Consider the following 124,275-nt stretch of genomic DNA (forward strand, 5'->3'; position numbering starts at 1 on the left):
TTTGTCTGGCTACATGTGAACTGGACCTTAATGTCGGCATAAATGTCTATAAGTTTGTTAGAGAATGTAGCAAAATGTGACAGGAGGAAGAACATTTTGTCTTGGCCTCCAAGACAAAATGCAGATAAAAGCACTGAACACGTTGTCATGGTAGTGGCATCATCATGCGTTAAAATAACCAATCAAAGCTCAGTTCAAGCTCATATGGAGTAATCTGTGGCAAAACTGAATACAAATAAAAAGATAATGTATAATTTTCATCCAAACACACCATTATGTATATATTGTTTTGAGCAACATGACAAATGTCTAAATAAGTCTAAATAAATTTTAGACTGAACTTTGTGTAACCTTCTTGATTTTTGTTCTTTGCACAAACAGAGAAACTGACATTGACACAATTGTGCTTTATTGCTGTACAGAGACAGAATTATAAAACATTGGGATAATATTTATGAAATACCACAATCTTTTTGTTTTTTTTCCACAAACACATACATATGCAAATGAAAATATATTGTATGTCAGGTACAAAAGAAGGATCACAATAAAAAAGGAAAAAAAAAACATGACAAAATTATGAAAGGCAGTGACAAACCCCATATTTAGGTGCAGAAATAATAGAAAAACATGAACAGAATGGCCATTTAACACTGACTGTAGCACCAGAAAGCTGATCTCTGAAGAGACGATTTTATAGATTCCCGACGAACAGAGAAGGGTGGCAGTAATCGGCCTGCCATGAGTTATGCATATTGTGGACTTTAATGTGGACAATTAGTGTTTGGGGTAGACGAAGGGTTCACAGTGTGGTGAAAAACAATTCTTCACATTAGAAAATCTGCATTTCCCCCACCCCCACCCCAGACATGTGCATGTTATGGAAAGTCCAAACAAATTGATCATGCAAGGTAAAAGCCTTATTTCATGGTTTAAGGGTATGCACAAAAATCACACAGTAAACCCGAACGCTGTTCATGATGAATGGTAGATTTTGCCCTTCGGAGGGCATCAACAGAGTTCACCAGCTTATTATGCTTGCATCAGATTTGCTCCTTGATAATGTTTGTAGTTCTGCAGCTCAAAAGGTGTTCGTGATGGAGTAAATCTGTCCTTTTGCATCGTTACCTCACTTTAGAAATGAACTCCAAACGAAGACATAGTTCACATTAAGCAGTCAAGTATATTCTTTTTTTTTAGAAGCAAGAGTATATTCCAGTAATAATTCACAATTCGAAGCTACAAAGAATATCAGTGATGCTCGAAGAATAGATGTTTGCATTTAGACATTCAGTGAAAAAAACAAAACAAAAAAACAAAGACTCTGGTGGTGGTGATTCCGAAGTCCTCTTGCACCTTTGTGCTGCTAATTTCTAAGGCTAAATCAATCAGACACATTGTGGGTGATAAGTGGCAAAGAGAAATCCATTAGAGCTATTGATACCTAGCATCATTAACCATTTAGGACAATCTCCCGAGATCAAACGGCTTGCCGAGACACACCTGATGCCGAGATCAACCAAAACACCACATAAACATTGTGCAGTAAACAACTGTACGCATATTTAAGTCGATCTTCCCGGCTTGCATCAGGAAAAAATACCAAAACAAAAACATAACAGGATCTGGAGGTGGATAATAAATACGTAAAATAATTCCACAGTAACAGACAAGTCATTGTAAAAAAAGAAGATATTCACTTTTTTTTTTTAAATAAATCTCTTCCAGTTTTTCAATCATTGCATTAAACCCAAAAAAACAAAACAAAACACATTCTTCAAACTCAGAATCCTTATAATGAACTGACTTTTTACACCTCATACATGTCTTTTGTCTTTTATTTCAGTCTCTATGCTCTTCTGGGATGATGAAAGCAAAGGACTTCAAACACCAGTCGCTATTTACACTGACGTTACTATGGAAACACCCGTAAAGCCGGTTTCATCCATCCGTTAGAGGAAGGAGGGCAGCAGGTCGAGCTGGAGAGGAGGTCTGTGGTTTGGGGTCAAACGGGGGAAAGAGGAGATGATGGAAAGGACTCCAGGGTGAGAGGTGAGTGGAGGACGAGCACACAGTGGAAGAATCTGTACAGGAGTCCAGTTGATCTGCGTGTGAGCTCTCCTACACGACACCGAACACACGAACCCGCTTGGATGTCGACACAGGCATCGTTAGGAGCTTGAAACATTAGAGGCTCAGAAAAGCAACGCAAACTCAGAAGCCCAACTATATTTATTTGTTCTTATTAATACATAACTAATGAGCAAGTTAAAAAAAAGTATATAAAAGCACAGATATGTATCTAAGAATAATTGGGGTTGTATACTGTATAGTCAGGCTGCCGTGGAAAAAGAAGAGTGCAAATAAATAATTTGAAGCCTAGAATTAATGACATTCAGCCTTTCAAGGTCTGTTGTGGGTAAAACTAGAAAAAAAATCCCCCCGCATAATTTGAAAGTCTCCTCTCTTCATCAAACTAATTTTGTAGATGAAGCAGCATCTCTGATCTGCAGGACAACTGCTATTCTTTAATGAACAAGTCCAGAATTTAAAGAAGATGCTTTTATAAACTAAGAGGTCAAAGAATATAACTCGTTTGAAGATTTGAGCAAAAGTTGGATAAATTGTTGTCATTATTTCTGTGGGACTTAATGTGTCTGACTCAACCAAAGAAACATCTGACCTCATATGCTCTCACCTAACAATGCTTATGTGTGATCACACAATGAGAGTTTAGCATCTTTTTGTTTTTCTTCTCTTATTTACGATGCTTTTCCTCGGTCCGCATTGTCAATAAAACTTACTTGCTCTTATAAACCAGCCTGTACATCAAATAATTAAAGAGCTTACAGTATGCATCATACGTAACAACAATACTTCAATCGTATTTTCACTTGAATCACTTTGGCACAGGGTCGCGTGTTCACAACATGAACGACACACCCGTCTGCTGAAACATTCGCATCTTGAACAACTTGGTAGATTCCCATTTCATGGTAAGTGCAGTGGTTTGGAATTTGGCCACAGGACTTTTATTCAAGGCTGGTCAATAACGAGGACGAGAAGTACACCTTGGGATAATGTTGAGGTTAGCCTGACCCCTTGGTAGCTTGTTGCCATAGCTACCAGAAGCACTTAGGAGCCGAGCACGTCGAAGCCAGCTGCACGGATGTTAAAAACCTGGAAGTTCCTAAAGGCGTTGGGTTTGCTTGTAAACTTCACAAGTCCGCACGCAAGAACCCCAGTGTGAACATGTAGGAACTCAACAGTATCATCAGCACCATGTTGCGGGGAGGAAACTTGTTTTGTGTGCAGCAGTAATGCAAGACCATCTATCGGAGAGGTAAGATGCTCATTCGGCATCTGACCACCACAGATATATGCTGCTGATTTGCTCTCGGGTGCAGCCTCCAATAAATGGACATCATCCTTTTGGTGAAAATAAATAGGCGTGTTATAATAATTTAATCTCTTATATGTCTGCTTATTTTTTTTTATACATAAAGTTTTTGATCATATAATAAAACCCACTTCCACAGGAACAGCTGTTTATGCATTCACACACACTGTGCACACTGAGTTTATGTCACATCAGGTAGAGCGTCTTCCACAGTCAGTGCAAATATAGGAGAAGCCGAAGCCCCAGCCCGGGGGGCGAGGCTCTGCAGCCTTCGGCCTCGGTTCATCAGCGTAGCCCACGGGCAATGAGGTTGGTGGCCCAGATCAAATTTACAGAACAAACAAACAAAGAGTTTATCTTTGACGAAAGGACTTGAAGACGCGACTTCAGACACCGCAGCTCAAGGAGAGGCCTTCCTTTTGGTCCAGAGCAGTGTGGGGGGCAGGGGTGGGGACTGAGGCGGCCGCTGCTTGTGACTGTTCCGCCCCTCACACTGCACCTGCCGCCAGCGGAGAAGCTCCCTGAGGGTGGCGCTCTCGTCTCTGTTGGTCAGATGTAGGCGCTGGAGCAACTAGAGAAGAAGAAGGAAGGTTGGTTTGGGTTAGAGAGGAAGAGAGTATTTTACTCGACTGGATGAGATGAAGAAGCAAATGTGTGATTAATGAGAGATGTGAAGAAAAAGTTCAGGTTTTTACTTCAACGCAGCTGGATTAAAAAAAGAAAAAAAAAACAAGTTCTAGTCTCGGACTATTCTCACAATTGCTCAGGCCGTAAATCAAAATGTCCACACATAGAAACACATTCAACCACTTGAACAAGAGCACGTCGCTACTGATGTGCAAGTCAATTGCTTCGGTAAAATTAAAAAGGATTCTCAGTTTTTCGTTGATAATCCAAACCAAGAAAACATGAAAAAGAAATGTCCATGCTCGGTTATAATTCAACAGATGAATTATGTGGCGATCAGCTTTGTAATAAATTTAGTTTTTTTTTACTGATTATCAGGACAAGATTATTCTTCACTGATCACAGAGTTTTTAAAACACAGCTTGTGATCTGGAAAAAAAAAAACAATAAAAACAATCAAATTTGCCAAAACCTATAAACATTAAACATTTCTACAAACCTACTACGAAAATCCATTCACTTTGCTGCAACTAAATTATTATTGATTCTCAAAAAAGCTAAATTACTCTTATTTATTCCCGCTGACATCCGTCATGCAACCCAGCAGTCGGCCTAAGCTAAGGGTTTGCTCTTTCTTTATTCCATCTGTTTAAGTCTCTTGTTTCACTCTCAACTGCTGAGGTGACTGAATGCCCAATGAGTCCATAATCTAAATTTATTCATCTAATTGTCAACTTGTGAATATATTTTGTATTTACCCGAGGAAAAGAAAATGCTTCAAAGAAAAATTATTCTTTCAACCCAAAATTTAAATATTTTCACTGTAATATTTTCCAAAACATGTCACTTTGTCACAACAATCACACACAAGCAGCAGCGTGACGTAGGTGAGCATTACGTTTCAGATATCCATATGAGATTAAACCCTCAGATTGACCGTCTGCACTGGCAGACGAGAATCTAATCCATAATTTACACGTCTCTGCTAGGCTATTCAGTGCTGTAGTGCCAAGCAGGAACACCAGCTACCGGAACAGTAGACAAGAGGGAACACCAAGTCCTTCTGCAATGCATGACTGCACGCGGACTCGCGCAAACACAAACAGACTGAATGCAACAAGGCTCAGAAACTACTGGAAATGTTCAATGATTCGTAGTTTGTGACCTTTCTGACTGAGAACGCTGCACATTTAAGAGGTAATCTGCGAAATGGAACTATGAACATGATACGACGTGAATATAGCATTTACAACATAAAAGAAGTTTTATAGTAATAGTGCTTAAAATAACTTTAAAAAAAACAGAATATTATGAAGATTCTGTGCACTACATACACAAGTTTGGGTCAGGTAAAGCTTGAAACCACCTGCGTCCCTTCCCCCAGTCCTGATGGGTAAACAAGACTGACTTAAAACAAAAATAACCAGAACAGGTGACGTCTTGATGTTGGAACTCAACTGTGAAATTAAAAAGATTTAGCAAAAATGGTTATGCATTTATCTATTATTGGGATTTCCTTGGATCCATTGTGTTTTTTGATAATGAAATATTCCAAGTCATTTAAAAAAAAAAAAGTCTTAGGTTATAATTGAAGACAGGTCAGCAACTGTGTAGCCAGATGGTGATTCTGTAGACTAGTTTTTTTCTTAGGAAAGCATATGAATACTAAGAAAATGTAATATTCCAAGCCCAAGTGTGACTTTGGTTATACCTCATTTGCAAAGAAAGTAGAAAAAGAAAAAAAAATACGATGGTCTAAAAAGAACCTTATACTTTTTGAAGGTGTGTTTGTCCCAATCTGGTTAATATCAGAACAGACTGTGCTTTTAAAGATGAAAGAGGCAACAATATCAGAAGTCAGCAATCATTTCTGTGTGTGAGCTTTTTTATTTTATTTTTCTTGGAAATATCTTTTTACCAGCGGCTTCAGTTCCACAAAGTATCGTACTGTTTGTCCTTCTCATACGTTTCAGAAATGGGAATGTGTTGTGCTGTATAATTCTGAGAAGGAAACGTGTGACGACTCCTACTTTAAATGTCATTGCCGTTCCCGCGGCATTGTCTGAGGGGATAAACAAAACTATCAATCCTTGTCGTCTTCAGTCACACAGCCGTCTGTCAATTTGCTGTATAATTAGCCTCGACCGCTCTTGGAAAAACACAAACCAGTCTATTCATTCCTAATCAGCTTGCCCCCTTTATCTTCCGGCATCCTTTCTTCTTATTAGTTATGAAAGTCCTACGCAAACACAGTTTGGAACGAAGCTAACAGACAAAAAAAAAAAGATTCGCAGAATGAACTTAATGAAGAAATTAATGACGCTGAAACTGATCCAAAAAGCCATCAGAAAAGTATTTTCTCTTATCTTTTCCTCACAGTATTTGCAACATGTCTGCAGTGATGAGCAGAGCATGGAAGAAGACAGGACAAACACAAGTGTGTGTTTGGTTTTACAAACATTAGACATGTATGAATATAGTCCAACTTTTAACAACAAGAATCACCAGAGTAATAAATCAGGAAAAATAGTCTGATAACAGATTTAATAGACAAATCAAGTTACATTAAGCAGCAGAGAATTTTGACCAGGTGAATAAGAACTCAACTCAAAGACTGATCAGAGGTTTTTGTGAAGTTTTGTTCTGTTGATACAAATTCTTGCCAATTATAATTTATCTTCCAGAGCTACAGTAAACACCATTCGAAATATTTCTTCTTACCCTCCTGCTAGTAAACAGAAACTAATGTTTAGTGTTACAAACTGTAAATGCCAACCTTAACTTCAGCCTAATTTTCTAGACTTTTTTTTTTCAACCCCCTCCCCCAACGCTTCCAAAATCAGCATCTTCTAAAACAGATAGAAGTTAAGAGCACCTAAGAATAAAACAGAGTAACTTTGTTGTAATACCTTCGTTCTCCCAGATATCTCCGGGCAAAATGCCCCCATGGGGGGTAAAAATTGTGGCAAAAAAACTCGCTATGTGCCCAAAAATATTGTTTCTAAAATGACCAAAAACTTCCACGGTGCAAAATAGCAAACAACATTTTCAGCATACAAGTGTTTTTTCCTCAGTGACAATTTTCACAGTTGAGTTTTGACTGTCAGCTTAATCACCTGCTGATTAATGGGAATTGCATTTTGAGTTTTGTTGATTTTTCTGAATTAAATCTATCACTGGACTGGGATTACTGGGAGCAGTGATACTTACATCAGTAAGTATCACTGAAGATCTAGGAATGAGGAATGCCCAGCTAGCCTATGTTTTCTTTTCAGATATAAAAGATGGCAATAAGAGGTTTCTCTACAAACAATAAAAAAGGGAGCAGATGAACTGTTGATGAAGTTATGCAAAAGCAGTGCTTTTCACAATTTTGGCTTCCTGATTTTATGTACATGTTGATCAGAACATTATGATCTTCTTCCCTTGGCTTTGGTTGCTTATAAAAGCCTCAGGCTCCATAAATAATCAGACTATTAATCATTTTCTGCCAATGTTCTGAGGAAATATTATGCTTTTGCAGAATTTCTATGAAAAACACTGCTGTTGCCGTCAGGCTTGAGATCAGCACGGCCGTGACACACTCACCACATCCCTATTTATGGGAAGTGTTTCCAGTGAGCCCACCCTGACCACCCTCTTTGTTTTAGAGGGCAGCCCCTGCACCAAATGGAGAAAAGTTGAGATGCCCCCTCTGGAAAATACATGAAGGATAAAAGAGCAAAAATGTTAGAATTGCAGAGAAAGAAAGAAAGTCTTCTCCGTACTCGGAAGGCGCTGCAGACGTCTAGAAACACTGTGATTAGGAAAGCTGGTGCATCAGCGTTGTACCTGCGTTCACGCACAGGTCAGCTGGAAGTGGAGGGGAAAAGTGTTTCTTCAGTCGCAGGATTTAAAGAAGGAACACAGAGTCCTTTCACACCTTTTGTGGAGTTTTATCTATGAAAGGTGAATCCTGTGAGCTTGTCTCAAAATGGTACACCGTGTCCTTTGCTTATTCTTTTGCTTTGAGCTTAGCTGAAAATCACTCGCTAATCCAAACTGCTATTAAAGTTCTTTTAGTTTTTTTCTGAGAGAAAACTTTGTGTGAAAGTCTGGATATTATTCGGCATGCAATATATTAGCACCTTAAAGCTGCAGTATGTAACTTTTATTTAAAAAAAAAAAAAAAAACGTTTTTTACATGTTTTCTAAAACTGTCACTATGACGTAAGAGTAGAACGTGAGACAGATAATTAGTGAAAAAAAACAACTTCTTTGCCTTCTCCCTGATCTTCTATTGCCGCCTAGAGAAATACAACCAATCAGAGCCAGGAGGAGGGACTTTGCTCCATCAATCACTTTACTTTTCTAACTTTAAAAAGTTAAAATATCTGTTTATGTGCTCAAATTTGATGAGTAAAGCTGACTCATATGGTTGAGATAAATTGCGGAAGTTCAAAGAGGAAGAAAGGAGATAAAAAGTGACTTTATAAGTGTCATGGTACTTGTTTATTATGATTATTATTATTTCAGAAATTGATTTTCTTGTTCACTCGTCTCTTACGGTTACTGAGAATAGCCTAAGATAATACAAAGGCATCTATATTTTTATCTGAGGTAGTATGTGTAACACCATAAGGTAAGAACAGGAAGCAGTGGCTACAATTCACCTCAGCTCACCAAAATCTGACGATGACATGTTGAAAAATACTGCCTTATCTGAGGAGTCTGGATTTCAGCTGAAAACAGTGATCCGTCTTGACTTGGAGCAGATTTAGCAACATATCATGTCTATGTGCACAGAAATCTCAGACAGGAGAGTTAAGGTCATCCTGACTGCAAACAACGGTCCAACACAAAGCTACAGAGGTTTACCTCATAAAAGTGAACGTGTGTAAAACTCAATTTCATTATTTGAAATTGCAAAAAAAAAAAAAAAAAAAAAATCCAAAAGTAATTTAGATGTAGATTATTACTGTATCTTGAGATCAGGATGAAACAAAGATGCACGTTGTTCAGAGAGAGTAAGAACCCTAAACTCGTCTGCAGTGTAAAACATGGAGGACTTTTACATATGTTAATAGAGCTGGCTGTCTCTAAACATTTATGATGTGAACCTCACCAATAAACACTTATTACTGACACTTCTATCCTCTATTTCAGGCATGAGCTAGTAAGAGTTTATCTCCAATGTTCTACATGGGAAAATTCAATGAATCAATCTACCACTAAATGTTAAATGAGTCACATTCTGAGAATGCTGTCGTTTGGTTTCATTTTTTCAGTAAACCACAGGACTCCATTTCTCCATTTTAAAAGATGACAACCCGGATCTATAACGAAAAGTTGAATGTCATCTCTGGAGAAAAAAAAAAAGGGGGGTTGTTACTGGGTGTTCTTGCCAGGGGTGAAATTACAGCACATGATAATCACTATGAAAGCTTGAATCTGTATTTCACACGAGTTTGATTTCCTACTGCTTTAGGCTTGCTGATAATTACAGCACTGCTTAGTTGTGCCTCCGTTTTTCCACTTGGATGTGTGCGAGTTTGGGTTCGAGTGGAGAGGACAGTGAATTTAATCCTGTAACAGTACACCTGCCTGTAGTATCTGAAGAAGCTCGCATGTCAGGAGAGGTACATGATGTTCCAAGGAGGCGACTTTTTCCCTTCGCTTAGTCAACAAACCCAAACACAATAACATCTATCATTACTTGGGTTGTGCTCCAACTGTCCGTGTGTGCCACTGTGAGTGTCTGAGTAAATGTTTGTGTGCCTGTAACCGGCCGTAAGCAAACTGATCTCAAAATGAAGGTCAAGGTTTCACAAAGTCTGCAAAAGTGAGGCAGCGTCTGGAGCTAATAGGCTGAAATAAAAAAAAAAAAAAAAATGTAAAAAAAATTACACAGAACCTAAAGCGGAAAGGAAAATTACTGTTATTAACCAAACAATTCACCATTTTTTGGGCTATAAAATATTAGAAGGGAATTGCTTTGTGATGTGTGATTACCTGAGTATGATGGCTGTCCAAATGTCTGTGCAGGGAGGTGGTGCTGGAGTTCGACTTGCTGTGACTCTCATCCTCCAGTGATCCTGAATATTAGACAAACAGCAAACACCCAGTCAGAGGTCAAATCCAGCTCTAAAATATTCTAGTGGCATTATTTTTACTGTACATCTCAATAATTAGATAGTAGCCGAAAAGGTCTTTTTATTCAGCAATTCAGTAAAAAAAAAAAAAAAACTCAGTTATTCTATAGAGTCCAATACACAAGAAGTGAAGTATTTCAAGAGTTTATCTTTGGTAAGTGTTGATGAATGAAAATTTAAAGTTTTTCATTTTTTTAAAATATTGCATAAAATCTTTAAAAAAACGAAGTCTAAGCTGGATTTGGTCAACAAACTGACCCGACCTAAACCCAGCAGAGACTCTGTGGAGTAATATCAAGACCAGCAGACAAGCTGAAGTTGCTTCTGAAGAAAGCTGGTCTTTCATAACACCTCAGCAGAGACACAGACTGATTGCCTCAGTAGCAACAGTCTGACATTTATGTGTTAAGAAACTTAATAATTATCTTTATTCAATTTGTTAATATTCCAAGAAAGTGAATTTTGAGTTTTTATTACATATAAGATCAAAATTCATCACTTTGTGTAATGAATCTGCACAACATATATGAATATAGTTTCTGGAACTGTTCAAAAAGTGAAGCAAGAAAAAAACATATGTTTGTATTTTAAATAACTTTTAAATAAGTTTTATTTCTGCAGTTTTATTTATTATTTATCAATAGTTTTAATGATTAATATGTAAGTTTTCTTCAGGTAGGTATCTTGAGAAATTTGGTCATATTCTATTTGAAGAAAACCAACACAGTAACAATAAAAACTATAGATAAATAATAAATAAAACTGCAGCAAATAAATCTCAGATATTTAAAATATCAAAACAGAATTTTTTTTGTTCACTTTTTGAACAGTTCAAAAAGCTAAGTAAACATATTGTGCAGACAGGTCCATTATCAGCTAAGTTACCTTAAGTTACAGCATAACAAAAAGTCAAAATGTTTGATTTTTTGCTTTTTATTTAGTTTTTTGGACCCTAAGGCTGGACTTTGCTAATTACTTGATTTTTCTCAATGAAGATCAGAGCACCCTGCTTTTGGCTGTCATATGTGAACTTATGAAAGAGGAAACAGGGAACTCCCTAAACCTTGACTGACCTAGACAGTATAGCAGATCATGATTTCAAGAGATCATTTGTCAGGAAGGCAAAGGGTAAAATGCAAAGCCTTGTGGTGTTACCATTAGATATCTGGTTGCCATTCTCCACAGGGACAGGACTTGGGGGATGGAGAGAGTGGTTGTTGGCGTTCTTGTCTTGCAGCTGCAGGGATGGTGAGGTCGGCGCAGAGCCACTTTCTTCCCTCCCCGGCAGATTGATGTTAGAATTGAATCCTGGAAACAGAACAAGCAGAGAAAAACACAATATATGCAGAAGTCACACTTATTCCGACAAAAATCAGTGGGATTTCAACATTTATAAAAAAGGCCTCTAAACTTAATACCTTTCCTGGTAATGTCTAAAAAGGCCTTAAAATAAATTACATTCTTATTCTATCAAAAAAATTAGGACAAATCTAACAGAGGGGGAAAAATGCAATTTTACAGAAAAACAGTTTTTCCCATTTTATAAACATTCCTGGAAACATTTTGTGGTTCATATTTTAATCTTCTCCATTTGATGCGAGAGTTGAGGAACTTTTAATTAGCAGTCCACGACAAACTCAGAAAGCTTCAATTGTTAGCATCCTTGCTGCATCATGCTGCCTTCCAATGGTATTAGAAAATAAATTTATTCTTCTCATAAAATATTTTACAAGGTTGAGGCAGAGAGAGAGAAATCTTTGATTATGCATTTTTACAAAACCTCTCTGGATCATCCAGGATTTAGACCTTTCTTTTAAATACCTCTGAAATAAGCATGATAGTCCAGGTTGCTACTTTTTACTCCAATTTTTATTTATTTATTTTTTTTTGTATGAAAATGAATTTTAGTTAAAACTGCTAGTTTCTTTTATTTTAGGACCTTTCAAATGCTTTTGCAAGAAGGGAGAATATTTGTGAATTTGGTGCAATAATATTCACTGATTATTTCCAGTTGAGAAAAAAAATGTTAAATTTCATACTTTTGCATTTTAAATGTTTGCTTTTTGAATTTGATTTTACTTTGTGAAAAGTTTCTATTGGTTGAGATGCGTTTCCAAAAGCCTCTGCAGCTCTTCAAGGGTCATACAAAAACTGCATAAGTAACTCTGGCTGCATGTGTTGGTAGATAATCAGCTGTTGACTCGCACCAAGAATGTCTACCTTTTGTCTCTCAGCTCACCCACACCCACCCAGTCACATGACACCTAAACATACGCTTGACAAACTCTAATATAACATATTCGCTTCCAGAGTTAAAAATTGTGTCCAAGATGGAGAAACGATCACTTCAATTCCAAGTTTGACTCCGGGGAATGTGGTAAAGTAAAACTGGATGCTAATCCTCTTCATTTTGTTTGAAGTATGGCATTTTTTATGACACATACTTGTGGAAAAATCCCAAGACCACCTGCCGCCTTTCCTTGGTATTCCTGTGGTTTTCTCATACCATCGGGGTGAGGACGGGGGGTGATGGGGGTCCAGCAGGGGAGAGTCAGCTGTTCTTCACAGAGATGTCAGGGATAGCAACTATAATCTCTGCCCGCTCCCTAGAGCTGAGTATCACATTCAGCCATTTGACTGCCAAGAGGGAACGGAAGTGGCTTGTCCCATTAAACCAGTAGGCATCCCTGTGCACTCAGATCTGAGGCGGCCCGCTGTGCTCTGCCTGCTCAAAATACCCCGCTGCCCACCCCACTGTCACACACACCACTTTCCATGATGCCGGTGCTTTTTCCTGCTCCGGTCCAGGTGCTGACGAAGACTCAAGTACAAGATGTGATGTGGGGCAAATGCGTCATCATTCACTCGCTCACATACAGTGTCTTATAAGGTTCTCAGCATCCAGCTCGATGTACTTTTCACAGTTATAGAAGCATGACGCAATAGCTTACTACGCAAACCGAGCAGCTCCTCCATAAGGCAATGGAAAGATGATGGTTTATTTTCACCGACAGCTACTCCTTCCACTCTGCCGCAATTTTTTTTTTATTTACGTCTCCAGATATTTGACCAGGTTGTACTGTACAGCGCTTCAGAGCATTCACACTCCCCTCAATACAACATGAGTGAGCTGTTAAATATTTGATGCCTAATCCTCATCATTCTACTGCTCATACATTATTAACAAAGCCCCAACTTATAAACTCTGAGGAAACACAGTCGGGTAGCTGAATTTCTATCTTCTCTTATAGGCTAAAGTTGTGCTAAGACTGCATCAAAATAGAATATTTGCATCATCCCAAAGCAATATCTTTTTGGGTTTGAATAGTCTGACCTGGTGACCCTCCACTGCACCAACTAAATGTTTGGCCTACTTTCTATAATTTTGTGTGCGCTGCATGCAGGACCACTGAACTGCCTTGCACAATAACCCAGAACTCAAACTGATTATTATGCGACACTAAAGGAGACTATGCAAGCTTGCTCATAAGCCAGCATGCAAGAAAGCAAACGTGGAAGCCGAAGGGCACGGCAAAGCAGATAGTAACAAATAGGCTTGTGCAAGTCTGCCAACAAGGATGGCTATTGCAACATTAACATAACAATATTGATTTTTCTATTGTAGATGTCAGAGAGCCTGATACTATTCAAAACCTGATCTAACTAATCTGCAGGTAAGCTCATGTCTGGCTTTGTATGTCAGTCAGCAACCCCAGAGGGGACAGTCCACTTCCCGTTCCCGTTTACTCTCTTCACATATGACTTGTAATACCACAAAAAGAGAGGCTTTTTTCCCCCCAGAAACTTTTATTACTATGTTATCATAGGTTATGTGCACACAGCCTGTGACTGTGTGAACTTGCATGGGCACAATGTTTTACAGCTAAACACTGCCAAGAGCATCTCCAGACACAAGTACCTGGGAATCCAGCCGAACAGTATGATGGACTTGAGATTTGTCTTCAAATCTCTGCCTGCGGTCGTACTGCAAGGAAATGCATGTACTCCCTCCATGTATGTTTGAGCTCTCTCCTCTTAATGTGTGTATGTGTGTGTGTGTGTGTAGGGGTGTGTGTGTGTGTGTGTGTGTGTGTGTGTGTGTGTGTGTGCGTGTGTGTGTGTGTGTGTGTGTGTGTGTGTGCGTGGTTGGTTGTCCTGTGTGTCTCTGTGTTCCCCTGCGATGGACTGGTGACCTGTTCAGGGTTTACCCTTCCTCTCACTCAATGATCGCTACAGATAGGCACCTGCACCTCCACAACCCTGCAACTATAGGTGGGTATAGATAATAGATGATGGTAGGCTCAGCTAGACTAATCACATGATGAGGTGTTGAATAAGATGGGTTTATATCTTCTAAGATGGCTGAGATCTTTTAACATCCGCATACTGCTATATATCACTGTTCCTATTACCAGATTGTGGTAGAGGGATATTTTCGTTTGTGGTCTGATCAGCAGATGAGAACGAATGAAATGATAAATAAGGCAAGTTTCACAAGTGAGGCACTAATAGACAGTTCAGCAGGTGTGTGATGTGAAAATGCTCTTTAAGCTGAAGTTGATCATTAAAAGCACAGCACAGTTTGGCTCTAATGATGCACAAGCCATGTTGGATACCTAAATGACTGACAAAGGTGAGGAAACAATTGTCCACAGAATTTTATCTGTGTGTATCCCTTTTTCCATCCGATTAGTTTCAATCTTAATTCTTAAGTTGCGCAATGAATAAATGCTTGTATAAACTAGTTCATTTGTCAGTGGCACTGCATGTATTCTGACCCATGAGTTAGCTTAAGGCTCTCCCATACTTCATCAGAAGTGTAGAAATCAGCTGTCAATAACTTAAGTTTGGTGACAAAAATTGCATCTGCCTCTCCTTCCTGACAACAGGAAGCACAGAGCTCTGTGTTGCGCATTGTACGATTGGTCAGAAGTTTGTGGCCACTAGTTAGCTTTCACTATTCTTTTTTAGTAATTGTAGGCGATATGTATAATTTTAAGGAGTGCTAATGTGATCTGGTGAGGAACCATGTACATTTGTAGAATAAATCACAAAGTAACAACACAGAATGTCAAATGGCTAAAAACTCCTGGATGGAAATTGCAACTTTGTTGTCCGTGAAGGAGGTGGTCTGCGGGAAGGTGTGGCGCTCTCTCCATGATCATTTTGTAAAAGACAATGGAGGATGCAAGCAGGGATTGGGTAAAGGTGTGATGTGCACTGAAGTGAGAGGGGTGTCCATCCGTTGAATGTTCAGCTCAAGATGAAGTATGAGAGAGCCTTAACCCAAGCAACTTCTTTCTTATTACTGCAAAGCCTTGGGATTATTCTTACTAACAAAATGGCAAAACAAAACTGACAGTAAAAAGATTTTTAAGTTACATCTTAAATAATTGAATTCACAAAAAAATCTGGCTATTAGTCGTACAACATCGTAAAAAAACAACAGACCTCCATCTCTCATTTTGCGTCCAGGTGTTGACTTCCTCAGCAAGCTGCGTCCTGAGCTGAACAAAGTGTTGAGCTCCTCTAGGGGGCTGGTCAGGGGCCTCCCGTTGGCTGGGTTAAACAACAGTGGTGACGATGAGCACGAGTGTGCCCTTCGCGGCTCAGGTCGCGACATCTTCACAGGCGAATAAGGAGGCGGCTTCCCCATTGGCTCCCCACCTGGCCTTTGCGAGGAGATTTTGGGGGAATCAGAGCTCCCAGTGACAGATGCTGCACGAGTCAGAGCCAGGAAGTTGGCCTCAGGTGGGAAGGGGAAGTGTGAGGGCGGTCTGTAGGGAGGAGGTGGTGCGCTTGGGGGAGGAGGAGGTGGTGGAGGAGTGAGCGGAGGTGTAGACTTCTTTTCCGGCATGAGGACTGTGAGACTAGGTGAAGAGTCAGCCCTCTGGCGTGAAAACTGTGGGGACAGGGGGCTATCTGGACCAGTGGCGTAGTTCAGGTTCGTCTCAAACACTGGCAGCTTCTTTACCTCCAAAGGGGTGAGGGGTGATTCGTCTGAAGCAGGAGAACAGGTAACAGGAGAGGGGGGGAACACCAGCAGAGGGGGACGGTGAGGCAGCAAGTTGGGGAACGGAGCAGGGATGTCACAGCTGCCATCTTTGCCAAGCTGAGCTTTGGCAGCAGCACTGTTAGGCAGGCTCTGTGTGTGAGAAACCTCCATAGTAGCAGTGGCGCTAGCTGGCATTTGCTTGTTTTCCCCGCCCTTTGGAGGAGACAACCCCAATCCAATCAGGCCCAATGTTAGAGCCTGCAGCCTGGCAGCCTTGGTGATTGCAGGAGCAGGATTTCCACCATCTTCAGGTGGGAGATACTTCATCTCCTCGTACACAGCTTCTGAGTCCAACAGGTCCGGGCTGTCGGGGGGTTCTTGGAGGCTCCGAGTCCGTGGCTGGGACCCTAACATCTCAATGTATACATCCTCTTCGTCATGGCCCTTGTATAGGCTGAGTGCCACCCCTTTTGGAGCATCTAAAGAAGCTGCCCTCTGCATCACGCCTCCAAATCCTCCAAACCCCCCACCACGAGAAAGCAGGGCCATCTTTACATCAGCAGGGCGCAGCTGGTGGAGCTGGGGTGCCACGGCGTTAATCTCCTCGTATGAGCCTGTCAGCTTAGTGTTGGGGCTGCGCTTCGGTTTGGGCGGCGGTACCTTTCTCATGGTTGTGTAGTCATCGCTGTGAGGACGGGGCTTGGCTGAGGAAATGACATACGAAGGGATTTCAAGACAAAGCAGGTTTCAGCGATGTGTACGACCACAAAAACAAACAAAAAACAACAACACCACATGCACCCTACCTTAGCTTGTGGATTTTGGTGACATATTTAAATATATGAAGATTTATATATTTGATAAAATGTGTGTAAAGGATATAAATACCAGTGAAAGAATTGTCATTCATTCCACTTCTAATGTCTGAAGCCACGTAGAAATATCCGGTGCAGATGGTGAGAATATCGTTACTCAGTATTTTGAAGTTGGTTTGCCGAGGTTATAAAATAGCTCAGCCCTAAAATATCAAAGAACTAAAGAGTCACAGATTGCTGACCTGGCCAAACTGAACAAAATGACTGGGAATCGGAGTAATGATGAAGCTTAAATGTCATAATAGTAAAATGTAAAGGAATGCAATTACTAGTGATGTATTGTTAAACATGTGCTTGACAAGTATTACAGTAACAGCAGCAGTCTTGCTCTCTGTAGTCTAAATGAATAGGCAGCATGCCTTGTCAGAAAAACACAATATACATTTAATTAGCTTCTTACACATTTGAGTGTTTTTACCTCAGAAACAACTTCCACACCTAAAGTATTAGTGGGACCTGTTAATGCCTAGGTGCTTTCACTGACAGGAAAACATTGGTGATTTTCAGATTTCGACAATTCATGCCCAATCTGGGCCAACCAACCTGCCATTTTCGATCACTTACAGGTCTCTACTGAAAAGCTGAAGCAGACACATTTTATTGTACAGAGGAGTTTACATACCTGCTGGGTCACTGGGGGACAGCTGGGATTTTGGAGGACTTTCAGCCGGTGAACTTGACCCCTCTGGAGTGCAGCTTTCTTTGGGAGCCATTGTCAATCCTGAGCTTACAGCTTCATAAGATGCACTCAGGCGGGTGTTGGGGTCCCTCTTTGGTTTGGGAGGAGGTTGCTTGCGAGGAGACGAGAGACTCCCATTCCCTGCTCCGTCCTCACTGTTCTGAGCTGCTTGCTGCAAGGCTGGTTTGACTGGTGGACTTGCAGAGAAGTGGACCATGCTATCCACAGCGAGGGGAATGGGTACTGAGCTAGAACGAAAGTGGCGACTAATTCTGCTTCCCCCGTTGACGTGCCCCTCGTGGACTTTTCCGCTTTTCTCAACCATCCTTTAAAGCAAAATGAATAAAACAGAAAGAATGTGACAGGGTGAAATACTGAGCCAAAGGAGAAAAATGTAATTTTTGCTCTGTTTAAGATTGTCTGTCCATCTTCGATGTTATCCTAAAGTCACTTTTTCCATTAAGGCAAGAGGGTGGGGGGGGGGGATCCCTCTTCCTGACACAAAAGTGTTTTATGATTGAATAAGTAAATATATTAAGATATTTAGGATAATGAAACCACATTGAGTGAGTATCAATTAAAAAATTAGCTAAAGGGGCAGTTTGAATGACAACAATCAGAGATTAGGATTTAAATATAATCTCCTGGGTGTAATTGGATAACATCTATCTTGATATTTCCTCTGCTAATCTGGGTTAGCCATCTGTTACTTTTGCGAATGCAGGCAGGGGATAACATAGCATGTGTGAGGAGGGGCTCAGGGAGGGCATTTTATGAAGCCAGCAGAGAAACTAGGCAACTGCAAATGTGACTCGTCTGACAGTACACCACATGATAACATTTTGCTTGTTAGTACCCCCTCTCTGCTCCTGTTGAGGCAGCAGTTGTTAAGAGTATAAAGACAGAGAAAAGATACAGAAATCAGGAGACAGTTTCTCTGACAATGGGTGCTGAGATGCAATCTGTAACTTCTTTTGTTTCAGCTTGATTTACTCTAAAAGTTTTAAAAAGGCCTCTTATACCATACCTTGCAAAAGTACTAAAACCACTGGAGCTTGTCCACATTTATTCACACAAACTTCAAAATAGCGTTGGTCTGTTACGTAATATTCTAATAAAAGACGTTAGCCCTTTATAGCCTCCAAATTTAATCAAAATAGAGACTTTGATGTTTAAGGAATGGGTGATCTAAAGTTATCAAAATAGTGAGTTTTTGAGCATGTTGAATGGGTGTGGAAGAACCTCAAAATTTGACATCTCACTATGAAACATGAAAATCAAAAACTCAGACACCAAACCTTAAGGGACTGATCCGCATTCGGTCCACTAAAATACTCAAAGGTCAAATTGTGTCAACACTTAATCTTGTTTGGTCCGAATGAGGTAGGTTTAGACTGGAGTAATGTTCCACCGATGCAACACTATACAATCTGATAACACAGATCATTATCTGAGCATCTATACAAAGCTTACAAGTAAAGGTCTTGAGCTCAGACATATCCAATGACATCATTAATCACAAAACACCTGTCACACACACACATGAACACCATGCACACGTGTGCATTTGATTAAACACGCAAATATGTTTAGAGAGGCAAACAATTTCCTCTTATGGCCTTTTAAGTGAGTGAACCTGCAAATTGTTTCCAAATTAGAACAATGAATGATCTTGTGGTTATTATCAGAAGCAGTAGATTGGTAGATATTTGATTTTGATTGATTGTGTTTATGTATTCTAAATAAAAATCAGGCTGATCATATTGGAAAAATCTCATACAAGCAGTGCTGCTACTGAGCATTATGAAACAATAATTTATGATCCATTTATGAGCAACTTGTGGAAGCTAATTTACCTCCTAACTGGGTGATCCTCCTCTTTGCCCACTGGTTCGGGCCTCTCACCAAGCGGTGGGCTGCTGCTGAGGGTGTTGACCTGACCATTGCCATGGCAGCGCAGACGGTCGCTCTCCCGTGCGATGTCAGAGGCATTTTGGATTACCAGCTGGTCATAGGTCCGTAGCCCAATGTCTTCGGCTCCCTGCAGGAAACGCTGCACGCTACTCTCCTCTTTGTGCTGCAGTGACAGCCTGTGACTGACCCGTTGCCTGGCCAGCCAGCCGCGGACCACTGAGAAGCATGAAGGAGATGAGGAAGGTTTCAGAAACTGACAGGAAGCACATAAGAGTTTGTTAGGCAACGGTTACGCGTTACCTTTCTGACAGGTGATGATCCTTTTGTGAAGCTGGTAGCAACGGTCATTGAGCTGGTCAGCCTGCCAGTATCTCAGAAACACTTTACTGCTGCCCATCTACACACACAGACACACAATATGAGTTATTCCTCCTTACACAAACCCTGTCTGGCTGTTTTCTGCTGACATCTCAGAAGGGTGTGCGAGTTTAGAGATGAGAGTGCAGTGATGAAGCAATAATTTATGATAATTAGTGGGAGTGGAGTATATTCACTTCCAGGATTCAGGGGTCATTTCGGGGGCCAACACAGATCGCTCTATAGAAAGTGCATGAAACTGATCACTGACGACTAATGCAACACCAGCTTTATGCAGAATTAGTGCGCGTGTTAAACAGGGCTGCATTAGAAGTGTGTGTGAGGGACGGTGAGGTGTGTGTACGCCTGTGTGTGACCTGCGGGGTCACTTATTCAGACACAACAGCAGTGTAGCAGACAGGACAGAGAGAGGGGCGTAGGGGTTCGTGTTGCTGTGCATGTGTGTGTGTGAGCAGCATTATGATGAGGTCGGACAGCTGGAACCAGCCGTCTAGATTCCATGGGATCTTTGAAACACAGGGTCAGGGATTAAGTCAAATCTTTTGTTACTGATGGAGACAAAAACAAAAAAAAAGAAAAAAAAGAAGAAGAAGCAAAGCGTGCACACAAACACACCTGCCATCCTTGGACTTTGGACTGCTGCAGAACAAAACGGCATTTCTCCTCAGCCGACAACTTCTTCTTGTCTCCCAAAGTTGGGACTATGAGGTCTTTATATCTGAAAACAGCAACCAAAATAACACGAGACATTAGAGCTGCACAAATAAACATGCTGTGTTGAAACATCTCTATGGCATGGTCTTTCTTGGAACAATGGATTCAAAGGTCATTGGGGTTACACGGCGGACCAGCCAAAGAGCATCTGTTCCTGTTGCTGTCGTCCTTGGTTACGCTTGCTATGAATGATCAACTGGATTGTGTCAGCAGCTTGGTTTCTGCCAAGATAATGAAGGTGAAGGAGGTTGTAAACTATTTAGTGTTTTATATGCCTAAACTGATTGCATATGCATGGAAAAAAAAGAGTAGCTGGAATATCAGCAGAAACATGATGCTGAATCAAGTTTGTTGTAAATTTTCTATCCATTCTGACATGTTAAAGCCATCTACAGCCAGTTAGCAGACAAATGGCACATAAATCTGTCAGTGTTTTATACAGATAATAACTGTCTTTATTGCCATGATGTAAAGTTCACTTCTAATATGTATGCAAGTTATTATTGCCATGATGAAAATAATTATCCATTATCCTGGAACATTACTGTTTTAAATGAAGACAATCCCACTGCAGATATGCATAAATCATAAAGGCTTGAAGGAAGATGCTTTCATCTGCCACTATAGTAAAATATGTCACTACTTTATTTAATTACAACAGTTTTCCTGTAATCAATGATCTGTATTATTAATTCTTTGCATAAGGATTCATTGACATCAGGACTCCTAAACTGTTCAGATAAATCAACCACTGGTCATTTTTATTGGGGCATGCCATTAGCAATGCATAAGGAGAGCAGTGACTGACCTGCGAAGCAGGTCAGTCACTGCCTCCATGCATTGCATGGCAGGCACCTATTGTTCTACACCCAATAGAACGCCTGGATATTATTATTGGGGCATGCCATTAGCAATGCATAAGGAGAGCAGTGACTGACCTGCGAAGCAGGTCAGTCACTGCCTCCATGCATTGCATGGCAGGCACCTATTGTTCTACACCCAATAGAACGCCTGGATATTATTATTATCAGTGAGAATGCATTCAATGCATTCTCACTACTAGTGTTTCTGTTTCCCTTTATTATTATCAGTGAGAATGCATTCAATGCATTCTCACTACTAGTGTTTCTGTTTCCCTTTATTATTATTATTATTATTATTATATAATGTTCCGTACGTTTTTTGTCGTTTAACTACTTCTACTATCTTTCACTAATTCTACTAATTCATATATCAAAACGTTCAGCTCCTTCAGGAGAATCTTGCTGTATCTTTTGGTGAACTTCACTATTGCCCTTTTTGAAATAATTGCCCTTTTGTGCAAATTATTTGCCCCATTGAAATACATGGTGGAATTCACTAACTGACTTCAGTTACTAGAGTGTACACTCTAGTAACTGCCGTTTTTGAACTTTTTCTGCTTTTTGACAAACAAATTGATGCTGTTCATACATATTTCACTGTAGAGAAATAATTTATGCATTAAAATGTAGCTACGTGTGTCTACTTTATGGAATTATTACTATTATTGCTACAGGTCTTACTGTTTTCTGTCAAACTCTTCTGGAGTACAACCATGACACACTTTCTCCTATTCTTTCAATGTATTTTTGTCTTGTGCTCTGTTTTTATCTGTTTCTATGCATTCTGCAAGTCTACTTTTATGTATGCCTTCTACTGGTTTTACTATCTTTTAGCTTTTCAACTTTTGTGTATGCCTTCAACTTCTACTGGTTTTACTATCTTTTAGCTTTTCAACTTTTGTGTATGCCTTCTACTGGTTTTACTACCTTAGCTTTTCAACTTTTCTCTATGCCTTCAACTTCTACTGGTTTTACTATCTTTTAGCTTTTCAACTTTTGTGTATGCCTTCAACTTCTACTGGTTTTACTATCTTTTAGCTTTTCAACTTTTGTGTATGCCTTCAACTTCTACTGGTTGTAATATTGTTTAAGGTCTTCTGCAATCTTTAATCAATTTTAGCAATTCATATATCAAACTGTTCAGCCTCTTCTGCTCCTTTATGTTTTTTGTGCTGCTATGTTTCAATTCTTCAAATATTTCTGCCTTTGTAATAATTACTGCTTCTGCTATTTTCCTATGTTGCTATGTTTCACTGTTCATCTGTTTCAAGTATTTGTGGTTTTGTCCTGATTTCTGTTTCATCTAATTTTTGGTCTTTGCTACGTTTCTCTGTTCAACTATTTCAACTATTTCAAATTTTTCTGCTTTTTCCTACTTCTTACGCTTTTCTCTACTTTTTCTTGCGTTTCTGCTGCAGTCATTCTGCAAATATGCATTCTCACGGCTGTTTCGATAGGAACAGCTATTTTTCTAGTCAGTGAGAATGCATCCAATGCATTCTCACTACTAGTGTTTCTGTTTCCCTTTATCAGTGAGAATGCATCCAATGCATTCTCACTACTAGTGTTTCTGTTTCCCTTTATTATTATTATTATTATTATTATATAATGTTCCGTACGTTTTTTGTCGTTTAACTATTTCTACTATCTTTCACTAATTCTACTAATTCATATATCAAAACGTTCAGCTCCTTCAGGAGAATCTTGCTTTATCTTTTGGTAAACTTCACTATTGCACTTTTTGAAATAATTGCCCTTTTGTGCAAATTTATTGCCCCATTCATTCCTATGGTGGAATTCACTAACTGACATCAGTTGCTAGAGTGTACACTCTGGTAACTGACGTTTTTGAACTTTTTCTGCTTTTTGACAAACAAATTGATGCTGTTCTTACATATTTCACTGTAGAGAAATAATTTATGCATTAAAATGTAGCTACGTGTGTCTACTTTATGGAATTATTACTATTATTGCTACAGGTCTTACTGTTTTCTGTCAAATTTCTCTAGAGTACAACCATGTCACACTTTCTCCTATTCTTTCAATGTATTTTTCTCTTGTGCTCTGTTTTTATATGTTTCAGTGCATTCTGCTTGTCTACTTATATGTATGCTTTCAACTTCCACTGGTTTTTAATATCTTTTAGCTTTTCAACTTTTCTGTATGCCTTCAACTTCCACTGGTTTTTAATATCTTTTAACTATTCAACTTTTGTTTATGCCTTCAACTTCCACTGGTTTTTAATATCTTTTAGGTTTTCAACTTTTGTGTATGCTTTCAAATTCCTCTGGTTTTTACTATCTTTAAACTATTCAACTTTTGTGTATGCCTTCAACTTCCACTGGTTTTTAATATCTTTTAGCTATTCAACTTTTGTGTATGCTTTCAACTTCCACTGGTTTTTACTATCTTTTAGCTATTCAACTTTTGTTTATGCTTTCAACTTCCTCTGGTTTTTACTATCTTTTAACTATTCAAGTTTTGTGTATGCCTTCAACTTCCACTGGTTTTCAATATCTTTTAGCTTTTCAACTTTTGTGTATGCCTTCAACTTCCACTGGTTTTACTGTCCTTTAGCTTTCCAACTTTTGTGTATGCCTTCAACTTCCACTGGTTTTTACTATCTTTTAGCTTTTCAACTTTTGTGTATGCCTTCAACTTCCACTGGTTTTTAATTTGTTTTAGCTTTTCAACTTTTGTGTATGCCTTCAACTTCCACTGGTTTTTAATTTCTTTTAGCTTTTCAACTTTTCTGTATGCCTTCAACTTCCACGGGTTTTTAATATCTTTTAGCTATTCAACTTCTGTGTATGCCTTCAACTTCCTCTGGTTTTTACTATCTTTTAACTATTCAACTTTTGTGTATGCCTTCAACTTCCACTGGTTTTTAATTTCTTTTAGCTTTTCAACTTTTCTTTATGCCTTCAACTTCCACTGGTTTTTAATATTTTAGCTATTCAACTTTTGTGTATGCCTTCAACTTCCACTGGTTTTTAATATTTTAGCTTTTCAACTTTTGTGTATGCTTTCAACTTCCTCTGGTTTTTACTATCTTTTAACTATTCAACTTTTGTGTATGCCTTCAACTTCCACTGGTTTTTAATTTCTTTTAGCTTTTCAACTTTTCTGTATGCCTTCAACTTCCACTGGTTTTTAATATCTTTTAGCTATTCAACTTTTGTGTATGCTTTCAACTTCCACTGGATTTTACTATCTTTTAGCTATTCAACTTTTGTGTATGCTTTCAACTTCCACTGGTTTTTAATTTCTTTTAACTATTCAACTTTTGTGTATGCCTTCAACTTCCACTGGTTTTTAATTTCTTTTAGCTTTTCAACTTTTCTGTATGCCTTCAACTTCCACTGGTTTTTAATATATTTTAGCTATTCAACTTTTGTGTATGCTTTCAACTTCCACTGGTTTTTACTATCTTTTAACTATTCAACTTTTGTGTATGCCTTCAACTTCCACTGGTTTTTAATTTCTTTTAGCTTTTCAACTTTTCTGTGTGCCTTCAACTTCCACTGGTTTTACTATCTTTTAGCTATTCAACTTTTGTTTATGCTTTCAACTTCCACTGGTTTTTACTATCTTTTAACTATTCAACTTTTCTGTATGCCTTCAAATTCCACTGGTTTTTACTATCTTTTTGCCTTTCAACTTTTCTGTATGCCTTCAACTTCCACTGGTTTTCCACTGGTTGCATTTCTGCTGCAGTCATTCTGCAAATATGCATTCTCACGGCTGTTTCGCTAGGAACAGCTATTTTTCTAGTTATTATTATTATTATTATTATTATTATATAATGTTCCGTACGTTTTTTGTCGTTTAACTATTTCTACTATCTTTCACTAATTCTACTAATTCATATATCAAAACGTTCAGCTCCTTCAGGAGAATCTTGCTTTATCTTTTGGTAAACTTCACTATTGCACTTTTTGAAATAATTGCCCTTTTGTGCAAATTTATTGCCCCATTCATTCCTATGGTGGAATTCACTAACTGACATCAGTTGCTAGAGTGTACACTCTAGTAACTGACGTTTTTGAACTTTTTCTGCTTTTTGACAAACAAATTGATGCTGTTCTTACATATTTCACTGTAGAGAAATAATTTATGCATTAAAATGTAGCTACGTGTGTCTACTTTATGGAATTATTACTATTATTGCTACAGGTCTTACTGTTTTCTGTCAAATTTCTCTAGAGTACAACCATGTCACACTTTCTCCTATTCTTTCAATGTATTTTTCTCTTGTGCTCTGTTTTTATATGTTTCAGTGCATTCTGCTTGTCTACTTATATGTATGCTTTCAACTTCCACTGGTTTTTAATATCTTTTAGCTTTTCAACTTTTCTGTATGCCTTCAACTTCCACTGGTTTTTAATATCTTTTAACTATTCATCTTTTGTGTATGCCTTCAACTTCCACTGGTTTTTAATATCTTTTAGCTATTCAACTTCTGTGAATGCCTTCAACTTCCTCTGGTTTTTACTATCTTTTAACTATTCAACTTTTGTGTATGCCTTCAACTTCCACTGGTTTTTAATTTCTTTTAGCTTTTCAACTTTTCTGTAAGCCTTCAACTTCCACTGGTTTTTAATATCTATTAGCTATTCAACTTTTGTGTATGCTTTCAACTTCCACTGGTTTTTACTATCTTTTAGCTATTCAACTTTTGTGTATGCCTTCAACTTCCACTGGTTTTTAATTTCTTTTAGCTTTTCAACTTTTCTGTATGCCTTCAACTTCCACTGGTTTTTACTATCTTTTAACTATTCAACTTCTGTGTATGCCTTCAACTTCCTCTGGTTTTTACTATCTTTTAGCTTTTCAACTTTTGTGTATGCTTTCAACTTCCACTGGTTTTTACTATCTTTTAACTATTCAACTTTTGTGTATGCCTTCAACTTCCACTGGTTTTTAATTTCTTTTAGCTATTCAACTTCTGTGTATGCCTTCAACTTCCACTGGGTTTTTCTATCTTTTAACTATTCAACTTTTGTGTATGCTTTCAAATTCCACTGGTTTTTACTATCTTTAAACTATTCAACTTTTGTGTATGCCTTCAACTTCCACTGGTTTTTAATTTTTTTAGCTTTTCAACTTTTGTGTATGCCTTCAACTTCCACTGGTTTTTACTATCTTTTAACTATTCAACTTCTGTGTATGCCTTCAACTTCCTCTGGTTTTTACTATCTTTTAGCTTTTCAACTTTTGTGTATGCTTTCAACTTCCACTGGTTTTTACTATCTTTTAACTATTCAACTTTTGTGTATGCCTTCAACTTCCACTGGTTTTTAATTTCTTTTAGCTTTTCAACTTTTCTGTATGCCTTCAACTTCCACTGGTTTTTAATATTTTTTTGCCTTTAAACTTTTCTGTATGCCTTCAACTTCCACTGGTTTTCCACTGGTTGCATTTCTGCTGCAGTCATTCTGCAAATATGCATTCTCACGGCTGTTTCGCTAGGAACAGCTATTTTTCTAGTTATTATTATTATTATATAATGTTCCGTACGTTTTTTGTCGTTTAACTACTTCTACTATCTTTCACTAATTCTACTAATTCATATATCAAAACGTTCAGCTCCTTCAGGAGAATCTTGCTGTATCTTTTGGTGAACTTCACTATTGCCCTTTTTGAAATAATTGCCCTTTTGTGCAAATTATTTGCCCCATTGAAATACATGGTGGAATTCACTAACTGACTTCAGTTACTAGAGTGTACACTCTAGTAACTGCCGTTTTTGAACTTTTTCTGCTTTTTGACAAACAAATTGATGCTGTTCATACATATTTCACTGTAGAGAAATAATTTATGCATTAAAATGTAGCTACGTGTGTCTACTTTATGGAATTATTACTATTATTGCTACAGGTCTTACTGTTTTCTGTCAAACTCTTCTGGAGTACAACCATGACACACTTTCTCCTATTCTTTCAATGTATTTTTGTCTTGTGCTCTGTTTTTATCTGTTTCTATGCATTCTGCAAGTCTACTTTTATGTATGCCTTCTACTGGTTTTACTATCTTTTAGCTTTTCAACTTTTGTGTATGCCTTCAACTTCTACTGGTTTTACTATCTTTTAGCTTTTCAACTTTTGTGTATGCCTTCTACTGGTTTTACTACCTTAGCTTTTCAACTTTTCTCTATGCCTTCAACTTCTACTGGTTTTACTATCTTTTAGCTTTTCAACTTTTGTGTATGCCTTCAACTTCTACTGGTTTTACTATCTTTTAGCTTTTCAACTTTTGTGTATGCCTTCAACTTCTACTGGTTGTAATATTGTTTAAGGTCTTCTGCAATCTTTAATCAATTTTAGCAATTCATATATCAAACTGTTCAGCCTCTTCTGCTCCTTTATGTTTTTTGTGCTGCTATGTTTCAATTCTTCAAATATTTCTGCCTTTGTAATAATTACTGCTTCTGCTATTTTCCTATGTTGCTATGTTTCACTGTTCATCTGTTTCAAGTATTTGTGGTTTTGTCCTGATTTCTGTTTCATCTAATTTTTGGTCTTTGCTACGTTTCTCTGTTCAACTATTTCAACTATTTCAAATTTTTCTGCTTTTTCCTACTTCTTACGCTTTTCTCTACTTTTTCTTGCGTTTCTGCTGCAGTCATTCTGCAAATATGCATTCTCACGGCTGTTTCGATAGGAACAGCTATTTTTCTAGTTATAACAACTTCTTCCATTACCGTTAATGCGGCTCGTACCGCTGCGTGCCCACCCACAAAAGTGGTATCAAAACGTGTGTCTCGATCCCGGCATTGGAGCTATTACTTTTATTGGGGATCGGAGTTACGACGGCGACGTAAAAAGCGAAAAACGAGCGAAATTTCCAACTGCCGAAACCTTAGAGTGTAACTGAAACCAACTGCCGCTTTTTAGAGTGAGAAAAAGAGTGGAATTTTGACCCCAAAATAATTTTGAAATCGCTCTCATGGGTGCAAAAATTGCTCTATTGGTATGAAAGTCGGTCATGACATTGATACGAATGCCTGCTCCGGTAAAATGTTTTCAAAATTTCCCTAGGGCTTATGGTTTTCGGTCCAGGTGCTTCAGAGCAAAGTTTTGGGACAGGATAACTGACGCTCCTCTCCAGTGTTTTACATACATTTCTGAAAAATCTCTGAGCTCAGCGCACACCATTTTTCTCTCATCACTGCAATTACTGTGATTGAGCTACAGATATGAATCGCGGTAATAGATGAGATGAGAAATAGCCCTCTCATATGCTTCAAACGGTTTTTGGATCGGACTTACGGAACCCGAACGGGAAGCAGTCGTTCGGACTGCTTTTTCCATTAAAACTGACTGGGTGTCTCATAAAGATAGATAAGTCTGACACACACAGGGCACTTTCATCACTATAGCAACAGAATGCAGAGAGGGAGAACTGCTGGGGTTTGGACTACAAAGACTCTGTAGTTCTAAATATGGCGGAACACTTTAATGCAGAGGGCAGAGCAGAAGGTCAGAACTACAACATGGCGGAACACTCAATTATTACAGAGGAGGCCTGAGCTGGCAGTTAGAACTACTTCCTGTTTTGGGCATTATACAGGTGGATTAACCAAACCACTGTTACACATTGGATTAGTGTGGTTATGAAAATTAAGTTTACTGAAAGTTTCAAAATAAAACTCTGAAAATTGCACTGACAAAAGTGCATCGCCGTAGGCGATGCAAAAATGAAAATCTTTTTTTTATGTTTTTTTTCTCAGGATAGTGAACTGCCTTGCGCAGCAAGGCAGTTCATTAACATTAGCATTTCATGGTTGTCTTAAAGATTGAAATCCTTCCCCAGCTTTCTGTCTCACACACACAGCAGTTGGCTGAGGGCCAATCGCTAGAGCAACAGAATCCAGAGAAAGGCTGCTGGTTTGGACTACAAACCAGCAGCCATAACTGCCATAACTGTAGTTCTATCTATGGCCAAGACTCAGTTAAAATAGAGGCCTGACCAGCATGTCAGAACTACAACATGGCGGAACACTCAATTATTACAGAGGAGGAGTTGGCTGGTATTATAAACAACTTGTGCTTTGAGCATTATATAACTGATTTAACCTGATCACTATTACACATGAAATTAGTGTGGCAATTTCAAATGAAGCTTATTGAAATTTTTCAAAATAAAAGCCTTGACAATTTTTACATCATGTAATTGCTCTTTTTACATACATTTCTGCAAAAAGTTCTGAGCTCAGCGCACACCATTTTTCTCTCATCACTGCAATTACTGTGAATGAGCTACAGATATGAATCGCGGTACTAAATGAGACGACAAATAGCCCTCTCATACGCTTCAAACGGTTTTCGAATACGTATCACGGTTCCCGAATGGAAAGGAGTTGTTCGAACAGCTTTTTGGAGTGAAACTGGCTGGCTCAAACAGATAGAATTGTTTCTCCCCCTGTCTGGAGAAACACAGGGGGAGGCTTGGTCACTATAGCAACAGAACACAGACAAAAGCCAAACTGCTCCTTAGGACTACAAAAACACCATCTTTGTAGTTCTAAACACGATGGAACACTTTACTACAGAGGCCTGAGCAGAAGGTCGGAAGGTCAACATGGTGGAACCCTCAATCATTACAAAGGAGGGCTGAGCTGGCAGTTAAGAAGTAAATAATGGTGGAACTCTGACTTATTACAGAAAGAAGGTGAGCAGAATGTTATAACTACAGACAGGGCAGAATGTTCTGGGCATTATATATAAACTGGTTTAACCCAACCACTGTTAGATATTGGATTAGTGTGGCCATTTAAAATGAAGCTTACTGAAAATTTCAAAATAAAAGCCTGAATATTCCTCTTGGGCCTTTATTATGTTTTTCTCTCAGGTTAGTGCAGAGACAACTACAGATTTAAATCGTGTTTCCATCGGAGACAAGAAATTGCCCTCTTATATGCTTCAAAAAGTTTTCGGATTGCTCTTATGGATGCTGAACAGTAAGCCGCTTTGATCAGAAAAACTAACTGCTTCAAACAGTTAGAATTCTCTCTCCCTGTGTGTCTCACTAACATGATAGTTGAGCTGCTCTTTAGAACTACAATGACTGAAGGTCAGAACTACAACATGGCGGAACTTTCAGATACCACAGATTAGGGCTGAACTGGCATTTAGAACTACTTGCTGTTTTGGGCATTATATAGTTGGATTAACCCAACCACTGTTACACATTTTATTGCTGTGGTCAATTAAAATGAAGCTTAATGAAAATTTCAAAATAAAAGCCTTGATATTTTTCACATCAGCTTTGGGCTTTATGTGAAATGTTTAAACAAACTACTTTTACACATTGAATTGGTGTGGTGGTTAAAATGAAGCCTACTGAAAGTTTCAAAATAAAAGTCTGCATATTCCTCTCATGCTAGTGCAACGCCGTAGGCGTTGCAATAATATTAAGCTTTTTTCGCATTTTTTTTCCTCAGGATAGTGAACTGCCTTGCGCAGCAAGGCAGTTCATTAACATTAGCACAAGTTTAGCATTTTACTGCCCCCACTAGTGCACTGCCTTGCGCAGCAAGGCAGTGCACATCCTAACATCCTACATGAATATTAGTCTTCACGCTAATATTAGCATTTTGGCTTATGCATTAATTTCAACATACTGAATGGTACAGGTGCAGTTTAGTCAACATGTTTCTGACTCACCACAGGTTATTGACTACATTGAAGCTTTCTTTAGCATTAATGCTAATTTTTTGCATTAGAACGCTTGATTAAAAACCGACGGGCACACTTTGGCATGCCCCTTAAAATTTCTGCGGAATTTTCTAGTTATTATAACAACTTCTTCCATTACCGTTAATGCGGCTCGTACCGCTGCGTGCCCACCCACAAAAGTGGTATCAAAACGTGTGTCTCGATCCCGGCATTGGAGCTATTACTTTTATTGGGGATCGGAGTTACGACGGCGACGTAAAAAGCGAAAAACGAGCGAAATTTCCAACTGCCGAAACCTTAGAGTGTAACTGAAACCAACTGCCGCTTTTTAGAGTGAGAAAAAGAGTGGAATTTTGACCCCAAAATAATTTTGAAATCGCTCTCATGGGTGCAAAAATTGCTCTATTGGTATGAAAGTCGGTCATGACATTGATACGAATGCCTGCTCCGGTAAAATGTTTTCAAAATTTCCCTAGGGCTTATGGTTTTCGGTCCAGGTGCTTCAGAGCAAAGTTTTGGGACAGGATAACTGACGCTCCTCTCCAGTGTTTTACATACATTTCTGAAAAATCTCTGAGCTCAGCGCACACCATTTTTCTCTCATCACTGCAATTACTGTGATTGAGCTACAGATATGAATCGCGGTAATAGATGAGATGAGAAATAGCCCTCTCATATGCTTCAAACGGTTTTTGGATCGGACTTACGGAACCCGAACGGGAAGCAGTCGTTCGGACTGCTTTTTCCATTAAAACTGACTGGGTGTCTCATAAAGATAGATAAGTCTGACACACACAGGGCACTTTCATCACTATAGCAACAGAATGCAGAGAGGGAGAACTGCTGGGGTTTGGACTACAAAGACTCTGTAGTTCTAAATATGGCGGAACACTTTAATGCAGAGGGCAGAGCAGAAGGTCAGAACTACAACATGGCGGAACACTCAATTATTACAGAGGAGGCCTGAGCTGGCAGTTAGAACTACTTCCTGTTTTGGGCATTATACAGGTGGATTAACCAAACCACTGTTACACATTGGATTAGTGTGGTTATGAAAATTAAGTTTACTGAAAGTTTCAAAATAAAACTCTGAAAATTGCACTGACAAAAGTGCATCGCCGTAGGCGATGCAAAAATGAAAATCTTTTTTTTATGTTTTTTTTCTCAGGATAGTGAACTGCCTTGCGCAGCAAGGCAGTTCATTAACATTAGCATTTCATGGTTGTCTTAAAGATTGCAACAGAATCCAGAGAAAGGCTGCTGGTTTGGACTACAAACCAGCAGCCATAACTGCCATAACTGTAGTTCTATCTATGGCCAAGACTCAGTTAAAATAGAGGCCTGACCAGCATGTCAGAACTACAACATGGCGGAACACTCAATTATTACAGAGGAGGAGTTGGCTGGTATTATAAACAACTTGTGCTTTGAGCATTATATAACTGATTTAACCTGATCACTATTACACATGAAATTAGTGTGGCAATTTCAAATGAAGCTTATTGAAATTTTTCAAAATAAAAGCCTTGACAATTTTTACATCATGTAATTGCTCTTTTTACATACATTTCTGCAAAAAGTTCTGAGCTCAGCGCACACCATTTTTCTCTCATCACTGCAATTACTGTGAATGAGCTACAGATATGAATCGCGGTACTAAATGAGACGACAAATAGCCCTCTCATACGCTTCAAACGGTTTTCGAATACGTATCACGGTTCCCGAATGGAAAGGAGTTGTTCGAACAGCTTTTTGGAGTGAAACTGGCTGGCTCAAACAGATAGAATTGTTTCTCCCCCTGTCTGGAGAAACACAGGGGGAGGCTTGGTCACTATAGCAACAGAACACAGACAAAAGCCAAACTGCTCCTTAGGACTACAAAAACACCATCTTTGTAGTTCTAAACACGATGGAACACTTTACTACAGAGGCCTGAGCAGAAGGTCGGAAGGTCAACATGGTGGAACCCTCAATCATTACAAAGGAGGGCTGAGCTGGCAGTTAAGAAGTAAATAATGGTGGAACTCTGACTTATTACAGAAAGAAGGTGAGCAGAATGTTATAACTACAGACAGGGCAGAATGTTCTGGGCATTATATATAAACTGGTTTAACCCAACCACTGTTAGATATTGGATTAGTGTGGCCATTTAAAATGAAGCTTACTGAAAATTTCAAAATAAAAGCCTGAATATTCCTCTTGGGCCTTTATTATGTTTTTCTCTCAGGTTAGTGCAGAGACAACTACAGATTTAAATCGTGTTTCCATCGGAGACAAGAAATTGCCCTCTTATATGCTTCAAAAAGTTTTCGGATTGCTCTTATGGATGCTGAACAGTAAGCCGCTTTGATCAGAAAAACTAACTGCTTCAAACAGTTAGAATTCTCTCTCCCTGTGTGTCTCACTAACATGATAGTTGAGCTGCTCTTTAGAACTACAATGACTGAAGGTCAGAACTACAACATGGCGGAACTTTCAGATACCACAGATTAGGGCTGAACTGGCATTTAGAACTACTTGCTGTTTTGGGCATTATATAGTTGGATTAACCCAACCACTGTTACACATTTTATTGCTGTGGTCAATTAAAATGAAGCTTAATGAAAATTTCAAAATAAAAGCCTTGATATTTTTCACATCAGCTTTGGGCTTTATGTGAAATGTTTAAACAAACTACTTTTACACATTGAATTGGTGTGGTGGTTAAAATGAAGCCTACTGAAAGTTTCAAAATAAAAGTCTGCATATTCCTCTCATGCTAGTGCAACGCCGTAGGCGTTGCAATAATATTAAGCTTTTTTCGCATTTTTTTTCCTCAGGATAGTGAACTGCCTTGCGCAGCAAGGCAGTTCATTAACATTAGCACAAGTTTAGCATTTTACTGCCCCCACTAGTGCACTGCCTTGCTGCGCAAGGCAGTGCACATCCTAACATCCTACATGAATATTAGTCTTCACGCTAATATTAGCATTTTGGCTTATGCATTAATTTCAACATACTGAATGGTACAGGTGCAGTTTAGTCAACATGTTTCTGACTCACCACAGGTTATTGACTACATTGAAGCTTTCTTTAGCATTAATGCTAATTTTTTGCATTAGAACGCTTGATTAAAAACCGACGGGCACACTTTGGCATGCCCCTTAAAATTTCTGCGGAATTTTCTAGTTCTTAGTTATTCTGCTGTTGGAAAAAAAACCCAACAAAAAACAGATCATATGCTCATAAGAAATTTTACAAATTCATTTTTATATTGTTTTTGTAAATCTTTTTGCAAAAACAAGCATAGTCTAATGCACAAGGAATCGAATGTCAAAAGACATTAAAAAGAAATCGTATACATCTTTTTCGGTTTGTAGCCTTCCGAGTTAGCTTTCAATGGTAATCATAATATACGTACACGCCAATAAGCTCTTTCAATGGGAATCTAAACACTTAAGTCCAAGCCTTAGCAATAGAGGGGAAAGGTGCATGAAAAAAACTAACAAACATTCATTTAAGTGTATTTTCTAACCATTATTTTACTCTGATGCAAACTTGGACCGAGCCAGAAATCTGGAATCAGTTTATCTAATTGAGGTCGCTATTGAATGCCAACAGTGGGAGGGGGTTTGTGGGTCCCTCAATGCACCAGTGGAGCATTCAGGGATTTGCAGTGCGAGTGGTGAGTGCACTGCCTACTATTGGGACAGCTCTAGTAGACATTTGAAATTATCTTGTGGGCCAAGTATAATCACAGATTAGGCGTGCAGGCCTGAGTTTGACACCTGTTGTCAAGGCAAAACACTGCAACTAATGGTCTTCACTAATTAGTAAACAGGATCCACCTGTGCATAAGGTAATCTCTCTATAAATCCAGCTCTTCTCTGAATATCTATCTGGTAGAGGGAATAGGTGAATAAACCACATTATAAAGTGCAAGCGACAAAGAAGACTTGACAAGTAATTTAAATCAGGGTTAGGTTACAAAACGATACTCAAAGATCCACTGCTCCGGTGGTAGAAGTCAAACAAGCGTTAGTTGTCTCATCCAGAAATCAAAGATGTGACTGAAAGGACGTTATCAGGAATCTCAGTTCCATTTTGGTGCAATCCATGCAGAAAACACGGGAACAAAAGAGACAAAAATGTAACTTTCTGGCTCACATGCAAAATGCTTTATGTGGTCAAACGCAATGACGACAGAGTCATTATGTGGGGGAGGCTTTTCTTCAGCAGCAACAGAGATGCTCGTCTGAGTTGATGGGAAGTTGTGTGGAACTAAATGAAAAGAAAACCTTGGTCGAGGGTGGGAACGACTTGAGATTGGAGGGGAGGTTCGCATTATAGTAGGAAAAAAACTCAAAACACAAAGTCAGCAACAGAAAGAAGTTGTTTACATAAAAGTTCATTAAAATACAATCAGGTTATGGGTTGGACATGACAAAATGTTAAGCATTCCTCACCTGTGAGCTCTTTCTGAGGCATTGTTTGTCACCTACCTCTAGCTTTACCAGCCACATTAGAACCGAAGCTCATTTTGCATGATCTTTGATTACTAAAATTATCCTGGGGCTTGGGGAAGATTAATAAAAGAATGTAATGTTTTAACCTCAGCTACTTTAATTAAATCTTGTCAGTAAATGCTCTGATTATTACCCTGGGAATGTGGATCAGGAAAAAGCTGATGACACTGCATGTGCGAAGTAAACATCAGAAGCAGATGGTTGGAAACATAAACCACTTGTGTTGTCAATACTGAGTAAGTGAGTTCATGTGAATAAGGGATGCGTTTGATTTGGAGAAGTGGGGTCTGACTGAACTCGCCGTAACCCTTCCCTCTTTGTGGTAATATTGGTCCAGCAGACAGCTCACGCTGGCCCAAAGGGCCCATAAAACACAAAGGAACTCTGTAAACCCATGACCCGTCTTATGAGGGTATGAAAACTATTGATGCTCCCTGTTTTTTACAAGTCCCAGGGGAGCCTCATATGGAGTCAAAGAACTGAAATGAGCCTGACATACAAGATAAGGATTATACGCTGCCATTGTGGTCAGGTCTTGTCTATAACCGAACCAATGATGCGACAGCAGTGAACCTGTACTTCAAACTCTGAAATTGTTCTCGACAATCTCTGACCTGCAGCTCTTTTATGAGTCCATAAGTGTCATTTAGTCATGAATATGTAGGCACAATGAGCAAACTCAATTATGTATATTCACCTGCTGGTAATTTATTGCCCATTAATAATTAATAATGAGAACCTACATGGAAAAACAGACATAAAAATGTGACCGACAAGCTCGTAAACTATGCTTGTGACTTGTTCTTTGCTCACGAGTCTCTCATTAACTTCTTATATATAGGAATAATTTGATTACTGGATGAAAAGGGTTAAGATTTAAAAGGAATAAGATTTATAGAAAATCTACATCTGACCGAAAATAAACCTGGACACAAAACACATGCTATATCATAAACAACAAATATAAGCAGCAGTAAAAATAGATTTTCCCTAAATCACTCTGGTTACCAAGACACTAACGTGTTTCGCTTCGGGCAGCCAGTGTATCCTAGAAACGAGTCAGAGGTGGCTCTATTGTGTAAGTGGATTTGTTTACACCCAATGGTCCATTTGTTTACAAGATCATAAAGCAGCATTGAAGATTCATTGCAGAGTAATTGCCTGTCATTTTTACTATTGGAAGTGCCACAGGCATGTGACAAATCAAAAGGCAAACCAGTAAAGTGCAAACAGAATCTAACCTTAAATGTGAAATATGTTTTTGAACAGATCATCACAGCAGAGCTAAAGAGCATCAGTGCACTTTTACATAACAGCAGACCAATTTCTGGGTCTATGTGGAGGAAGAAAGATATATGGCAATTTAGCTGGAAATTACTGGCTCCTTTGAGTAATGGAAACTTCAAGCAAGATTTTCTTAATGCATAAGCAGTACAACTTAAAAAGGAAATTACACAAGTGTAAATAGTAAAAAAAAAAAATTGCACAAAATACATAAAAAATGTAGTTAAAATCAACAAGTGTTATATTTATAGATTGAAAATATGTTTGTCTCCACCTTCAGAGTTTCAGCCTTGTAAAGGAACAAACACCATAGGTATTTCCCTCATCTTAGCACAGTCAGAGGATGTAGATAACCTTATAAATGCTTTGAAACCCATTTTTTTTTAGTCACGTTGTAAACTATTTTATAATGGTATTTTAAACCCTTTGCACTTTTTCTGCTTCCTGTCCTGTCCCTTTCCTTTTAGCTAAATATGAAAACAGGTCTTTGCTTTTAAGCTGTAGTCTCAGAAACTGACCATTTCTTTCACACAACCAACCTCTGTGCAATTTGGAGGCGTTTTCCATGGCAGGTAGAAGCCTATTTTGATATCTCTGTATGCAAAGGGTTTGAGTGCAGACTGCTCATATCAGCTGCAATATTCTTTGAGAAGCAGGGAGAGCAATGGTTGGATGCAATGCTCATAGCAGCTGCAGCACCAAAGGCATTACAGCAAATTATTTGGCGAGCTTCCAGCCCAGGATGGATGTCATGAGGTTGTCATGGCCTTATGTAGCCATGGCATGAGGCTAGTGTGAATGGTCCTTGTTCAAATTCTCTGATGACCAAGACACAGTGGTGCCTGACAGCCATAGATAAGCCACCACCGTCACGACTAGGCTTCTCTGTCGCTCCTGCCAGCCCACCACAGTAATGAACAATCTCACCATGAAACGTTCAACACGCTCAAAACAGCTGTGCAACTTTGATGCTCAAAATGCACTGTAGGAACTGGGTTGCATTTTCTAGGCATCCAAAGCCACTTTTCCAAGAACATGTAAAGAGTGAAGAACACCATTTTTTAATCTTATTATTTAGTTTGGGACATTGTGAAAGGTATTTAAATTGACTAATGTATTTGTGAGTTGGTAACGTATTTGCTCCCAAAGTTATTATAACTTCTGTTCTCCTGAGTTTTAACAGAACTGCTAGTTTTTCCTCTCTTCATTCAGAATTCATTGCCTCGTTAAGATTTGCCTTAAGCCCCGTTTGGAAATAAACTGCATAGTAAATAAGGGTGAAAAGTAACTTTTGTGTATTTTGAATGTTAAAGGGGCAGTATTATGTATTTTCAAGGCACATAGAGTCATTTTATACCACAATCAAGTTACTATGATACCTTCAATTGTTATGAAAATGCTGTACACCAAATGTAATAAGAAGCTCCTTCTCTTTACAACACTCCGCAAGTCATAACAACAATGTTTCTCTATTATCACTTCAACATCATTCTTGAGAGCACTGTACTGAGAAATAGTTACTGTGACAAACTGAGCAGGTGTATAGTTCCACCAGGTGCTTGCCAACTGCTGCTGCTAGTCTGGAGGAGCTGAGTGGGGAAGTGGTGGTCTGGATTCTCCACACTGGTGGGAAAGGCAATGCTGGGTGAGAGCAAGTGTTTAGGCACCCTGCCAAGGGAGGATACAGGATTTCTCAAACATAAAAAAAGAATCAAAGTCACACTCCAGGTATGTTTTTGATGAAAGAACAATATAAAAGCATGACGTAAAGTTCAAAATATCTATTTTATATAATACGCCCTCTTTAAACTTTATTGCTTCTCTTAAAAACTGGCAGTCTTAGTCTTCATTCTTATAATCTAATACTAGTGATGACAAGATGTTTGGATGCTCAATTAGACATTGGTAGGGCAGGAAGTTTGTGTGCATGCATGTGTGTGCGTGTGCGTGTGTGTGCGTGTGTGCCCGCGTGATGATGTGATATTTTCAGCACAGGAATGGAAAGTTTTGGTGAGAGGATATGGGGGTCATGCGACCAGCTTTGTCATCCTTTATTATCTGGCAGGATTGTTCCTCCTAATCCCTTTATCTCCAAAATGAGAGACAGAAAGAAAAGAAAATTAAAGAAGTTAAGAAATTGGGTAAGAGAGCAACAAAAAAGAAGTGCTAATGTAGAATCCTGCTACTTTATTTAAAAAACCCCTACAAAAACAGCAAAATGAATATACAAGAAAAGATAAAAATGAAAGAGATGGTATATTTTCAGCTGATTTTGAACAAAAGAGATGAAAACCAGAGAACATCAAAGGATAGAAAATGAATTATTTGTAGTACACGAGATCTTTCTTTTTCTTCCTGGGTAGGAAGAACAAAACAAAAGTATGAACAGGGAGCTGATGGGGAGTCACAATACCAAAAACTCAAAGACAGGACAAAGCGACCTTACAGACAACCGGGTGCTTTAATGCTCAAGTGTCAGGCTGACTTGGGAAAAATGTTTCAGTGACTTTCATCAGCAAAAGTGGTCTCCCATAATAGCCAAAAAGAGACATTCAAAGTCAAACTGCACCTTAATTAAAAGGGTTGCTCTGACTTTTTCTTGTGGCTGTTCACATGTGAGCATGTGGTCCGGATTCAAGTGTGGTGGAAGCAAATGCTGCTGCAATTTCATTTTGCTGGACCTGTCTCACTAAACATGACCGAGATCAAAGTGACCCGATGTGAATTTCTAGTCTCTGAGTATGAGAAATGCGACATACAAAAGAAGAAGCAGGAAAAAGCATTCCATAATTTTAAAGAGCTTTTGGAATAAATGAAAAACTCTCTAAAGAAAAGTTGTAGGACAGTGTGCTTTGAGGATACATCGCAAAGCATAACATAGACCAACTGGAAGTAGTGCAGAGCTGGTCAGCAAAAATGAAATGTTACATGACAGTGAGACAAAACAGGAAACTACCAAGACATGGCCATCCACCTAAACTAATTGTCTTTATCTCCAGTCATCAAGGACCAGATATGTCCCCTGTCCTACACACTTGAATTAAATTGCTAAACCAGTCGAGTCCAAAGTCGGTCCTCGAGGGCCATCCTGCATGTTTTAGTTCTCTCCTGCAGTAGTAACAACCTCCTCAGCATGTCAATGTTCTTCTTTGGCCTTCTAATGAACCATTATTGAATCCAGGTGCGTTAAACCAGGGAGAGAACTAAAACATGCAGGATGCCGGCCCTCGAGGACCGACTGTGGGCACCACTGGGCTAAACTGTCTTACTAGCATGCAGTCGAGCTCTACAGACCTCTCTGCAAATGAGCCAATATTGGAGACAGGTGTGCAGAAGCAGACACCTAAAAGTTGCAGGACAATGACCCTTGAGGACTAAATTAACAGACTGGTCAAGGAGAGCGGGTCACAATCTAGTAGAAGATGAAGGGAACTCAATACATGACAATTATGGAATAAAGCATGTAAAAGGCTGCAAAAAACATTAGGCACATTGGCAGGACAACAAGTCTATCCAGTCAACATTAACTAAATGAATGGTTGACTCAAAATGTAGACCCAAAGTGGCAAGACTTGAAAATTACAGTTCAAACATCCCTTCCATAATTTCCTACTGCTCTATTTGTGGCAAATGCTTTCTTTACAAAATGTTCACTCAGGGCGCATTTTAGGATTTTACTTGCAAAAAAAAAAAATGCAGAAAACATGGTTTCTTTTCCTTTAACTTTGTGTGGGTCTATCACATAACATCATAATAAAACATGTAGTTTGTGGTTGTAACATCACAAAATGTGAAAAAGTAAAAAAAAAAAAAAAATCTTTGAAGCATTCCAGCACTGACCTGCTGAGGAACGTTGAGAAGGACAGGCGGACAGGGTATCCGTAACGTATCATGCGCACCATGTCAAGCACTCCGATGTACTGCAGTTGGGTAGAGACGTGGAAGCTGTCAAAGCTGGCTGGCTGACCGCTAGAGTTGGGGCGCACACACTCTACAAAGTGGGGTGTGCAAGTCTGCAGTTTACTCATAATCTCTGACAGTGAGTTCTGAAAAAGGAAAGAAGAGGAAGTTGATTTAACACAAAATTTCATGTAATGGGACAAAGGATTCTCTGATCTCTTTGGGTACACCAGCTTCCTCCCACAGTCCAAAAACATGACGGTCAGGTTTAATTGGTCTCTCTAATTTCTCCCTAGGTATGAGTGTGTGGTTGTTTGTCCTGTCTCTCTGTGTTGCCCTGCGACAGACTGGCGACTTGTCCAGGGTGTACCCCGCCTCTCGCCCGAAATGTCTTGCTAGAGACAGGCACCAGCACCCCCTCCCAATCCCACTAGGAACAAAGGTGTAAGAAAATGGATGGATGGATGGATTTTCTGATGTGTTTTGATTCATTTGCATTGAGCAAGCAACACCACATTGTGGCAGAGACAACATTGTCTGATTTTTGGGTGTACATCTTGCCTCTGAAGGAAGCAGAAGAACAAAGCAACAACAATAACTCCCTGTTCCTTCCAAAGGTGAGAAACATGAGCTTTTCTTCAAATCCTCAACTTCAAGATGATGCATCTAAGATCATAGGCGTCTGTGTGTAAACACTTACTGTATTTTGCTACACCTCAAACTGACATCACCCAGGAACTTCAGGTACAATACCCAGCACCTCACCCGTCATGTTTAAAAGCCACATTGCTCCTCAGAAACACACCCACACACACACACACACATACGTAGAAACACATGCCCACAGAACACAGTGGCTGTTGTTCATTGTTCATTCATTCATGAAGAGGGCTTCATGTTTGGCTTGGTACAGCATCATTTTTCAGCCCACTCTCTCCTTCCCTGCCATTCCCGGAGGGGACTCGTCGACCGCAGGTCCACAACTCTGATTGTGCAACACAGTGGTTTCATTCAGACCAAAGGCACTGCTTCTCTGAGCCACGTCTCAGCCTCCTTGCGTCACCAGCACAGACAGAGCTGCTCGCTGCAAACTGAATATTGTTGTTGCTTTTAAAAAAAAAAAAAAAAGTTATGAGCACCCTACACTTAGGGCTGCATTGTTGCAAAGGTTGGAAGGACTATTGTGACGAATGCACTGACGTGAGATAATCTCTGAATTAAATCTCAGTTTGGTAACAAACAACAGGGTTGTAATGATTCAAAATTTGATCCAGATGCTTGCTGCTAACTGGAAATACATTTGGTGAAATTAACTATCTAAGAATCCTGCATGTTTGAGGAAGGTGCAGAGAGCAGATTTAAGTTATTATCATAAAGAAACAGGAGTTTCTTGTACCCTCAGCTGGACAGCCGCTGTGACCGGCCCACAACGCTCAAGTCGTTGGAGGAAAGAACTTGAACCTTTTTTCTTCAGGATCTGTAGGTAGAATGAAATAAGAAAAAAAATTATATCTGAAAGAGCTAAGCCTCAAGAGGACACAGAAGATCACAGAAGGGTTTCAGCAAACATTAAAATACTTTCCCATCTTAATCTAAAGAAAATAGTTTATCAAGCTATTTAAGGCATTTGTTCCCAGATTAAATTGTCTCTGTACTTGCTTTTGAAAACATCTGTGCCCAGATGTTTTCAAGTATCCATCACAGCCATGAATGTCGTAGTTATTTTTGGCATGTGGATGATGGATTTGAATTATTGTTTTCTTTTCAGCTTGGAATAGATCTACAACGCAAACCATCGAATTCAGAAAACAAGAGCTGGATGCACAAATTTAAAGTTTTTGTGGATTTTCTCCAAACTACATGGAGAGTCAAAATGAGTCATCTATGCAATGACATTATGTACTCATTAATATTTGTATCTCAAACTCAGTTGGCTGTTTTACCAGCTCATCAATCTCAAACGATCACCAAAATCCATTTTGGAACAGAAAAAAAATGGCTAGCATTAATTACGCTTATGGAACGCCTTTTATAAACAAATTTTTAATATTAAACTCTATGCTGGGAAACAAACCAATTTAAATTAACTCCACTAATTCTCCCAAGAAAAATGATTGAATATTCAACTAGACGCTTCACAATGTATACAAAAGGTTGTTGTTCTATGCAACTCACTAAAGTAACTTTTAACTAAATATTCATGAGTATGAGCGGATATGCTTGAGACTCTGTGATCATGTACATATTAGCAAAAAGTCATAATAATAATGCACATTTTCACATCAAGTTTATGTTTTTGAGAAGTTATTGTAGTGCTGTACAGTCATTGGAAGTTCAAAACTTATTAACCATGTGTGTGTTTGTTAATATCGGCGCTGAACTATATTGTTGCATGATGGTATTGTACACATTAGCACAGCAACGTTTAAGGCTGCTAGGATAGGTCAGGGGGCAAAATGTGTCTTATATAAACCATTTGATCTAGAAAGATAATAAGCCACAGAGGCAGCAGACAGGAGTCCTGGAGGTTACACAACCTGACAGCCTTTTCACTCGCATTATGCGCACAACTGCTGTTTCCAAAGATACTAGCACCTGTAAATGAAATATTTAGCTGGTTAAAACAGATATTTATTTTATGTCTTTTTTTTAATGTCTTGAAAAGTCTACAGATGCCTAAACCCATACTTTATCTCTGCATGAATTCTTGGGAAAGGGTTTTATCTCATGAATGCCTGTGGACACACACACACACCACACACACACAAAATCCAATTCCCAGAGGTTTATATTTAGACGTGGGGTGGGAAGTAGCTTAAATTAGACAAGAGTCTTACCAAAAATACTCTTCCTTTTTCCATTGATTATTAGTTGCTTGACAGAAAAAAAAAAGAAAAAAAGCTGCTTCCTGTTTGATGTGAAATATTGCCCCTGTTAACACATTCTTGACTAAAACCTATCGCCATAAAATCTGAAGGATTCTTTCATATGTGTTGAAGTTGGAATGAGGTACTGCAGTCTGCAGCTCCAAACTATGAACAACATTACCTTGGTAAGATCATGGTACCTCCGAGGCTGCTGGGGGATACACGTGGCATTGACAGAGGAGGCTGATGGCACCCTCTGGACCATCAAGGCCACTTTAGTCCCTCTCAGGCCAATGCGACCCTGGGCAGCTGGCACCAGAGAACCAGTCTGAGTCAGCTTTGACTGGAAGAGCTGCTGCAGTAACACACTCTCACTGGCTGCAGGGCACAAAGCAAGATACAGGAAAAAATCAGTGCAGAATAAGCAACAGCATTGGTTGAGAAAGGAGGTGGGGAAGAACAAGAAGTGGGGAGGGGTGAAAAAAAAAACATATGAAAGGATTTAGCAGCGGAAAAAAAGAGGGACAAAAGGTGGAGTAATAGTAAAGTTCGCATGTAAACAATCCGTAAGACGACAAAGTGGGTGGAGTGTGTCATTCTGCAACACATGGAGCTCTGTACAACAATGAGCTCATTTAGAGAGCCAAACAACATGTGTGCGAACGTAGGAAGAGGAGCTCTCATCTGAAAGATTCAGGGAAAAAAGATGGAAAAAAGAAAGTGGCAGAGTAGTGAATTATTGCAGGTACCACCAGAACCACCTCGCTAAGGTAGAAAGAAAGTACTTCCTCTTAAATGTGTGGTATTTTACATTCATTATACGTATGTAGGTTTTGCTAAGTTTAATGTAATGTTGTTATAATAAATACCAACATGGTGAAATTGGGTATTTGGTTGGTAACACATTTAAATAATTGCATAATCAAGTTAATGTATATGTTTAATATGCTAGAACTGAGCATGGTTGTATTTTCCTATTATTTGCATAAAGAAATCAGTCAGTAAATGAATCAAATGTTATTTATACAGAAGTTTTTGAGGTCAAAGTTATTCATATCCCTACAGATTTAGATTGGACGGCTTAATCTTTTAATTTTTCTGAGTTTAAGGGACAAAAAGCAGGTCTTCCAACCTCAATATGTTGAAAATCATCACCAAAGAGAATGAGAATATTTAGAAGAGAGGTGAGATTTTTGGGGCAGGTCAGTGCATAGCCAGGTAGGGCTTTACAGCTAAGCAGCAGGATTTTACATGTCATTCTAAACTGTACAGGCAGCCAGTGTATGAAAGCCAAGGTAGGAAAAATGTGATGCGCCTTTGCTGAACAACAGTCAGTACTCTGGCAGAAGTGTTTTGAACAAGCTACAAGGTATTCACCGAGATGACTGGATACGCTCACAATGTCTAATTACAATAATCTAGTCTAAAGGTGAAGGCAGAGGCATGGAGCAGTTTCTTGGAATACCTCAAAGAGAGAATTGTTTCTATTTCTGAACTATTATATAGGTAAGAGTGAGCTACTCTGGGGACTTAATTGAGAGGAAAACTGAAAGACAGATCCAGCTCAAGTATGATTCAAAGGTTTTCAGAAAATGAATTGAGAGCTAATGTAATGGTACCCAAAGCAATCACCCAAGACAGGTTATTTCTAATATCTTAGAGTCTTTTATTAAAAATTATGTCTGGCTTAAATGTAAAAGAATTACAGATTGGCCAACTCGTTTACATTCTTGATGATAATTGCATGGAAAAGGCATAGATTGAAAACCAAAGCGGTTCTAGCTCAGAGACTTGTGGGATGCAACACAACTTATTTTAGGACTTCATTCTTCAAAAATGTTTTTTTGAACAACAAGTTTTAATGCATTAAAACTTAACGTTTTAATACATTATGTTTGCTCTTAATGTATTAAAATACATATGTTGGTTAGCTGCACAGTTGCACAGTTAGTAGAACTGGATGGGATTTTCATGTTCTCCCTGTGAGTGTGTGGGTACTCTCTGGGTGCTCTGGCTTCTGCCCACAGTCCAAAAAAAACATTGTTAGGTTACTGATCTCTAAATTGTCTTTAAGTTTGAGTTCGTGCTTGCATGGTTCTTTGTCTTGTGTGTCTCCATGATTTACTAGTGACTTGTACAGGGTGTACCCTGTCACCTATTGACTACTTGAGATAGGCACCAACCCGCCCTGTGACCCTACAAGTATTAGCAGACAATGAACAAAGTCAGCATCCTTTTAATGCCGGAGGTCCTTTAAAAACCAGGACTATGTGGACTGCAACATGCTGTGAACAAAATAAATTCTTTCAAATTCAAGAAAAACTGAATTCATTTTCAATCGACTTGGCCTTGACATTCTTTTTATGTTTTACTCGGAAAGGAAAACATTTTGTTTACACATAACAGGAGCGTTTTATCCTTGAAAAGATTTACTCTGAACTTGTCCTCTAGATCCAGGATTGACCTCTCTACGATCTCATGATCTACTCTTGATCCTGTTAAAGGTGCCTCGCATTGTGTTGCACCAGATCATGTATGCTTCTAAGGTTAGTTCACCAATGCTAAAAAGAATAAAACGTTAATGTGTAGAACATCATAGGGAAGCACAAACACACACCCCCGTCTTTGTTCTCAAGGGCAGTCCAAGTTTATGGCTGTATGTGGATAAAAGGCAGCGTTGCATTGACTTGTCAGACAGAGGAATACCAGCCAAGCATGAGTGAAGGGCTAGCCTTTAGAAGATTAGCCCCATCATGGAAATTATAGCAATTAGGTTGCTGGACGCAAGACTAAGCTGGCAGTCACACAACGGCTGCCTGTGTCCTGCGAGCCACAACACCCGACATCTGGCAGCTTATTTAGACAATATACACACAGACGGTGTCTGCTGCATATGGGCTAAAGCACACACATAGAAATATAACTACACCAAGACAAGGGCTGGGTTTGTGTTCTGCAATTTTAAACATGAGTGCATCTTTGTGTTCGCTTAAGCTCTGACGCCACATTCTGCTCATATGCTCATTATGTATTGGGTACTTACTTTTCATTGTAAGCAGGAGATTCTGAGGGAAGGAGTCCTTGTTTTTGCTCAGAGATCCAGTGAGGTCATATGAAACCTATCAGGGAAAACACACCGTGCAATGACATTTTTTAACATTATAAAACTTTTTGCAACATAAAAAGACATGCAACATTTTTTTATACTTTATTGCATTGTATTTTATTCCATTTTATTTTATTTTGTGCTATTAGTTGCCTTTGTTCATGGTTACCTGACAGGAAATGGGACGGAGAGAAGTGGGAAAACATGCCGAACCTTGATTGAAAGAGATGCGCAATAGATCCTTGCATGAGTCTTTTGATCTGTTAGTAGAAGCAGTTTTACTTAGTCTAAATTGAAATAGTTGTTGTTTTTTTATAAAGGCACCAACTACAGTATCAGAAATAAGTAGTAGTTCCTGCTATGTTCAATTAGAAATACTTTTATTGGTGAATGGGGAATATGTCTATTAAGCAATAATGATGACTAATGAGGTATTATATTATCATATTTTGATTCAAAATATTATTTTAAAGGTTGATTTACATAAAAATCAACCTTTTCGAGCTTCCTATCATGTTATAATGTTATTCCCTCATCATACCTGGAGTGTTGCTTTGATTCTTTCCTGAATGAAAACCCTTGAATTTCTCCAGGCAGTGGCATAAAAGCTTACTCTCTTGCAAAGCACCACATATTTCTATAAAGCTCCTCCTCAGAGTTTTTTCCTCACAGAGCACTTCTTCCCTGCACTTCCCCCACTCAGCTCCTTCAGACTAGCAGCAGCAGCAATTAGCAAACATCTGGTGGAGCTGTGAGTCTCCTGAGCTTCATCATGCAAACTAATTCTCAGTCCAACACTCCTAGGAGTGAAGAACTGAATGTGGGAGTAGGGAAGGGAATAAGCTTCTTAAAGAGACAGAGCACAATATCAACGCGTCAGATGTGACATCAAAAATTTATTTCAAGACAGAATTTTAATAGCAATATTAGGTAATATAGCTACTTGATTGTGATATCAAATGGCACAATGTTCCTGGAAAATAAATAATAACCCCCTTTAAGAAATAAAAACTTTATACAAAGAATATTGTGTGAGTGGATCTATTTCTTCTAAGATAAAACCTGATGTCAGTTCTTCTCTTGACATTGACAACTTATTATTTCAGGTTTCTCATAGCATAAGATATCCGACAGAATGGATCTAGGATTTCCTCAGTGAAATTTAATAGGATCGCAATTGAAATTGCTGCTGTTTACAACAGATTTGAATTTTGGATCTGAAAGTGCTTGCTTACAGAGTCAGTCTCCATGTTATTGTTTCTCCACTTGGACTTGTATTCTCGCCATTTTCCTTTTTTTTATGTATGCTTGGTGCCTCCCTTTGATGTTAAAATGCACTCCACACAGACCTCGTGGTGAAGACGACAGCAGAGACGACTGGCGATGAATTCCCCAGTAGGGATTTTTATCTGCCACAACGTTTCCTAGCAACCACATCAAGAAGCTGGATTTTTCTTCTATTTTTGCCATTTTAATAAATTTTCTCTAAAGTGTCTATTTTAGAATGTGGACATTTTTTTCGCCACATCATTGTCACCACAAGACTAAAATCGACAGGTTTTCTGAGCTGAACTCAAAGTTACGCAGACCGATCAGTGGTCATAATGACGCTACGACTGACTGGTGTGGACATTTTTCATTAAAACAGACAGACCTCTCCTGCATAGTGGCTGACAGTGAAGGCCGGGCCCTGGTCTTTGGGAGGGGGGTTGCCGTTGCCGTCCTTCGTGGTGAGTGAAAGCCCACAAATTGAAATGGACTCCAGCTGGGCGGACAGCCTCTTGTAAAGGGTTTGCTCTGCAGGCCGTAAGCTCTGGCTCTCTTCATCCAGCACACACAGCAGTCCCTGAGGCCTCTGGAGTAGGAACAAACATATGCTCTCGTTATTTATGTTGGTCATATTTGCAAAGCCCATTTGATTCCAGTAATGCATTATTCCTTCTGACATTTCTATTGATCCCTGTAGAAAAGAGCCCCCATCTACCCCCCGTCCGACACAAATCAGATTCAGTGCCACTCTTTGTTTCAGTGGTTCTTTTGGGTCGATGTGGATATCGATATGAATAGCCAGAAATTAACCTGGGATGTGCCTATTATATGGTAGTTTATTTTTATAAGTTTTTCCAAATATTATAACCATATTAAAAAAACAACAACAAAAAAACTATTACATTTTTGAAACCTGGCAGGGAAACGTCACTTTCTGTGGTTATGAAACACTGGATTTGAACATGTGACTTGGGGTTCTGAGGTCTTGCGTCATGTGAAGGGGGACCAAACTGGAGCAGGCTGGTCAAAACCAGATGAAAATACAACCTGAAGGAAGAAGTCCAGCACGGCGACGTGGCTGTTGCCAGAGACGGGGATCTCCATGGTGATGCCCTCCTGCAGACACTCAGCCTGCTCCTGCTGGAAGAGCACCTCAGAGACGTACAGCCTCAGCCGTTGGTTGATCATGTTCACGCACAGCTGGAATGCACACAGAGAACACGGTAAACACGTCTCTCAGCCCACGCAGTGTAGTTCCTCAGAGACAGGCTGCTCAATGTTTTGAAAGCAAACAAAGGAACAAATACAATCTCAAACATAACCTGCTGTGGCAGTCAATGGGCCAGAAGTAAAGTGACTACTCATGTAACACAGCCAATGTGAAATTAGCCATTAAAGAGGCCACAGTGTGGATTGTGAACACACCAAGGAGCTGTCAGCTGTTCCACCATTTCAAAGACAAAGTGAGCTGCTGAAATCTTTCCTATGGAAATAACAACTCATGTGTCACGTCACTGCAGTGTATGTAACTTAAGCTTTTTTTTTTTTTTTTTTACAAAGTTTTATTGTGTATAATTTAATTATAAATCAATGTTAAGACAAATGGGGATGGAAACACCAAACCATTTTTTTAGGCTTCAAAAGATTAGCTTTGTGTGGGATTTTCTTCTTTGTGCCAATTATACATTGTTGAGAATTAAAGTTGCTGAAGGAACACATCTTTACCGGGAGCCACTCTGAATACTTGTTTTCATTTATAAATTAAGCATAGAGCATCGCAGTCTGAAGATGAGCTCATAATAGTGCAACTGAGAAATGTTGCCTTCATTTTTTTGCAGTCATGTTCAAGTTTGAACATGCAAATAAAAACATGAGCCATTACTGAAAACCGATTATCTCTGTTTTATTATATTATAATAAGCACATTAAGAGCTACATGCAGGTACAGGATAAGTGGTGTTTGGAAATACAATGCTTTGGCAAAATTATGATTCTGACATGTAGAGCATTGGGAAATAACTATTATCAACAGGTTTAATAGATCACATTCTAAAATTACAGGTGACGCATTGGTAGAAAAATAGAACATAATGACACAGTCGTTAATTTTATTTTTAAATGAACTTGGTTACATGTTGACATGAAATGAATTTATGGGGGGAAAATAGCAACAGCCACACTAAACTATAGTTCTCAGGTGTTTTATTACAAGTCCAACCAGCTCGGCAAATGCTAAGGTTTCCAATTACCATACCACTGGAAGACATTTTATGACAGCAGTAACAAATTAAATGAACACATATAGGCTTGTTGTGTTTTTTTTTCTCAAAAAGAGAAAATGAATGAGAAACAAAAATTTAGGTCTTATATATTGGGAGCTGTTTGTTTGGTTAGAGGGGCATAGTTTTAATATGCCCTCTGTTTTCACTCAATAGCAAAAACATTTAGATCAGACAGGAAGTCCCCTGATAAAATTGGACGATTCTCACCAATCCCATCTTCAAATACCAATATGGCTGCTGAATGTTGAAATAAATTCTGTCAAAGGTCATTTATTTCTGCTTCTGAGGATCTATATCTGAAACTAAAAGCACAGAGTGCAAAGAAAAGCATTCTTAGTTAAAGTATTTCATTATTAGTTAGAGCAAACAGAGATAGCTTGTCACTGCAAGCAGTAGAAATCCACATTACCCACCAATTATCAGGCTAGTAACAGGAACACGGTTAAATTGGGTTTCAGGTCATTCCCAGATTTGCATTCTGATCTCAGAGGAATGCTATTAAGTTAGCGATTGTTCTTGGTGCTCGATTTGCACTGCACTTCTTTTTTTTTGCAGTTTATTAAAAGCAAAGATCAATTTGCTTCAACAACTCCTTTTCCGGATGTTAATTAGGTTGCGGCAGTACAATCATTTGAGAACTTTGGGTCTAAAAGACGCTTTTGAAAAGCTAATGATTTTTTATTCACCTCTCAGAGTCATATAACACTGCAACCACGTTGCCATGAGCCAAACTTTGGGTTCCTTCATCATACTCCGAGAAGCAGGTGTAACGTTTCTTGGAGCAGAAGGTCATAGTTGTGTTTTTGTTTTCTTTCTTCTCGTCTATTGTTTATCTCCCAGTGAGTCCAGCCCATTAAAAGCTTAGTCTCAGCAGGTGGTTGATTGAGTTAGCTCATTAGCAAAGTGCTGAACAGGTACAACACAGACCAACAAACAGTTCTAATTAACGAGATCTAATAACTCTGATCATGCCACACATGGGTTCTGTGTTTGTGAGTTTCTGTTTGCGTGTGCATGAGTGTATAAACATGTCAGAGCTTGTATGTCACTTATGTGTCATATCTACAGTAAGTGAGCCTCGTATTTGTTGTTCCAAACGTTGCTCCTCCCTTTTTCTCCTCTGCCAAGTGTCTCATAATGTGTGGTGGTATAAAGAGGTGGATCTGAATTAAGAGTTTTAAACTGCTACAGATAATTTCTCTAATTTCATTTCTTTTGTCTGCCTCCCATATATCTCAATTAATCTGGCTCTTTCTTTGACCTGAAGTAAAGGGTTGTGCAAGCCCCTCACTTCCGCTTGGATTGGAGAGCATCCAGATAAGGAAAGCCACTTATCCTTCTGCCACGCAGACAAAAACACCACTGTCACACGAGGGTTCAGGAGCAAAGACAAACACTGACTGCCTTTGGTAAAAGCTGGAAGAAACAGGCTGCTCCACAGGGGGTGGAGGAGAGTGAGCTTTGAATAGACGCAATAAGCACTTAGTCAGTTGAGAGTTATGAACTACAGTCGCACACAAACACAATAGGTAGAGCTTCTTATTCAGAGTAAGCCCCCCCAAAAATAAACAAATCCCAAAAAAAAAAACAAATCCCAAGAAAACAAAAATAAAAATCATAGCAAAATCTAGGCTTATTTCATGAGACTGAGGTCAAACTGTTGTGTTCACAGCCAAACAGACTTTAAAAAGAAACTGGAAGAAGTTAAAAGGAAATAAACAATATAAAAAAAAAATCTAAAAAAGAAGTGGCAACAATTTATGCATTAGTTAATATGAACAAATCTCTTATTATTACAATAATTGTTTTAAAAAACAAAGAAAATGTTGCATCCAAAACTCAGAATAACCAGAAAAACTAAAATGAAGTCTAATTTATGTTCAGGAGTCCAAATAAATGTTTTTTTCTTCTGTCCGTTCAACAGCAGAAATTTAAATATGCAATTATTTGCATATTTAAAATTATATAGGCTGTCCTAACAGACAGTTTTTTTTCAAGAATATACAAGATAAGGAAATAGGTGGGGAATGGCAGGTAGTTTAAATAGTAAAAAATGTGTAAGTAATTTCCCTGGACGCCTCCCTGGCGAGGTGTTCCGGGCACATCCCACCAGGAGGAGGCCCCGAGGAAGACCCAGGACACGCTGGAGGGACTATGTCTCTCGGCTGGCCTGGGAACACCTTGGGGTTCCCCCCGGAGGAGCTGGAAGAAGTGGCTGGGGAGAGGGAAGTCTGGGCCTCCCTTCTGAAGCTGCTGCCCCCACGACCCGATCCCGGATAAGCGGCAGAAAATAGATGGATGGATGGCTGGCTGGATGGTGTAAGTAATTTGCCAAAGGAGTTCTGCAAAGACTAATAGAATAATGTGCAGCATGTGACAAGTCGGGTTCTTTTTCATCCATCCAACTGAGTTTCATCAGGATCAGTCATCCTGCGATTTGACGCTTGTGATCCGGCAGCTTTATGCTCAAAAACTCTGACAGTATCTGGAAACAAAGTCCAAGTTGCATTTTGAGGATCTGACAGTTTATCCCTGTTGTTGTCGCCATGTTGGCTCATCCCACTGAATCAGAGAGCCGCTGCCCAGATTCACCAGAGCACTGTACAGAATATCGAGGGAGAGCCGCCTGGAGCGTGGTTATAGTTACAAAATGTAACAGATGCTCAGAGGAAGGATCTGCGATAATGCTCCTTTGTGCACCCATGATGCAGTAGTTTGTCACAGAAGCAGCTCTCTATTCAGCTTCAAGCATGAGGAGGGAAACTCTGGTGTCTCTTGGTGAACAACTCAGATAAAGCTTGGGAGAAAGTGTTGCAGACAGAGAGGCGAATTTGATCAGTTCTGAGTCCTAAGTCAGGGATCCTCAGCCACAGGATCCAGCACCAGTAGTGGGGCCTACAGTCTACTGTTTTGTTCTTGTTCGATAAAATGCATAAAAGATGTGACCCATGTTCTGTTTTTCTGCACCAAAAAAAATAAATACCATAAAATGTAAAGACTGCACTTTTATTTGTAAGGGAGCACACCTAGGAAATCAGTAGGGGCTTTTCTAGGTTAAATCCTAGGAAATTACGTCTTCTTATTTATAATTCTTAAGGAGCAAATAGAATAGGATTAAATTCATATCTGCAGTTTAAAACTTTGAAATTGCCCAGATAACTGGGATTTTTTTTTTCATATCTGAAATAAATAAACTGCATTTCCCATGTTTTATGTTGTACTATTGCATTCTTTGAAATGCTATAGTATTTTTTATTTTTACTTTGGGGGTATTTATACTTTTTCTTACAAAGTACAAAAATAATATTTGGCAAGGAGAGAAAATATAAAGCAAACTTATGTTTAGCATCACTTTAAATTAAGAACTTCTTGAGCTGCTTTATCCTTTTTTAACCTTTAAGTTCAAGGAAATGTTTTTTTTTTATTCTGTTGTGGTTTGCTATGGTCACTGAAATTGTGTGTTTTTGCAAAAAGTAATTGTGTTTTTTTTTTTTTTACTGTTATGTGTTGGACAAAATATTTTTCTAAAAACATGGTTTCTGTCTTCTAACTCATGCTGAGAGAGAGAGAGAAAGAGAGAGAGAGAGAGAGAGAGAGAGAAGGAGGGACACTGCAGCCTACGTGTAGCACACAGTCAGTCTTTGTGGCCGACATCAGTTCATTTGAGGACAGTTGAAAATCACGCCACAGTCAGCCGCAGACCTCAGCTCATTCATTACAATTACACATGAAAAAATTCCAGCCTTAAACAGATAAGAGCTCCAACTATTTCAACAATTTGACTAAAATTACAAGATCACAAATCCTCCTTCAGCTCAGAAAAGCCAGAGGGATTCTATTTAAGGGCGAGAGTTACACAATATTAATTTTTGAATTGCGAAATCCTAAAAAGGGACAACCCGGTCTCACCTGTTCAAATTCATTTCTTTGAAATTCTTCAAACCCAAACATGTCCAGGATTCCAATTTCCATGGCGGGATCGCTGGAAGTAATAAGTCGAGCAAAAAGAAAAAACACACAAAGCACATTCATTAAAGCAGTGGATTTAATTTCCAGGATCGGTATGAGTCTGGTGCGATGCTACCCCAGCTGTAAAGCCTGAGGGTGTATGTGCAGCAACATCTGACAAAAAGGGAGTGCCATGAATGCGTGGTTGACAAATTTATTATATTTAGCGGTATGTGCGTAAACAAGGCAAAGCACAAACACATTCCAGAAGATGCGCTGTGGGTTTTCTTTCAGGGTGTGATAACGCTCAACAACATTAACGTCAGGGATCCCATGACCTCCACCTTGTGCTGTTTTGTTTTTTAGTGTGTTTTTGTAAGACCTCCAAGCATCGTGGACCTTGAGTGTGTCTGTTAAATTTCTTCATGGCGCATTCGTAAACTATGACGAATGTTCACGCCACAATGAAGCCTACGGTACTTCAGGGGCCTTGGAAATGTGACTATTTGTTTGCAATCACAGCTATATACACGTCAGTGATAGGAATTTAGACACAAGGGAGCCAACAGCTTGGGATTTTTTTTTTTTTTGTGATTGTGAGTAAAAACACACATAACACAAACCCGATGCTGTCATCCTGTCCTTGAAGATAGTCGTTGATGCTGTTGACCAGATAGTAGAAGAGTCGCCCGTAGATGGATTTAGCAAGCTGGTCCCTGTACTGCTCTGCCATCTCTACAGTGTGACGTCTAGTGATCACGTCACCTGAACAAAACAAAACAAACCAAAAAAAAAACAAAAAACTGGGTCATATTCTGCAAATTCTTTTAAAATAAGGATGCATATGTTCACAATACACAAAAAGGTTGTTTGTTGCATGTGGCATTGAGTAGACGTTGAGTTTGAATAAAATGAGTATCCGTCTTATGGTGCTTTGGAAATACCTATATTGTAATCTTTTTTCTTTCATCAATGTGGTTTTTGTATTTTGCTTTAAATATATACAAACACATATGAAAATTAGATTGGCTGTTTTCTTTTTACAGATCATTTAGATAGTGCCTTTGTGAACACAGAAAAAGAACAAAGACATCAATTCGGACAGATGGGATCACAAACGCTTCACAATAAATGATCCACGGTGCGACGTGTCGACTGTCAGAAGACATCAACGTATGAAAAGAATTATGTGAAACATAAAAATTAGTTTGCGAAATTTGCAAGTGATGGATTATGTAAATGAATCAGTTCCCAGTAAAGTAAAAATAAAAACTGACTCTCGGGAGGCGGGAGAATGCACAGCACTGGAAATAATTTTACTTGGTTGTTTTTGAGAGAAAATGATTCAGCTGATAAATCAGACAAACATGAATGTTTGTGATCTAATTTTCTGTTGTGTTTACAGCGTAACTACGTCAACAGTATTTCACATTAGTATGTAATAAAGTACACTGTGCCTTGGGCCTCTAGCTTTAAGGAAAAACAAACAACTCCTATTAAATATGATCTTCTACCTTAGACGTCTTTATGTAAACAATATAAACACTTTTATTACTTGACAAAAGGTTACAAACATTTATTTCACTTAATATCTGAGGTATGCACACCAATTGGTCAGAACATGGTGACTCACAGTTAAGGCGATTAAGCAGGCTCCTCTACAGTATTTTTATACTTCATGTATGAAACCCAACTCAAATTCATTGCTTGTGCATGCTAGCCCAATAAATCTGATTCTACTAGATTATCTTAGCATCATTCTGGGTCCTATGTATGTTATTTTAACACTTACCACCTACCTTGACATTTTACAAACAAATCAAACTGTGCTTTAACTGTTCTCTTACAGCAAAATGTCCACATCATTGGAAAGACGTGAATCGTTCACAGAGACCCCGCCCAACAATTTATCGATCGCTATGATGATCCATCTGTAATGGATACCCTGGGACATTCCAGGACATGTTCAACACCGGTTAGTGGATTTAAGAGCTAAAAAAAAAAAGAGAGTTTCCTCAGCATAAGAGGAGTTTTCATAGTGTTTGTGTCATGATCTTTAAACATTCATACTAGGGAAGTCCAAATCGAATCCCGAGTAAAGAATCAAAAGCTTAAAACTCCGGTAGCTGTTTTTTTTGCCAGTTGTATCCCCATTGAACCAAGAGGGCATGTTTAGCACAGTCAGTTTCTAAAGCTCATATTACAAAACTGTATTACAGGCAATACAGATTATCTTGTTCATCCAATAAATCCTGGTTTTCCTTATTAATCTAAGTGTTTTCCCATCTTTACTAGGATATTAAAATTGTAAGAGGCCATATTAAGCAATGCAGCTTTCCATTTGTCCGTGTCACACCAACTGTTCTGCAAAGGGGGGGAAAAAATGTGTAGAGAGCAACTAAATAACAGATTCACAGCCAAATGAATGCTATGTTTCTGAAGCAGAAGACAATCTTTTCTGAGATTTGTCCGAATATGATTAAATGAGACTGCACTGAAATATCAAACAAGTAAAATTATCAATTTGTTCTGTAAAACCAGAGTAGACATGCTCATGTTAGTCTAGAATGTAAGAAAGTTGCTCTTTCAATTAAGTGTCAGACTGGAACTAAGCATCCTAAATGATTCAGATCAGGATCATGCACAAATGATCCTTAATTGGGACATCTGTAATTCATACATTACCAGAAACTGGCGAATTCGTACAGTATCACAAATTGGCACTACACAAGATCAGTAAGGCAGCCAAATCTATCGGTTTCTTGGCAAAGTTGCAAAAGGCTGCAGTTTCAGATTCTGTGATGAGTATTTCAATATTCTCATTTACATTAAAGGTTTTTATAAACCTAATGTGAAAAATTTAGGCCAAAAATGATGGCTTATGCAGAAAGAAAAGATTACTTTAACTCACTACAAAGTATCCTTAATACTTCCAGGCAGAAGAAACATGTTGGTTAAGCTAATATGCAACTTTGAATCTAAATCAGCCAGGAGGATATAAATAAGTTTTAGCTTGGATTAACTTAAGCAAGACCACCTGGTTAATCAGAGGGAAGCAGGCAGAGCTGAAACTACAGGAAACAAACTAGGTTAAAGACATGATTTCTTCAGTAGTCAGAAGAATAAAAACCAGTATAAAGCAGTGGTGAAGGTTGATGGGTCAATACCTTTAATATACTGAACGTCAGAAGTGAGGGCAGTGCTTAAATCATTAGCGGACACCTGCAGGAGTCCAGCAACTGGGAAGAGAAAGAGAGACCGACAGAGAAACATCAGACATCGGAGTAAACAACGTGATGAAAACCTGAAAAATAACAGCATTAAATAATAATGGAGTATCTGAAAGGCGATGCTGATGACCTCCCAGAGCCCGGTGTGGTCTGACGATGACGTCACGCTGACAACACAACAAGCTGAACTCTGCCACAGCTGATGCCCGCTCAACTGATGGGAAGAGCTGGCAGGGATTAGTCACCGCTGGACTTGTGAGCAGAATCCATAAACAAGCAGCACAAACAGGTGATGGCAAACCCAGAAACCCTTTCCTGACATCACCAGCCATGACTTCACATCTCCCTGACAACGACCGGCTCTTTCCCGCCTGGCCACTGACGCTGTTGTTTACCACTTTGCAAAGGGTCAGGGGTCGCAGGAGCACATGGAATGAGTGCAGAATGAGAAAATAAAGCAGGAAAAAAAAGGGGAAAACTGTGACTCCAACAGAGTGGAGTGTGCCTCAGACTTGCTCTTTCAGACTGTTTGTTGCTGGTTGCCAGACATGTGACCGTCTAGCTCTTAGCTATTTCTAAATCAGACATTCTGGGGGAAAAGCGAGAGATAGGCAATGAGGACGGGATAAAGACGATGTGGGAGCATGACGGGCTCCACCCTCCTCATTTTCAGTAAAAATGTGGCTGTAAAGATGAGGGCGTAGTTGTGACGGAGGCACTGACCTCTCTCCAGCAGCTGCAGGTCAGAAGGGAAGGCTGAGTTAGCGTCTGTCAGGGCAGTGAAACATAGGTCCCCAATATGGAGAACAGCAGAAAGCAGCGTGAACACAGAGTCAACTTCCTGGATGAGAAAAAAGGGAGCAAGTATGTAATTAGAAAAAAATCAGGGAAAATAAATGAAAAGGAAAGAGAGCACATTTAGCTTTTTTTAATATATATTTTAGAGTCAGTATTACTATTAAACATATTTATTTAGCAAAAAAAGGTTTGAAAAACTATTGCTACATTTTGAAGATTTTCTTCCTGTGCACTACACCAAAAGTTTTTAAATGGTTTTTGACATCATGTTGAACATTATGATTAAAAAAAAACATCAAAGCTGTAATTAAAGCTGTAATGATTTTAATATGTTTTCAGAAACAAGTGCAGAAGACCAGTTTCCCTCTATTTAAGCACATAGGCAGAGCTACAAATCATGAAGGAAATTATAGTCTCCAGTGTTTTTAAGAAACAATGGATATAGAAAGATAAAGGGGGAAAAAGCTATCCTAATAAGTCCAATGTAAAAACTGGTTGTGTTTTTTGGGATGGGACTTTGTGACTTGGGATTGTTTTTTTTTTGTTCAGCAATTGTTTTGAACTTGGAACATTTGCATGGTGGCCATTTTTGCTCTTTCTTGTTGTTTAATCATAAACACTGACCTAACTGTGACAACTAAGACCATCAGTGCTCAGGTTGTTGTTCTAGTTTCCTTTGAGGCATCCTGAATGAGTTATCGATGCACATTTGGAGTCATTTCTCCAGAAACTCCTAGAAAGGTTTTCCATTTTTCCATGTTTTGGGATTTGTGTCCTGCAGTAATTCACTGGATCTGACTGATGTCCCAAAGCTTTGCAAAAAAAATGATCAACTTTTCCCTACTATCAAAAGACCTAGTTTTTCGGGTGGGGGTTGTAAATTTGTCAGTGTTGGGGAGTGTTGTGCTGAATTTTAAGACGTTTAAACCTCCGTTATGCTGTTATACAGATTTTTATTTATTGATTTATTTCTTTTAAAAGATCAAGCAGTGCCTGGGCATGGCTTGGGTAGTTGAACCCAGAATTTTGATTAATCACTGTTAATTCATAATGTAAACAATTACATTACATAGAGGCAGGTTGTTGTATAAACCTTTTTTTAAATGTTATTTGAAAACTGGAATTTTTATTTATTTTGATATTAAAATTTGTCAAATGATTTGAAACAACAAGGTGTGGGGGGAGGGGGGGGAGAACAAGCAATGCTGTTAAATTTCTTGAAACAGGAACAAAAGGAGAAAAACAACTGCTGCAACATGACATGTTGCAATTTTGCAAAAACAAGAGAGTCTGCTTTCTTTCTCTCCTGTCACAACGTTCCTCACTCTGTGCCCTTCAACAGAGGTCGCCTCATGGAAAACCCCACTTTGCAGTTGCCTCTGATTCTCTGAGCGGGGGGATGTCTGCGTCGGAGGGTGTGTGCTGCTGGTGAACGTGCGTGAGTGTGTGTCTGCGTGTGCGCCCTCTCAGGGCAGGATATTGGAGCTGATATCTCAGAGATAAACACGGGCATTAGTCTCTGTCTGACACTCTATACACACACCGACTCCCAACTTCCCTTTCCCTTCATGTGCACGGCGAAGATGAAGAGAAAGAGAAAGGGAAAGCAAAGCAAAGCAGTGATATAAGGAACGTTAATGACGATTGACCCTTGGGTCTAGACTGGGAGTCGTCCGTTGATGAGAGCTTAGACAGAGACCAATGGGTGGTCGATCACTTCCACTAACACTCCCCACCCCCCTTTTTTCTCTACCTTGCAGTCTTATCCAGTTGGATGGTAGTGTCCTCTGATAACACCACCAGCAGCAGCAGCCACTGTATTCCTCCATCCCTTATGCCCACATGTATTTGCTGCTGCTGGATTAAAAGGTGAGATGATGGTCACCCACTACTGATAAATGCTAAATGGATATTTAAGAATAGAACCTGAAAATGGTTTGGGAACACAGCTAGTGGTGCACACTAAAGGCACACTTCGTACAGTTTTATTTGCATTTAGAGCCACTTTTCAGATCTTCGATTAGATGCTTGATTAAGTACTTTGTGCATGAGGTGCCTTGAAGCTTTGGAGGTTTTGAGTGTCCTCTCATCTGTCAGCTTTTAAGTTGTGTTTGCTGAATTAATTTATTTCACATAGCATATGTCAAAGATCTGTTTAAAAGTTTAAATTATCTGACTGGACAAATTGACCAAAAGCCATTTTGAATTTGAGCAACCTTATGCCTCCTGGACTAAGAAACAAGCTCTGTTGGATCTAGAAAAAAAAAAAAAAAAAAAGACAGTATTCAAATTTATTCAAATAAATTTGAATAAAATTTAAAAGCTTTTTAATTTCAGTAGTTCAATTTGAATAGTAAAACTCATACAGCATTGAGATTCATTGAATATTAACAGTGAAGTAATTTCTTTAATGACTTATAGTCCACGGACTTAACAGATGTCAACCAGAAACCCCTCAGACAGGATAGTAAGCCAAAAAAAGTTGATAAAAAAGACTTTGTGCTGTGATGCTAAGACACCAAGTGCTGCATAGCATGTTGGTAGAAAGTTTAGTGGAAGGAAAAAGTGGCTCAGAAAAAGGAGCACATGCAACAGGGAAAGCAGCTGCACTGAAAGGACAGCATATGATACAAAAACTTTGGAAAACTGAAAAAGTATCCCTATGTATTAAAATTCATCTTTATTGGTGTTTATATATATATATATATATATACAGGTGCTGGTCATAAAATTAGAATATTGTGATAAAGTTCATTATTTTCCATAATGTCATGATAAAAATTAAATTGTCATATATTTTAGATTCATTGCACACCAACTGAAATATTTCAGGTCTTTTATTGTTTTAATTTTGATGATTTTGGCAAACAGCTCATGAAAACCCAAAATCCCTGTCTCAAAAAATTAGAATATTATGAAAAGGTTCTCTGAACGAGCAATAAAAATAATCATCCGAATCAACAAAGTAACTCTAAACACCTGAAAAAGATTCCTGAGGCCTTTAAAAACTCCCAGCCTGGTTCATTACTCAAAACCGCAGTCATGGGTCAGATTGCTGACCTGACTGCTGTCCAGAAGGCCATCACTGACATCCTCAAGCAAGAGGGTGAGAAACAGAAAGAAATTTCTGAACGAATCGGCTGTTTGCAGAGTGTTATATCAAGGCACCTCAGTGGGAAGTCAGTAGGAAGGAAAAAGTGTGGCAGAAAACGCTACACAACGAGAAGAGGTGACCGGACCCTGAGGAAGATTGTGGAGAAGGGCCGATTCCAGACCTTGGGGGAAGCAGTGGACTGAGTCTGGAGTAGAAACATCCAGAGCCACTGTGCACAGGCGTGTGCAGGAAATGGGCTACAGGTGCCGCATTCCCCAGGTCAAAGGTCAAGCCACTTTTGAACCAGAAACAGCGGCAGAAGCGCCTGACCTGGGCTACAGAGAAGCAGCACTTTGGACCACTGTTGTTCAGTGGTCCAAAGTACTTTTTTCGGATGAAAGCAAACTTTGCATGTCATTCGGAAATCAAAGTGCCAGACTCTGGAGGAAGACTGGGGAGAAGGAAATGCCAAAATGCCAGAAGTCCAGTGTCAAGTACCCACAGTCAGTGATGGTCTGGGTGCCATGTCAGCTGCTGGTGTTGGTCCACTGGGTTTTATCAAGGGCAGGATCAATGCAGCCGCTATCAGAAGATTTTGGAGCACTTCATGCTTCCATCTGCTGAAAAGTTTTATGGAGATGAAAATTTAATTTGGTCTGGAATCGGCCTTTCTCCACAATCTTCCTCAGGGTCCGGTCACCTCTTCTCGTTGTGTAGCGTTTTCTGCCACACTTTTTCCTTCCTACTGACTTCCCACTGAGGTGCCTTGATATAACACTCTGCAAACAGCCGATTCGTTCAGAAATTTCTTTCTGTTTCTCACCCTCTTGCTTGAGGATGTCAGTGATGGCCTTCTGGACAACAGTCAGGTCAGCAGTCTGACCCATGATTGCGGTTTTGAGTAATGAACCAGGCTGGGAGTTTTTAAAGGCCTCAGGAATCTTTTTCAGGTGTTTAGAGTTACTTTGTTGATTCGGATGATTATTTTTATTGCTCGTTCAGAGAACCTTTTCATAATATTCTAATTTTTTGAGACAGGGATTTTGGGTTTTCAAGAGCTGTTTGCCAAAATCATCAAAATTAAAACAATAAAAGACCTGAAATATTTCAGTTGGTGTGCAATGAATCTAAAATATATGACAATTTAATTTTTATCATGACATTATGGAAAATAATGAACTTTATCACAATATTCTAATTTTATGACCAGCACCTGTATATATATATATATATATATATTTTTTTTTTTTTTTTTTTTTTTTTTTTAGAAACTGCATTTTGGATTTTTATTAGCAGTAACAAAATAATTCACAAAAACAGAGGCTTGAAGACTATACCACATACGTGTGAGATGAAGGACGGAAATAAATTCACTTTATAATGATGTTCTATTTTATGGAGGTACAAGAGTGAGATACTTTTATTTCTTCAGGGTGTGTGAATTTTACAACTTAACCGTACGCCTATCTGACCAAACCGAACATGCAGCTCAGTGACCTGTTTGTTGAAGCCCAGGGCGCGCAGGGCTTGTTTGACTGCAGCCAGATGCTCCCTGCTCTGGGCAGAAGCCAGGGCGACAGGAGGGCTGTCTCCTGGAGTTGCACCAGTAAGATACCTGGTGACAGGAAGATGGAAGGAAGAAACAATAACGCACGCATCAATCAGCAAACTCCAAATGCAAAATTCAATAATTCAGTATTTCTATTGCACAACAACAAACCTATGAGCCAAGACATTATTGAGATAAAGTGCAGTCTTGTCCTCGGGGGAAAGGCCCTCAGCCATCAGATAGAAGATTCGAAAGTTTTGTTGCTGAGGCGGCAGGTGAACTAGACGGGTCTTCTCCAGCATGTAGGTGTAAATGTGGGCTTAAACAGAACACACGGTATTCAAGTCAGTACAAAAAACTTAAATCATTATTGATAAAAAGCTTGACATTACTACCTTTTTAGTATATATTTAATGGCAGGTATCATAAAATTAAATTTACGGATATAAAATGTTGAAAACAAAGCAAAAAAACAAAAAAACAAATTAGGAATTAAATCAAATCGCCATGAAGCTATTCTTTAGCTTTTACTGCCTCCTTGTGGTGGCTCAAAGCTAGTAACCTGTTTAAAGCTGTGAACAGGTATCTATACTCGTGAACTCAGGAATTCAGAGCTGGATTTCCTCAGGAAATCCACCTGGGGTGTCTTGTTGACCCAGTGGAGGTGGTGGCAGACAGGAGAATGAGGACTAAGCTCCAGCGCAAGCTGCAGTACCCGTCCCAACCCATGCACCTCTCTCTGACAGCACTGAGCAGCTCCTTCAGTGCCAGCTGCGGCACCCTAAGTGCGTGAAGGAAAGATACCGTAGGTCTTTCCTTCCAGCCGCCGTCAGACTGTACAACACCTGCTGCTCTCAGTAGTTCACTACTCTTTACTATAGGCAATAAACCTGGAATTTATTTATTTATATTTCAAACAATACTGTTTCACTACTTTCTATATTCACCTGATTTTACTGTGTAGATATAGATTTTGATATTGGTTCTGCTCTGTCCTTTATACTGCTGTAACAATGTAAATGGTAATGTAAATGTAGTGGGATTAATAAAGGAATATCTCATCTTATCTTAAACTTTTCCACGATAAGTGTGTTGGGATGCCAATTCACTTGATTTAAATCATTTGTGAAACAAAAAAACCAAAACAAGAAAGTATCCTATTATGTGAAATGAAATCAAAATAATACACATTTAAATAAAAAATAAAAAAATCTGTATCAGGTTTTCAAAAGTTTGTTTCTTAGCTTTTCTCGTCCTAAGACTGAACACTTTGCCCTGCTTCTCCAGATCAGAGTTGATGAATTTTCAAGTCTTGTAATAGATCTTCTACTAGATCAAGTCTGGTCTTTGACTAGGACTTATCTCCCCTCTAAAAGTGCATTTCTTGTGGCAAACTTCAAATTATAATTTGCAAATAAGCAATGTGCAAGTTTCCTTTCATTTTACAATTACACACTATGTTCTGATGGTGTTTCACAGAAAACTGCAATAAAATAACTACTCAATAATATTAACAATAATAAATATAAAGAATAAAACATAATTTAAAGAAAGGCTTATAAAAATCTTCAGAAGAACTAACATCAAAGTATATAAACTTAATGAAATTTAACATGACTGGTAAATATCTTATGCATATCCAAATATAACAATAAAGGCATTGAATTTATTAATAATTCAGTTTCATTTACAGCCAGATGTGCACACTGCATTACCTCTCAGTATTGTCTTTTCTTTTTCACAGAACTGGATCGTTAGCAACTTGATAAAACGGCTTGAGCTGCTGTTTCTTGGGGTTTTTGCATGGCCAAAAGCTTCCAGAATACAGTTTACCTGTATATACAAAACCAAACAGCTCATGTTAAGGTTTGCATTATCTTTCAATGAGAAATAAAGCATAACACATGATGCAGAAAAGAAAACATCTTTGTCAAAGGGAACAAGGAAAGTCCTCTTTTGAACCACTAGATGTCAGTGCAAATCTATGATTCGAGTCGCATCATTTCATGTCCCAGAATGAAAGGTTGACCCAGATATTGCCTACTTAACAATGACTTCATCAGAAAAGAGCACTCACTGATTACAGTATTTTAAATCAGTCTCCGAGCAAAAGCAGAATGCTGCGCTGTGAATCTAAATTTCTACAACTAGAAACATTTTTTTTTTTTTTTTAATTATGTGGTTAGTGTTGACCGTAAGGATTAATGTCTTCACTGTTAAGCAGCTATAGCAATGTGAAACATGTAGCACGTTTTGTTTTATGTTCAAACCACTTTAGGAAATGATTAATGCACAATCAAAAAGTGCTCAAAATCTAACCAGCAAATATCTGTACGTGAAACACTGGCTAACGTCACTGTATGCAAGCAAAGTGGGCAGGCAGGGGGCACTGGGGGATTTATGAGTTTGTCAGAGAGATTTACGGAAAAGAAAAAAAAGCGAAATCTGATTTGAGGTCCAAAAATCATTTCAAGGACACGGCGTTGTTGCATGTTCCTAAATCATGCACATCTACAGAGGACCCCTCTTTACCCGCTGGATCTTTGAAGTGCAGAATTTGACAAACATCTCGCAGACAGACGCATTCAGACTTACGCGTTTCATTCTGGGCTCTAACCCAAAGCCTTTGGGGCCGGAGCGAGCTGTCAAGTGTCTCACGATGTGCTTACATGCCTCAGTTTTCCCAGAACCACTCTCGCCACTGAAAAGATAGAAACAGACAGTCTTCAGTTAGTCTTTCACACTGTGTTGTGCAAAAGTATCTATAGCCTTTGAATTCCCCCACAATGAGTAACATTAAAACTTCCATAATTGTGGAGACTAATTCTTATGTGAAATTTCAACACAAAGCAGTGCTTGATTGTGAAAAAGACGGAATATTTTTTAAAAGCCCTGAATGAAATACAATTCAATAAAAACTCTTCAGATGTGTTATTTGATATGAGAATAAATCGAGCTGTTCAGTGAAAACCTCAGATGTTTGTTAGAAACCATTAGTGGACAAAAAGCATCATGAAGACCCAGGAACACAGCAAATATATCATGGATAAAGTTGTGGAAAAGTTAAATGCAGGGTTAAGTTATAAAACAGGATACCCAGTTTTGAATCCCTTATTGAATCGCTGCTCAATTTATCACCAAAAAGCGAAAAAGCTCTAAACCTGCAAAGACGGGGCTTCCACATAAACTATCAGGATGAACAAGTAGAGCATTTTCGGGGTGACATACTAAACACTATGTTTGTCGAAAAGCACATGGCACGGCACCCGGTAAACACCATGCGCACCAATGTTTATCTTCAGCTGGGACTTCAACTTGTCAGAGTTGATGGTGAGATTGATACTGTTAAACAAGGGAGGGGGGGAATTCTGGAAGAAAGTCAATTATAGGTTCACGAGAAATTGAAAACATGAAGCTAGTATTACAATCAAACTAACTAGATAAAAGCACACTCAGGAATGACCCAGGCAAAGTCCACACTTGTATCCAATTGAGAATGTAACATGAAAACTGGTTTTGCAAATTTTGTGCAACGTTTGTGCAAATTTTCAAGTGAAAAACCTTTGTACGACACTTTATATTAGCGATCATCAACAGTGTATCTATAAGTTGTGACATCAATGCACATTTTACACTGAATTTGCTGCAACAGCTAAGTGGAGGAAAATTGCAATATAAATGTTTTAACACGCTTTGTTCTGGTTATTTGTTGTTTGTTTTTTTTAACCTTTTCCACCACAACAGACTTCTTATAACACATGAAAAATCTCAAACAGAGCTTTGCCTGTCTCTAAAGAGTAGGTGTGAGATGTTAGTCATCAGGGTGACATCATCTGTCCCCAACATTGAACGTCTCCACCCATCTGACATCTCCCCCGCCTTAGGGACCCCCACCCGTTACATGTCCCACCCACTCCTCCTGACATCAGTGACATTTCACTGACTGAGCCCATACTTTTAACACCCAGGATGCCTGTTAATTTTCTGTTGACTGGATATTAAGGCTGACATAAGGCTCCCCTACAGTACATGCTCTGATACTCACTGACACGCAGGGAGGCGAGACATGCATAGTAACACCAAGCAGATGGCTTGAGAAGGTCAGGGGCTCCTCACTAAAGACCGCAGCTTGCTCTCGGGGATTGGGAGTGTGTATGTGTTATGCTACTTTTCCAAGTCCAAGGGTTCTTCCGCTATCTTTTCATTTACCAGTTTTTATTAGATTTTAAGGGTAGACTGTTAGCGTATCTGCCTCAGGAGGGATCTGAACCATTGATTTGCCTATAAAAGAAGATGCGTGTGTGTGTGCATATGTGTGTGTACTTTGGTATATATGCATGTCAGACAACAAGGAGATCCACGGCACAACCAAAAGTGAAACCGGAGAAGGAGCGATAAAGTGCAAAGGAAGGAATTGAGGAAATGGAAACGTGTGCACTTGTGAGTGCACAGCACAATGCCGCTGTGTGTGTTTGTGTGTGTAAGTGAGATAGATAGCCTGTGGCCAGGGCGCATTAACTCTCTGCCAGACTGGTTACGACTCAGTGGGAATGTCACTGGAGAGCAGGAACAGGATTTAATTGCAATCAGGGTGCTGAGTTGGTCCAGTCGAGGACAAAGAGTGCAGCTCTGCAACCCTCCCAGCAAACATCCATCTCTGTGCAAACGTGGAACAGGTCTACTGCTTGGTTTGGGCTCAGAGCTATTAATCTTTCTGGAAGGATTTAACAGGTGTGTAGCTGAGGGGAGTGGACAAACCACGTGGGCAACCTGCAAATTATTTACACAATTATTTAGCTATAAAACTGTCACTGCAGCTCTGGTTTCACATAGAACGCCTTGTAAAAGTATTCACACCTCACATCTTGTCACATTACAACCACAAATTTTAATTTATTTTATTGGGTTTTAATGTGACAGACCAACAAGAAGAATAATGTTACTATGTAGTGAAAATGGTTTCTTCACAAATAAAAATCTGAAAAATGGTGGCCTACATTTCTGTTCTCTCTTTACTCTGATACACCAAGATGGAATCCAGTGAAGCCAAATGCTATCAGAGCAACACTTTGGAAAATCACATGTGCCGTCAGCTTTTGCCATTTATAGACAGAAATGTTTGCCCTTTTTAACTTGGTAAATATGTTAAGTTCAGGTAGATTTAAGAGAGTCAGAACAGCAATTCAGGCTTGGACTTTGATTATGCTCTGATCTAAACCATCAGTCTCTCTCTCTCTCTCTGTTTGTTTAGGGTTGTTGTTCTGCTGGAATGTGAACCTCTTTTGGAGCCTGGTAAGTTTTCTTGCAGGATCGCCTTGTATCCACCTTCCCATCAACTTCAATCAGTCTCCCTGTCTCTGCTTAAGAAAATTGTTCCCACCATATTTCACCATATATCACCATCTGTGTGTTACTGTGTGTTCACCTAGACACTGTGTTTTAGATGTAGGCATTTTTGCATTCTGTTCTGATTTGACCAGAACGTCTTTCACATGTTTGCTGTGTATGCTTGTGACATCCTTTAAACACTCCTTCTTATGGTTTCCTTTTTCACTTTTTTTCCCCCAAAAAAGCCAGACTTTTAGAAGGTATGATAAATAGTCGTCCTTTCGACAGATTCCATCAGATTCAGTCTGATTGGTGGATCTCCACAGCTGCAGGTTTGATGCAGTGGCGGTGCTCTGTTAAGGATTGTTTGGGATAATATGCTACAAGTTAACCCTGCTTTAACATCTTCATTTCTACATAAGTTCATTGGTCTTCATCATGCTGTTTTTTGTTCTCGAGCAAATGTAACAAAATGCCTCAACTTTGGGGGTTCCTGTGTAGAAAGGAATGGCAGGAGTACCTCAGGAGGAAACACTGTGGACGTCTCTCCTGCTGCATCATGTGATACGCTCTCTCAGCTGAGGAGAAGATGTGAGGCGGTAGAGAAGAGCAAAGACGGCCAGTGGAGCTCAGGTACAACTGACTCACCTAAGAAATAGACAGAGGCCATAAGATGGACACACAATCAGGCGAGGGATCAATTTTCACTGAGACAGTGAAGCCACACTGGGGATCATTCTGAGTGTTCGACAAAAAGATCCCACTCTAAGTAACCATTTAGCTACAGTTTACACAAACTTAAATGTCCAAATTTAAATATCTAATCCAATAAAGTAAAAATAAATCTCATTTTCTGTTTTCTATGAGTGAAGCAATAGATTAATAATCCTAAAAGTAAAAAGTGTACATTTTAGATTTAGTATCGGCATGTTGTCGTTGATGCTGTCCCTGTCTGCCAAGACCAGCAGTGGTATGAAAGTGCTATGTTGGTGACAGCAGAAACAGGGGTGGAGGACAGTTTTGCACAATGACATAATATTGTGGAAAAGGTAATAAATGAGCAATTTTCAATAGCTTCCCCACTGGATTGTGTTGGCGTTTGTTTTTCGTTTCTGCTTGATAAGCATTTTTGGCCTTGTGATGAGAAACTGTAACCGAGACTGTTTGCGTCTAGGAATGGCTGTTTGTGTGTGTTTTCTCTGGCTAATGCAGAGTCAGCCTTGCGCTGCAGATCGCTAACAGGAAGACTGCATTATTTATCAACTACTATGTCCATTTCATCCCCTGCTGCTCTGCTTTTTATGCAGGAAACTCTTCCCTTCATAGGATGATTTTACAGCTGTAATGGTTAAAGCTCATCTAATGCAAACCATCCTGCTTGAGAGAGTATTGCCACATATTCCCCTCTACGTTGAAACATCCTAATAGACAACAAAGGCTTTTTGCTGTAAATACGTACAGGTAATTTAAATGTTTGCTCACCAAAGTGGAATAGATGGGCAGCTCTTTGTTTGGATTGATGAGCAGAAGAATGTGTCCAATGTAAGTCTAAACACGAGCAGGGAGAGACATGCGAATTAGCAAACAATTCATCCTCGTTTCGAAAAACTTTAATCGACAGTCATAGTAAAAGGAAGCCTTGCATATGTGTTTAGCAAACTGCATGTTTGCAAATAATGGTCCTAAACATCATAAGAAGATAACAGTAAAACTCCAACTGATAAAATGACCCGATGAAGAACTCAGATGTACTGTCTCGTATGTAAGCCCTGCAGACATTAAGACCAGAATGAAGGGCGACCTTATTCTGACCCTCCTCTCTAACCAACTAACCCTTCATCATTCACCACTTCTATTAGAGCCAAGCTGCCCCCTGTGAAAGTGCTGCTAATGCTAATATTTAGTAACATGCTGATCTGTCCTCCAGACTGGGCTCAAGGTTAATGGGTTGAACAAATATCCCATTGTTTGCAGACTGGAGGCAATATTCACTTATGTTTTTTTTAAAAAGTGAATTTCTTGAAACTGGATTCATTAATTAATTATAACAAATTTAGACTTTTTTTCATTTTTCACCTCTCTTTTTGAGGGTGGAAAGGAGAGGTCTTTTTGTGCTGCAGAAGACAGTGACCACTTTGTGTGCAAAAGGTACAAGGACGTAACAGGCTTACGTAGATTTGGTCGTTACCAAAGCGCTTCTGCATCTCGTAGAGCAGGCTGCTGTCGGTCAGCTCGCTGAGGGAAGCGAGGTCATCATTGGGAGCTGGAGGCATCAGCTTGACCTAAAGAAACACAGTGAATTAAATCTGAACTCAGGGTGGTGTTTGGATATCCTCTGTTGTCCACACACGTTGCATAATTTCTACAAAACCCCAACTACGACAAGATTATTTCTGTTACTTCACTTTGAGCTTTTCAATGTTGAAATAACAGGGCTTCAAAGGCAAGATTTTTTAAGCATTCACATTTAGATGATTGAGTGAACAGCGTTCCATGAGAGATTTGGGATTTAGATTTATAGACTAATCTTGCTTCAAAACACAGGAGAACTTGGTTGCACTGGATGCATTTTAGACTAATGGGGAATGAATACATAAACCACATTTCATTTGACATATTTGGAAAACATTTTTAATGTCACAATTATGCACTACTTTAGATTTTGTCTATCAGATAAAATCACTAGATGTTACACTGAAGTCTGTTATTGAAGCCTAATAAAATATAAAATTATTCAAAAGATGCAAATCCTTCATTAAAAGAATAACACACAAAAAATTAAGTGAATTACAGCTTCTTGAGTTTTAAAGGTCAGTTGTACTGAAATGTAACCCTTTAGCTTTATCAGCCAAAGACACTCTGAGAAGGTTCGTCCTTAAATGGGCTTTGAAGCAAAGTTACCTGCTCCAGTTTGCTTGGTCCAGAGCTAAAGGGACTATCGAGGCCATTATCCTGAGAGGGCTGTCGGCTTAGTGCTCCACCTGCCTCTCTGAACATGGCACACTTCTCCAGCAGACTGTCCCGCTTAGAAATTGAGAGACCAAGCGGATTCCTGATTAACAAAAGAGCAAAAGGCGTGGCGAGTTAAACGACTGCAGTTTGGGGAAAAAGGAGACAAAATATTTGAGTTTAAAACGGATAAATCATAATTTACAATGTATTGAATAAATGTGTGCATGTAAAAGAGTAGACTCACAAAGTTTTGAGAGGAGTGTTGAGGTCATGAGAGCCTCCGTCATAACGTTGGTCGGTTGGAGGCAGTGGGGCTCCGGGGTCCTTCAGTCTCTGCAACCAGCTCTCCTCTGCGCTCAGCAGCATCTCTGCCATCGGTTCTGACACTGCAAGATCTAATGACAGAAAACCCGAATCACTGTTACTTTGAAAATCTGACATCACAAAAAATAAAAATACAAATCCTCAAGTTAATGCAAGCAATTGCGGATACATGAGAGCAGAATTAATATATTTTATCTTTCTAAACCACTCAAATATTTTTTCTGTAGTAAAAACAAAACATAAAAAAGTAAGGAGACTCTAGAAGTATGATGGCTTAAACAACACTATCACTACTAAGTATCATTATAACCCCTTTCTTAAAAATGCATTTGATGATCCTGCCCTTATCCAGAATTCGAATCTAACAGAGAATCAATCCAGCGCTGCAGAGGATGAGAGCTTTAGGATCTCCCCATCTGTAATGAGGCCTAAGAGGGCCCAAGGGAAAGAAAATGGCTTTGGCTTTTTATTTCCGTCTGACAGACAGCGCCCCTGACACCCATCTCTTGCTATGCCGCTTTTTTTCATTATATGGCTTCTACAGGAAAACCATGCAGCTTCCATGTTAAACGGTAGGGATTGTTTCAGCCTCTCGGGGTTTGTCTCACATGTTTTCTGTGTCTACATGCAAATATGGGGTATTGATTAAGACCAGAATGAGGCACAGGCCTGGTTAAACCCAGAGAGTACACGGTGGGCGACAGCAGAGAGATATTATCCTACAAAAAGGGAGGAAGAAAACCCGAAGCCCCAGTCTGTGACACATTTATACAGTGCCATCCAAAAGTATTCATACGACTAGAACATTTTAACATTTTGTGAAGTTCTAGTCATAGACTTCAGAAAGACTTTAAGGGATGTACCAATAAAATTGTTCATAATTATAAAGTGAAAGAAAATGTGTACATTCTATTGTACGCCACACTTATTTTTTATAACAAAAAAATAAAAGAAAATATGCATCTTTACACTGTGTACTACTTTGTGTTGGTCTGTCAAACAGAAATCCAATAAAATACATTGGGTATTGCATTCCCTTTTTTTCTGCTTTCTTTTCATTTTTTTGTTCTATCTTGGTATTTAAGGCAAACCATATGGAGGTGGTGGCTGCCTACATGTGCCAGGGCAGCTTCACTCTACAACAAGGATAACTCAAGATGGTAACCTGAAAGCATGCTAGACTTCATTAAATCAAGACTGCATCTGGCAGCAAAGTAAATAGGCCACATTAATGAAATAAGAATGGTAATATATGCTAATATACAAATTTCCCTACTGAAGTCAATGAATAAATAAAGTATGAACTGAATCTTAATCAGTTTATACTCCATTTATGGCGGCTAGAAACTTGGGTGTCATGACCAATGACCTTTAAAGATCATGTCTCCATGACTCAATCACTTCGCATCATTAAATGTACATAAAGTCATGCTGTGCCCAACTCAATATGCCACCCAGCTCCTGCAGTCTATGCCCACTTCCTGCCTTCACTACTGGACTAACTGGTCTCCCAGTCTGTGTTGTGAACCTTCAGCAGATGGTCCAGAGGCGAGTTTGGTTTTCAATCAGCCTAAAAGTGAACATGTCACCTCTCCGTTTGCTGAACTGGCTGCCCTTAACCGGCCGCATAAATAAAGGTCACTGATGTCTACAAAGTTCTTGACGGAAAAGGCTACAATTTATTTGAATGCTCTCACAAAGACTTATGCCATTTACTTGTCACTGTTATCATCGAAGCATTGTTGGCTACCAGTGCCTAACAATCGAGACTCTTTATGTGTCGCTCCACAATAGTAGGATGACTCACCGAGTGCTACCAAAACACAAACTGAAGGAAACCTTTTCTACCTTCAAAACATTCTTACAGACCTGTAGGAAACAGACTTTTTAAATGTGAGAAGTTCAATTTGTTTGACAGTGTTTTAGCAACGGTATGCTGATGTACTAGGATTGCAAACTGTGCGATAGATGATATGATCAACAAGAAGGGCATACATGGGGCAGAGGAAATGGTTATTTCTTAATGTGTGTTACTCCCCTCCTTTACAGCCCAACTACCAATCACTGAAGCAATCTACAGCTGGCAGTCATCATCTTGGAGGTGAAAACAAAGTGATTGAAATAACCATTACTAAAACCAGAGCAGCGTGTCTTAGTCACTACTAAAACATTTGTTAAAACAACAATATTGTGAATTCTTAAACATTAAGCACCAAATTGAATGCAGAACGTTATTTTGGCCTGCACATGGTATTTTGTTTTGCCCTTGGCTATAAGCTTCACATTAACTTTTCTGCCAGGAGCGCAAGTCTCCCTCAGCCGTTGCACCATTAACTCTCATAAATAGGGAAGTAAGACCTTTTAGAAGACATCCATAATTGTACATCAAAAGTAGGCATAATCTTCTGATGGTAGCTGGTTCAGCTTGTAGCTTATTATTTATTCATGTATTTCCTAACGACTGGCGGCTACCAGTCAAAACAGGAACAGATGTCCACCACAGACGTCTAAGAATCCACATTTAGTGGCCTAATTATTATTATTTCCACTTTTGCTGGTTAGTAGAAAACAGGTAAAAGGTAAAGTAATGTTGAAGAATTCACAATATTGTTGTTTTCATGTTCCTGTAAAGTAATTTGTGCTTTCACCTAAAGGCAATCAGCACACATCTATATTTATGTCTGTGACAAAATTATTGTCTTTCTTTTTTTTTTTTTTTTTGCTATATTACCTCCCACTTGATTGAACATGTTGTCCCCTCCAGTTGCAGTTGTTTTCATGTTTGTGATCAAATGCTCATTAGTGTGAATGTGTTCAGTAAATATATTACCAGAAGGCTTGTCTTGGTTGCAGTTGAGCAAAGTTGGATTTGCGCCATGCCTTAGGAGTTTGCTAACGATGCTTGTCTGGAAAAAAGAGAGGAAAAACAGATCACCAATTCTCCAAAATCCAAGGAAAATTCAAGAGCAGAACCGATACATATGTAAGGATGGATGGAAATGTAAAGTCTCTCTATTTTCTGCAATACTGTTTAGACTGAGTTGTGATATCTCTACTTTAAAAATCTGTAACACAGCCTTTACATTCATTTGGCACGTGGATATTCAGCCCAGCTGTTTTGGGGGCATTGTATCCATCAAACCTCAAAATAAAATCCAGGACAGTAAAGAATCTAAAGATGTAAATAAATACAGGACATCCATTTGGCAATGATGATGCAGATGGCACAATGTCAGCTTTATGAGTTACAGCAAATTTCCCCTACAGGAAATTGTCACATTTGTTTAATTGTGATTCAAGGACATGTTTAAATAAAATAATGTATAGACTTATAAACTCCTCCAAACTGCAGCTCCTCCCACTCACTTCATGGAAAGCTGATATTGTGGGGTCTAAAGGGCGAAAGTGAAAACGCTCAACCTTCACCAGAGCAACGATGTATCTAAGATGTATAGAGAATTTCCCTAGAGACCACAGATAGCCAATATAAAGTATTTGCACATCATAATGAGAATATCAGTCAAAATTGAAGCAGAAATTGCAATGTATACCTGAACGGAGCCTGAACTGAAGGTTTCTTCAAATTAAATTCTGGTACAAGCATTTATCAATCCCTGTGACGAATAACATGCAGACTGGTTTCGCCAAAGATCACTTTTAAATCCCTGGTTATTCTAACCTCTGTTAGATTGTTAGATCTCTAAGCTACTCTCAGCGAAACTCCTTCCCCCTAACCCAAAAAACGGCTTTGAAATCTTTGCCTTATTATTTCAAGTTGAAGTCTGTGCCGTTACTACTTGGGTAGCTAGTCACTGAGTACGTAACACAAACATATTTTGGCCCACATTTACTGTTCCAGGTGTAATATCATTATTCTTTACCAGCTTTTAACTGGATTCTTCACTGCCTTTACTTGTTTCTTTTACACGTTTTACATACTCTCAATCCTTGACATAGAGAATAATATAACTAAGCCTAAAATAGACCAGCTTAAACGATGATGAATAATGGGGGATAAAAGCCAGTTTAACGATGCCAAATCAACAAAAAAGACATTTCCACCTCTGTATGGGAAGGTGAAGTGATTATTTGTATTGCAGCAGCACAGGAGTTAAGACATAAGAGCAGAGGAGAGTGCGTCAGCATTTTCTCCAGACTAACTGTGACCTATGCCGACAGTTGTAAAGTTATGAGGCTAAAGCACAGCCTCTGCCCGTGAAGCTTATCAGCAAGGCTCAGACTCTATAAATAATGGCCACACGTCAGTAGCACTAAAAGATGTGAATGCTTCAGCAAGTCAGGTTTCAAAGAGGAACAGGAAAAGATTACAAGTGCTTATCTTTAAGGCAGATCCAGAGAGATTGCAGTTTTAGTAATACCCATGAACTCTTCTGATGTTATGCTTTCGTGTTTAATTTCAAAAGTTGAAGTTAAAGTTAAAGAGTAAAAACTATTCAAGACCCACTTTTACTTAATTACCAATGCTTCAATTATAAAACTGAAGAAACTAATCCAATACGAGCAGGTTGGTAATTTAATTCCCTTTTACTTTTCACTGAAAATCCAACATAAATGGGAACAATTTGTACCTCTGAAGACCAAAACTTTAAAATCCTTGATTCAAACATACTAGAGCTGGGAGGCAGGATCTTACTTATCACAAATCCAAAGGAGGAAAGCTTAATTAGCTGGATAATAGGGTCATACATCTTCTTAAAGGTTCATTCTGCTGCACATGGCATGCTGCAGAAGAGGTCTCAGAGTTTAATGCACCAGGTGGTGTATAGTTGTGTTATGTGCCACTGAAAGACTAGCTATAAGCAGAAGGTGACAAAAGGCAAATGTTAAGAAGGCCCAGAGAGCACTTTGCATGCAGGAGGGAGTGCACTGTTACCATTAAAGAGCAGAGAACTGAGGTGATTTAGCACTGCAAGAAAAACCCAATCAATTCTACAATCCTCCACTCTGCCTCTGGTAAGTCTGAAGCACTTACACATTTCAGCCCTACAAACACTCACATGCATCGTAATTCTGCATTCAGGAAGAGACAAAGAGACAAAGAGAAACATAATGGCTAAACTCACATTCCTTTAACATGACTGTAGAGTGGATTATGGCATGCAGATCTACTGATTTATTATCATCTGGGAATTTAGAAATAAGAAAACTAATGGTGTAAATTCAGAATAAAATAGGAGAAAAGAAGGTCTGGAGATGCATGTGAATGAAACAGAGAAAAGGCTGTGTGCAAAGTCAGAGGATAAAACTGAAACACACAAAAGTTAGAAAAAAAAGTGGTTTCTAGACTAACAAACCAAATATCTGGAGAACGAATCCAAACACCAGAATAATAAATTCGTCTTGTCAGTGACCAAGCACATAACCCAAAGGGTAATCAGTCATGTCAGCAAGATCCAAACATGATCGCTTCCCTCTCTTCATAGCTGGGACCCTTCCAAACCAAATCTTAATCCCATTCTGTTCCAAATGCTTTTCTAAAAAAAAAAAAAAAAAAAAAAAACATTTCTTCTCATTTGAAAATCTGATCATCTAAAACACTGTAATCAGTTAATACAGTCTTAGGTTCAGACATGGGCTACTAAACCACGGTTTTGAAACTTTTTCTTTCAAAGCCACTCTTCTGTCTGTTCACTGTATTCGTGTAGTTTAAAGTTTTATTTATTTATTTATTTTTTTATAAAATCCTAGATAAAGCACCGGTCATGAAAAGTTTCTCTGGCTAAAAGGAGCCAAAAACAATCCACATTTTTGAGCTGATCTGAGCAGACCTGGAGCTTTGCTTTGACTTTTTCATGCATGTTTGAGGAATCCTTGAATCTCTTGTGGCAACCATTAGGAGGTGCCTAAGCACTGTTTATTTACCCAAAACTCTCCCCCAAGTCTTCTCCACTCAGCTCCACCAGACTAGTGGCAGCAGCAATTAGCAAAAGACCTGGTGAGCCAATGAGGAGTTTGTGGAAAAGATGGTCCTTAGTGAGACCACAGAATGGTTGCGATGGGAAATTCAAGGATTCCTCAAACATGCAAGAAAAAAATCAAAGCAACCCTGCAGATATGATTTCGATGGGGGATAAATATTATAACATGATGCAAATCTCAAAAAAGTCATTTTTACATTATCCTTCCAAATTAAGTAAGATCATGAAACCATGGTTTTACTAATTTCTTCTCATTTTCCGACGATAATTGTGTTCTCGTCAATTCCGACTCTCAGATGCCTACAGGCAGGTTCAGTGAAGGAAGAATCCATCAATAAGTTTCTCTTTTTCACTTTACTTTTTAATTAATTGAAGCTATCTTATTGGATCAATGGAGCCAGTTCAGTTTAAATTAGGTTTCCAGTCGTCAAAACATTGAACAGCAAGTTACCTGCCCATATTTTGCAGCCAAATGGAGTGGGGTCCAAAAGTTGTTGTCAGCTGGATGGGGGTCTGCTCCGCTCTCCAATAACACTGACACCACCTCTCTGTAGCCACTGGCAGATGCAATGTGGAGCTTTAGAAAGAGGAGATGTAAACAGAAAGCATATTAGAACTAAAAAAACCAAAAAAACAAACAAGCATATAAGTTGATAAAAAGAGAATTGAAGAAATCAAATGGGAACAGAAACAAAAAAAAAAGTCACTATCAAAAATCCTTAGGAATTGTTAAATTACCAAAGTAACTCCTTCATCATTAGCCTGGTTAAGGGTTCCCCCGGTGGTTACAAGATGTTTAACATCAGACAGCATGGTGGTTGGCCTCTGTGTCTTCATGGTGTGCATGGAGGCCACGTTTACACCTACAGCAACAATAACGTTACATAAATGATTTTATGACTTGTTGGTTTGCATATTAGATAAAAAATAAAATTGGAGCACATAAATAGAGTGTTTGTAGGTAGACGCTGAAAGCACACAGCTATAGTGTCTTATAAAACCTTTAAAACCCCTTGTAATTTTTCACATTTAATCATGTCTCAACCGTAAACATCAATGTATTTTTGGTAGAATTAGTTAATCAATGTCTTAATCTTTATGGTTGTATAATAACCTAAGATTTTAAAGCTGTAATCTTTAACTGGAAGGAATAGAGAGATAATTCAGCTTGTGAAAGCATCACATTCACCAAAAAACATATTATGATTGTTTAAAATAATAAACTGCAGCAGCTGTCAGATTTAACTTATCTCAGAAAGGTTTGATGACAGCTCTGGGTTAGCCATGGTGCTTCTTAGAAAAGAAACGAGCAGTGATAGACTGCAGAATGAAAATATCTGTAGATCACCAAAAATCATCTGAGTTTCCTTCTTCCTGAATCTTTTTAGGGAGATTACACTTTACGTAAATCAAGGCAGGAATGTCACCAAATACTGCACCAGGATGTGCTAACTAATAGCTATGAATGTGAGGGCTTGTATTTAATAAATAAAATATCAACAGTGATAACATTGCATGGCTAATTGAAAAGGCTGACTCCCACGCAGTCCACTAGGACAAATTATGCCTTTTGGGCAAATTTTAATGAAGAGCCCTCGTCTGAACGCTCACAATACCTACAACTCCAGTCAGAGGTTTACATAAAATCATCACTGGCGTGAATATTATATCAATCCAGGCATTTTAATAATTCATCTGAATAGCTTTTACAGAGAGGAATGATTATGCAGCATTACACTAAAGTTGATTTTTAAAGCAAAAGTTGGTAGTAAAAATTTGAATCTAATTTGCCTAATGAAACCAGCAGAACTTAAACGTGGATTAGGTAAGGCGTATGATGTCACTTCCTGTTGTTGCTGTTGTAATTTGTGAAGCTGTTTGGTGTTTAGCTCTCTTGATTTGATGTGATGTCTCTTTACTGTGACCTTTCTGAGTTATACAGCCCAAATCTAGCCTTAAGCGATTAAAAATCAAGATCTATCACACATCCGAGATCTGATCCATCTGTTTTTAACTGAGCTCTTTGCTCTCAGACCACATCACACAAATAAAAACATATTACTTTATTCACAGCAGTCTGGGAATTAATGAATTAAAAAATCTGCCTGCTGCATTCACTCTTAACCCACAAAGATGTGGACATTGAAAGAGTTCAACCTTGTAGATTGTTTTGCAGGAAATGTGATGTTTTCAGATCGCTTTGCTTTTGTAAGGTTAAAGGTAAGATTAATTATGCTATAAAATAATTTTTGCATTTTGTACAATGCTCTAGACATGGTAATGATCGCCCCCCAATTTTTTAAAAGACAGTTTATTTTAATTTTTTTTAGAATAATCTGCTTCACCGAATCACTGTGAGATATTTGCAGAGATGTTGATGGCCATATCTGGGAATAACAGGTTTTTCAAGTTGTTACTTTGAGATCCTGTGGAGGAACTTATGCAAATTTCCTAAGCAACAACATTCTAAAACTGAAAAATAAAGCTCAATTTCCAAGTCTTGGTAAAAACACTAGAAGAAAGGTCAGCATATAGATGACATAATATTATAACATTGGATACTACAGGGTTGAAGCTGTTTTGATGTTTTTGGAGTCATTATCCTGGCTGGACACCTAATTGTGTCCCACTTTTGACGGATTTAAGGTGAGGCAGTAGAATTCAAAGATAATTCTCTTTCTTTATCATTCCATTTACTTTGTGCAGTAATGCTACCGCCCCATACCTGACCACTGTCCTGTTATTTTTCAAGTCTGAAAGGCTTACCTGAGCTCTTCAAAGATACTCTTACAGGCACAGTGGCCAAACAGCAAAGACTTTTGCTAATCTGAGCATAATGTCTTATTTTTAAGTTTATCAATAAGGTATCTGGCTTGTCTGTCTGAGCAGCTGTGAATTTTCCAGGTGGTGATTTTGAAGCAGGCGCTTTGATCTTGGTCTTCATCTGTCAGTTTTAATCTGAGGGCTGCAACCTAGTCATAACTGGGTGTTTGGTCATGACAATGACCTCAAACCCATCCACTTATGTATTGTCTCTTCCTGTTAATTTATTATCCAGTGGACATTGAGAAAGAGCCAGAGAAAAACAACGGTTCAATAGCCACATGAAAAGTTCTAGACATCTATGCTACTGAAAAGTCTACGCAAACTTCTGTGCAGAACTGCATATTTTATCGTTTTCAAATGAAATTCCTTCAAGCAACGTCTTGATTAGACTTGACTAACGCGTCACGAAAGGCAGTGACTCATCAAGGAGAATGAGAGGACGTTTACCCTCAGCACCCACCTCCTGGCATCGTCAAACGTGGACAATCTGTCTTTTCTGTAATTGCGCAAACTTGATAAAGACAGACAGCATACAACCCTGTTGCTATAGCAACAGAGGCTGATGGAGCCCTTGTGAGTGAGGGTATGCTTCATGGAGGCAAATCCCAGTGGGAAGGGGGTGGGTTTGGGAGATCACAACATGGGGGTGACAGAAGGAGGAAAGCTGAAATGAACATTGCGGTGTGTGTGTGTGTGTGTGTGGTGGGTGGTCTTGATAAATCCACGATCCTATGAAAGAACTGTGCCATTTGTCATGTGATTTGTTGCAGGCTCATGCAGGTTGATGTTACATTCAAACGGGGGAAAGAATATTTTTTCTATAACTGTTCATGCACATTGTGCATGTTTTATTTAAAAGCATGTTTTTTTTTTTACTGCTTCTCATTCAGTTCTCAATCAGTTTCATCTTCCTGCTCTTTTATCTCTTCCATTTCAGCTGAACTATTGACCTTGTCCTTTCTTCTATAGTAGACGACGATCCAAATCAAATTTTGCTATCAGCGGGCCTGTGGCTGCATTTCACCTTCAAACAGGGTGACGTTCACGCGCAGAGCAGCTCATTTTACCATTTAGCACAGATCCAGCGTGGGTGTAAATTAACCTTAAACTAAGCATTTATGGTTTGTGAACAGCAAGAAATATGGAGTATGACAAAAAAATGTTTCACCGTACTCAAAGGAGGGAAAAGAGATTACAAAATGAACATAAAAAAACCACAGATTCGCAGAAAGGCTCACCATTGTCCTCCAGATATTTTCGGAGAATATAGCTGGTCTCTGTCCCCTCAAAAGTGTAGTCCAGAGGAATGTTTCCATTGATATCCTGCAGCAAAATGTTAACGCCGGCCTGTAAAAAGAAAGAATCTGAGATAATTCAGGTCTCATGAATGCTTGTCTTTTTAGAACTGGAACTAATTATTGAGGCATTTCAGGTGCAGATCTGACTGGCACTGAAGATATTTTAAAGAAATACTGGAAATTAAATAAATTATTAGATAATCACCTGAGAGTTAGGGGTGAGGGATTCAGTAGCCTGCATTTATCCATGTATGTCAAGAGATTAATGTGTGCTTACTCAACAAGAGTGCATCCACTACAGCTCACCATCACAGCAGGAGATAAGACAAAAGGCTTTAAGTGATTTCAGAACCTAATCAATGTTTTCTAATTACATGTCTGAGACAGAGGGGGGTTTATAAAAGGTGTTTTCCTCTAGAGAATGGAAGTGGTGCTTCCTCTGCTCTGCCATGTCAGTACACGGAGTAAAATGGCCTTAAAAAAACAGAAGATGGCTACAGATCCACTCCATTGCATCATGAGCACCAGTTCAACCCCTCAGTCTTCCTCAGCTTTACAAAAAAGGTGACACCACAGAATTACAGCAGAGCATGAAACTCAAAGAAAATCTGAGTAGTGAATGTAATGAGTCGAAATGCTAAATGGTTGTGTTGCATGTGACCATTTAGTGACAAATCACTGATCCGTTCTGCACCCGTGTGTCATTGCAGCGTCATGGAAGGCAGCTAAATAACTACCACAGCAACGCGTTATAATAATATAGGTGTAGTAGCAAAAGAAGCAGGGATAGGGTTATAAATATCTGAACTTAAATGAAATGGTATCATGTGATGTTTGTTTTTAGTGATACCGTGAAATCTGTATCATTTTGTGTAAAGTGTAGCTCACCGCCAAATCAACTTTTTTTTCTTTTTTCTGTTGATGTTAATAGGTTATCTAAAGGTAAAGATAATTGTATTTATCCCTTTAATTCCTACATCTACATCTTTATGGGTAAGTGACAATGTTGACATTTCCATGTAAATTTCTTTAGTTCCACAATATTTTACCTAAGACTTTTAAAAGGTTCTATGGCATGACTGGAAAACGTGAAAGTAAAACTAAGTATTTTCTAGATGAAGAAAAGCATGCATTCATAAAGCATGCGGTGGGAACAGGAGGCAGAACAAAATGTATTCTTTGAAATCAAGTTAATAGAGAAGAATTTTCTTTTTAAATTATTTTGAAACTCTCAACCTGGAGCAGATCATGTAAAAAGTTACTTCAGCAAAGTTTTGAAACATAAATGTATTATTGTTTATAAAACATTTATTTCAACTACACAAAAAAAAGGATGCATGAGGTTTTCAAGTACAGTTTCTGAATATGTTTTTTTTCCCTCTGTGACGCTATCGTGTGTCAGCATTTATTTGGTGAAAGATGTTTTTTTCTTGTCAATGAAAGTTGGCTGCAGGAATATACAAAACAATTTGCAGGTAATAAGACTGGAAACAACCAGCAGCTACTTAATCACTATGCATAAAAGACAGGAAATATCAAAGTCTGAAGCACCTTTTGAAAAGCAAAGGACCTGATTGGAGGGGAGGTGCAGAACAAAAACAACATTACATAATATTCTGTACATGTCACACAAGTACACAGTCCACTTTCTAACCTCATCTTTCTGATTTTACATTTTCATCTCCAAGTCTAAGAAATACTCTGAGTATTTGCAGCTGTTTGGACTCCATTTAGGGTGTTGTCATTTATGGCATGCAGTCCTTACAGTCGGTACAGCTGTGCACTGCATTACTGATAATGAAGAAGTCGGCTTGAATGCACAATTAACTTCCAGGTCCAGAAACAGTCAATACCACTCCGTCAGGAAGGTTAACAGATCTGGGCTTGCTCAGTCACAGAGGACCAGGTTTGAAAATTAGCTGGACAGAAGCCAGCAAAGAGCAGAGACAACAAAACAATTTATATTAAAACATGGGATGCGACAAAATACACTGGCTTGTAACACAAAAAAATGTGACCTATCATGATTAGCACATACCAAAAATGTGTTGTTACACTTCTATTTCAACAGTTGTGTTTTGACAGACCAACTCCAATAACCAGCAGAGAAAAGCTCACAACTTGACAGTAAATAGGGATGAACAATACAATTCAATTTCATTTAGCAGAGAACTATATCGTGATAAAAATAATTGTGTGATAACAGTTGCAGACTGTATTTACATTTGATAATATTATTTATACAGAAAATAAGCATTATTAATCCCAATATTCAGCGTAATTTGATAAATGTAACAAAGTAACATTTTTTGATAGGGGATTTTCTTTTTTTTCTTTTTTTTTTTGTAGAACAATAGTTGCATTGGTAGGGCAATGTCGCTGCATCCTGTGATGAATCTAGAAGCAAAATGACCAAAGATGCACAGAGAAATTGACTCCTAATAAGGATTTTATATAAAAGATGTTTTCAGTCGCTATATGCATCATTCCTAAGCCCTGTCTGCCTGAAAAACCAAGAACCAGAAATGTTTTCTTACATTAAGAGTAGATGAAAAAGCCAGGGGTTTTCAGTAGAGAATGTCTTTTCAAAACTCTCAGAGTTCTGGAGATATGAATTCATAATTTTCTAGCAAAGAAAGCAGCAACAGCGGTAGTGGTTTCAGGCAAAAAAAAATATATATATATATATATGTATATTTTTTCCCAGTGTAGTTCTCTTTTAGCCAGACTGCTCTGACTAAACTCAAAAATAAATTTCAACTAGTTTAGGAAATTTCAACACAAAATAAAATGAAAATAAAATAAATTGAATTGAAGTTTCTGAATAACAAATATGTTAAAAATAGTTTGTACACCTATACTCTTAAGGGAAGGTTAAATGCAGGTTAAGATTGTCAAAAATCAGAACCATGTGCATTAATTAAGCATAGCAAAGTCTTAGCTGTTTCAACACAACATCACAAGCTAGAGGATGGAGTCTTTTACTGCATAGAACATTATATTTATTCTTAGTGTTTTGGCATTTACAAATATCATTTCATTTGCTAAATACCAACCTCACCAAATCCCACCAGCATTTTTTAAACAGTCAATGTCCAAAAATGGAGCATTTGGCAAAATACTGGAAACAACACAGTTTATTAATGGCCTGCTTCCCTGCTGTTTGGAAGCAGAAGATAAGGGAATTAATATCATTGGCTGCTAAGTACTCCATCTTCTCATCAACCCCCACCCTTCGCTGTGCCCATGAGAGACTACTGGCAAACCTCTCCATCAGCAAAAAAAAAAAAAAACATTCAGTTTCCCTGCATGAAAATTGGAGACAGGAAATCATGGAGAGACGCACAGAGCAATGGAAGAGAAATGAGGAAAGAGATGGCAGAATAGGACCGAACAGATTAGAACATATTAGCTGGTGTGTTCCTTCCTGTGCCAGTCAAAGATAAGGATGGCTCAATCAGGCTCCTTTCCGTAAGACCACTCTTCAATTTCCGGTTAGAATGTAAACCTTTTAGATTGAGCACCTAAAGAAGATCACTTACAGCCACTCAGACAGAGAAGCATCTCGTAATTATTTAGAAACAGAAAGTTATAATTCACTAAGCAGCAGGTAGAAGTATTGGCAAAATCAAAGAAAACAAATCAACCTGTAATTATCGTCAGCATTACCGTGTCACTTCGGCTGCTAGATGTCTTGACCCTGTACTGACTCTGAGCCTAGTACTTCATGCAGTAGCCTGTCTAAGATTAAGGTCATCAAAAGATTTGAATATTTGTAAGCAATAGATGAACTTGATCTCAGTTTTTTCTTTCTTCTTCAATTTGTTGTCTTCACATTTGGTCAATGTTTAACCATTGACTAACTAAGAGAGCTGGTACAAACATCAGTGGTTTACTGCTTACAAGTTAGACCTTAGGTACTGTAAAATGTTTAGGAAATCACAGAAAAGATGCTGTAAGATCACAGAAAAGATGCTGTAAGATTCTACACAATAAGTTGTAAAACAAAATTTTGACCATAAAAATTCTGGCAGCAAACGGCAAAATGGACAAGAGAAAAGGACAAACAAGAAATTATTACCCACCACCAAGAGGAATGAACAGGTGATAGGATTGTAGTGAGAAAGGAAGATCATAAGTGTTAAACTAATAAAACTCAAATTTTCCAACTACAAAATAAGTGTATGAAATCTTGAATTGTCATTCAAAATGCTGTATTGGTGGAACGAACCCTTCATTCATTCTTAAGTATATCAAATCAAACTAAATGTGCAAAATGTAACTCAAGGTTTATCTCATACTGAAGAGGTCTTTCCTCTAAAGTTGAAATCCCTTCCACTCAGTCTAAGAAAATACCACTACATTAAAAAAAATGAATTAATACAAAATGTTTTTAAATTAGTAATAGGAAGACTGCTGCTACTGCTAAGCACAGTTTGTTTTCAATGCTTATGTATTTGGCAGATGCTTTAATCCAAATTGACTTTCAAATTATAACAATACAGGTAAGAATAAAAGGTACTTGGAAGGAACAAGGAACTGGAAATTAATACTAGCCTCCAATCAAATTGGGTTTTAAAATTTGCCACAACCCATCAATGATAAAATTGCCGTTCATATCCAACAGGACAGTCTTTAATCGGAAGCATGATTTTACAAAGTTTTAAACCTCTAAACATGTTGCACAGTCATAGTCTTGCTACCATGCATAAAGAAAGACATTTTCATCTATAAAACAACCTTCATTTTCCATTACCATATGTTCCTACAGAGTTTACTCCTGTTTGTATGGCTCGTTCGCAGGAAAAAAGCTTTCTCTGTTGCAATGGGTAAACATTTAGTCACAGTCTCCAGTGAAGCAGCAAATGAGTCTGCTTGGAAGGAAATTAAATGCATCCAAATACGCACAAGCATCCTCACATATATGCCATACCATACAGTAGCAGCTGGTGTGAATTAACACCAGTTTCCAAGGATTTCTTCAGATGTTTTTATTCTTCCCAGAATCGTCTTATTCTGATCTAACAGAAGGTTAACAGCAATCACTCAGGAGCTAATCAGAGGAACCAGGCTGCACAAGATTCTGTAGAGCTCTTCACACCAGTCAGTCCTCCGTGGGTCTAATCAGCACCAGCAGAGCCGTGCCAACCCATTGAGTGACTAGGCTGGATGTGCATGCCCTCCCCTGCAGCTGGCACATTTCTCGTTGTGGACCTAATCAGTGCAACCTTAGCTCTTGTCAAGGAACTCTCCACAGAATAAGCTTTCTCTTTGATATCATAGCAATGCAACATTTGGAAATATTCCGATTTTTGAAGATGTAAATGGGCTTGTAAAGGAATGAAAAGTCATTTTTGAGGGCCTCTGGATTAAACAAGCCCTCATCAATGAAATATGCCAACAGTCCAAGGAAATCATCAGATGAGTGATGCCAGCAGGCTGACAAGCTGCAAGCAACTTCAGCCAGAAATCTGAAGGCCAACCAAGACAAACCCCTAGCATAATTTGTGAGTAGCTCAAACAGAGTTAAAGAAATCGGTGAAATCAATCTCACTGCAACCATAAAGTGCTCTGTTGCATGTAGTGTTAGTGAATCAGTCTTCCCACTTAGTTGCATGTCTGTGTTTGTGGATCATGCTCACCAGAAGGAGCAGCAGCACCATATCTGCGTGGTCGCACACACATGCTACATGCAGGGCTGTCCACAGGTCCTCGTCCTGCTGGTTGACATTTAGGCCTCGCTCGATCAGGAGCTCAGCTGCAAACACGTTATCGTGGCGGGCACACTGCAGAAAAAACAGAGACCATGATTCCCATTAGTAATTCAAATCCCATACTTGGGAAAAGCAGAGGCACAGCCAGCTACTAGCCTTGAAACAGAATCATCGTATGATAATTAATACGTGTGGAAAATCAAGTGGCATGGTAATTGATCTTTGTAAAAATCTATTGTGCAGAACTGTTGATAATTAGAGTCTTCTGAAAAGAAAATTATTAAGGCCTTGAGGAGATCATCAACAACAACAACAACAAAAAAACATAGAAAAAGAAAAAAAATATTCATAGATGGGCTGTTCCTTATTTGGTTATTAAAACTATGATCGTAATGGGAGTATCTTACCAGGTGCAGCAAAGATCCCCCTGAGGAAGTGGCAGTGTTGGGGTCTACTCCGTCCTTTAGAAGACGCAACACTGCAACAGAATAAACATTCAGCTGTTAACAGCTCCGACAGGAGTCACTTTTATGATTACAATGAGCTTATGCGGTTCCTCCTTCTGTTCATCAACTCTGACCAGCTTCATGTCCCTGCTGAAGGAAAGCATATCTGTACTGAAACAAGAAAGGCTCATTCAAAAGGTGAAGCATGGTATTGGCAGGACACACGCAGTGTTTCTGTCAGACCAGAGCACCTTCTTCCAAAAGTTTGCTTTGTTCCCTGTTTGACTTTTTGAACTCTGCAAATGAGATTTTGCAAAAGCACCCTTTTAGCGATGGATTTCTTATTTTCAGTCCGATGTGTTCTTTTGTTTGTGATCTGTGTCAAGCAAAAGGCAGATCCCTCTGAAGGCCCTTGTGTTGGACAAGACATTATAGAGATCAGAGTAAAGTGGGTAAATGTAAACCCATGCAGCACTGTCCAGATTTTTCTTTTATGTTTTGAAAACCATGAATCTTTGTTTTGCCCACTTCATTGTTATTTCCTACTTGGTGTTTGATGCATCACATGAAATTCAGTACGATACATTGACTTGTGCAGTTGTAGTGTGACAAAATGCGCAAAGTGTAAAGGGATGCGAATACTTTAAGTACGCACTTTACACAGACAAGAAAACACATTGATCTCTGCTTCTCTGTGTCAAAATCAATAGGATTTAAGCATTCTGTAATTGCCCTTGATGTGTCAGGGTGGAACAGTGTTCAAACAGTACATGCACATTCGACAGCTCCTTCCTCCTGCGGCAGGTCAAACAGGCATTGGGTTACACAAACTTGCATCACTTACTACAAGATCAAATTGGACGCCCACCCGACTAACACACTGACATAAAACTGTTGAGAAAGAAATGAAGACTTTTTCCAGACAAGTTTGCTTATTCGAGCCTTAGGCAAATGAAGAGAGACTACAAGTTTAAATAAGGGCTCTGTGATTTTGCTACACAGCTGATAAATCTTTCATGGAACAAGCGAGAACAAAGCAAACAGTGAGAGAGCAAGAGAGAAGGTGTGCTGGAGTGTGTGTGTGACACAAACAGGGAGTGATGGGTTTGAAAGAGAAGGTAGGAGAGGGACATTTATGTTATCTTAGTGTTTCGGACAGAACAACGCGGTTACTCGCTGTCACCACTGTCACAAAGTCCTGTCAAAATACACAAACAAAAGTGTATCAGCACAAATATAGTGGCTCTTTAAACTACAGAATGTTCAATATGTTGAACCCTTATGATGACTCCCTAAAGGTTATTAAACTTGAGCAGCCATGATTAAATAACCTCACTCCACCCACATATGTAGACATAAAAGGCACTCACAAACCAGGAGCATTTATTAATTCTGACCTTATCTAAACAAACAAACAAAAAAAATACCCAGAACAATAAAATATGCACCTGATGGGGAAAAAAGATGTCTGAATATGCTTTAAAATGTTTAGAAAGCTTATAACGAACACTATTGAACATAAAAAGACAAAATCCCCCTAATTACTAAATGAGCTCCGACTAATCTCGTACATGATAAAAACCACCCTTCTGTGATACACTCCCATCAACAAAAGAACAAGTGGTTCTCTATTTATGAGTCATTAACACTGAATGCCAAGCTACAGCTCTCTTCCCAGATACAGAGCACAAAACTCTGCAACACACACCCAGTTCACCCAGTGCTGCATCGACTAACAGCCTGGAGGTGATGCAGTCTGACCAAACCCAGCAAATATCCCGCAGCAATTCTTACCCATTAAATATGAATTTTCAAAAAATATTCACTCTCAACATGCAACATCAAAATTATGAGTAAGTGTCTGTGACATACAAGCATACACATCCATGCAATTTATCTGTTTGTGTTAGAAAAAGACCGTCACATATTTCTCTATATTGTTGTTACAAGCAGCACATACAGGTCTCTTATAATGTCTTGTGGGGAAAAAAACGTTTGAAAATGTTTCTCATTGTCTCATTTTCTAAATCCCATAAAATCTGCAGTTTTTCACAGGAGTGGGTATACTTTCAACAACCAGAAATCCCTTTAATGATTTGTTTCATTTTCACACTTTGCCCCTAGAGATTTATTTACAAGTTAGAAGATACGCTCTCAGTTTAACAACGTTCACATAGAGATATTTCTATAGCATGAAATTCATAAGTTTATAAGTCTGTGGTGAAGAACGGGATGTTATCTACAGTCTGTATAAACTGATAAAAAACCCTGGTTTGGTTCTGTGGATTTTTCTGGAGCTTCCAAAGCAGACTGTGCAAAGAAGGAAGAGTCATAAAAAGCAAAATAAAAAAGGGAACAATGAGCATTTTTTTCACTAAGCAGTAATTCAACAGCAGAGTGTCTGCAGTGGAGGTTTCTTTACATCTGCTGCAGCAAAGATCACTGCAAGAGAATCGCCACACCTATAACCATCAACACCAACTTGTTGAAGACTTTAAAATAAAAAGAGTTACTAGATTTGTCAATCTAGTTCTGCTTAAGTTCTGCTTATCAGTAAGCAGAACTTATTTAGTTTAGTTTTTTTGTTAATTAACTATGAACTGAATAAAATTAATTCCACAAACACATTGCTATACATATATTACAGTTTTATCATTTTTAAATCACTCAATGGTAAATAGTTTTTGAATACTTGATGAGAAACCAACCAACCACAGTCGACTAAATTATTGCTGCTTTTAGCTGAATTTAAAAACAGAAAAAGAGAGTCAAAAGTAAGTCAGCAATTCAATTAATCATCAGAAAAGACAGAAAAGTTTCTTGGAAACTAATAAAACCCACAAAATATCAAAGTACGTTGGGAAAAAGAGAGCTGCATTCTTCTGGTATCTAGTGTACATGTTGCAGTTTGGAGATACCGTGCTCTGTAAACAACTTCCTGAATCAGCATAAACTGATTTTTGAACAGAAGTCTGTTGCCGTTTGTCAGTGGATTTATACCCAGAGGCACTTCGGCACCGGCTCAATAGCAACTCAGTCTCTGTCTCTACATGTAAAACGTCTAACCTTTTAGAGTCAGAGTGACATTTGAAAAAAATCTGCTTGAGCTTTACAAAACACTACAGAACATGGGCAAACAACGATCAAGGGAGGTAAATACTGAAACTTGATGTCCTTAAAAAGGAAGAGAAAAGGGAATAAATTTCAGAATATTTCAGTGCAAATTGTTTTTGTTCCTAACTTTACCTACCATGCAGTTGGAAAGAGTCCCTGAATGGGTTTTAGGTTTTTAGAATCATGTTTCTGAGTGTTAGTTCAGTGTGAATATTTTACCTCAGATCATTATGAAACACTTTACACGAATGAAAACAAAATATACTATAAATAAGCTAGACACGTAGACAAGAAGCCTTCACAGTTTAGAGTATGCCTTCAAGGGAAACATGATTGTGACATAGTGTTGAAGACGAGAATGAAGGAGAAATGATAATAGGAAAACACCTTATAATAAATACCTTTTGTCTACAAAAATGAAAGGCAGGTTCTCCGATAACTTTCACCTAAATCCTGTACAGTATGCTCAAGACTGTGCATTGCTTCTTTGCATTACTCCGACATTGAGGGAAAAGATACTCTAAAGACACAAAATAAACATGGCAAAGAAATCTGCTGTTAATTAGTAGTGCAATAGTGTCCTGCCTGTTAAATGATCAATAAGGTTTTTTTTGTTTGTTTTTTTTAATGGTGTTGCTCTCCTCTTTATAATGCAGGGACATCACAAAACTATTGACCACTCACAGCAGGAAGGCCAGGATAAACATTAAAGATACAGTTAATTAGAGTGCTCAGGTTAAACTGGAATCAGCTAAAATCAATACCAGCAAGTTAACGCTTGACAACAGCTGAGACTGAAAATCAGCCACAAAACTCTGATTTATCCATCTCTACAATAAACTTCTGTGGTACAAGGATACTGCATTTAAGCATCACAATGTTAACTTGACAGCAAAAATGCAACGGCTTGACTCACTATATCAGTTCTGGGAACCAAGGAGGATCGGAGATAAAAGGATTTAAGCACAAAGACATAAAGACAACACCAGAACAAGTCTCCTAATGTTGCTGCCGATAGCATCTGGATAACTTATTTGCTCAAGTTAAACATGTAGCTAATAAAATAAAGCAAGCTGCAACACTTATTGAAATTTAACCCGTTCATGTCAGGCGATTTTTGGCTTTTACTCAAGACAAAAAGCCTTATTCAACACTTTAGTCTTGAGTATGGGTTTTGTGTGTGAGTAGACATGTGGAACATGTCAGCTAGCTGTTACTTTGAGGAAATCTGTTTGGAAACATAAAAGGCGTTTCCATGGTAACCAACACTCCTAGTTATAAAAAAGAGACAGCGATTTCAGGGTCAAATTGATAAAAAAAAATGTAATTTGGTCAGAAAAAAGGGTGACTCTGAATTGGGGAGAAAAATGACTTCTCTGTTACTGCGTGAGTGAAGGATCTATATTGCAATGCAATAAAACACATCATGATGTTATATTGGCTCAGTTCTCCTATAAACATAGACATCTTTAATCCCAGAATGATTGTGATCTGAGAATTATCACTGTTTCCCAGGAGCCTGCACGGTCATTTATTTTTGCTTCCTCCTTCACCCCTTCTTTGAGTTTTTCCATGTGCAGAGATCAGACGAAGCTGAGAGACTAACTGATAAATAAAACACTGTTAAATATCTGGGGGTTCACACTTCAGTCCACAACATCACAGCTTTGCAGACTTCATTTCCTCGAAAACAGCACTGCCTTGCACATTTGATACAATGGGAGCTGAAGTCCACAGAATATTTCTTTTTAAAATATACAAAATATTTCATGGGAGAAAAAATGAAACTCTTCACATGGCAGTTCAATTTACTGTAATCTGCTAACTATTTTTGATTACACAGAAAAAAAATAATTTCCATCCTTAAATCCTGTTAGTTTTTACCTTTAACATAATAAAAGCCACATATGATTTGATGCACACTGCGCTCCTATTTCAGGCATGGTGTGTTACAATCTTATTAACTTTGTTTAATACTGTGTTTAAAACCAGCATAATGAATTTATAAACAATTATCAAGAAAGTGGTGAGGCTTTTTTTACGCTACTGCAAAACAAATTGGACAAAAAAAACTGGTGCCACAACCAATACCACAAATATATATTTAGCTGCACTTAAATACATTGTTCATTGTAAAGACAGACAGGAAAAGCACTGGGTAATTAATGCAGGGAGTTGGGCGTAGTCCCACTAACAATACCTCTATTTGCTTTGCTCTTCACAAGAGGACAGAAATGCTTATGGCTGAAAAGCAAAGGTGATATATCTTACCAGTGGGGAAATATCTGAGTATGAAGCTCAGACAAATGTCAAATGGAAAGATATTAAATTCCACTGTGTGAGCCTTATGAGCTTCTTTCTGCGATGTTCCTTGATTTTTAAGCTGCTGTCACACCGTTTCCTATCTCTTTGAGAAAGTTTTTGCTATGTGGTGCATATTATGAACACCTCGTTAATGTATTAAGGTCTTTTCCTTTACTGTTGAAACAGATGGCAAAGAAATAGATATTCCAGGTCAGACTTGTTAAAAGTTATTTAACAAAGCTTAAACTGATTATTTTACATTTAAAAATGTATACATTTCTGACATTGCAGGAAAAAAACATACAGAAACCATCCAGTGGAAGTAAAAAGTAAGAGGTCTGTTTGTTGAATAAGTTAATAACTTCATAGCACAAAGTGAGTTTAAATAGGCTTTAGCTGCACTACGTGGACAATAAGAAAAATTGTAAAAGTACTTTAACTGAGGCAACCCCAATTATAAGACTTGATTAATTATTAACTCCCAGAATAGCATTTATCTTAAATATTCAGTTAAAATCAGACTTAAACACTGAGTGCAAGTGCATACAAAAGCTGCTGTTGCTTCACTCATATTTCTGTGGGCGTCTATCTGACTTTGATGCAGCTAAAAGACTAATTTGGGAAAACCAATTTCACCAAACGTCAAAATTCAGCTGAGGCAATGCTTGTATGTGATAGATAGCAATGAAAGGAGATGAGGTTTGCAATGTTCCAATCCAGGCAAAAAGAGAGATATTATTTTTCTTCCTAACACTGTAATGATCTCCCTCAGCTGATGCCTCCTGGCCTTCAGTCTCTACTTTTTGGATTTGACTTTCCCCACTCCTCTTTCTTTTTTTTTTGTTTTAACTTTTTTATCTCATCTCTCCATATCTTACTTCCTGTACAACTAAAATGATTAGAACAAATCCCAATTTGGCTAAGTTTACAGATAAAATATGTATGTGAATAACTGTTTGGTTGGGTAATGTTTTAAATTTTTCAACCAAGGAAAATATTCAGATCCAACCCAAATATTCATTAAGGACTTACTGCACATTTGACTGATAATGTACATGTTTTACTTTTGGGAATAAGCATGCTAATGAATTCTTTCAAAAACTTAAACAAACAAAAATATAATACATTTGATTATTATTCAAGATTGAGGAGTATTTAGCAGATAAATTCATTTTCGGACATTTTGAAACTTCGTTATTGAAGTCTATGGTCTCCCTGAGTAGACCCGGTCTAGTATGATGCTAGTCTGGGCCTTTATATCTACAAAGCAAACAGGAATGATGTTTGAATGATTATCTGTCATTGGTAATTATAACAACAAAAGCTGAACCAATTGTAAGCAAATTTACAGGCAACAAAACCATCCAGTAAGAGCACAGCCTCACTTTTTTCTGGCTCCATATCTCACTCACTCCTTTGTCTCCTCCTACTCAGTGTTCGACAGCAGAGCGTTTATGTCTGCAAGTTTCCTGGCAGCATGTTTGTCAATGCAACATTAAGCTGGAAGCTGCTTCAACATTAAGGGACACGAGGAGATACTTATTGGTTTATGTATTTTTGACACTCTTCTTTTGTGGTTCCTCAAAACTCAGCAGCATGTCATTTTGGCATAACCTCAACAGAACAAACAAGAAGGCAGACAAAAAAACATGTTTTGTTAATTTGTGGATGTTAATTTGAAAACAAAAAAATTATAACTCCTCCAATTTGCTCACTCTGCCAGCAACATGCTGTGTCCCTCTGAGAAATCATTTTTGATAAGGATGAGTGTTACAGCATTTGGCTCAAAACCCAATAAAAAAAATGTCCAAACTTTTATATCCTTTAAATTCATGTTTATTCTTTTGGCTCCTCTATGTTTATCTTAGTGTTGTAGTGAAATGGTTCACACTGAAATTATAACATGAGCAAAATAATAATGGATTATGGATTAAACACAACTAGAAAAACCTTAGTTTAGTTTTAGAGGGGTATAAAGGAACGAAAGCATAGATTTAATAAACAACCATGCTTTAATTTATCATATTTAGCTATATAATGATGGGTAACTTTTGAGTTACCCACCAACTTACTTCTATTTTGTTTTGATAGTAACTCGCGTCCTAACAGGAGCAACACACTTTTCCAAGAATCTGTCCCACCTTGAACTCAAAGAAAAGTTCAGATATCAATCACACTGAATGGCAAATGGTACTAGACCAGCACCAACATGACGCCTGGGCAACCAGGCGGAGGGTTAACCGATTCATGTTGAGCCAAGAAACCCGTTGCCAGTCTGGTCAATGCCACAGCACACCAGCTGCTCACAGGGAGCCCAGCTGAAACCCATAGACAGGCAGCCAGGGTGAAGAGATTAACACACTGACCTGCAAAGAGTGCTGGTGAGACACAGATATGTCCCGACAGCTGGGCAAATGACTGGCAACCAGCGTCATAAACAAAAGAAAGCCAGTGAACTTGGACAGAAATCAATGGCTCACAGAGTGGAGCGTGAAGTCCCTATGAATTTCACAAGTTTATTGACAAAATAATCTCAGAAAAACAGTGTTGGGAGCGTTTTTTTAACAGCGAGCTGCATTGTAGCAAGCTTGAGATGGAGGAGGAATTAATAGATCGTCAGAGAAAAACTTGTAAAGTCTCGTTACCGTAGCAATAGATAAATGAACGAATGAGCTGTCCCCACCGGACTTGGGCACCTAGCTCCTCTCTTTTCTTCTGTCGTAAACGACTAAGAGTAATATTGTAGCTGTTGCTCAAAGCGGAAATCCAGCAGTTCAGGCCTTGAGTTTTTGTTAAGCTCTGACCTGCTTATTCAGATTCAGGCTGACACACATATAAACTCATTAGTGTAATTTTAGCTTTAACTCCACAATGAAATGCAACAAACACTGACTATAAAATAATAAAAGAAAAACAACTACAAGTTTCTTGATTAAATTAGTTTCTAATCCAAAAGAAAATGAGCTGATTACAAGATTAATCCCATTTATGAATCAAAGCACATCTTTGTAACCTTATTTGATTCTTACTAAACTGATAACAAAATTTCCCCAAGACATACTGTATTAATGCATTTACAGGTGGAATAAATGAGAGTAGCTTCCATTTCCCTGGCTTCCTGATAAAATCTTGGAATAAGAATTTAACTGGAAAAACTGCTAAATTAACTGTACAAATTACAGCTGCATGATTTATGTTGATGCCAGCCAGATTAAAGCAACAGAAGGACTGTTAGATATTATCTTGATAACTTTACCTTTATGTCTAAAGACTGCATGATTTGCAGAACAGCTTAGTATAGCAGAAATAAAGAAAATGAGATTGTTTTATCTGCAAAGCCGTGTTCCTCAAAATCACCTTCTCCTATCAACATCAGAAATCCTCAGGTACTTTTGTCCTTGAGGACAGTTTGAACAAGGATAAAAGCTTATTTCTGCTTTCCTCAGTTGAGTGGGCAGCTTCCAGCTGAACAAATTGGCTGTGCTGCAGTGAGCAGCTCTGTTTTGGCTCACAACTCCTGCATTAGTGTTGCCCGAGTCAGATGCAGTTTGTCACTCATTTGTCAACATGTGCTCTCCTGCTTTCTACATACTAACAGGCATGCACACTCCTAAATACGCACAGTACCTTGCAACAGTTTTTTTCAGCTTTTTTCAATAATAACGTTTGTCTTGTCACTTCTTCATAAAAGACCAGGTTCTCTTCTTCCCTGGCCGATCATTTTAGGTGGGAGGCCATGCATACCATTTCCATTTTTGGATAATAATTTGAAAAGTAATCTGTGAAATATTCAAGGCTTAATATTTTATAGCATAACACCAATTTAAACTTTTCTTTTTTGACTGGTCTCTTGTGGTCTTCTTGATGCCGTTTGATCACGAATGCTCTTGGAGTAGGTCTATAACATAATTCTAACAAAATATGTTTAAGTCTGTAGTTGTAATGTGATAAAATGTGGAAATGCTTTATACTACATTCAGTTGTTCAGAAACTGAGCTACACTGTAGCCTCAGCTACAGTTTGACAGAAACGTGGCTGGAATGCACCGGCACCACCAGGCTAAATGTTTGTAGAAAAACTTCAGAGGGGTGTAAACCACCACCAGAAGTCAAGGTAGATGAAGTGTCTTGTCCAAGGACACAACTGAGACAGACGGTGCGAGGGTTCAAATCTGCAACCCACTGGTTACAACACGAACTGCACCGTCGCCCGGTATTCAAAATGTATCAATAGTGAGGCACCGTACCACTCGGACACACACACACCTTCTTTGTCATCATGGCGGATTATGGCATCTTGAATGACATCAGACTGCCTGAAGCGGATGCGGTACTTCCTGGACGGGACTCGAACTTTGACTCCACCTTGCTGCCGCTGTAGGTTCTTTTCCCTCTCGTAATAGGCCCTTATTTGGTCACAGCGCATTCTTCTGACCAGCCGCTGGCGCTGGCCAATCGGGAGAGACTCCAGCAGACACTGGTCTATCTCCATGTTCTGACGGAAAACGTTACATAGCTGGAAACAACCTAATGAGAAAAAAGACAGAAAGTAAGAGTAGTGTTAAGGCATTGAACGTGATAGATGTTGATAGAACTGTTAATATTTTTTAATGAATATTTAAAATCAAATCTATTCACAAGCCTTATTAACGAAGAAGTAAGGAAGGTCAGTCATATGAAAGCACCTCTATCCAAGGTGTTAATTCAACAGTTTGACAGGGAGTCAATGAGAAAAAAAGCTTGTTTGAATGAGATGAGACACTGTGAGGATCACCTCTAGGCAGGGATGTACATCTGCGTTATTGTTTAGGTGTTCAAATATCAGGGTCACCAGGTGGCCTGTTATGTGTGGGCAACCACTTAGCATATTTACTGTGAAAGATATTTGCTGTCTGTTTGGCCTGAGACGAGTTGAGTGAGGCATTTCAGTGTTTTATGGTTTGTTTTCTCCAATCCCAGCAGTGTTATGATTCTACTGACTGTGCATAATCTCCCTGTTGCTCAGTGAAACAGATCACATTATGAGCAGCTGGTGAGACTGTTATGCCTGAATCATTAGCAGGTACAGCAGGTGGGCTAAGAGTGAGATGACAATAAAAGTTTTTGGAAATACTGGAGGAACATGGATATATTGGGGGGAAAAAAACATTACTTAGAGTTGAAATTGAACTAATTGGCAAAAAAAAAAATGTTTATGGATACTAATTACAATAAACACTGACAGGTGGAGCAAAAAACATTAAAGAGAAACCTGGCAGAGTCTACAATATATCATAAAGCAAGAAATAACTTCCTAGATAAAGTGCTGAGACCAAAAATTTGGTCAGTAAAAAAATTAAACAATGGTGACATGAGGAAAACAGTCAAATTAATTTCTAGCACATGCTCACGACTTGTGCTGGGTTGAAATTCTCAGACTGATAACCTTTTATTAAAATGCAGCGGTTTCAATAGATCAGGATTAAAACATTTAAAATAATAATTTATGAGGTGGTCTATATTGATTTTATTGAAATCAACTTGCCAGGAAGCTTATAGTTTGCTGACTGCAGCTTTCTAATTAGAGCGGAGATGGTGCTCATTTAATCTCCATGCAATGCAATGACTGTCAGTGTTTTGGGGGTTGAAAAATATTTCCAAATAGAGAAAATCTGTGTTTCTTGTAAGGAAGGTTAAAGTGGAGAAGCCTACTTACAGCCAGCTGACTCAAAATGCGCAGAAGTTTCAAGGTTTGGGATTACCCAACACTGCTGCTGCTGACAGTCCTTTACGGACTCCGATGAATCAAACCAAGGAATGGGTTGAGGAACCCTCCTGTATCTAACTCTCACTCCACCGAGACGGCTTGGTCCACAGCTACAAACTTAGTTAAAAGATCTGCTACTTGACAGCTGGACGACAGAAACCACAGCAGCAAAATGAGGGCTTAATATTAGACAGGTGGTCATGCTGCTATGTTTGATCAGGGTATACACGGGGTGCCAGCTGCAGCTCATAGCCCAACTGGTTTGACAAATTCAGGTCAGAGCCAGCCCAGAGGACAGAGAAAATATGTGAATGAAGACGTCTTTGCAGAGACACGGCATGTCATGTTTTCTTTGTGACTCACCAAGTTGCCCAACTTCACCCTGTTATTGCTATATCTTATTCGTTTTCCATAAAGCTCTCTCTCCTGCTTCTTTGTTCCTGAATCTTATTATGCTTCACTCCTTGGAGCATTTCAGTCTCTCCACTGTCTGTGTCTGAGAACGCAGTAGCTATTTTCTATTATCTCTCTTTCAGCCTGCTCATCGGGTCAAAGGTTTGGAATCTGGGACATTTTTGAAGCGCAGCATGTTGTCCAACCACATGCGTTTGTTTCCCACTACTGCATCATCTTTTCATATGTCTAGTCTAATATAAGAGATCAGAGTGATTTTAAATGTTTGTTTTATTATGAATATTTTTTTTAGTCTATCAGTCTCCCTCATAAATTACACAAAGTTAAGATAAGATTAATGAAACTTTTTAGAAAAAATAACTCGCAAAATATGTCACCCAGGTATTTATTTGTACTGAAAAATTACAAGAAGCAGTGTTACTGTAACTTTATTGAGTTCACTGTGAAAACTGATCACTATTCTACGGTACATTTCCCATTAGTCCAGTTGGTATCTGATACTCTTATGTGTTCTTGTATTATAAGAAAAATGGTACAATTTACTGAAAGTTCCCATAGATATTAAAGTAAAACATTAGCGCAAATTGAAATGTCCCCAAAAGTCCTCAAACAGATGTGAGTGTACTGTTGCTCCTTTGTGTACGCAGCACACATCGTGCAGCTGTTCTTTTACATTCATAAAGACTCAAGAGTGTTTTGTGGAGATCTTTATCAGGGCATCTTCACTGACAAAGGGACTGGCTTTCCATTTGCCTTTTTTTTTTGATAAGCATCTACATATTGATTCAAACACCTGCCCTCTCAACCCTAGTACACACACACACACACACACGCACACACGCACGCACACACACACACACACACATCACCCAGACAATGCATCAGTACCATCTGGTCTGCTTAGACTGTGAAAAAAACAGTCTAAGCAAAAGCTGTTTTGTATTCAGGCACCAAACAGAAGGGTGTGTAAGAAGGTAAAGCTCATTATTTCACTGCTGATGCCAGATTCTTAAACTGTTTCCTTTTAACTGTATCTCAGCTTGCCACTCAGAGCATACACAAACACACACACATAGTGCAAAATCTTAAAAACAGCACTTTCTAACTGCGCTTCCTTTCCCATTCATTGTAAAGCCATTTGCAACAGTTCAACATTTTTTCACTCACAATCCATCTTTTTTAGATCCTTTCAGCAGTCCTATGGTCTGTATCAATGACGGATATAAATCCTTAATTACAATAATAACATTTTCACTTGAACGATCCGAAGAATCAACAGCAGAAGAGTTGTTCATATACAGCAGATGAATTACAAAAGGTTTTTGAAAAAGGTTTCGCAATTCATAGAGCACTTTATGGTGTGGAAACCATGAGTTTGCGAGAGATCAAAGATAAAGCAAGATGCATAGTAGGACAGTATAATAATACAATGTTTTTATGATGCAGACTAATAATAATAAATTATTTAAAAATCTTACATCTTTAATATTATGCATACTCTGTAAAATTAAACTAAAATACATGTTGTAGGGAGAAAATGTAAAAAATAAATAGAAGCATCAATAACAGTTGCATACAAGTACACACTGTTAGACCAGTGGTTTGTTGAAGCAACTTTTGATCCAATTAAAGAATCAGTCTCCTTTAGGGCACACATAAAATTAAATATACTGAATCTGATTAACCAGTAAGGAAGTTTATTTTGTTGACATTTGCTTGCTTGCATGCTTTGGCTAAAGGCAGGAGAAGGGTACAAACTGAATAAGTCCAACCAGAATAGGTCCAGCCAGGCACTTTGGACAGCTAAATAGTTGCCATGGGAAATTAAAGGATATCTCAAACATGGATGAAAGAATCAAAGCAAAGCACCATGTATGTTTTTGATAAGGGAATAGCATTATAACATGATGTAAAGCTCAGAAAAGTCGATTTTGTATGATTCTGCCCCTTGAAGACCAGTACTTGTGGTGTTTTACATGCGACAGAAGCCTCTTTCATAAAACATTTCCATCATCAGCCTCCAAAGCTAAGCCCATCTTTGGTTTGCCTCTGATGTTTTATAAATTACAAATCCGGCCGGTAATATTCAACATGAGCTTTCAAAAACGAGGGAAGCAATGACCCACAGGGGAGAGTATATATGAAGTTTATAGAGTATAAATGAGTTTGTTATTGATATAGTGCATGACACATAATGTGGGTTAAATATCTTCATTTCTAAAAGGTTCAACACATCAATGGCATGTCACATATATATTTTTTTTAAGTTCTAGTTTTACCACTACTGTAGGATCCACCCATGCTAAAGTCTAATATTCTGTTCTGTCTTAGCATATCTTACCCTAATGGCAAAAAAAAAATAATGTGTCAAAAATGTGCAGCACAAAGGTAGTTTGTAACTGCATCACCAACACTCCAACACTTCTTTACCCCTGCACCAGTCAGCTGAGATGAGTGTTTCTAGGTTGCTTTTCAATCAGGGCTGTAACAGCGGTTCACTTCAGCTGCTCACCTTAAAAACAGCTTGCTCACGGTGTATCACGGTGGTGGAACCATTGTGGCCTAGTGGCCTAGTGTACTTTTTTTTAAACATGATTTTTTTTTTTTTTAGCTTATAAATATATCACCAATCAGCTTGGTCTTAAAAAAAACTCTCAGGGTAAAGAATCAGCATGACCTAAAACCCTAACCCTAACATTCAATGTTTTAGAATGACCTAAATAAAGTTCTGAATTAAATCTGACAGAAAATCTGTGGAGGAGGCTGGTATAAGAAGATGTCCTCACCATGCAAGAGATTTGGAGATCACAGAAATCTTACATAAAAGACACTTGCACAAAGATGTACACACACGTCTTCTTCAGCAGTTGCTATTCTCACATTTACTCCACAGTGGAAGACATTCTGCAGGAGACACTATCCCAGCCTGAATTGCAAGAGAGGGGGTGTGGAAAGATATCTGCTCCGAGTATGGAGGAGGCAAGACATGATGCAAAAGCCCTATATGAAAATCCTTGTTTCCTGAACGATGCTGCTTGCTCAGGAAAACTGTAGTTATGCTACAGTTTTAACATCGGCAGATCAGACGTAGTAACAGTTCTCTCTCAAAGGACGCATTCTGACATTTTGTCACTGAAACTGGGGGAAAGATCTTGTGAATATAATAAGTATATTTTGTACTGTATTTTCAAGCATATCTTACACTCATAAAATAAAATGTATCCTGAAAATAACCTTTAATTAGACTGAAACCAACACCAACAAAAGAGTTGGTACATGAATAAAAGCTAATGTGTAATTCTTCTAATTGGTCTGTTTGCAATGGTGCAAAGGTAAGATGTATTATAAATATTTTAGAACTGATACAAATTCAACACTTCTTTTAATTTTTGTAAAAAAACAAAAAATCACGTTGTATTTGGTTCCTATCACAGTAAAAGTTGGTGCAGGACTAAATCAGCATTGTCAGCCATATGACATGTGAAATTATGTCCTCGCTTCCATCTTATGCTTTATGATCGTATTTTTCTTGATTTAGCTCCCTGTACTGGTCTGCATCCTTCACTGTTGGACCCACTCAGGGACCATTTATTAAACAGGCCTTTCAAGGATACAGCTACATAATCCTTTAGACTCCTTGCATATAACAAACCACATGTAAGGAGACACATTGGTGCGGATATGACTCATGCACGGCAGATTGAGGCATATTTTAAGGTTATGCAAATGGTTTAGATTTGGCCAACTAAAACTAGCACACAAAGATGATGACAGCGTAAGCCAAATTACATTACTAAAGATGTAAATATTAAATGCATGGTTTAAACGGTTTCTTCTGAGCTTCAAGATGTGACATTATCCGTCCTGCCAAATTAGCCATGAGCTGCTGTATGCAGTGGGACTATATACTTCCTTTATGATTTGTGAACTGATCACCTAAGCGTGTTAAATTCTGACCTGTTAAAAGAAGAAATTGGTGCAAGGGAATAGGAAATTCATTGGAGATTACATTTAATCTCAAAAATCAGTGGGTCTTGACAATTAGCAAAAACCTCACCAAAATCAGAACTAAAATAACAAAAAGAACTCCACAAATCTTACTGTTCATATAAAAACATTGTATGAAGTCTGCTTGAAACACGCTCAACAATGAACAAGCTGTGGTAAAGAATCAGCATGGACAATAAAAGCATATGTAGTGGATGTAAGACTTAAGAGGTGATCCCCAAATTAATTTCTACTCAGGGCTTTGGACATCTGGTGGAGTTTGAATCATGAGTCTGGTCGTGGCACAATCTTGCTGTGAGGATGCTTTTCTTCATCAGACAGGGAAGCTGGTTTGAGTTTAGACAAAACCTGGGAGACTGGAACAGAGGTTCAACTTTACACATAAAACCAGAACCACAATATTAGGATGGTTTGATTCAAAGCTCATTCACGTGTTTGTTTGGCTCAGTCAAACTCCAAACCTTAATTCAACTTCTAATCTGTGGCAAGACTTTAAAGCTCTTCACCCAATCAGTAAGAGCTTCATTATTTTGCAAAAAAGAAAGGCAAAAAACATCAATCCCCAGATATGCAAAGCTGGTAGGGAGATGGGTACAAGAACAAAAAGGGCCACAACAAATTATTTAATCAGGGGATTCAGAATAAATGACGTAGACAATACTTTTAAAATTATATATGTATAATTAATGTACAATTCTTCCACTTCAAAATTATGTGCTGCTTTATGGCGACAGATTGTGAAACAAATCAAGTGGTGTGGATACATTGGAAGTTTTATTTAAAAACAAAATGTACAGATTCTCATAACATGTTTTTGCACTGCAGCTTAAACTTTGTCCAATTTTTTCTTCGAAAATCTCTAAATTGACTATGGTCTGCACAAAGTGATCACACACTGACAGTTCCTGTTGTGTGATGAGAGGCTGGGGACTTATGAATATAATATAAATGAGAGGCAGACAGAAAGACCGATAGGAAGTAGAACTGGAAGAATTGGAGCAAAATAGGAGGGTTCAGCCAGACGGAGAGAAAGCAAGAGCCGTCTTCCCCTGCCATCCCATCTCCAGGCCATCAGTTATTGATTACATGTAGAACAAGCAGGCTCCAGCTAATAACACAGACAGCAGCATGGGACACTGTGATGTGGAAAACTGCAGACATGCACATTTGGAAAAACAAACCGTTTATACACAAGAGAGTAACAGGGATGGATTAAGGTGAGAGACAAGTAGGGGTAGTGCCTTTGAAGTAATGGAGGAGGCTTTGGGGGGGCTTAAGCTGCATCACCTTGGTTATAAAACTCATTTATTCCCTTTTCTCTTCCTTTTTTCCTGTCATTACAACTCAAATCCCACACTGTCCTTCTCACATTCCCCTCGGAGCCTGCTTGTGAGTCCTCTGCAACATTTTGACACATTCCACAATGTCACTCATCCCATTTTCATCTCTTTTTTTTTTTAAATCACTGCCTTTCTGCCTCTCGCTCCAGTGCGACCCTCAGTCTCCCTCCATCTGTCCTTCTCTCTGACTAAAACGATCCTCTCTCTGGATTGGTCCGTCTGTGGTTCATGAACATACCAGACACTCGTGGGTTCTGCACCTCTGCGGTTCCGTTTCATCTTTCTTTCCTTCTGCCGCTACCTGCCGCATTCACTGGTCAACTTTTCACATCTGCAGCGGCTCCTCTGCAGCATGCTCACACACCCACTTACAGCACACACACACACAATCCAAAGACACAAAAATGCTCATTGGAAGTTCAGACTGTGCTTCCCTGACAAGTGGATGACCACAATTTGCTGCATAATTATCATAAATTTAAGCATATTAATTATTAACACAAGGCCAGCAGTAAAAAAGACAGAGAGACTATAAAAAATAGAAAATCCAACAGAATTGGCATCAGGTGCACAGGAAAGGTCCTCTGAATGGCTACTTACAACATTTGATGAAATGGTAGTGAGACATTTCTGCGTTGGTCAAGCAGGCAGACAGGAAGGTCGGAAGTCAGAGAGTCAGGCAGATTTTAGGCAGCCACAGGTCTCAGGAAAACTAACTAATGCAGAGCTCGTAACCGGCACTATGCATTATTAATCTGGTTTCTTCCATGCTATCCAAACTCCGGTTCCCCTGTTTGCATTATTCACCAATTGCAGCAGCAGCAGCAGCTCCAGTTGCAGCTCATGCAGCCTCTACATGCACACAGTCTAAGACCGGCACGCGTTCACGCAGACATACACTCATTCCCACACAGCCATACAGTACAACCCCTCTATCAACCAGTCAGCAACAGAGAGCTGCGGCTGCCTCTGCCTCCTCTCGCCCACAGCCAGATAACGGGCTGCACGACGTCTTCCCTGCCATAGTCAACGCACGTGTTCCACTGGCGTCACTGACAGACAGCCGGTTCATCCCTCCTCCCGCTCAACACACCCCCATGACGCAATGCTTCTTCCCTCCTTACACTCCCACTCTCTTAGTCTCATGTTCCCCTCAATAAACATTCGCATATGCATCGGCATACTACTGCACTCTACATTTTAAGCTAAAAAAAAAAAAAGCAGAGGCAGATTTATTCATGTGGATTCTAACAGGAGAGATGGCAAAAAAAGAAAAAAAAAAGCAGGCATAACAGAAGAGAAAATGGAAGAGATACAGTAGAGGGAGCAGGAGACAGATAATCAAGTGAAAGGAGGATTCCTAGAGAGGTGGAGCGTTAAACCTGACAGAACGATAGCTACAGCCAGAGAGAGCAGAGGCTGCTGCAGTGCGGCTTTTGGCGTAATGACAGGTTAAATGCCCAACGATGATTTGGAAACTGTTACCAAATTAACTATGCTGTCAAGCCGTACCATAATGGTACGGCTTGACAACTACACATCAACACATAGACAAATGTGATTGTCAGGGTGTACAGATGCATGACATAAGAAATCCAAGACTGATATCATTGAAAAACATTGTGATGACAATAGCATTAGCAATAATTCTGCATTTACTTTGCTCCTAAATCAGAAAGGTGCAAATATTGTCAGGTGTAATTAAATGCAGCTTTAATTTATTTTATACAAGGGTTTTAGACAGTAGTTGTAGATGATGATGGCTGTTAAATGAAAGGATCTCATGTAGAAGTCTCTGTTTGGTGTGTAGATACTGGAAACTGTTATTGTATGTTAGTTTCAGGAAAAGGATGTGAAGTGTTGTTTGCAGTTTTTTTTTAATTATTATTTTTAAGGAACTTAAAAAAATATTGGTGTTAATGGTGCAATGTTTCGAATAATGAAATTTGCTTTTTATTTGCAGTACCTTTCTCCTGATGGTGGGGCGTTAAGGCAACACATATTTAAGAAAACATTTGAGGCGTTCCAAATGGCGCTCGACGTCCTTGAGAGGAAGGAGCGTCAACTTAAAGCTGCCCAACAAAGGGCTGAGTTCTTGAACCAAGAACGCAATCGTGCTCTTGGAAAGGTGGGAGCAGCTGAAGCACAACGTGAAAGTCTTCAGTCTGCAGCTGTTTTTTATTCCAGTGGTAGGTATATGAATCTTTTATTATGTTGGTTAGGTTGTATATATACTCTATGTTAATGTCTTAATTCTTAATATTTTATGTTAATGTGGCACTTGCTCTGTGTATAAATAATATTTTTAGATGTTGGATGATTTATTGTTTGTTTGTTTTATAAACCAATTACGATAGAAAAAAGAAAGATTCAGATTTGGCAAAAAAAAACAACAAAAAAAACCTCCAATATCGCAGTGAAGATTGATCCCTACAAAGTAATGACAATTACATATTTTTAGGACATATAAAATAATGATACAGATATTCACCTCTTTCAGTTAGTATTTAATGACTGCCCCTTTGTCTTTGTCCTAAAAAAAATGTTTGTTCTGCTAAAATCTTTCAGAGCAAAAAGTGGCTTCCACACAGACCTGTTACGTTGAGGAAGATGGGCCACCCTGTTTCAAGGAGAAAACGTAAATTTTTTTGTGTTAATATTATGATTGTTTTGTAACAGTGAAGTTTTATATTGTTGATATTTAAGTTAATTGTTTAAAATAAATGTGAGTTCTATAGTTTGATTGGTTTATATTATTCATCTTATGTTAGTCCAGTTGACATTTAGACTGTTGTCGTTAATCTGAAGAGACGTAACCTTGAAGCCTCCTGGCTTCATTACTATAAGACTAAAATATCTAATTTGTCATGGAGCTGTGAATTTATGAATTATTTTGAATTTATCGTTTGAAAAATCAATCAAAATGTATGACATTGTAAAAAAAAGAGAAAAGAAAAAAAGTTAATTATCATTATTCTGGCATATTTTCCTTTGCAACTGTACTCCTACTTTGTAACATCTCCCATATCATGAGAAGTTCAGCCCCTGAACTCACATCCACCACGGTATCTTGTTTACAAAGGTTTGCTCAAGTTAGGGTATCAAGAATTAACTCAAGTGTGGTTAATACAGAACAATAAATGGAGTAAGGAGTAAGTAAAAAAAGTTGGACATGAAATGACCAAAACTGCAAAAGAGCAAACTAACCAGCACTCCCAGCGACAGCCTTCAGCACAGTAAAAAGCGAGGGCCTGGATGCTAAGGATGTTTTCCTTAGCATCCAGACCAAACATATAAGGTGTTTGGTCTGTTTAAAACTAAATCTGGTTTGTTTCTCTGCTTGGTGTGGTTTGTTTGGGAAGATGTGAACATAACGATCGAACTATGAGGAACAAAACAAAACACAAACTCAGTTTGAATGAATTGCATTTTCTCTGTCCTTCAAAACCAGGTCACCTAAATACAGATTTAGGTGCATTTATTTTTCCCGTGTCTAACATTGTTTTTCTCTTCATTTGTTGGCTTTTTGCTGTAGCTTAGTTGCACCTTATTTTTAAGGAAATCACATTGTGTTGCCCTTGATGCTAATGGAAATACCTCTATAAATAAAGACTAACTTACTGATTGATTGAGAAAGAGAAAGAGTTGGATGAGTGAAAAAACAATTTAACCTAACCCGCAGTCACATGGCTGAAGACGGATTATGACACACATTTGGTGCTTGCCTGTCTAGTGGTAATATAACACATTCAGTCTTCTGTGAGATATTCTGAAGCCACTGTTTCACCAGTGCTGTCAAACATGAGCATGAGAAGATGGAATAGAACTGGTGAGGTTCACTATAATGACAGGGAAAGGAGGAGAGCAGCAGAGCGAGATTTAAAGGGAATGCGATATAAACTGAGGAGCTGCTGGATGTGTGTAAAAAGTCTGGATGCTCGAGTAATTCCTGTCACAGGAAATCAGTTCAGAGGTACTATCCATTGCATTTGCTCTACAAATGCAACATCTACTTGCAAAAACCAGCTGCCAGATTTTAGTATGCAATGTTTATATGTGGTTAGGTTTTACTACAGTGATGACTTAATCAGTCACACGGCCAGAGTCATGCAAACGGCACACTCATTGACACCTCTAATGCCCTTGCAGTATTTTTAAGCAAGGGTAACAGAACGTCTGCCGCATTAAGGCTTCCCTCATGGCATCCAGACCTCGCAGCACAAGCTCTGACAGTGAAATGTCAACCTTTCCCTTTTCCATCCAAATCCAGCAGTTGCTTGTGAAATCTTTATAGTTTTAGCCTCAGCAAAAATGTGCCATTTAGATACCACAATACCAGACAGTGACATCCTTGAACACAGAGACAAAAGGTAAAACACGGTTTTAGTGTGAGACATCCTGCTGCTAGGCAGGTGCTCTGTGAATGTAATAACAGCAAGATAATGGGTTGATGTCACGTTCCAACAACTCCCACATCTCTGCAGTTACAACTAGGTCAAGCACCTGAGCAGTGAGGTAGATAGAGGGCATGCACAGAGTGAAGAAATTTAAGAGGATACACACAGTAGGACTCCATCATGCACGGCTGCTTTTTAAAATAAAAAGGTAACAATCGCTGATGACACTTTTCAAAAAATATAAATTCAAAGGACAACTTCTTTATTCACATTTACTTGTTCTGTTGCATAACTGTATGTCACAATGTTAGATTTTTTTTCTATTCTCACTAAATGTTTTAGTTAAACAAAAGCTTAATTGAAAATACTTGTTGTTTACTTGGTAAATGTATTTTGGGTTGATAAACAAAGCCCTGATTGATATAAATGTATAGAAATATAAAGTCATCTCCACGTGGAGAGTGATTTATCTGTATAGAAATTGGAAATGCAATTTCCCTTTCATAAAAAGGTGGATTTTTTACAAGTCACACTCCAGTTTTAGATGAAAGAAGGTGAACAGAAGGTTAAACCTGTCAAGATGCCAGCAGAAATTATGATGGCACAAAATCAAAGCATGTTTCTGAACTTGTTTGTAATATTGAGAACTTTCATGACGAGTTAAAAATAACACATTTTGACATGTCATGAAAAACAAATATCTGATGAACTGCTAGCTTTAGGTGACAAATTATTGGTTCTACTGAGAATCACTTTTCAGAAATAATTTTTATTCCAACAGAGAAAAAAAAACTTGATTGCAGTTTACCACAAGTCACTACTGCACATGATCCCAATTTCAACAAATGAGTAAATAAATTAAGCATTTAATCTATAGGTAAACTACTATAACTTCAGTTTGTGTACTGTAGCTACATGTCTGGATGAACTATCAGTTGAAAAAAGCACACAGGCAAACAAAAAGATAAACGAGAATGAAAAGTGTTGCTGAATATTTAAAAAATGTCGATGAAAATCCTGTCAGCGATGGGATCATAACAATAAATATCAGATAAATAATGCTCTAGCATTACCACACTGTGCATTTGACACCATACCATGTACAATATTTGCACACATGCACCTCGGCTACAGAATTATCACAACTGGGATTCAAGTATCCCAGATATGACCTAATAATAACATTACGTAATCTGATGCAACACTATTGAAAGCCTTCGCTCACCCTGCACACTTGCACTGACGGCACCTGATCTAAGCATTGACTGACTCAAGTGTGAATATGGATTTTGTTTGGGTTACAACTGAAGTAAGACATCTTGGACTCGTGTGAATAAGATCAGCTGTGTCTTGTGCCATCTTTGACAAGTACATCTCATTTAACTCCTATTTTAAACTCATGTGGAACCAGCTTCCAGTGTTTGTCTGTGAGGCAGATACACTCTCTACTTCTAACCAAAATTAAAACTTTGGCTCAGGTTATGTTGAGATGTCTTTGTATATGCTGAAATATGCTTAGGTTGCTGGAGGACAAACTGACCATTTTCACTGTTAGTTTTTGATTAAACTAATGTTATCTTTCAGTTTTTTTCTCTTTAAAGGAGTTACATTTGGTCTGGTGTTCTGTGACACTGTTGCACCTTCTTGGAAGGAATCATCATCTAAAATATTGCTACAAGTAATATTATGTTTCCTTTCTATACACTTGATTCTGTCTTTTTCAAAGAATTTCACAGTTTACTGTTGCTAAGTGTACATTCAGGAGGATGCTTTTACCACTAGATTTGCTAGATAGTAAACTTTTCACCAATTTGAATAATAAACTGAACTTGACTGCATTATTTAAACAACTGGAAAGGAGTTGAAATGTAAGTAATTTAACAATTTTTTTTTTTTTTTTTTGCTGGTGCTTATGTAGACTGAGTTAATGCTATGAGTAACAAAATGTTAATATCTAAATTTAAATATTTGAAATTGGTTAAATAAATACTAATGTCTTGGAATTTTAACCCAAATTAAACAAGGCAATAAGGAACCTTATATTAATAACGCATAACTAAGAAATGTAATAAATGAAATAAATTAAGTAAACACACACACACATATATATATATATATATATATATATATATATATATATATATATATATATATATATATATATATCTCAATACCACAAAAATCTGAACGCCTCTGTTTTTTTACAGTTCAGGACTCAGCTGTCAACAAAAGACATGAGTAAATGACAAAGCGGTAACATCTGTGCTGGTAATTGCTTGAAGATCGGGATGGTGATTGAGCCCATTTATCTTTGCTGGTCAGGAGAAATAAGAAATCACAGTGGCATTACAAAAAGAGCAGAGAAAGACGTCAGAGTCAGGAGAAATTAGAAAGACAAATGAAGAAAATTAATAATTGAAACATCCGGAAGAGACTGAGGAGAGCTGTAACAATAACTTATGAGTTCATTTCTCTCTTTTCTTTTTCTTCTTTTATCCACAATGCATCTAACCTTCTTCCTTATGGATCAATTCTTTTTTTAAATTGCTTTTTCTTCCATCAGCTACTTCATGCTAGAAGAGAGTTCAGCTCTTGTTTGGCATTTGTCTGTCTTTTACTTCTCGCTCCCCTAGCTCCCAGCTTCAAAACGCAGGCACAAAACACAACACTTGAGCTCAAAAGACACATGCAAACCTCAGCAGGAGACAATCAATACCAATGACAAAAAAAAAAAGAAGAAGACTAGCACAAGCCACCGTAACAGCTTTGAGTCAAGCAGTTCCCAGCACAGAGACAGCATCCTCCTACTCAATGATTGTGTTCCCTGACGACTGAGGATGAAACCAATGGCCACTGGCAGACGCACAAACACTGTTCCAGTGAGTCACAGTCAGCCGACAGACTTGTGCACAGTTGGCTCCAAACACTAGCCCACATTACCACTCAGCTTATGCTCACAAGCTTTACACAGGGCTCCTCCAAAAGTCAAGCACCAATCATCAGTAAGACGCCTGTTCTGTTGTTCTTTTGAGCAAATGTGCACAAACAGTGACATTCTGTGCTGCTCCATCTCTCACAGACATTTGTCATCATTGCTCTCAACCATTGGTTCTGGCTTCGCCGAAGTAATTTCCAGAAGCAAAAACACAGAATAATGGAGGCAGAGGAAAAACAAAACTTGAAAAATGATGTGTGTAGTAAGACAAGCTGGAGTGAGTTTGACAGAAAAACATTACACAGCTCGCATCATGCTCCTATTTATCTGCTGAGAGCAACAGAAAGAAAATGTTGAGATGTCTTCAAAATGCTAATTATCGACCTAGCCTGGAGACAATCCATTTCCAGAACAACTGTTCTGGATTCCAGGTCAAACAATACTGCTCCTGATGTCATTTCTTTGATTACTTGAATTTTCATGAATCTGATATGCGATTGTGTGTTGGTCTGTGATAAACCTACTATTTTTATATCACAGAAGTGTGACATGGCAAAATGGGAAAAGATTGAGACATATATCAAAATTTACTATATAACCAAACTTGCTCAGAAGCTCTCAAGTGCATTGGCCTAGATCTAGCGTCGCATTATTACTTACCACATTAAAGGGGAAAAAAAAACACAAAACTTTGATGGATTGCTTGCTGCCATGGGGAAGTTTTGTGCTTAGACAAAATAAAAGTCTGAGTCTCTTCTATTGCTCTACACTACTGACCCACTTGTGCCCCCAGTGATTCTGCCTAAAAGCTGGCATCCATGCACTCAACTGAGCTCTTAAACAGAGACATGCCAGCATAGCCTTAAATGGTCTGCCCTCAAACCATTTAACTTCACTGGTCTCTCTTTAAAATATACCATGGGTAAGAAGTTTCTTAGAGCATGACTGTATGCACAAATGCACCTTGCAGCTAAGTCTCCTACACCTGGCAGTGTCATTTCTTTTTACTCAGTTTCAAATTAAATTGTAGGAAGCAGCTTCATGTATATTCATCTTCCCTCATTCATAATGGATGCTCTGAGCCCTCCGACAGAGCCGATGCTGGACATGGCGATTACTCTGAAAATAATATTTCCGCCGCTGAGTTTAAACCCTTATGCTTTATGATCCTGAACTCGGTTAGTACTCACCGCTCTATACTCTTGCTGAATAAAACAGCCATGTTTCGATAAAATTGTTGCCTTGTGCAGATTTAGCTGTAAATCTGAATAAAAAAAAAAAACATTTTCTGAATCCAAATCCAGTTGCTAGTCCTATTAAAAGATAATGCTTTATAAATCACCTAAATGTTAATCCTTTGACCGCTCATCTAATCTCTTACATGCCTTTACTCTGCGGCCATTCTGGATGGATTTTGATCGACTTTGCTGTGATTTCTAGTCTTTATCATTTCACGTTACCTCTTTGTCATGCAAGGGTCAATTCAGGGGATTTTCCACATCCATTTCTATGCAAAGTGAGCTACACCTGAGTTGGAATGCTATACCAGCATCCATATCAAAGCATATCACCATAAGTATAAAATATTTAAAACATTAGATTTAAATAAGTAAATACATAAATATTTAGACATTAAAAAGTATAAGACTCAAATCATAGTTGGATTTTCCGTTATTTTTCAGAAGGCTTATGTAGCTACATATCTCCTAAAACCACAACATGCTATGTATGAATGACAATAAATTTTTAGAGTCACTCCCTATTACATTAAAACCTGTAAAGAGGAGAATGAATTTGAAAGCTTGCACTTTACATGTGTCCACCATTAAAACTTTGGAAAGTATGGAAATTGTCAATACCTGTAGGTAAATTTCTGCTTGTAAAAAGTGGGAGGTCGATTAAGCCACAGCTGAGTCTCAGCATGAAGTGTGGTAGAAACAGACAAACTTTAGACTTTGAATTATGTGTCCTTTCAAATTATCACATCAGTAAGTGTGGCCAAAATAACAAGACAGATGTTCTTCGTTATATGCACTGAGAAACTTTGTCAGATTTTATTTGGGATAAAATCTTAATTTTCAATGTAGTTACGCTCTTAAAGTAAGCACAATTTAACAGGGTGTTTAAATCAAACATTTAACACTGGCAACGAAATAAAAATACTTTAATTTGTGGCCATAGTTTTATGACAGTGACGCCCCAGATTAAAAAGTCTTCATTCTTTGACAAATGTTGGCTGCATGCTTAGCTACTTTATTCTTGTCTGTTTGTTTTTTTGTATTTTCTTGTAATATTTCTCTATCTATAATATAAAGATAAAGACGTACATTTTTTTTAACTTGAAACCTGACCACAATTAGTAAAGACCACAATGCAAAAATGCATATACAAGTCCTTTAAATATGATTCCAACTTAATTAATGTAATAATAAAAACATTGTGTGGTAATATCTTATTTAAAGTACCATTAGACAAAGTTTGTAATAAACACATTTACTCAAAGTGGAACAGCAAAGAAAAAAAAATAGGTCTTAGCAATTCAAATTGAAAAACTGGACAAGATGTTGAATCAAAAGTAAATAGTAGGACTCTTCAGCACAGCAAAGCAGAGGAACAATATAAAGAAAACCAACAACTAAGACCATTACAGCAAACAAGTCATCTGTCTCTTACTCTCTCAGACAATCACTCACAACATCAAGCCAAATAAGAGCTTCAAAATCTAGTTTTACTCTTGACAATTCACTAACAGCACAGATTGAACACAGGGATCTTTTGGCTACAATCAGCTGTTCATTCCCAGCCAGAAACACACACATTCTTCTCCAATAAGCATCTTGTGATAAATTTAGACACTCTGACAACTGCATGGCACATCTGTCTCTCTCTTCATTCCTAATGACACACATCGGCAGCAGCAAATGAGACATTCACATACACCCATGTTTGTTTCCCACAAGGTTAAGAGAGAAAAGAGAAAAAAAATCGCACTTACACCTACAATATTATTCTGATAATGAACCAAGAGTGTGAGAAGTATGAGAGAAGAGGAAAAAAGCAATGCCTTACCAGAGAGAGCCCCTTCCACAGGAGACACCCGTGCACAGAGAGGAGGGAAATGTGTCTGCGTGGTGAAAACCCAGCCAGGATCGTCTCCCCGTGCTACACAAATCAATTTCACACTCTCTCACGTTCCTGCCACTCTGATGTCATTCATTCATTCCCCTTCCCGTGGTCATGGAAACTCCACCGCTTGCAACTGTATACATTCTTGTACATCTGCCTTTTTCTCTCTACGTCCCTACCCGCCCCCCCATTCTCACTCCAGACCCTGGTGAGCCCAGCCCACTTACTCCATCTGAAGGGTGCAGTTAACACCCTCAGCCTCATAAGCACCTCCCTCTTCACTATCTCATAGCAAAAGAAAAAGAAATGTAGGAGGTTCATAGAAGAGGGAGTTGCCTGGATTCACCTACGGTAGCCTCTGTGTCTTGGCAAATTTGGGCGCAACGCCGGAAGTTTTTTTTGTCATGCCAAACAAAAAAAAACAAAAAAAAAAAAAACTGAAAAAGTTGTTGACTGATCCATCAAATAGATTTCTCTGCTCACCACAAAAAAGAATGCATAAACTACGAGACTAAAGGTGACAGACAGATGTATTAGTTTGCTGCCTTCACACGCAACCTCAAATCCAATGTTAAGTCAGATTATAAATAATTAATGACAGCACCATCATTACCATGATGCTTCTTTGCCATTAATGCTGATATTGACCTTGGAGAGGTGATTTGGAAAAACTGGCCAAGATCACAATCTTTACTCTAATAAAAACTGCAATCTCTGTCTATTTGTATGTGCTGTTGAAGTAAAACACTTCAAAGAGGGGCCTGAGATGTCTTCTTGCACAATTTGTACAATTTGTGAAGCAATCTGTTGTGTTTTAAGTCAACCTAACGTTGTTTCATCTAGAAGGCTTAAGAAAAGTAACATGGGTAATAACATAACTTGTTGGAGGTAAAGAAAGCAGATGACATTTAATGTATAGCACACCAAATCAACCTCACTGAGCCATATTAATTTGCAAACTCAAATGTTGCCACTAAATTTGAGTAATTCAATTAAACAATCTAGCCTAATTAAATTACTAAAATAGTTTATTATTATTATTATTAAAATGGATTACATCCACTTTAATATTTGACTGGAATTTACCTAATTTGTATATTAAAATCTAACCAAATAAAATGTAATCACCACATTTCTCTTTGATTTTGTTTGTGAGAGTTCTGTTACTTTTCACGATAAGTCAAAATACAATAAGAATACCACACACTATGGATTTATTCTTGATATTTTAGTTTGATAGAACAGTGTTTGGCTAGCCTGAGGACAAACACATTTTATACCTATGAGAAATTAATTCCACAAAAATCAGCTGATTGACAATTAGCTTGTGCAAAGCCCAAATTCTACTACAAATTGGAAACAACTTCTACTTTAATTACAAGAAATAACTGTAACGTTTCATTTTTGAAAAGGAATATAAGAAGAATGTCTATTTTCAAGGCAGAATGTTTGCTTTTTAAAAAATCTACAGTAGTGACCTCTGTAAAAGGTACAAGTCTATCACTTAGAAAGGCAGAACATTCATTAAAAATCATTTTGTGAACCTATCATGGCAAAATACAAAAAAAAGCATCTTTTCACCATTTTGGGTCATTGTCATAAGTTTTAATTGCTGTAGCTATCATACTTAAAATTGTTGTTGTAAGCGTGGAAGCATTATGCTGATGATGACTGCCAGGTAGGAGCTGGGGCCATTTTACAGACTTCAACATTTTTTTATTTCTAATTGGATGAAAATACAATGCATGATGCATGAGTTTAAAAAATACACATTAGGCTAGCATAATCTTTATCATATCTACCTTAAGTTTTCCTGAACATTAAATAAATACATAAACCGGAAATGATAACGCTCGGTTTCTTGGCTTATATTTTAGCGTATTTCTAGTCTGCGCATTATTATTCATTGTTGCCATCTGTTGTAATCTATTGCATGTCACTTCACAGCTGTTTCCAATTAGCTCACCTTAATTCAGTCACTTCAGTCGGGATACAAACGGATCGACGAACGTGTTTTCATTTTCATGGTGTACTATGCCATATGGTGTATAATGTCACCATTGCTTTGTTTTTTAGGTTTTCTTTTAATTATTCAAATGTTACCAGCATCCCGAACTCCTGATTTTATGTGCTACAATCTTCAACCATGGCACCATGCGTGCGACCTAATCCCTGTAGCCATTAAACATCGAAATACTGCGAATGCTCATGCGCATTACGCTTTTTCCTCGGTCACTTTTAGGGAAAGTATAGGAAAATAGATTTTGGTCATTTCTTACCACACACTTTCGTAACTCCTTGATTACGAAAATATTCAAACAAGAAGAGCAACAGTTTTGTCCTCAAACAAAGTTTGCTTTGCCTTTCTGCTCGTGGTCTACTAGGTTTAGTCCGTGTTTGGCGCCACCTGCTGATGGCAATTTTATTCCTGCAGACTCGATACGTCACAAAAATCTGGGCTTAAAGGTAAGTGAGCAGAGGCTATGAAACTTAGATAAGAGAGCTACATTTATAGAGTTGTCCTGCCTTACCTTCATCAGGTTTGCAAAGTAATTGGATGAAGTTACAATGGAAATCTATTCTGTGTAGGCAGCATGGTCTAAAGGCGCTAGAGTGATTATCTGGTGTGATTTGTGTTGTACATTATGCTGCATGTAAATGACACAACAAACTAAGAAAACTGGTTTAATAACTTGCACTCAGTTGGTTTTGAAGGTAGCCCTTGAGGACTATCTTAGTAAAATTATTTTTTACCAAAATTCAAAACTAACTAAAGTGGATAGTTTCAATCTAAGTAGCAATCCTCTAAATTTTCAAATTTAAAAGGGAAGGGAAGAAGGGCATTATGTAAAAGAGACTTTTTGAGCATTACATCATGTTATTTTCCTTCACCAAACACATACTTGCAGTGTTTATTTATTTATTTATGCCTGTTTGAGAAATCCTTGTATCTCCCTATGCTAGGAATTGGGAATTCCTAAATGCTTGCTCACACAAAGCGCTGTCTATTTCCACAAAGCTCCTCCTTGGGATTGCAGTCTCCAAGCAAAGTTTGATTAATGATTACTTTCTATAAACAATGCTGCATTTATAAGACACTTTTCAAAAAGGACAAAGCAAACGATAAGCTACTATGGACTCATGCTAAGTAAAGATGACAGCCGCGGAGTAAGAAGTTAATTCTTCCTAATCTTTAAACAAACTGTCACTTTAAAAATCCTGAAATATTCTATGAACTCTCTGTGCCATGGTCTACGGTAAACTTTCAAATATGGCCCTAATGTGTAAAGGTAGAAGACGGAAAGTTTATTAGATTGAGGGGAGAAGGTAGACATTCAAAGAATATTGGGACTGAAGTCCTTTAGAAGCGTGAAATTACGAGGGATACACACACACCAGAGGGAGTCTACAATCTAAATCTGAGAAAATTTCCCCTAGACTGGGGTCTCACTTTCTACTTTACCTTGAAATTATCCCCTGCTTCAGAGCTCTTATCTACACTCACAGAAATGACAGGAAATATAACAAGACTAGGAGGCAGTCCTTTATCACCTCTCACACTACAAGTTCCTTCCTTCTCGAGTACATTATCTTTACCTCAGATCCGCTTGCCTTTACCTAACCATCTTCTGCTGCTTGATCAATCTCACCTATATGGTTTTTCCATCCATACTCAGTACACTCTTGTGGTTTCTGTTTCTCTGCTTAGCAGATAGGGATACATCATGGCACTGACAGAGGGGGGTATCAGTCCCTATTACTTTCAGTTGGTTAAGGTTAAACGTGAGAGATGACATGTTTGACATGAGGCACACAAACATCACAGCTAGACTCTATCTTTCATCTCTACAGAAACTTCCCCCACAGCTTCTTGGCAACATCAAAGCAGTGTTTTTAAAGGGAATGCTTAACCGACCTTGTTCAAATCATTAGCATAGCTCTGCAGCCGGGCTTGTACTCAGCACTCTAATACACCCTATCTAGCTACAAGCAGAAGTAGCGGGTAGGTGGACAAGTATTTGTGTGCAGTGAGGGGGAGGGTCAGTGTATGAGTGACTGCGTACGTATGTGTGTATTATCCACTTAATGTTGATGGCAGCACTGAAGCGGCTACTTTTGATGCACCTGCCCAGCAGAAAAAGAGCCAGATGTGTTGGTGGTTGCTCTCATCTTTTTGGCGGGTCTCTCTTTCCATTTGTGGTTGTCCTGCTTGCTGAAAAACATCTTCACTGCCCCCAACATGCTCCATTAGTCATGTTGCAAAATCCATATTTCAGTAACTACACCTACACAGAGAATTATCCTAATAACATTTAAGCCTCCACGTTCATGGGTTGCGTTGAGTTTGTACCAAGTAATTTCATAACATTGTTGAATAAAAATGCACGTTTCTCCTTCCAGTTTCAAACAGGGGATTAATATTAATTTATACATACACTCACATAGCTACAACATGTCCTAGCAAGCCCAGACGCTGACCCTGACACTGATTTTCTTTCTACTGACACAGCATCTAATGATAGCCTTGGAAGGAAGTCACTCAGGGCACCAGTCAGATTCCAGCAGCAGCATGCCTCCATTAACATTGTGGAAGACTTTCATAAAGAAATAAGGTCAGATGGGCGACAGCCTAGACTCCTTCTAACAAAGACAACCATCAACTCAGGCTTCACATCAGCTGCTCCACCTGTTTAAAGCTGAATCCCTTCAGACTGGTTTCATGACAAAGCTTCATCAGATTGGAGGGAGGGGGAATCTAAAACCGAAGGTTTGGATTTAATCTTAGCCTCCTGGAACGGTCCCAAATAACATGTTGTGGCTGCTGCCAGCGGTGCTTCCCACCACCTGTCATTAGCTTTACTGTGGTTTGAGTCAACCAACTGTCCACTCCCAGGGGCCCCTCTTAAACGAATACTCAGGGTCCACATCTCCATCTTACAATTTCAATTTATGCAGAAATGTGAGATTTTTTTTTTTTTTTTAAACAAAGAAAACCACAAAATGGTACAGATGAGGATTGACTAACTGAATCCCAGGGAACAGATGTTACAGTTGTGTCGCTGGTTGCATGGGCAGGCTTACACAGAAAAGGCATAGATGAAAACAAACTGCGTCCAAGACGAGTTGGGGGATTTCCTTTTTAATAGTGCAATCAGCAGCGGATAAAACGGCAAGACATTTCTAATTTTTTACATTGAAAAAGTAAAGGAAGATATTTCCCTAAAGACATCACTACTGTCCTTTTCAAATCAGGACAGTAGTCCTGATTTGACTACTGTCAACACTAGTCCACTAGTGTGGACTAGTGTTCTAGTCCACACTAGAATGTGGACTAGAATGAAGTCCACATTCTAGTGTGAATTTGAGACATATAAAAAGAACAAAAAATGAGATTAACCTGTTGCTTTTCCTTCCAGATGAAATGTAAACCCTATAATCGCGTTTAAACCCCCTACTTAGTTTGCTCAGTCAGCTGTCTGCCTTCTGGGATCGGGCACTTCAAATCAATCCATCCATTCAGTGTCTGTGTTTGTGTGTGCATGTGTCTTATTGTTCCTGAGTGGTTTACTGGGAGGGAAGGAAGGGGGGGTTATCCCAGTAAAATTATCCACAAAGGAAATCCAGTGAGTGGTAACCATCTATGAATAGTTAAGCTTCGGGACAGAGCTTGAAAAACGTAAATAACATATTTTGCTACCAGCTATTTTCCAGTTTTTAGTATTTAAAAACATCACATTTTTTCTCCTCTTTAAGCCTTTAATAATATTGTTATCATACTGCCTTGACATTTAGAAAAAGCACTCTATAGCTGACCTTTGAAAATAAGCATTGCTCCTCTTGGTCATGCAAGAAAGAAGCTATTTAAATCTTCCTAAACATGGGTCCAGTGGTGCAGCTCAGCCAGCGGGTTTGCTGATTCATCAAAATCCTTTTTACCCAGAAAAGTCACTGGAGAAAGGGCCAGTCATTCCAGTATTTGCCCCCTTATAACCAATAAACCAGCTCATTACTATATGGGAGGAGGGATAGAAAAAACTTTCAAGACCAAAGTTGATCCAAGATTACATGGGTCCAATGCAGCAGAATGGGACTTGAGAACCCACTCCCATTAAACCATCAACCACCAGCCACCAGCCAGAGTTTGAAAAAACACCCAGTAAGACGTAAACTTGAGCAGTGGATGTAAATTAAATGACATTTACCTGAAAATACCTATTGCACTCTTTGATTAGATCAGAGGCAAAGTTGCATTTACATGTTTTTTACATTGCATTTTTCAAATTATAAATGCTAAGTTGAAGTTTCAGATTGCTGAAATACTTTCTATGCTTCCACAATTTGCAGTTTAAGTAAAAATGCTGTGTATTTGGTTTAATGAGTACATTATTTTTAGGATTTTTGGACAAAAGTAACTCTTTGTTTTTATGTACAACAACAACAAAAAAATACCCTTAGATCCAATCCATTTTACGAAGGTGTTAAGCTTGAGGGCTCTAAGCAATTTAGCAATTTAGCATGCCCATGACTTGTGGCGGTTCTGTCTGAGACCAGCTGAACACAACACGAAGAACTGTGATCACAACGGATCTCAGAGACATCAACAACATCTACTATGAAGTAAAACAAGAAACAGAAAAGAAAGAATATAAAAAGTTGGGGTCACAGGACAGGGTAAGCCTAAGCGCAGTACCCATAGAGCAGATGGGGTGAAGGGTCATGCTCACGGACCTCACAGCAGCAGCTTGGCCATGCAGTTGCAAGTTGAGCCCCCTGCTATTGTCCCCGCTGCCCTCCCTGCCTCATGGGTCGAATCGTGTTTTGTGGAGGCAGTTCTGTTGCCAAAATCTTTTTAGCTTGAAAGGAAAACAAACCCCCACTCAAATTTTGGAAGAGCACGGAGACAGATGGGTGTAGCAAGTACGCAGAGAGACAAAACAAATGCGCATCACAAAGAGAAGACTCTCTGAAACGGTCGATGCTCTTTTAACACCATGACGGGATTTTTTTTTTTTTTTTTTTTTTTACAGTCTGTTTAATACTTCTGAATTCACAATGTCCCTGAATTTGAACATCAACAAGTTTAACCCACATTCTCTCTTTTCTTTTTGTCTATTTCTGCTGCTCGCAGTCACCGGGGCGCGTAGATCCCAGCCAGCATGGATAGGTGGGCCCCACTTGGGTTTGATGTGGGCTACATGGGTTATGAGTGGGCATGGGTTTTATCTGGGCTAACTGTATGGGACCGATATGGTAACCTAAAATGGGGCCCACTTGGGCTGGCCCATTTGGGCTAAACATATGGGCCCCATTCAGCATTAATGTGGGCTAACTGTGAATGGGGCAGAAGTGGGCAACACTATGTGGGGCCCATGTAGTTTCGGTATCACGGGCCCAACATGGGAAGCCCATGTGGGCTGACCACATTGAACCCACATGAGATAAGTATGGGCTGACCGTACATGGGTTGGACCTGGGCATGCCTATGTAGGCCCCATTCCTTTTTTATGTGGGCTAACTGGGGATGGGGCAGAAGTGGGCAACACTATGTGGGGCCCATGTAGTTTCAGTATCACGGGCCCAACATGGGAAGCCCATGTGGGCTGACCACATTGAACCCACATGAGATAAGTATGGGCTGACCGTACATGGGTTGGACCTGGGCATGCGTATGTAGGCCCCATTCCTTTTTTATGTGGGCTAACTGGGGATGGGGCAGAAGTGGGCAACATTATGTGGGGCCCATGTAGTTTCGGTATCACGGGCCCAACATGGGAAGCCCATTTGGGCTGACCACACTGAACCCACATGAGATAAGTATGGGCTGACCGTACATGGGTTGGACCTGGGCATGCCTATGTAGGCCCCATTCCTTTTTTATGTGGGCTAACTGGGGATGGGGCAGAAGTGGGCAACACTATGTGGGGCCCATGTAGTTTCGGTATCACGGGCCCAACATGGGAAGCCCATGTGGGCTGACCACACTGAACCCACATGAGATAAGTATGGGCTGACCGTACATGGGTTGGACCTGGGCATGCCTATGTAGGCCCCATTCCATTTTTATGTGGGCTAACTGGGGATGGGGCAGAAGTGGGCAACACTATGTGGGGCCCATGTAGTTTCAGTATCATGGGCCCAACATGGGAAGCCCATGTGGGCTGACCACACTGAACCCACATGAGATAAGTATGGGCTGACCGTACATGGGTTGGACCTGGGCATGCGTATGTAGGCCCCATTCCTTTTTTATGTGGGCTAACTGGGGATGGGGCAGAAGTGGGCAACACTATGTGGGGCCCATGTAGTTTCAGTATCACGGGCCCAACATGGGAAGCCCATGTGGGCTGACCACATTGAACCCACATGAGATAAGTATGGGCTGACCGTACATGGGTTGGACCTGGGCATGCGTATGTAGGCCCCATTCCTTTTTTATGTGGGCTAACTGGGGATGGGGCAGAAGTGGGCAACACTATGTGGGGCCCATGTAGTTTCGGTATCACGGGCCCAACATGGGAAGCCCATGTGGGCTGACCACACTGAACCCACATGAGATAAGTATGGGCTGACCGTACATGGGTTGGACCTGGGCATGCGTATGTAGGCCCCATTCCTTTTTTATGTGGGCTAACTGGGGATGGGGCAGAAGTGGGCAACACTATGTGGGGCCCATGTAGTTTCAGTATCACGGGCCCAACATGGGAAGCCCATGTGGGCTGACCACACTGAACCCACATGAGATAAGTATGGGCTGACCGTACATGGGTTGGACCTGGGCATGCCTATGTAGGCCCCATTCCTTTTTTATGTGGGCTAACTGGGGATGGGGCAGAAGTGGGCAACACTATGTGGGGCCCATGTAGTTTCGGTATCACGGGCCCAACATGGGAAGCCCATTTGGGCTGACCACACTGAACCCACATGAGATAAGTATGGGCTGACCGTACATGGGTTGGACCTGGGCATGCCTATGTAG

At 38.8% G+C, this 124,275-nt stretch overlaps 1 protein-coding gene across 1 annotated transcript; it reads right to left on the reverse strand.

Annotated features, from left to right (window-relative positions):
- Window positions 1-387: 387 nt before the first annotated feature.
- On the reverse strand, window positions 388-117,675 carry myo16 (myosin XVI). The gene is made up of 35 exons (XM_015003060.2): window positions 117,578-117,675; window positions 97,599-97,859; window positions 87,877-87,947; window positions 87,398-87,541; window positions 81,696-81,804; window positions 78,370-78,494; window positions 78,083-78,208; window positions 74,523-74,598; window positions 71,613-71,763; window positions 71,318-71,468; window positions 70,588-70,698; window positions 69,899-69,964; window positions 68,937-69,064; window positions 65,684-65,789; window positions 64,804-64,921; window positions 63,260-63,407; window positions 63,037-63,154; window positions 58,371-58,488; window positions 57,585-57,656; window positions 55,041-55,182; window positions 54,379-54,451; window positions 49,235-49,387; window positions 48,573-48,773; window positions 46,856-46,931; window positions 43,994-44,190; window positions 42,342-42,422; window positions 40,886-41,091; window positions 20,615-20,717; window positions 19,922-20,018; window positions 19,564-19,837; window positions 17,651-18,033; window positions 15,610-16,857; window positions 11,314-11,466; window positions 10,019-10,101; window positions 388-3,971 (listed from the first exon to the last, which is right to left on the reverse strand). The coding sequence occupies exons 2-35, from the start codon at window positions 97,822-97,824 to the stop codon at window positions 3,801-3,803; spliced, it is 5,805 nt and encodes a 1,934-aa protein (XP_014858546.2). The 5' UTR covers window positions 97,825-97,859; window positions 117,578-117,675; the 3' UTR covers window positions 388-3,800.
- Between the last annotated feature and the right edge of the window lie 6,600 nt (window positions 117,676-124,275).

This window comes from Poecilia mexicana, unplaced genomic scaffold, assembly GCF_051168715.1.
Source record: "Poecilia mexicana isolate PSO_F unplaced genomic scaffold, ASM5116871v1 scaffold_2, whole genome shotgun sequence".
Lineage (NCBI taxonomy): Eukaryota > Metazoa > Chordata > Actinopteri > Cyprinodontiformes > Poeciliidae > Poecilia > Poecilia mexicana.

Excerpts from the sequence above, each read along its gene's own strand:
- myo16 (XM_015003060.2), bottom strand. The coding sequence starts at position 97,824 with ATGGAGATAGACCAGTGTCTGCTGGAGTCTCTCCCGATTGGCCAGCGC. Across the intron at positions 78,209-78,369 it reads ATGATGAAGGAGTTACTTTG|CTCCACATTGCATCTGCCAG; the intron begins GTAATTTAACAA and ends CTCTTTCTAAAG. Across the intron at positions 57,657-58,370 it reads CCTGCAGCTGCTGGAGAGAG|TTGCTGGACTCCTGCAGGTG; the intron begins GTCAGTGCCTCC and ends TTCTCTTCCCAG.